This window comes from Mercenaria mercenaria, chromosome 3, assembly GCF_021730395.1.
Source record: "Mercenaria mercenaria strain notata chromosome 3, MADL_Memer_1, whole genome shotgun sequence".
NCBI lineage: Eukaryota > Metazoa > Mollusca > Bivalvia > Venerida > Veneridae > Mercenaria > Mercenaria mercenaria.
In genome coordinates this window covers 97,696,015-97,823,744 of record NC_069363.1, presented here as the reverse complement: position 1 = coordinate 97,823,744, position 127,730 = coordinate 97,696,015, and the positions used below count along the sequence as shown (strand labels likewise).

The window sequence follows — 127,730 nt, the reverse complement described above, 5'->3', positions numbered from 1 at the left end:
TCAGAATTGTATTCAAAGCAGGTTAATTGGTTAGGTTCTATGATCAGCAATTCCTCTTTGTCATTGAAACGAATCCTGTTTGGATTAAACAGAAAATGATACCTACACATGTCTTTGGCCATGAATTTTTCCAGCTTGAATAGACATTGTCCGTTTTCAGGGTCGCGAAACTGAATTTCAATGATATCATTTTCACTGTCCTTTTTTTCCAAATATTTTCGGTCAGACATCAAAATAGCAATTTTGTCGTCGTACATAGTAATACTTAAGTTGTACAATCTCGTCTTAAATCCACCCTTGTGGAAGACAGCCGAAGTTTCGACGTTAAATCTATCAATCTTTTTTGAATTTAAAAATGACAGTGCAACGATGTCGTCTTCTACCAAACAGATATCTGTTGGGTGGTCATCTAAATAATACGCACATCTGAATGAAAAATTGTCCTCGAAAACCTTGATTGCTCGATTTGCTGCATCTGTTAAAACAACAGTACCGTCATGCAATATGACCATGCCTAGAACTGAGCATTGATTACTTTCCTCAGAAAGTTTAATATTATGTAGAATTGTCGTTTTATCAAATAAACGATCCATTGAAGATGAGTGTACCGGTGCTGATGTGTGTTTCGGCTCAAATCTGGATTCATGAATTTCGTGCACCAGTGCTCTAGCGTGTTTCGGCTTGAACTTGTATTCATGAATTTCGTGCACCAGTGCTGCTGTTTGTTTTGGCTCAAAGTTAGATTCAAGAATTTCATCGCTAGACTGCGCTATGCCAGAAGCAACGCAGTTTTCTCCCAATGAATTGTGTTTAATCTCACCAATTGACTGCAACTCCAGTAAATGACCTGTGCCTTTGAATTGCATATTTTCAATTTTCTTAGTGGCTATACGTCTGACTTCTTCGCCGTCGCGTTGAAGTCTGTCAGACAAAATTTTCGCTACGACATGTGCATCACCGTCATTACCATAGCTTATCGATGTTTCTAGTAGCCGACGATTCATTACTGTAGCGTCTTCGACATCCTTGCATTTTTTCTGCTCTGATTCAATATCGGCAAGTCGTCCTTTTGAAATTTCTTCTGGCTTTATTAGCGTCGCATTACCAAGCTTTTTTACGTTCTCCTGTACAGCAACAACGAATGTTTCAATATCTGACTTAACTGTTTCCTGCTCTTGAAGTATAGTTTTTTTTGTCGCCTTGTTGTTTCGCAAGTTAGCTCTAAGGCATCTAATTTTTCAAATACAGCGCTTGTTGCACATATTTCCTCGTTGTTCTGTTTGAGGTCATGAAGATTACATTTTCTGTGTGTTTCTGCTATGCATAGCGAGCAAACATACCTATTGTGTTCTACACATTTCGATGTAACTCTGATATCTGGATGATGCTCACAGCTTATCATTCTTATCATAGTTTGAAATAATTCCGGTTCTTCTGGTAGATTTTCCTCTAAGATACAATGACCCCTCGTTGTTTTTACTTTTTTATGTTCTTTTATACATCTATCACAAAGATATTCAGCACAATTCTTACAGAAGCCCGCAGCTTTTTGTTCAGTTTTGTCAAACAAACATGGATCGCAAAACAACTTGTTTGATGACTGTAATTTTGTTTCATCAATAGTTTTAGCCGTTAGTTTATCTATCGGAGGTTTCTTTTCTTGCTCGTATTCATACTTTTTCCACCCTATGCACGATTCATCACTATTCGTAGAATTTTCCATTTCCATGTGTTTCGAGTTTTAACTGAACTGTTTTTGCAACGCTCATAATTTTGTCGACGTGTTTCAAATGCGATCAATTTTCTTTTATCTCCGGCTAAGCGAGAGAGGTTCCTTACGGGAAGTGGTTCAATTTTTATAGAAAAATTACAATGTAAAGGAGAGACGCGGGATATTAACTTTATGAATATTAAACGTTTCATCGGCCTGGTTTTATATTTTCTTTTAAAGTATATTCTGTTTACATCTGTAATAGAAATACTTATTTAAGATATTTTTTCGTCAAAGAATATCGAGTGATAAAGTCCGCGACCTTTATCATTTTGCCGCGGTGGACCCTAAATGATAAAAAATCCAAAGTTGCCGATTTTAATAAAATAAAAATGAAAGACAAGTAGTTCCCTGGCTATTTCATTCGACAAACGAAAGTAGACAGAGCCCGACTTTGCAATGAAAACGACAAATTCCGCGAAATAGGCAGAAAGAGCGAGATTCCCTGCAAATTCTCATTTAGATATAAAATTATGGGTTATTTGGTGGCTGTATATGTAAAATGATTCAAGCAGGATACATATCAGTTAAATCACCATGGGTAGTCAACACGGCAGCTACGTGTAGTCGCATAGTACCTCTGGTATAACAGAGTTCCGGTAAAGTCGGCACTAGGGTGTTAGAGGGGCTTTTTTGTGAACAGACTAAATCAAACAAAGTCTACTATTATTTTGCTTGATTGCACTCTGTTTCCAAAGCATCTTCTAACAGATTTTATTACATGTGCCATGCAGAACCATATACTGTTTACTTGGTAATTGTTACGTCATTTATATTTCACGACGGCAATGAACAACAAAATATTAGAAATTGCGCACTTGTTCTACTTTTGGAGATAATACCAATTATGTTTCGTGAGAAGTTTGAAAATAATCGATTATATACAACTCTGCGAGAAAAAGAATTATTGCACTTTGATATTTAACAGGATATATTTAGCACAGTTTCGGGTGTCTCAGAAACTGAAATGAACTTTCTATACTTTTGTTGATATGCAATTCACTTGAAAGTTACGATAATTAAAATCGGAAAAATCGATCCCCAAATGCGCCCATCTTATCATAATACATTTCATCTTTAAAATCAATATCAAGGTAAATGAAATTTAGGTCAGATAGTAAAGCAATGAGTATTACAGTACTACTCCCACACGATAATTTAAACGACATCGTTTGATTGTTATGGTTCTCATGCATCGTTGAACTCAAAAAGGTTATCAATGATAGACGTTAGTTCATGCTGTAATGTTATACATACATATTTTTGTATCGAACGGTTTTACAGAAGAAAACTTAAATACAATTATCAATCATGTTATCGTTTGAGTTATCGTGCGGGATTTATACCATATATCTAGCAGAAATGCAGATGTGTTCTTTTTTATTTATCAAATAATCAAGACCTTCGAGTGGTATGTCGCCTAATCTATCACTGTTCAGAGTTTAGGTGCGGAGGGCGTTAGCCCGAGTGGTCAAATACAGAAGCATCTGAAATATTGACCGTGGTGAATTAAACAAGAAACCACAAGATGGCCTTTTTACCAAAATTATTCCAATGAGCATGTAAGAATGAAAAAAAAAATCAAGGCCTTCTTGTGGTTTGTCGTCTAATTTACCACGGTTCATCGTTCAGATGCTTAGATATTTAACCATTCATGGTTTAGTTACTGAGCATCTGAACTCTGAACCATGATAAACTAGACGACAAACCACCCGCAGGTCTTGATTATTTGTTAATTCTAACATGGCTCGATTTGCTTGCTAGATGAACAAATAAGTATGAATGCCAAGCTCTGTATATTTTGCGATAAACAACGGTTGTCGCGCGGACCGCTAAGAGAGCATTATGATGTCAATTATGACGTCAAATTACCGCATTACGTCCGGTTTATTACTACACAGTTAAATGAAGCCCAGCATAATTTTTATTTCAATGTGCAGGTAAGAATGAAAACGATTCATCGTTCAGATACTAAGATATTCAATCCCTGCCCATCTGCACTCTAAATCGTGACGAATCAGGCGATAAACCATTCAAACATGCTCTCTGCTCGTCGTCTCGATGTGATGAATATTTGTGTTAAGTTTCTTTGAACTCCTTCAAAAGGTTCAAGAGTTACTCAGCAGACACGAAATTGCTAACGGACAGACGGATAGACAGACGGACGCACGGACGGACACCGACGTCAAAACATAATTCACCCCTTCGGGCGTATGATAAAGAAGAAGAAGTTCAAGCTCTGTATATTCTGCGATAAACACGTTCGGTTTATTATTATTCGGATTAATAAATCATAGCAAATTTCTAATCGAAATGTTTCAATGAAGACGCTAGAATGAAAACAAAAAAGGACATCTTGTTGTTTGTCGTCCAATTTACTATGGTTCATCGTTCAGATAATTTGACAACAAACCACTCGAAGGCTTTGATTCATTGTTAATTAAAAACGAAGGCAGAAACTGTGTTACTTTTCAATACATGCACAGATTGTAAGACAAAATGATTACGTCATAGCATCAAACGCCACAGCGGAGTGCTGGAAAAGAAAACCAAACAAACATATGTGACCGGACCGAATTTTGGACGGAATTTAGTCCGACCTCGACGTTTCTCGGACATTAAAAATTCGTATTGTTCTGGATTTATCGTTCGGACAGTTTTGTGTATTGTACGTTTATGATTGGTTGATATTGATTAGCTCACTATTTCGCGGGTTTTCATTGGTGAATAGGAATTTGTCCCATTTTAGAGGGAAGTCTGAAGTGAACAGATGTTCAGTTCTGTTTCTGAGATTATAACAGTTTTTTACCTAAGGCTGCAGTATTGGTATGTATTCGCTTGTTTCTTAGTTTCATTGTATTCTTTCGTTGTCATAAGAGAACTGTGTAGTTTATTTCTCTCGGAAATTATGCTAAAATTATATTTTTTAAGTATTCAGTTTTCACGTACATGAAGGAATTGAAATGGCGGCATTGAGGTTTTATTAATGACTTGGTGAATATGTTGGAATTGCAAATATAACCTTTCACATTTCTATATCTTTTGGCACTCTTGATTTACAGACCTACTTTTAGTCACAGTCTGAGTCAGTTGCAGTGTGTACGAGAGAACAATAAGTTCAATGTCAACAAATGTAATAATTGTTTGATTACATGTTTATCTTGCTTTAAGATGAGTTCAGCTATTGTATTGTCAAGTAAGGATGCAGGTTTTAGTGTTAAAGATCACTTGACACTTTTTAACCCATATAGTATGTCTAAGTTAATCTCGTGATTGTATTTAACTGTATGTTAAACTGTCCGAATAGGTACTCTCATATTTCTCATATTTTTGATTGTTAATATTGTATTTTTTCAGATTGTCGATTATTCAAGCTGGTGTATTATGCTAGTTTTATGTATAGAAGATGTAATACAAGATTTTGAGTAATCCATGACCGGCTTAGTAAATTCTTTACTCCAGTATAATATTCTAATCGTGGGGCTAAAAACGCCCAGTTAACACATATTTGGAGGATATTTTTAAAGTGTAGACAATACCATGTTAGGATCGAAATGATATGTTTCTAACAGTGACTTAATCTGTCGTTCAGATGCGTATCTTTGATTGTATGAATCGGGTTGTGTCCGCCCTCTTGCATCTTACCTCCATATAATGATTCTATTCATCGACAAATTACTATCTGGTATCTACTATTTGCTGAATAGAATTCTACACTGCTTTTTCAAACGAACAGAACATGCAACGGGGTGTGAAAAAAAATCAAAATGAATATTAACTGTCGGCTTCAAATTGGAAGAGTAAATATTATTTAATATGAAATATTTATAAAAATATTCAATCATATGTTTTGAGAACATGCAGATATGATTGAAACTGTGTACTTGTAAAACTTGAATTATTATAACTGCAAAGCAAATTACGTTCAGTTAAATGTAAAATATAAACGAAACTTGTGGTCAACACAAAGGAACCACAAAGTTAGCTGTATTCATTTTTCCTGTAAGGTCCTTTTGCAAATATGATATTTTTCGTTTAGTTTGTACATATACTCAAATGAATAACGAAAATATACACCACAGATACAGATTCATTCAAGAATTGTTTTATCATATGAAAAGTCCAGCAACTTTCTACTGCCTTTACATCAAAGTTACAATGTACATTGTATTCTGATGAGAGAGCTGCGTATTATTGTCCGCGTTTTATGAAATAACTCACCGTGTAATCCAAACCCTTATCGCGTGGTGTATTTTCTTTTGATATTTACTACATACTTAACATGGCAATATACATTATTTATCAAAACTGTTCTTGCTGTAACAGTACGGTTAGTAGTTATGTCTATCAAAAATGTTCCGTTTATAGCGCTTGGTAAGATGCCATCCATAAATATTTTGCATTTAATTTGTTTATTTTTTTCTGTTTTGTCAGAAATAACAATATTTTATCATATTGATATTGTTGAAGCTGTTTGATTATCAACTTCATTGCAATGGCACACAAAAAATAACTGCTGTCATTCTATTCGTCGTGTATGCAAACATCTAAACAGTACATGTACTAAGCACAATCTAGTTAAACCTTATAAAATTAGAAAGCTTGATAAATGAAACTAGCGGTATTTACATGTGTTCTATGTTCACTAATTGTCAGTAGCACTGGTTTCAAAGGAGACAACATGATCAGAAGGGTGGTCATTATGGGCTCATTGTCTTTAATCACAGGTTTATTTGAATTTAAAACATTTAATTTCGGAATAAAAGTAGTGGTCCATAAAGTCAGGTGGGGTATGTTCAAGGGTAGCCTCTAGAAAAATGCATGCTTACGATAGCAAAAATGCGGTCATTGTGTGAAAACGGTCATTCTAATAGGTTAAGATAAAGTGAAAAAATAATTGGGAGAACACGTTTGGGGTTTAAACCATGTGGCTTTCGCTTAAAGGCGTACGCTAGATTCTCTGTATATAAGATCGGCGAAAATTTTCCCAATAATATAATTTTTTAAGAATAATCATCAAAGAAACAAATACATGCAATAAAAGACATAGGTCAACAGTATGGACAAAGCATTATCTGCCATTGAAAACAACATTTTTTTTTTTGGGGGGGGGGGAGGGGGGGGGGAAGGTTGCGTTGGCTCGAGTTTGACGCTACAGATATTAATCTCGATGGAAATCCTCGACTAATATCTCCTTAGGGAACCCTTAATTTATACCCCGACCATGATGTATATATGATAAACTGAAGCAACCAGTCTGTTACATTTTTTCCGTCACAGCTTCTTTTTGTTGTGGGCCTACTTTGCAAACGTGTGGCGAAGAGGCTGTGTTTGTGGTGTTCTGTGCTTCCGAGAAACCTACCCTTTCCTATTATCTTTTTCCACTTGACATTGAAGTCATTGATCACTTTTATTAAACACAAGTTTCTTTAAGAATATTTACATAAACTATTTGCATGTATTTAGTTTACAAGTAATGAATTATCTTATTTATCAATAGATATAAGAATCAGATGATTCTTTTACAATCTGTTTACTTAGACACGATAAGGGAAAGTATAATTACAGATATAAATGTACGTATAAAAATCACAGTAAACAAACGCAAGTAATGCCAGTAAACATTTATAAATGAGTTTAATTCAGCTACCAAGCGTAAAGGTTATCCCTTATACCGAAAAGTTTTACTACATTATATACACTATTCCCTTTTCGAGGGAACCGTGTTACAACTGTTTGAAACAGAATTTTAATTTTATGGAATGTTTGTATGGTCAAAGGGGTATAACCCTCTGCCACTACATTATATAAACTTCAATAAAGGCATAAAATCGATTCTTTGAGACATATCAAAACGTTTGTTTAATCAGAAATCCTACACAAAGAAAGTAAGTTCCATATTTTTGACGTTATAATTAAGTTCCATATGCAATTAAAGTATGAATCCAGCTATAATGATACACACAGTGGACGTGTACGTACTCTTTTATCTCGAATCATCAAAATCGAATCGTTTCTAAAATATTCGTAAATTCTAACATATTTAGACTTTTTTTCTCGATATTCCGCAGCTGTGCTACATTTGTAAACTGTCTAGTTGGTGACCTACTGTTATGTCTGCGATGAATAACCTTGCACTATTTCATTTCGATGCATGAAAAGAAAAGCATCAGCGTTATTCAAGATACCCTTTAACAAAAGAAGAGTTAGAATGTCAATATTCGGATCCAGTTCGCATCCTTTCTCGTAATTCTTCACTGGGAATATATTGTGCTGCAGCAAGCCTAACATCCCCGAAACCTGAAAGAAATTGAATCTAATTTTGATAGTCTACATGTACATTTGATTGAAACTGAGTTATATGTTTTCTATAGGAAAACCAGTGTAGAAACAAGCTAAAGGATTAAAAAGGGATGAACGCAGCACCTTCTTCTAAATAAACCCTAACAGTAGAATCGTCGAAGAAGTGAGGAATTACACCCCTAAATTACGGCCTTGTCAATTGTTTTTATTCCCTGACATAAGTAGAGATTGTTTTCAGAAGTTTTACAGTTTGGAAACACATGAACATATTTCTAATTATGCTCGCAGAGAGAAGAGTCGAACAGATAAAAGTAAAGCAAACGAAAAAGTAACTGACATACAGATTCATTAAATTATCAAAATATACTCTAATAGTTATTTAAAATAATAGACTTCTTCAATGGGTATTGTATTAAAATTTAAAGACGGTTTGCAGATTGCGTGATTCATATATTCAATCAATTTAAGCCGCACCATGAGCAACCAACATAATGCATTTGCGACCAGCATGGATCCAGACCAGCCTGCGCATCCACGCAGTCTAGTCAGGATCCATGCTGTCCGCCAACGGTTTTTCTAACTGCAATAGGCTTTGAAACCGAACAGCATGGATCTTGACCAGACTGCGCGGATGCACAGGCTAGTCTGGATCCATGCTAGTCGCGAACGCACTATGTTAGTTTTTTCTCATGGTGCAGCTCATTCTTGCTTACTTTTCCAACAGTTCTGTCTATCAGCTTGCTCTTCAAAGCATTTGAAGCATCAATTTTTGTTTGTTTACACACCTTGTCAATACATGTCAATATGACCACCTGGGGAACATCTGTAAGGGTAATTTATTAAACAGCTTTATCGTAAATATGAAGAAACACTCGTATCTACTATCTAACATCACAATTAATTCAGTTGCATATCTGTGGATTCAAAATTTAAAAAAAAAGATATATTCTTATGGCTCGATTATGTGTGGGTTTAACAATATATTCTTTAATTTATTCAATGCTCACACTCCTTTCAAATTTAATTAGAGCGACAATTCCTTATTTACATGTCTTTTTATTCTTTTCCTGGACTGATTAAGTTGGTGTTGCATATATTCCTAACTAAAAGTCCGCTATTAGAAAATTAGAGTAGGCAATGTCTCTGGTTTCATCTATATGTATTTTCTAAAGTATCACACTCGATAACAGTTTTGTATGATGCTTACCCATACTATTCATCACAGTCTGCATCTCTTTAATATTCTTTATCATGCAACTACTATGCAAAGTGCCTGATATCACTTGCCTGATATTTTATTTTGATATCAAGTCATTGACTTGATATCAAAATTGAGCTCCTCCCATATTGACGGACTAGTTTTTACAGTAGTTTCCTTCAAGATTGAATTTTATTACAGAGTCCAGTTTCGATGATGCACAACTTTTTTTCTAAAAAATAGATTCTGTAATCTCAACAAATTTCCTTGAATAAGGTTGTCTCTACATTTATCGCACAGATAATAACACTGAATGACGTCATTGTGAAACGTTCATCATGACATCACAATGTTTACCTGGATCAATTCTTGGAAAGGTTTACAATACACTGGACAATGTATACTTATTCTTGATTGATGCCTAACTTAAGGCATGGACATTTTATTAATTATTAGCAAAAGTTTCCGTGTTAATTATCATTCTTGGATCAATTAATTATAATTCTTGATCAGTGTCAGTTTAGTGATTAAACTTGAAAGTATCTCTGATTGGAAGTGAAATTTTCAGTACATTGGGCATGTACAGTACTTAGCCACAGGGGTTCGGCTCATGCCTAGGTCCAGGCCCTACCCTATAAGAAAAACACAAGGGAAAGCATTCCACCTAGAGCAAAATTCTATGTCCCTTCGGTTTTTCGCTTGTTGTATTTTTTCTAAATAAATATTTTCTAACTGTATATGCCATTTGTTGTCTATTAAATTCTGCGCACGATGGTGCCAAATTTTCTTATATGCGTGCTAGCAAACGCGAGAAAACTGCATCCGAACTTTCAACAATGTTCCGAAATATTGTAGTCGTAGGAGACCGTGTCCAAACTCGAGCAACAATGGAACTCCACTAAAACAACTTTACAGCGATAGATACTGGCACAGGTAGGTCACAAGCTAATGCACATCAATGTTTGATAACTATTTATCCCTTTACCTCTTACACGAAAGCTCCGATGAAGATGCAATTCAATCTGCTTTGTTTTTTTTATCGCTGAATTTTCATTCAAACGCGTCCATATTGTTGAAATCAAAACGAGGCTGTCATATATACGGATCAGCCAATAATACAACTGGATGCTGGAGGTGTGTCAGTCTCGATCTGATTTCAACAATATGGATGCATGTGAATGAAAACACGGGCGATCAAAAACAATACAGAATTGCATCTTCCCCGGAGCTTTCATGTAAGAGATAGAGGGATAAATAGTGATCAAATATTGTTGCGAATTAGCTCGTGACCTACCTTTGTCCGCATATATCAATCTAAAGTTGTTTTAGTGGAGTTCATTCGTTGCTTCAGTTTGGACACGGTCTCCGTCGACTACAATATTTCGGAACATTATTGAAAGTTCGGATGCAGTTTTCTCGCGTTTGCTAGCACGCATTTAAGAAAATTTGGTACCATCGTGCGCAGAATTTAATAGACAACAAATGGCATACATTTATATAGTTTTAGAAAATATTTATTTAGAAAAAATACAGCAAGCGAAAAACCGAAGGGACATAGAATTTTGCTCTATGTGAAATGCTTTCCCTTGTGTTTTTCTTATAGGGTAGGGCCTGGACCTAGGCATGAGCCGAACCCTTGTGTACTTAGCTGTCTGAGTCAAATGTTTAATAATGGGAAAATAAATCATGTTCTGGTTTATTCAAGAGGATGATTTTTGATTTTTATGCAGGTAAGAGTTTATTTCGTTGTTATTTTTACAAGAATATCAGAAAGTCAAGCAACATTGTCGAAGTTGAATTTAATATGGCTGCCTTATTGTTATGTTTCAGGGGCGGATGAATTTTCAAATCCGTAAAATATAAATTTATTAAGTTTTTGATTCAGAATATTTTTACGAAATAAGAGACGAGGACATATGTTGTTCTAGGCAGTTTGAATGAGTTTCATGATAAATAGAATAACAGGCTACTGTCTTTTGATATTAATGTTATCAGGTCTCGGCTGATATGGGCGGAAGGGGTTCGGTTCCCTCACCCCTTCCAGCCCATATCAACCTCGACCTGATAACATTGATATCAAAAGACAGTAGCCTGTTATTCTCTATTTATCATACAACTACTATGCAAAGTGCCTGATATCCCTTGCCTGATATTTTATTTTGTTATCAGGTCATTTACCTGATATCAAAATTAAGCTCCTCCCATATTGACGGACTAGTTTTTACATCAGATTGGATTTTATTACAGAGTCCAGTTTCGATGTTGCACAACTTTTTTTCTAAAAAATAGATTCTGTAATCTCAACAAATTTCCTTGAATATGGTTGTCTCTAATTTTATCACACAGACAATAGCACTGAATGACGTCATTGTGAAACGTTCATCATGACATCACAATGTTTACATAGATCGATTCTCGGAAAGGGTTACAATACACTTGACAATGTATGATATACTTAAGGCATGCACATTTTATCAAGTATTAGAAAAAGTATTTGTGTTAATTATTATTCTTGAATCAGTTAATTATAATTCTTCGATCAGTGTACATTTAGTGATTTAAAAAAACTATAAAGTCTGGAACTGGAAGTGAAATTTTCAGCGCTTTGGACATGTAGTTGTCTGAGTCAAATATTTCATGATAGATCTATGGGAATAAAGCATGTTCTGGTTTATTCAAGAGGATGATTTTTGATTTTTTCGCAGGTAAGAGTTTATTTCATTGTTATTTTTTTACAAGAATATCAGAAAGTCAAAAACATTGTCGGAGTTGAATTCAATATGGCTGCCGTATTGTTTCGTTCAGAAGTTTCTGGGGCGGATGAATTTTCAAATCTGTAAAATATAAATTTATTTTTTTGCTTCAGAAGACATTTTTTTACGAAATAAGAGATGAAGACATATGTTTTTCTAGGCAGTTTGTATGAGTTTGATGATAAATAGAATAACAGGCTACTGTCTTTTGATATCAAATGTTATCAGGTCTCGGCTGATATGGGCGGAAGGGGTTCGGTTCCCTCACCCCTTCCAGCCCATATCAGCCTCGACCTGATAAGTAGCCTGTTATTCTCTATGTATCGTATCCTTAATTGCGTCTGCCGCATCTACTGTGCTAGCGTCTAATACTATGGCGACACAGTGTATCTGGTTTTCTAATACTGGTCTTTTCTTAAAACTGAACCACTAGGATCCAACTGAAAATGTTCCAGTTATAGGCTACTGCGGTGTCGTATTTACAAGAGCATATAAACAACTATGATAGTCAACTAGTCAGCTAAGCTGTCGAGGCTTAAACCGTTCTTATTCTATTGGTTCGGTACGTTAACATGCAGCAACTTAGAGAGTAATTCAATTTGGCGTATTATAAATTTTCATAATAAATCTGAACTCAGTTTCTAGCTACGATATAAACAAATCTTATCCCTACTCAAAGTCGAATATTTCTCATCCAATCCTCACCAAACTTGAACAAAATGTGTTTGCCAATAAGTGCTCGACCAAGTTCGATAACTAGCCAAAATCGTTCACAGCCTTTCGGAATTATAGTCATTGAATCACTGAATCAAAACTTACCCCTGAAGTGTGCTTTCAAAACTTTCTCCTGAAGTGTACATTTTTACTGAAATGTACTTTCAAAATTTACTCCTAAATGTACTTTCTTTTTTACTATTCAGATGATTAGGCAGTTGTGGCAGGCATGCGCTTTTGTCGTAAGCAGCTCTACTTTTGATTTATTATCCCCCGACGAAAGTCGGAGGGATATAGTTTTGGCGTTGTCCGTCCGTCCGTCCGTCCGGAGCCATATCTAGGAAGTGGTTATTATTTAATTTTTTTTTTAAACCTTCCATGAATATTTATCAACATGAAAAGTTTCACCGTTCCCCCACCTCGCTACGTCAAAGTCGGAGGGATATAGTTTTGGCGCTGTCCGCCCGTCCGTCTTTCCGCCCGTCCGTCCGTCTGTTCGGAGCCATATCATTAAGTGGTTAGGAATATTTAAGTAAAACTTCATATACATGTTCAACACTATAAAGATATGCGGACCGTCAAGTTTCAGTTAATCTGCCCAAGTAACACCAGAGTTATGGCCCTTAGAAAATAACTAAAAAAATCATGACGTTTGTTTTTATCTAGTCTGGCTACCAACTAGACATTTTTTTTTACAAAAAAAAAATGTTATACATATTCTGACTTCATCAGACTTGAGAAGAAAATGGACAAAATTATGCAAAATTTGAATAGCCTCAGAAGTTATCTCCTTTGAACAAAACATAGAGTCTGAACACAGATTAGTTTTTATCTTTCTTTTACAAATTTTAGAACATGACAGGCAATCATTGTGCGTAACCACAAGAAAAAGTACTTTCTCAGATAGATTAGCGTGCACGCGTGATTATTGTACTGATCTATGTACAGTGTCATGCTTCTTTATTGTAGTAATCTTTAAAACACTGTAAAATGATGCTAACCTGTTTCAGTGACGGTTTACAGAGCTCGAACTCTCTTCAGAAATTGCAATACTTAATACTTTAATTTGTTTGACATTCACAACAACCAGAAAATACATTTTGTTAAGTAGTTTTGTCCAACTTCTCTACTTACCATACATATAGGCAACTTTTCCCAGCACGTAATTTCAGAAATGTATCCTCTGAATCGGCGCTTATTTTCCAGATTTTACAGTATGTTTGCACCTTTAAAGAGAAAATTCGCATAAGTAGCCATTACCGGCATGTACAAACCATGGGAAATAACTCTAGACGATAGAGCCATCAACGCCGCTTGAGTATTTATGTCCCTTCGCTTGTAACATTATTGACAGGGGGTAGGGGGTGGGGACGGTTTGGTACTTTTAAATTAGATAAAGATACATGAAACATGACTGATTTGCTTCAGTCCCTCTGGTATACATAATATCAGAAGAAGACTTGTGAGCGAAGCAAGCTACGAATATCCAGCCTCCTGATCAATAAGTATGCTACGTGAGCAGAAAATGATTGTTCAGTGTTTGGATTATTTAATGCAATAATGATTCAAAAAGGATTTTCTTATGTATCTTAAGTCTTCAAAAGTAAAATCTTTAATGATTATAACTGATACGAAGCATGCAGAAAAAAAGTTTCGCACATTTAGCATTTAACTGCATGAAACCCACTAAATCAGCTAGGGGAAATAACTAAACCAACATCGTTCCTTTTTTTTCAAAATGCACATACGAACTGATTGTTTCCTAAATTTGATTAAGTATAGATCCACAGTTAAGCAATTTTATAATTAATACATTCCATACATCAATGAAGCAATTGCAACTACCTAAATAGCGACAGAAAACCAATAACTTCAAGACAACGCCCTACAGTGCCAGGCCAGATTCAGCCACAAATAGTCCAGTAGCTTTGTCTTCCCTTCTTTCATAAAACGATTTAACAATCGTCTCAAAGTTTGTGATAAGATCCTCGTTTGAGTAAAATCGGACCTAGAAGGAAAAACTATTTAATTTAAAAAGCGATAAGAATGAAAGCAATTTAGTTAACATTGAAAGCTATCAAATTTCCATGAATACACTTGCATGTGTTATCAAATTGATATTCAAAAAGTCCCTGATGCAAAATATACCACTTTACAAATTTTAGGTATGTTTACGATTGGTGTCACTAGATATTTGAACTACACTCGAGTGGGGTAATTCCGGGAGTGTATTCTAAATATGAGTAACATTTTTTTTTGCTATATATTATCTGGGAAATACTGTGAAAAGAGGTTTTTTTATACGCCCTTTTGAAAAACGGGACGTATTATGGGAACGCCCCTGGCGGGCGGATTGGCGGGCGGGCGTGGGGTGGGGGTGGGGGGCGGCGTCCACAGACTTTGTCCGGAGCATATCTTCTACATGCATGGAGGGATTTTGATGAAACTTGGCACAGTTGTTCACCATTATAAGACGGAGTGTCATGCGCAAGAACCAGGTCCCTAAGTCTAAGGTCAAGGTCACACTTAGAGGTTAAAGTTCAAATTCAAGAATGACTTTGTCCGGAGCATATCTTCTACATGCATGGAGGGATTTTGATAAAACTTGGCACAGTTGTTCACCATTATGAGACGGAGTGTCATGCGCAAGAACCAGGTCCCTAGGTCTAAGGTCAAGGTCACACTTAGAGGTCAAAGGATACAAGAATGAAAACTTTGTCTGGAGCATTTCTTCTTCATGCATAGAGGGATTTTGATATAACTTGGCACAAATGTTCACCACCATGAGACGAAGTGTCATGCGCAAGAACCAGTCCCTAGGTCTAAGGTCAAGGTCACACTTGGAGACTCAAAGGATACAAGAATGAAAACTTTGTCCGGAGCATTTTTTCTTCATGCATAGAGGGATTTTGATATAACTTGGCACAAATGTTCACCACCACGAGACAAAGTGTCATGCGCAAGAACCAGGTCCCTAGGTCTAAGGTCAAGGTCACACTTAGAGGCAAAAGCTCAGATACAAGAATGACTTTGTCCGAAGCATTTCTTCTTCATGCATGGAGGGATTTTGATATAACTTGGCACAATTATACACCATCCTGAGAGGAAGTGTCATGCACAGTTCCTTTCTTTAGAATTACTTCCCTTTGTTGTTACTATAAATAGCTTATATTGTAACTTCTTCATTATTAGTCGTAAGGAAAATTCTAGACCACTTTTCTGTAGTACAACATGCATGCTACATCCAATTTTGAGGTGTATTTTGACCAATCTCTACCTGGTAAAGATTTTTGTGTGGACTTACAATTTTTTTTTGATTTTTTTTTTAAGATTAACTTCCCTTAGTTGTTACTATAAATAACTTATATTGTAACTTTTTTATAATTGACCATAGGGAAAAACCAAGAACACTTTTCTGTGGTACTACATAGATGTTACTTTAAAATTTTAGGTGTATTTTAAGGTCTCTCTACCTGGTAAGGAATTTTTTTTTGTGGACTTAGGAAAACAAAAGACTTACAATGATTACTAAACAACCACAAAATTAAAATTAATTTGCAATACAGCAGCTAGAGTAAAGAAATTTGCTGTGACGGGCGTATATTGTGACATTCTGGCACTCTTGTTCATCTTCATGTCTAAGCTCTTTAATAGGGACTGGGTTGGGTGGGGAGTCAGAATTCCCTATATATATTACAGATCTAGTGTAAGATTTTTTCGTAAACATGTTTTTCTTTTTACATTCAAATCTCTGCTAACGACTATCTTTAAATAAAGACCACCGCTATAACACCTGTATATAAAGGCCACTTTTCAATAAATTGTGTACATTTACCTATGCTGAGAGACCACCTGTCAACAAGGAGCACTGTCTTCCTTTTCCTAAGTATGGTCTTTAAAGACAGGTTCGATTGTAATTAAATGAAAAGAAACGATTTAAAAACATGCACGCGGTGCAAAGACAAGATTTTATTAGTATTTGTATCCGATATATGTTTACTAAATATTTTTACTCGCTTAAACTGTTTATAAATATTTTTTATAAACAGTTTAAGCGAATGAATAGCATACTACCATTGTGCACTTGTATTCATTCGTCAGTTCACCAGCATACGTGTACACTTCAGTTATAGTCTCTTAGTATTACTCTCGTTAAGTGTATCAGATTTGAACACTGGTTGTGCGGTAGGTGTATTTTAAAGTTATCTCACCACCACACTCGCTTAAAGGTGCCAAATAAAGACAAATAAAAATTGATAAATCTAAAAAAAGACTACACGTTTTGAAATATACTACTAAACATTACGATAACCATACAATATTTCCTTGGATTCAAAAGATGTGCAGCGAAACGAATGACTTTTTGGTACTTCGTTAATATCGATAGGAACCCTAGAACTTGTTGCTTTGGGTGATGATTTTTATCATCTTTTTAAGTGTAATCATTTTACAGTTGAAAGAAAGAAATATTTAAAGGGGAACTATTATAAAAATCCAAATGCTGTCAAATTTTCACAGCTAATGAACAGTATCGACAAAGTAGTAATAGACATTTGCGAATTAAGTCTACGTGGACTGTGGACACCCAAGACGATAAATTTTTCAAGGTGACCGTCTCAACATAATTTGATTATATTATGCGCGGTAGGAAAAAGAGTTTATAACGGCAATAGGGTTGGGGTAATTATATCATCACTATGCAGTAGGTGATATATATTTGGATGTGTCTGTTCTTAGCTCGACTTTTCAAAGAAAAAGTAGAGCTACATGTACTGCACTCGCTCCGGCGTCGGCGTCGCCGTTGGTTAAAGTTTTTGATAAAGTCAAATATCTCTGTTACTATCAAAGCTATTGACTTGACGTTTAAAATAGTTATTTACTATCAAAGTCTGCACCAGGAGAAATAATCTCCATAACTTTTATTTGAATTTTGATAGAATTATGCCCCCTTTTAACTTAAAATTTTTGGTTAAAGTTTTTGATAAAAGTCAAATATCTCTGTTACTATCAAAGCTATTGACTTAAAAGTTGAAATAATTATTTACTATCGAAGTCTACACCAGGAAAAACAATCCCCATAATTGTGATTGGAATTTTTACAGAATTATGTCCCTTTTTAATTAAGAAATTTTGATATAGTCAAATATCTCTGTTACTATCAAAGCTGTTGACTTGAAATACTCATGTGACCGTTGACCCCCTAAGTGTGACCTTGAAGCGAGTCATGTGCTTTGCACGCCGTCTCAGTGTGGTAAACATCTGAGCCAAGTTTCTTTAAAATCTTTTAAGCAGTTCAAGAGTTACATGTCGCACTCGAAACACAGTTATATGACCTTTGAAGTGTGGCATTGACCTTGTAGCAAGCCATCCAAAACATGCACTCTGCACGTCGTATCGATGTGGTGGACATTTATGCAATGTTTCTTTAGAATCCTTCAAACAGGTCAAAAGTTACAGAGCGGACACGAAACAGTGATATGAGTTTGACCTTGACCTTAAAGAGAGCCACTTGATACAGGCGCTCTGCACGTCGTCTTTATGTGGAAAACATTTGTATCAAGTTTGTTTAAAATCCTTCAAGGGGTTCTTGAGTTACAGAGCGGAGTCGGTACGAACGGACAGACGGACACACAGACAGACAGACGGCCAGATGAACACCTGTGTCATCCCAAAATACGTCCCTTCGGGCGTATAATAATAACAGAGGAATGGAGACGCAAGATATTACCTTTACTACAGTTTTCACAATGTTTTACCTGCTGACCTACATTTTGATCCCATCTGACCCAGTTTAGATTTTTTCATGTCGGACGACGACGACCATGGAATACGGATACATTGCGATCAAACTAGCTCATCTTTTCAACTTTGTCGCAGATGCGCAACTTATAATATTGAAGAACATTTTAGGAATTTCAAAGTGTTATGACGCTAGATCAAATACTGTTTTTGCGATATGTATAACAAAACATTTCTCTGGCGAACAGACAGACGGAAAAACAAATCCAAATCTTATCCTGTGCGGTGGCATAATTAGCCAGACCTTACCGTCAATATGCTGTTTTCTCGTGGATTCGAGCCTTTAACAGTTATAGCGGCGCATGCGCAGTTCTACGGATTGTGTCTGTCATATAAATATCAATTTCTAGCAAATATTTCACACTATTAAACATTAGAACAACCAAAAAACATGAAAACGTAATGTTTATCGATTTATTTACTTTTTATTTTTGTGACCTTCAATCTATGTCAGCCTTAAGCTTTCTCATCGATTCGAGCCCTCTGATTGGCTGTTCTATAATCAGTCTAAATTTAGCATGGTTTTCTTGGAACTACAGTTGTTATTCAAAATTTGTCACTGCACGTGTTTTACTGTTTCTGATATGTGTGTGTGGATGTTGTGGACGGAATTTTTAGCAACAAGAAAACCGTTATGTAGGTACAGTATAGTGATGAAAACAAACAAATAAGCAAGTTATGCAAGGTGGAGTATTGAACAAGTATAGAACGGACAATCTTAAAGAGAATATTTAACAGCAAATCAAACACAAATTGAAATCTAAAAACAAATTCAATTTTAGCCATCTAACTGGTGTAGTTTTATGCTTCACAGCATGGACATAAAAACGAGGTATGTCGTCTCACAACCCTCATAGATGAGCAGAAAGCTAGATGAACAAGTGGGTACATCTGTCACAGTAAGCCCAGTTGATAATTTTGATTCCAGGATGACCAGCCAGATTTGGAGGTGACCATTTGCATATACAGCAAAGCTCTTCCTCTGGTATTTCTTCTTCAAACTCTGTATCTGACACTTCCTTGTCTATCTCTGTTACTGGCTTCGATATGTTGTTCCACTTGTAGATGGCTTGGGACTTCCAAAGGGGGGGGGGGGGGGGGGGGGGGGGGGGTCACAGTTAGGTATCTGCGCAAAATGTGTTTTGATTTTCTCTATATTTTATGACAATATACCTACATGTATTAAGTTTCATTCACAAGTGTTACTGTTATCAGTTTTGACTTACTTTTATAGAAATTCACATTTAAAGTGGGTGGGGTAATTTGACATGTAACCAGCCAGGAACACAATCTCCGCCGCGTTTTTAAAAATGGTTCAAACTTTTTACCTGGAACTTTCGTGATAAAATAACTATGCAATGGACATTTACACAACATGTTGCGTTTTAAATTGTCTTGAATACTTTTTTCAACACAGAGCCACAAAGTGGCCTAATCAAATTTACTGATTTTCAATGGACGAACTTCACCAAAAATCTAAAACATTTTTTATTAGTTGAGATATTCAGGTATTATTTTCAGCAGATATTATAAACTAAATAAACATTAAAATGACAATATATCAGTACACTCTGATTAATATTGGAAGAGTGGTACACTCTCAAACTAGGGAAAAGTGGGCGGGGTAAATAAACATGCGAAGCTAAACATTCGAAGCAACACAACTATAGGAATAATAATTTTGCAGTTCAAGAAATGGCCTCAGATTATCAACTTCTATCTTAATTATGCCCCTATGAGTGGTGGGGGCATATAGATTTGGTCTTGTCCGTGCATCCGTGTGTCTGAGCGTCCGTCCGTCGCCCGAAGTTCTTGACGCACCTAGCTCAAAAAGTATTTGATATAAATTGATGAAAAATTGCATGAGTCTTTATCGTGATATGTACTTGCTTGTACTATCCGGTGTTAAAATTGCATATATTTCGGACAAGAACAGTAGTCGCACGAGCGCAAATTTGGCAGCGATTATTACGTCACGAATCGATGAGAAGGCTCGAATCGATGAGAAAAGGGCATATAGGTGTCACGGGGCTACTTGTTTATTGCGGGTTCTTGTACATATGAGATGGGCGCTGTAAACTACTATAATAATATATTTGGACAATGTATATTTATTGTTCATACAACAACAATAATGGCGGATGACATAACAAAGGGTTCGTTACACATATGTCAACGGTGTTCAATAAATGTCATCAAAATTTATTGTACTTTATAACAATATATCAGTTACATTTAAAAGCCTTAGCTATTTAGAACACATATTTATGTAGCTAACAATATATATTAGGACATCAGAACATACCTGTAAATATATATAATAATATATTTGGACAATGTATATTTATTGTTCATACAACAACAATAATGGCTGATGACATAACAAAGGGTTCATGGGAAGGGCCAAGGGAGATGATAAGTATAACTCTGGATTAGTGCAAGTGATACGACCTACGATAGTAATGTTACGGCTTACGAATTGACTTATGACTACTACTGACTGCTAACTACGTGACAACAAATAGATTCTAATACAATACGTTCCTGAAAGTATAAAATAGGTACATAATGGCATTTGAGACATGTTTCATATAAATAATATTATTTGCGTCCTATGACATCGGAATGTTTTCCTACCAAACATAAATTAAAATTACCATGTTGAGACGGTCCCCTTGAAAAATCGATGGTCGTAGGTGTTCACAGTCCACTTAGACTTAATTCGCAAATGTCTATTAGTAAAACTCTCAATCTTTTGTAAACATTTCAGTTCTCTCATTCTCCGTTTATATTACACATATGAATACACACATATATAAAGGGGAAAGTTTGTTTGTTTCGGTGTGTGAGTGGGATATCTCTTGCGTACGAGCACCGGGTGCGGTATTTTCACTAGTGGCTTAACTACGAGTGGGGATGCGGGATGTTGTGGTTGTGGATGGGGATATTTGGGTCTCACATGTGGAGCAGGCAGACTTTCTTTCCTTTTATTGCATGTTTTGACTAATTATCTGTTTCAGTTAAAATTTCTTCGTCCTTTAGTATTTCGTTTTCATTGCTAAAACTTCAGGTTATACATCATTCTATTTTCCATACCTTATGCAATAACTAACACTATTTCTTGCTGTAAAACTCAATCATCATGTCATCATTGCTGTTCTTTTTCCCATCATCATTATTTTGTTACTGTTTATCATTTAATGTTGTTGATGTCAGATGCCCTTAAAGGGCTATGACATAATAAACTTGAAACTTGAAACTTTGCAGACAACGAAGATAAATAACTATATACGGGCGTTATCGTCTCGGGGATTTTCATCCCGGCGCTTCGCACCGTGGATAAATCCCCTACTAACCGAGTATGAGGTGTTTATGAATTGAAAATACCCGGGCTCGTGCGAATCGTGACACCGAGAGCGCGTAGCGCTCGTGACGTTACCGCACGATCGCGTGTATTTTCAGTTCATAAACACCAATCTAAGAGGTATTTCCTTCCCTCAGTCAGAAAAAAAATATGATGAATTACTTTAACTTCAGCAGGTAAATTAAAATACTTAAAAATGAATTTAAAAAGTGTATTACCGTACTGTTCTGTTTAAGATACGCCAATGTAAATGTATTTTTTGTTAGCTTATTATTTCTTAGGAGTTTTTTTCTTTGCTTGATTTATTTAAAGTCATCATTCATATACATTTGAAGTGATTTAACAAATAAGTACCCGAAAACGTTATCGCCTGTTTATTTGTTTAACTAAATGAAAAGTCCGCAAATTTGTTTCATCGTTGTTTTTTTTTCTTTTTTTTTCTTTGTTTTTGTTGTTGTTTTTATTCATCTTTTTAATGCATAACTTCACACTGGTTGCATGTTTATAAAACATTTTTTTCATAATAAAATTAGTTTTGGGCTCTGCATTTACGGTTTTGTCGTCCTCGTGGTCGGTACCATCATCATTATCATCATCATCATCGCCATCTAACAAATTCAGATCGCCATCTAGGAAATTCAAGTTAAAGAGCGAAAACCATTGACAGGCTCAAAGTAACCTTTGACCTAGTGACGCTCAAAATGGTACATTTCCAAGGAACAGAAAATCATTTGATGAAGTTTGACAACTTTAGCTCCAAACGTTCTAAAGTTATTAAGCAGAAACCATTTTCAGGTTTGAGGTCGCTGTGACCTTGACCTTTGACCAGGAACAAGACAGATAGATAGACAATGAGTAAATCAACATACCCCTCTTCCTCAGAAAGATGTAATACCATGCGCATGATAATATCTTGTTGGGTTATACCCCAGGTGTTCCTCTGGGTGATATTTCATCACAGGCGGGCTCTATGATAGAACCATCAGCATTCCGACAGCCAGCTTGAAGGCTTCCTCACATGCAGAATTCTGCACGAGGAGCAAGTGATTCGAAGTCTGTGAATTTAACCACTCTGTCAAAGAGGCCTCTGTGTTCACCAAAAAAAGCTAGGTCGCGCATACTAGGTTGTTTGTTGCGCGACATTTTAACATGTTAATCAATAAAAAAGAACAATAAGAATCACTCTTTTTAGCATTTGATAAATGTTGTTGATATTTGTTTTTGAGAAATATAACTCAACCAAGCAAAATAAAAGAAGTTTCTTCCAGAGAGTAATATGTACAATCCATATAAACTCTCTGTAAAACGCATATAAAGCCCTCTGCAGCGATGGCCTGTGGAAGGTAACTAGCTTTTTCCATGTACTGATAACCTTCACTGTTAACATTCTATCAGGCAACTGGCAAAACTCCTATGCAGTTTAGAGATAAAGTGACAAAACAAAACAATTGTAGGTCAAGCCATTTCCAATTTTTATTTAGAATTTCAGTTTATGGAAGTGGCTGCGGGCCTTAGACAAAAAATATCAAACATTAACACACATAAATGAAATTTTATCCGAATGAAAATTGCTCAACTGGGAAAAGATGGAGAAGTGACTTGGTGCATTTGGCAACAATCAATTAAATCAAGCAGTCCGTCTTTATGTAAGTCTATCTTAGAGTTGCACCTGGAAGGTGCAAATTTTGACCCTATAAAGAAATAATTTGAAGTGATCTTGAACAGGTCCACAATATGATATCACATACTTGTATTAAGAAACTGTTTTTGAAAAGTACGTATCTCAGCACTGTTTAGTCAACTGAATTTGGCATGTTTCATTTCAATCTTAAGCATAACAAGCTGTGACCTTGACCTTCATCCGATCAAAAGTCCCAGACAATATGCACATCGCTTGGTATGAAAGTTTCATTTAATTCAAGCCAATGCTTTCCGAGAAATTGGGCTGAAACTATTACAGCAATATTACAATTTATTCCCAGTGGTTTAGCAGACTTTCTTTGAATGAAAAACGGACGGACAATGGGCGGACATAAGGCGATCCTATGACAGGCTCATGAGAGCTATCAGACGAAAACAAAACAAGTAACAGTATCTGCCTGAATCATTTTAATAACTTTCATGAACAGATTAAACATCAAGATTTCAGAAATTTAAATCCATCATAACAGTTGTGAAAATTACTAAAATGAAGCTGTTTTTTCCACTTTGTGAATGCGTAACAACTATTAATCAAAAACCAATTAACTATTCAAGACAAATGATTCTATATATTACATTTTGAATGCATATAAAGGGAAATCCAATCTATAAAATAATGGTGTGCCGTCATATAATGAAAAGTTGGTTACATATAAAGACAGAATGGTTCCATATATTACAATTTGAATGCATATAGGGGCATCAAATCTCTACAATAATGGTCTGCTATCATATAATGAAAAGTTGGTTCCATATAAAGACAAAATGGTTCTATATATTACATGTTAAATTCACATAAATTAAAATCAAATCTATGAAATAATAATTTGCTATCATATAATGAAATGTTGGTTCCATATAAAGACAATAGTTGAGTATATTACATGTTGAATTCACATAAATTAAAACCAAATCTATGAAATAATGGTTTGCTATCATATAATGAAATGTTGGTTCCATGTAAAGACTGAATTCACATAAATTAAAATTAAATCTATGAAATAATAGTTTGCTATCATATAATGAAATGTTGGTTCCATATTAAGACTGAATTCACATAAATTAAAATCAAATCTATGAAATAATGGTTTGCTACCATATAATAAAATGTTTGTTCTATATAAAGACTGAATTCACATAAATTAAAATCAAATCTATGAAATAATGGTCTGCTATCATATTATGAAATGTTGGTTCCATATAAAGACAGAATGGTTGAGTGTATTACATGTTGAATTCACATAAATTAAAATCAAATCTATGAAATAATAGTTTGCTATCATATAATGAAATGTTGGTTCCATATAAAGACAGAATGGTTGAGTATATTACATGTTGAATTCACATGAATTAAAATCAAATCTATGAAATAATGGTTTGCTATCATATAATGAAATGTTGGTTCCATATAAAGACAGAATGGCTGAGTATATTACATGTTGAATTCACATAAATTAAAATCAAATCTATGAAATAATAGTTTGCTATCATATAATGAAATGCTGGTTCCATATAAAGACTGAATTCACATAAATTAAAATTAAATCTATGAAATAATAGTTTGCTATCATATAATGAAATGTTGGTTCCATATAAAGACTGAATTCACATAAATTAAAATCAAATCTATGAAATAATAGTTTGCTATCATATAATGAAATGTTGGTTCCATATAAAGACTGAATTTACATAAATTAAAATCAGATCTATGAAATAATGGTTTGCTATCATATAATGAAATGTTGGTTCCATATAAAGACTGAATTCACATAAATTAAAATCAAATCTATGAAATAATGGTTTGCGTTCATATAATGAAATGTTGGTTCCATATAAAGACAGAATGGTTGAGTATATTACATGTTGAATTCACATAAATTAAAACCAAATCTATGAAATAATAGTTTGCTATCATATAATGAAATGGTTGAGTATGTTACATGTTGAATTCACATGGATTAAAATCAAATCTATGAACTAATGGTTTGCTATCATATAATGAAATGTTGGTTCCATATAAAGACTGAATTCACATAAATTAAAATCAAATCTATGAAATAATAATTTGCTATCATATAATGAAATGTTGGTTCCATATAAAGACTGAATTCACATAAATTAAAATCAAATCTATGAAATAATGGTTTGCTATCATATAATGAAATGTTGGTTCCATATAAAGACTTAATTCACATAAATTAAAATCAAATCTATGAAATAATAGTTTGCTATCATACAATGAAAAGTTGGTTCCATATAAAGACTGAATGGTTGAGTATATTACATGTTGAATTCACATGAATTAAAATCAAATCTATGAAATAATGGTTTGCTATTATATAATGAAAAGTTGGTTCCATATAAGGACAGAATGGTTCTATAATTATATTACATGTTGCATTCATATAAATTAAAATCAAATCTATAAAATGTAGGGATAATACACGTTTTTTGTGTATAAACGTCTGCAGAAGCCCGCGGGATTGCTTGTGACCGAGACCGAAGGTCGAGGTCACAAACATATCCCATTGGCTTCTGCAGACGTTAATACACAAAACAAACGTGTATTTCCGTTATTCTTGCATAAAACAATATTTTACGACGATTTATGTATTGTTTTCATATGTGATGACTTGACGATTCCGGTACATTTTTTATTTACCATTCCTGTTGTTCTTCGAAACGGTAAACATGTTTTAAATATCCGTATCCAGGGCCCGGAAATAAACAACACTATCAAAAGCACATCCTGAAGGTTTTTAAGTGATTTTTTTTTATCTCTCATTATTACAAACATAAAATTACCAATAATTGTTCATATCATTTCACAATTTGGTGGACTCGATCACAATTTCAAGAATAATAACTTTGCATTCGAGTTATGTTATATTGAGTACGGACACGCAGTTGGAGTACGGATAAGTACGAACGTAGTGTCAAGTTTCCAAGCTGTTTATATAAATTCTTCGAGAAATTAGATAAAAACATACCGACTGATACTTACCAAAATCATAAATATAATACCTAAAAACGAACAATAGCACAAGTTACACGCGATACTTATTTATTCACAGTTATTTACAATGACTGAACAGACGCTTTGTAAAGGGAGTGAACTCTAAGAGAAGCTAGTGCGTACATTGATGGGGGCAGTACGTTTGGGGTTGGAAACAGATACAGCTAAACATACTATGGATTACATTGTATCTATAATGCTACAAGATGAGATTGTTAAGGAAGAAACAAGACGCAGATGCCAAATATCAGTGTGCCTAAAAATACATACATATAGCCCTGGCAAAGCATTTCAAAAATAAAAATCATGTATAAACAGCACGTGAATTGCCTTGTTTGCACACGATTTTTCTCCCGTTTATACATGGGCGGATCTAGTGAAAAAGTAGTTTTTATGCAAGAATAATAGTTTGCAATCATATAATGAAAAGTTGGTTCCATATAAAGACGAATCGGTTCCATATATTACATTATCCATTTTATATAATGAACGAATGAACCTATATATTCTTAAAACGAATGAAAAACATGAAAAAATATCAATGTTAGACAACAATGGCGTTCTGTCATATTTGTTTATACTGGTATACCCAATATTGGCGATTCATTTCGTAGTCAAAACATTGATATAATGGAATGTGTTCATAATTTCTATGAAAAATAAGTACTGTAAAGTTATAACCCCAGAAGCATGTCCTAAATAAGCAATGCTATTGTTTATTCAAAACGCTCTGATCCACCAAATTTGTATCAGGATTTTTGTTTTCTTGATACAAACAGATATATTGATTAGTATATACTTATACAATTCGCAAAATGGTAGGTTCAACACTATGAAATGATTTTAGGACAATTGTCGATCTGCAGAAAATGAATGCAATTGTAGCCCCCCTGCTGCAATATTGGCCTATTTACTTTTAATATAAAATGTTACAGTTTTATCACTATATCGTCAGTCTTGATATCCAACACATACTTAAAAACGTGCGACAGGCTCTAATCTTCCACCGGAAACTGACTATTTTTACTTTTTGATGCGGTGAACAATCGTCGGTGACGGGAGCCGAACCAACAACTCTCAGTAGCTCTCAGACTTTTCTTAAAGTTTCCTTTGTGTCTCCCGTCACCAATGATTTCAGGAAAGAATGCTTCTCGTGTATGGGTGAACTACATACATGTTAAAAAACTAGGTTAAGTATTTACAAAGAATTACTCTCTTGAAATGAAACTGTCTTCAATATGATAATGTTTATTTCAAGCAAATATTACAAAAATAAATAAATAAATGAAATCGCTATTAACTGCGAATTCTTTATTGAAAGATTTGTTTATTTCTTTGTTCGTTGATGACAGTCCAATTTCTGCGTAACACCGTTTTGTTAATATCAGTTTTAATTACTAGTTGTGAAACGTTATGAAAATGTAAGTTTCAAATACAAATAGTACATTGATTCTTCGGTAATACCGGAGCTACTTAATGTATATGTATCTTAACATTATAAATTTTGGTCATTTTGTCAGTTACTGCAACGTAAAACATTTTGTAGTAATAAACAACACTGAAAACAACATGAAAGGACACCTATTGTCAGTTGCCATGTATGCTTTGCAGTACTCCCCTTATGATGCTAATTTCGCAAATGTTGTTGAACATTTTCTCCCAATCATCACACAAGGTTAATCCTGGTAGCTACTGTTATTCAACAGAAATAACTATTCAATCAAAGCAGATACCTAACGTTTCGTATTCTTATATGTTTTCTTGTTTCCAATCAGTGTGTTCTGTTTCATCAGCTCATTTAGATACATAAGAAATCATGCAGGATTTTTTTCATGGCGAGTCCAAAGTTGGTTTTGTTACATTATTATAGTTTACAGAACATTCAGGTATAAAACAGAATGTTACAGTATATTTTATATGCAATTGTACAGACAAAATATTAAGGCTGTAATATGTCTACAGACACAAACAGAAATCACTTATCATGCTGGACACGAATGATTCTGCCTTTGCGACCAGTGTAGTCTGATCAAGATCTGCAATATTCGCCATTCATTCAGTATTTTTTGTAAGCATGCCTTTTAACAGTAAATGGTACTGTCCAAATTGAAAGATGGACAAATTCATGATAGAAATTTAGCAGGGTAAGGGTTAAGTACTATCAGGCTAATTAAAGGCTATAAAATCACTTCTGTCTCTATTCAAATAGGTCAGTTTATTTACATGACTGAATTTATTTAATTCTCAAACTGTCTAAACCTTGAAGTCCCCGGTCCATGTGACCGTAATGAACGTCTTTTTCTATACCGATACAGAAGGAAAGCTACAAATACAGCCAGCAATATCACAGCTATTGCAATCATAGCTGCGGTGCCTCCGGGTAATGACGAATCTTTTTTATTTTTAAGGTTAGCTTCATCTTTATCAAATGTGTCAATAGAGTCGTTTATCAGGCTGGTATCGTTAGAAACAGCTTTTACATTTGCATCAGTTGTATTCCTTGAAGTGTTTGAGTAATCATCCAAAATTGTTTTCCACACAGAACCATCACTGTTAAATATGATAGTCCCGTTTCCAATACCATTTTGCAAATCCAGGGGTTTTGGAATATATGGAGGTCTTTTAATTTTTGGCAAGGTTTTTGCTGACAGTGATCCAGCCTCAATACAGAAATCTATTTCACAGCCTTCATAAACGACAGCTAGATGCTGACTATAACCCTCTGGACATCTGCGCGGATATTCATAAGAATTAGTCAGATGTCTTGCTTTCATAAAAGGATTTCCCGATCCACAAGAAAATAGTCCTGCGAAAGGCACAGCAGTTACTGAGGCGAGTTCATAGTCAGAAGAGACGCATATAGAGAGATCTTCAAGTATTTTCAACGAATCGAAATGCGGTGGACAGCTATTCATTTGTGTTACCAGATTTACCAGGGTTGATGTAAACAACCCTCCAAACAGAAAACCTTTTACAGACCCTTCTGACTCCTTTGCAGCACACCAATAAGCTTGATACCAGATGTCTATGTATACAATTTTAGACTCTTCACAAGTGGAAAAATGAAGGAGTCCACAGCGATATGTGTCTGTATAGGGTATTCCGATTCTTTTAGAGCTATCTTTTATAAGAACCGCTTCGTAATTATCTGGACAACTGTATGTGCCAGTAAGAGGATTGGGCTGATAAAATTCGGCACACAAGTCATTGACAAAGTGTTGTGCTAACCTACACGTTTGGAAAACACCACCAAACCCATAATTTGCTTTTTGAGATTGGCAGGTTTTGTCCGCCAAGTTTGCTTGGAAACTGAAATTAGGCGCACCAGGTTTCATACAGCCCCTATAAGCATTGTGCATATAATAGCTGTTAACTGCTTGTCGCACTTCACGACGAACCTGATAAACTACATATTCTGGAATATCTGGAAAATATTCTTCCCGGACAAAAAAGAACAATGGTTCCCCAAATCTGTCAATAGCTACTAGATTGTTCTCCAAAGAATCAAGCCAAGTACCAAGAAGTTCTTCATTCGCCCTGCAATAAAGCATTATATAAAATGAAGAGCAATAATGGACAATGCATATTTTAACACAAAGCCTAACTTAATATTCATAACAAATAAAAAGGTACATTTTGTAGTCACATTCATTTAAACAACGGAATGAGTTACCATTTAAGACAACTCAACTCAGCACGGGAAAAAGTCAATGTGTACACATCGTAAAATTATCTTTAAAAACGTATTGTGTTAGAAACCCCATAAAGTCATTAAATAATCTTGTACATCCATGTTGTTGATGCATAGAAATTTTAAAAGAACAAACAGTGAAAATATGTCAACAATTATCAAAAAGTAAGTTTTTGATGGACAAACATTGCAGCAACTATGATTAGGTAAGAAACAAAAAATACTTGGTAATTTTCCCTCCAAGTGTTACGATTTCCGAAGACATTCTGTATCTCGTATACTCGTCGAAATCATCTTCAGATGTCACTGATTTGCTTGAATATTCAGCGCTGATGTTAAAACCAAAAAAGTTGAGAAATTTGAAGCCAGCAGATGCGATGATTGACTGTTTTCTTTTATAGTTTATACTGTTAAACTCCGTTTTAAGCTGGTCCGTCTGTAAAAAGATTGTTCACTTGCCTATATTGCTAATGTCTTAGAAAGACAACAACATCAACTAAACGTCTTTTTGTGTCCCTTTTCAGATATGTGAGGTATACAATATGGAATTTGTTTAACGAACTGTATGTCTCACAGTTACAGAAAGCTAACTAACCTTTTTATATTATCTGTCCATTTTGGTTTTAAATCAAGTACGTAAAGAACTATGCAGGAGAGTTAATTATGATCATATGGGCGATTTAAACGTCCATACGGCAAGTTAGAATGAAGAACAAATACTTGCGAGTAAAATGCAATTTTACCTGCACAAAGGCTCCCCCATTTTCAACAGCGGAGAGCACATGAGAGCCATAACGTCGTACAAGAAGTTGACTTTCATAGCTTGCAAGTCGTGTACGGTTTGACATGATATGCACAGCGATCCTCCGAATTCTGCTATCAAATAAAGCACTCAGCTTTGACCCTCTGTCGATATTACTTTTGTACCGTGAAAGGCGTAGCTGAAACATATTTTATGTGTTTTAATATTTACATGCACTAGCTTAGGTTGAAAAACCTAGTTAGAGGTATATAAAAATTTATTTCCTCGAAAGTTAATATTCAAGGGAAGTAACCTACGCACAGAACACCTAAAATGTTGATGTTAACTTACAATCCATGGCAAACAGTCCAGAATATGAGCTTCTGATTGTATTTGCTATATTTTACGTTGTTGTATTTTTTCAAAGTTTAAGTACCAATTATCTCAAAAATCTGTTGGTCATTTTCATCATCTCTCTTGATTTCCAAATTTCTAACGTGTGACAACATCTCAAAGACAATAGCGTACTGTATCGCTCTGTGTGGGCGGGCTAAGATAAAGTACATATACGATAATTACACTGGTAACATTTATTTGTGTCCTTGCTTAAAATTGCATTCAGATTCTGAAAGTAAACATATAAATTAATCAAAACACAATATTCTAAAAACATGTGTCTGTGCTTGAGTAAACAGGAGCATTTTGAAGTTTTCCAGAATAAAAAAATTATATTATACGTTTTCAAAAAAAAAAAAAAAAAAAAAGTCAATGATAAATGAAATACAATGCATATTATAAATTCAAAAATAATTTTCTGCAACTGCTTTCTTTAAGTTTATAACACTCTATACCTATCTAAACGCATGTTCAACAATGTAACCGATGACGTTTCTAACTCTAACCGAAGACACAGACAAGTGTCACAAACTCTTATGGGGGTATTGTGGCTAAACATTTTATTGACATTTGAGTGAAAGATACCAACACGTCTAAACATGATTGGAAAAAAACTTATGCTTAAAGTCCAGCTTCTGTTCAACGTTATTATATAGGTTTTTGATCCCATCATGTATTATCGTGGCACAGAGATGTCGAAGTCAGCAACAATATCCTCTTAGAAAATGCTGTTTTCTATACATAAATCCATTCTAATGATAATAGTTATTACCTATAATATAGAAAGGCTTCCTTTTGCAAAAAAACTGGAAAATAAAAAAATATGGCGGCCATATTGGCGGCCATCTTGAAGATTTGGTGATTCCGCCCTATTTGTCAACTAAGAAGTATATTTTCTGAAAATTCATATTAATAACTGGTAAATGAAATAAAAAGTTTGCTTGGGCTCAAAAAATTAAATAAAAGTGCCTTTCTTAGCCAAGAAGGGCTTACGTAAGAACTTATATGTGCGCACTGAATAGAATTAAACATACATTTCTGTTCAACCGTAAATTAAATTTAAAAAGCACATTTAATTTTTTAGTAAAGTTTACACAAATCCTGTCAAAAATGTTGCGGATCAAATAGTTAGTAGAAATTTGTTCACAAGAAGGTAGTAAAATTGCGAAACAATGTGGGATTTAAATAAATTCATAAGTTTTCTCATAACTGCGAGCGAACAATTCATTGTTAAAACATGGATCGTCTTAAAGGGCAAATTTATGACAATATGAAACAAGAGATAACAGAGTGATCTTGGCGCCCACCAATAAGCCATTTCTGAGTGTTCTAAATTTCAAAACTTATTGACTAGCTCAAGGTCAAATTTCATTTCCGTACACAACACTGTGCATGTGGTCCAAGCATGTGGTCCACATTTGAAAGCTGTAGCTGTAGTTTGAGAAATGTGAAACTAGGTCACTAGGTCAATCTTAAGGAAAAAGTTTATTTTGGTACACAAAACTATGCAAGTGGTCCAGATTTGAAGCCTGTAACCTTGAGAAACGTGAAAGTAGGTCATTAGAACAAAATCAAGGTCAAATTTCATTTCGGTACACAAAACTTTGCATGTGGTCCATATTTGAAGCCTGTACCTTCAAAAATGTGAAAGAAGGTCACTAGGTCAAGGTCAAGGTCAAAGTTTGTTTTGGTAAACAATCCTATGCATGTGGTACAAATTTGAAGCCTGTAGCTACAGAAATGTGAAAGTAAGTCACTGGGTCAATCTTAAGGTCAAAGTTCATTTTGGTACACAAAACAATGCATGTGGTCCAAATTTGAAGGCTGTAGCTTGAGAAATGTGAATGTAGGTCACTAGGTCAAAATTAAGGTCGACTTTTATTTCGGAACACAAAACTCTGTATGTGGTCCGAATTTGAAGCCTGTACCTTCCAAAATGTGAAAGTAGGTCACTAGGTCAATGTAAAGGTCAAAGTTTGTTTCGCTATACAATCCTATGCATGTGGTCTAAATTTGAAGCCTGTAGCTACAGAAATGTGAAAGTAGGTCAATAGGTCAAGATCAGGGGAACTCATGTAAATTTCATCTTGCCACTCAAAACTATACATGTGGAGATTTTAAGATTTCCCTATATAAGTCTATATGAACCATTTGACCCTAGGGAGATAACGTTTTAGAGAACCACAAGATGATGCAACTTTACAAATATCAAAGCCCAGGAATTCCCATACATGCATAATTCAAGAAATGGAAGAAAGATGAAAAAGATAAAGTTTACTGAGAAATCAGAGATTTGAGTTTTCATGAAGTGCAATTAGAAAAATAGAAAAGATAGAAATGTAAAAAACTGCAAATTTTTAGAGATTCAAGTAATGGTATGGGCTTTTTATGAATTTAAGTTTGAAAAAGATATGCGCCAGTAGAGTACGACAGATTGTGAATATAAATTATTCACACACTTGAAAATTCATGTAGTTTTGACATTCCACATGTTACAAATTAGGAGTATGAAAAGAGATACTATTCTATTACAATTTTTTTTGGGTACCTCGAATATGTAACATATATAGTATGCAACAGCCATTCTGCTAGCAACAATATGAGGTTAGGTGTCTAAAACAGTGGCAGTTTTTGATAAGAAGAATGCGATGCAAAGCTTCATTTTGCACGTTTTTAAATACCGAACCATACCTTCCTTTACTACATCCGACGCAGCACACTGATTTGACATTCTAAGCCTTACATTTTGTGACATAATAATGGTACTACCTTCAACGATTTTTAAAATAATATATATTGATAACAAAACTGTTGTTCCTCCAATTATAACAGCCTTTAATTTTTTTTTTTTTTTCAGATTCCCTAACCGCTTTATAACATAAAATGTAAACATTGAAATGCAATACATTTATATTCATGTATACACTTTTTTGTACAGCACCCTTATATTGCTGAGACTGTGTAACACTGTACGTGAGACACTGTTGCATTATTTTATTCAGTCCGTTCGACATTCCAAATTGCTATCCCACTTCAATATACCTTTCCACTTATGAAAAACGTAGAGTCATTACTTTATTACACATTGTTACGCCAAAGGGTAACAATTTCTTGTTACAGTAAATAAAAGTAACAGAAAACAAACCAACAACTATTAACAATAACAAAAGAGGAATACACAGACAATACGGAATATACATCAAAATTGTATTTTTATTCTTTCCATTTGAGCTGAATAAATCAGCTGCTGCTGTGGCATACATAATACTTTATTTTTTTTAAATCTACCTAGAAATCTTCATATTACCATAACATTATTTCAACAAGGTTACCTATTTTGTAAACTATCGAAAGCTTTGTATTTTGCATATAATCAAAATGCCGGGCTAATTGTAAATGCTCTCAGAAAATTATTAATTTTTACAGAACATATAGCAAATTTATTTTACTATTGCATACCTTTAACAACAACATAAATTGGCTATTTTGGTCAAGTTTTGATAGGAAATGGACATTATATTGCAATTCACTGCAAACATTGTAAAGGGAAATTTAAAAGTTACATTTTTATTGTATAGGATGTATTTTTCAAAGCCTATATTATCCATTCATATCTCTTGAAAATCGCCTCAGGCATCAGTTACACGCCTTATTGAAAATGATATAAAACCTTGTAAAATGGGCAGGGACGGTAGCATGCATTTCCTCTTCCGTCTATGAACAGGCTCAAGCAATTCGTCGTGTTGAGCGACCTGTAGAGTTTCCACTAATTCTATTTCATTCTCACAGCAGCTTTGTTTGTACCGTGTGGCGGCCGTAAAAAGCCTCCCGGTATAATCAATTAGGTCTGTTTTATTTCGATATGTCGTGTTTTGGTACTGTTTAGTTTCTCAGCTTAAACAATATCACACCCTATAAACGACTGTACTCACCCTCTTCCTCTTGCGAGTGATCAAAACAATAAACTTTCAGCTATAAGTTTAAAAACAGCATTTTAAAGTGACTGATTTGCTTTGAAGGTATGTATATTAATATTTTATTTGAAGATGAACATTTGTTTCTGTATATAGTGTGTTAGTCTGATTACAGGTAGAATTATAGCAAAAAACTAGATTGATCACTGATTTTGTCCATAAATTGTACATTGTCGGCTTAAAAGTACATATGTAGTTTGGTAAAATAAGATAAAATCATTGCTCAAATCTCCAAATTGTTTATAACCGTCAATAAAAAAAAGATTCGGTGTGATTACCTGACTGTATACATGCTTGCTCTAGTACCGTACAAGTGCTTTCGACTTTCGGAAAAAGACTGTATGCCTGTTTGCGACTGACTTATGTATAAAATATCGGCGTTTCCTATGTTCCTATAGTATTTCTTCATAATTATAACCCGCAAACAAACTTTGAAGAAATGTGGTATATAGGAGTCACCATGCGGTCTGTCTGTTTGGTCTGTTTGTATATGTGTCCTCATAAATGAGGTCGTGCAATTACTTTTAAACTATTACACCTTCCTCTCTCAAAGTTTACACACAAATATCGGCAATATGTACTTAATGTCCTTTTTATCCATTTCCTTTTCTTTTTAAAGTGACACTTAAAGGTGAAGTAGGGTGTGTTTTTTTGTGTCCGTGCCATAATTTCTTTATGCATTAAGGGATCCTGAAATAACTTGCACAAATGTTCACCATCATGAGACCACCATGGGGCGATGTGTCGTACACAGCACTATATTTTCTAGAATTTCAACCAATTGAATTAATTATTTTTGAAACTATGAACAGTAAATGGGCTGATTTGTAGTGAAACGGCGCAAGATAAATTATTCCAAACATAAGAAATAACGGTTAAATCTTGACAGGTAGTAAACACGACGGCTGCACTACTCTCGCAAGGTAGGCCTATTTATAATGATGGCATGTTTATGCTATTATTGAGATAAATGGGGAGTTGGGTAGTGAAACCATTATCCATGACAAAATAATTGTACTACTTTTTAATCTTGTTGATTGATTTACCATGAAGAACCCTGAATAACTAATAAAGACATTCGACTTTTCCGATAATGTTTTCGTTTTCTATTTATACGTCCATTCGCAGGATACTTGCGGGTGCAATAGTTTTTAAAAAATCAGAGGATCATTTTGTCGGCAGACGGACAGACAGACGGGGGTCAACCTTTAGTCCCGTCCTGTCTCATCTCATCGACATTTTGAAATCGTCAGGTAATATTTCTTTGCGAGATTTCCATAGGGAATCGACGGTTAATTTCTTGCATGATATAGTAGGGACCCTGCGTATACTTTCAGTTTATAATTCTGTATTTTATGATGGTATATGTGTGTAAAACCAACACGAAATACTTGCATATAAATGATGCTGAAGCATTCAATTCATCATATGATTAAGTAGGATAGCGAGTCACAGTCCCACCACCCCCACTCCCACCCACCCTGCACCCCAATGGATAAGTACAAGCAAAGCACGAGGGATTCGACATTAAATGACATATACATGACGACATATCAATAGAGACAATTTTGTATGCATTTTTATTTCATTTACATCTTTAAAGGACATAAATTGCCTACTGTAGTCGCAAAATGGAATACAGTGTCACTCGCAAATACGCGTTCAGATCAAATATCAAAATTGGCAAATCGGCATATAATTGAATATTTTTTCACCGACTAGATAAAATAAAAATTATTTTCATTAAAAATTGCAACAGATATGAAACATCTTATTTACGTATATTTATGGTGTATGCATACTTATTTCATAAAACATCATGGATTACAAATCAATCTGACAAGTTATTCGTGACTTGGTCGAGTGAATTTTCATGCAATGAATGTGATCAGTCAACGTTTTGGCAGCATTTTGTAAACATTACCTGTCAGTTTCATCTATTGTATCACCATAATTATACACATATTATGTTAGACCTATCGTTAAACTTAAAAACACATACAGTGTAAAGCAATTGTATATAGAACATATGACAAAAGTTGGGGGGGGGGGGGGGGGGGGTAGGAGGCCCCAGTCAGGTGTCTGCGCAAAATGTGTTTTAATTTTAATATCTATATTTTATGGCAATATACCTACATGTATTAAGTTTCATTAACAAGTATTACTGTTACAAGTTTTGACTTACTTTTATAGACATTCACATTTTAAGTGAGTGGGGTAATCTGACATGTGACCAGCCAGGAACACAATTTCTGTTATTTTTTTTAAAATGGTTCTAACTTTTTACCTGAAACTTTCATGATAAAATAACTATGCAATGGACATTCACACAACATGCTGCATTTTAAATTGTACTGAATACTTTTTTCATCACAGAGCCACAAAGTGGTCTAATCAAATTTACTGATTTTCAGTGGACAGAGTTTACCAAAAAGCTAAAACATTTTTTTATTAGTTCAGATATTAAGGTGTTATTTTCAGCAGATATCGTAAACTAAATAAACATTAAAATGACAATATATCAGTACACTCTGATTGGAAGATTGATACACTCTCAAACTGGGAAAAAGTGGGTGGGGTAAATAAATATTCGAAGCAACACTACAAAAATTGTGCAGGTGTTAAGAAATGGCCTCAGATTGTCTAATACTGTCTTAATTTTATTAAATACAGCATTGATTGATAAATTTTAACAAATCATTTCCCACTTTACACATGTGTGTCATGGAAAAAGCATGGACCTTGAACATGACATGTAGACAAACCAAATTAACCCTGAAAGCTCAAAGTGTTTAACAAAAGGTTTTGCCTGAGGCAGTATCACACCTTGAAAGAAATGTTGTATTCAAAGTTAAGCCTAGACCATGAAAAGTTTACATTAAGTATAATCAAATAAAAAGCATCATATTATTACAAACACTTTTATTAAATAAATATGGACAATAAACCTTTGTTACATAAATCTTAACATTGCTAAGTAATCTAAAAGATGCTTTTGTAGAAAAGCGCATGTATCCCCCAACGCACAGTAGTAAGAGGCAACAAGTCAATAGGGGACAGGAGCGAAAGGCAAAGAGAAACTTATGGTTGGCTGCCACAGGGATCATTTACTTAGCATGTACAATGATCCCACGAAGATTCAACATTCTTGGCCTAGTGGTTCGCAAGCTATGGATTGGAAACAGCTTTTCATGGTCTGCTCCCTGTGTCCTTGAACTTTGGTCGAATGATCCCAAAATCAATAGTGGTCATCTGCTCTGCATTTCCAATAATACTATGAAGTTTCAACATTCTAAGCAAAGTGGTTCTCAAATTATTGATGGGAAGGAGTGTTCTATGTTCAGGCCCCTGTGACCTTGACCTTTACTCAAGTGACCCCAAAAACATAAGATTCATCTACTCTGTATGTCCTATCGTCCTATGAAGTTTGAAGGTTCTGGGTCAAATGGTTCTCAACTTTTTATCAGAAACAGTTTTCCATATTTTGGTACCTGTGACCTAGCCCTTTAATCAAGTGATCCTAAAATCAATAGTAGTCATCTACTTTACATTTCCAATCATCCTATGAAGTTTCAACATTCTGGGTTTAGTGGTTCTGGGATTATTGATCAGGAACAGTTTTCCATGTTCAGGCCTCTGAGACCTTGAAATAGCAACCCAAAAATAATATGGGTCACTGACTCTGTAAGCCATATCACCCTATGAAGTTTAAAATTATGTTTCTCCAATTATTGATCGAAAATGAAATATTATTGACGGATAGTCCCTGTGACTTGACCTTTGACGGAGTGACCCCGAAAACGTAAAAGCTTGTTTACTCTGAAAGTCCTATCATTCTATGAAGTTTGAAGGTTCTAGGTTAAATGGTTCTCAAGTTTCTGATCGGAAAAGGATTTCAATGTTCTCGGCCTTGTGACCTTGACCTTTGGCGGAATGACCCCAAAATGTATAGGTTTCATCTACCCTGCATGTTCAATAATCCTCTGAAGCAGCACGTAGACTGCCCGTTTTCACGTTTTGATAATTCACATTTCACATTTGACCCTGACGCCGTGCGATGAATTAGTCCGGCTTTTGGGGCATCATATGTGGCTACGGGCTACGGCGTATGTGTTCACATTATATACGAGTAAGTTAAATCTCACTGAAAAAAGAGAATATTATAAGTAAGATTACGATAAATAATTCTAAATGTTTTGAATAGTGGTTTTGATACAAACTTGATACCAAGTGTATAAAACAATGTATAATACCAAGTGTTAACAATGTATAATACGAATAGCCATGGCGTTTTTCATAAATAATATGCAATATTTTAATAAAATATAATATTTTTATGGTCAATACAAACTTCTGTGTGAGATATATTCATTCGAGTTTCTATGTATTTGCTATGTTATTGATCTTAATATTAATATTATCTATTTTTTATGTAAAAGATCCAGCATATATAGATCTGCATTTGATCTTGCATTTAGACATTTGTTACAACTGAACGACATGTCTTCTAAAAATGTCTCATTGCATCCCCACCGCACATTCAGTAACTAAAATCAAATCATCTAATGCAGTACATAATATTTAGTTATTTACAGCCATTCAATGTCGGTGATGAAAGTAGAGGAAATGCGGGTGAACAGGGGCATGCGCATCTAAGATTGTTCGTAGTTGAGATATAAACATCTAGTTAAGAAATGTTGAATATTTGAATTCTTATGAACCATATGAATCAGCAAAATTTTCGTAACAAACTAGATATGGCAATATGTCTAAGGATATTATTAGTTACACTGCTTGTTGGTGACAGGATACGGGATATACGTTGTCGAGGAAATCCATAAGGATTTTCCCGTATCCTGTCAACAACAAGCAGTGTAACGATTTTATCTTGCCGACTACCTTTTACATCCTCGCTGTACTGATTGACACAATTTTTATATTAATAAAGCTGCTTACAGTGCAGACTGGAATCCTGAAATTTTCCTTGGTTTTCATGCTTTGATTATAGTTGATTAACACCAGCAATAAAATGAAAAATCAACTGTATTTTGACAGTATCACAAAACACAGATTGAAGCTCATTTATACAGGTTATGAACTGGTTTTGAAAAACTTTTACGTTCCATCCTTTCGAAAAAACATCAGATTAGACGATGTCAGAAATGTCTTAAAACTTCCGCTTTAGAAAGTTTAGTCCCGTTTCCTGTTAATTCCTTTATCTTGCAGGTAGATTAAATGATCCTACAACAAACTACTGTCTTACAAATGTGTTAATTCCTTTGCTTTTCGATGAGTTTAGGTAGCAGGGTACACTTCGAATTTTGGCCCCCGTCAATATTTGTTATAAATAGAACTTCGTGATTTTGGATGTCTGTAAATTAAGGTGAGAGATAATGATTATTAATTCTTTAGAAAATTTATACAGCTGATACATGTAAAATTCTGATGTCAGTTGGAAAACTAACTACTGGTAGCTTTGTATGATCAATGAGACACCTTTTCGCGGAAAATTCAAATCACGGAATGGTTCTGTGCTTGTTGATTGATACTCAGGAAACTTTTCGCTATTTTGTGAAAAAAAACGAGCTGGATGGGCCCCCATTCCGTTTATATCCTGACGTTCAGTAAGGACTTTTAAATTGAGAAATGCAATAAAATTGGGCATTGTTCTTGCAGCGGGATCATTGTGGGCTGTTCAAAAAGTGCAAAATTGATGATTTTGGCATGCTTTTTTCATGGATGGTGTAAACCTTTCGTTTTGATAACTTTCTTTATTCTTGTATGAGAATCCTGATCTTGCCTTTAATTAAAAGCACAAAACATGCACGCAATTTATAAAATGGCCACTCTGACTTTGCTCATAAGGGAAGTGCAATATTGCGACTCGCTACATGTAAGACCGTCCGTGCCCAAAATTTTCGCATCTAAGTGTACCCTGCTACCTTACTAAAACAACATTTCAACCTGTCAACGGTCTAGGTCAGTCGCGGCCGTGCCATACAGAGTTACTGTTTTTCTATATAATTTCCACTCACTTCACGAACCTAAATTATATAGGAAAAATAAGAGCGGCAAGAAAACACTAAATTTTTTTTTTATCTCGGAAATGATATCTATAGCTTGGGCTTATAATCTGACTTGTTTTAATTACCCTAGCGATGCGGCAGTCATTTTGTTTTTAATCAAAATTCATATCTGTAATGTAAAAGCAGGATATAGAATATATCCTGTCTCCACGTGACGTCTGCTGACCAATAGAAATGCAAGAATCTTGTGGAAGGCGAGATAATATCATATCTACATAATAAGTGTTCATTATATGGAAGTCGTGTTAAATTTTCATTTAGAAACCACCTTCTTTACATCGGCAACGGAGTGCAATTTGTATATCATTATGTTTTTTTTTAACCGAACACCGTACATTCAAATCTAAGGCGAGGTATATAAAAATATTTTGCATTAAGAGATATTAAAGAGAATTAGCCTTTTAACTTTGGTTAAAGTAGAGAAATTGTTGTTGTTTTTTTTTTTTTTTACTTACGGAGAAAAGGCTCAGTACTATAAAAGAACAAAGATTATTGCATTATACCACGGAAATTATAAAATCTGATATGGTTTTACATTTTACAACAAAGGAAGTTAAAAGTTACAATCTATGTTCAAGTGAAACTTAAGGAAGATGGATTTCATGTAGCGATGAAAGTGGCTTGCATCCGCAATCAATTAACCGATTAAGTGTTAAAGCAATTTAAATAAAACATAATTTAGACATATGATAATACTATATGACGTATCATTCTTTATATTCAGTTTAAACTAGTTTTAATAATGAACTTAAAACTACTTGTAGAATATATGCATGCACAGACATGACCTGGCGTATTTTGTTATAAATATATCTTGAAAAGGGATAGTTTAAGTGGTGACACAAAATACGATTTTCAGTCTTTATCTAGACATAGTACCTAAAATTTCAAATTATGAAAAACAATTAAAACATTAACGTTGATTGCTGATATATATAATTTAAGACCGAATATAATACTTAATTCATGATCTGATCATTTTCAAGCATGGTATGGATGATTTTCTGAAACTTCTTATTTAATTTCCATGTACTCGCTCTTGTAGATAGTCCTACCTGTCTAGCCATTGATAAATATTTAATCCCCAATTATAACTGGATTATTGCAGAAATAACTTATGTCAATGCAAAAGATTTGCCAATTACATGCATATTGTATGATATCACAAAATGTTTTAAGACTGATAAAATAAATTCAGATCCACTATTTAAGCTGAAATTTAAAAATAATGTTATTTATACCATATGACACATCATATATAAAAACAAGAAAAAAACTCTTCAGTATTTACTATGAAAATGTACATTTAAATGAAATGACTTATCACTAAGTTTTTAACCATACAGTTACTGCATTCTGCTTTTTAATTTTCGTCATACAGGTGTTAAGGTAAATTCAATGTAGGATTATTATTTGGGTAATTGATTGATCTCTAATACTATGTCTACTTTATCTCTATCTATTTATGTAAGATTAAATTGCTTTTTTGATTTCCTGGCATATACTTTAGTACATTCCAATCAAGGCAAAACAAATTCCTTAGCTTGTCTAGTAGACGTTGGTATGGAGCAAATTTGTTTGTTTAAGCGTATGATCTAGCTGTTTTTCAGCGAGTTAAAATCAGATGCAAAATTTACAATATGCTGTTCACGGATGAAAGAGACATTGTAATTGCAAAACAAATGTAAAATCTGGTGCTCAAAAGTGACAGAAAATTTTAATAAATTGTGTTTTATTAATTACAGTAGAAACTAACAAAATATGTCAGGAAAAATCAGATAGTTTTCTGTTTAGAGTATGTTATTTAAAATATTTAACCCCCCACCCCCTCACACCTGATTCGCAAACGTCACGTGCGGTGTGACATCGTTATGGAAAATGTTCAGTAGGTCAACAAGAAATATCTTTAAAAAAGATGGTCGGCGTGATGTAACTAAAGCACAAGTTATATATGGGCAGAAACCTGTATTTTAAATCTTTTGGCAATGTTGAAAGGGGCCTCTGTGAAGTTTTGTATAAATGAGGACAGTAGTTCTGAAGAAGACTGTGTTTAGAAATTGTGGAGGGACACACGATGGACACCAAACAATCACAAAAGCTCACTTTGAGCCTTTGGTGCTTAAAAGATGATAACAGTAAGCAAACAATATTGAAATACGTTCTATACTTTATTTCTGGGATTGTTGGAAGCAACATGAACCCTTACCCTACTTCAGCATATTATCAAATTTGTCTATCATTCAGAATATGTACAGTACTGTTTTCACCGGAAAGATTAATTTAAAATTAAGAGTCTAAAATTTAACAGTATCGGACATTTTGTTGCAGGTTAGTAATGATTTGCACTGGTTAGAAATTGTTGCTGTAATACAGGGTAAGAGTTAATGACTGTATAAAACAATAACCTTTTTGTAAAAACAAAACTTAAGGAAAGGAAACTTAACAAAACAGAAATAACTTAACAAGAAATATGTCCGGATGAGCAGATGAATATTTGGTTACGCACACCTGTTCAAGTGGTACGCATAAAACCTGATGGTGCTGTACGTATAGAGGTTATAGATGACGAACGCGTTGTCATTTCACTTAGTGTCACACATGACTCAGAGTGAAGCATTTTCAGCCTTTCCTCCAATCAGCGCCACTCTTACAAAATCTCTCATTATGGCTGAAAATACCGAGAATACCTTACCAAGCAATCCGATTGGTACATTATTCAGCGGAATAAGGTCATTCGAGGTCATGAAATCGTGCTTAATACGGCACGCCAAAAACAACTATATTTTAATGCGCATGAGAGTCCGAGCTCTGCAACTTTCACTTTAACCTAACTAACAAAACCATGCAACTAATTCATAACAAGTGTATTTAAAACAAAACAAAATAATATTTTCTGACCCGTTAAGATTGCTTTTTATCTTTATATTATATCAAGCGCTCCTGGGTAGCTATCAGACTTAGGGCTATTTTTATTATCAAGATGCAAGAAGAATGAAAGGACCAGAGCAGCAGTATACAGTGGGTTTACAGATACTTTCTGTCCCGGCAACTGCTTATCTGCTTGACCCTAATTCTAAGTACATATGAACAGAACAGAAACGTGTTTTACAAACCTCGAGTTTGTATGTAGTACCATCGACAACAGATACGTGTCAAAATCACCTATCGATCATTATATCCCTCTTACGAACTATTTTTGTTTTGGTAGGGGTTTATGTAACACCGACACAAGTATAGGTCATATGGCGACTTTCAAGGTTTGATGGTGGATGTTCACCTCCGTGCATTATTTTATCTCGAGCGGGCAACTGGGTAGGCCCACCGACCTTCCGTAAACCAACTTACTAGCCAAGGTGTCCGCTCGTGATCAAATAATGCAGGAGTAGTTCATGTGAAGTAGAAGAGGAATGGAAATGGTGGTAATTAGATATAAAAACTACAAAATATGACAGTTTACGTTTTATTTACATAATTCATTCAATTCGCATTATTCACACCAAGTGCTGAACAACGATATATAACAATTTTTCTACTTCATTGTATCTATAGTAAAGATTTTTGTATGTCTTTTTTACACAGTGCCATTGTTTTAATCACTATATGACTGTCGCAATGACAGTCTTATTTCTTTTGTTGTGGATTAAATTCTTCGATAATGGCTCTTGTCGATCATTAATAGATTCTGTCAGGCTCAGAACGTGCTGATTTCTGAAGATGTCTGCCCTCTAAAAATTCTGTTTTTGTGTTGGAGGATCCCGTTTCTCGAGGTAATCGATATGAAAGTTGGACGTACTCTTTTTTCAGCTTTTATTTCTGAGATAAGGCAGATCAGATTGAATGGCTTTGTCGGAAGGTTATCTTTGGTCTGTATAGTTTTTGACTCAAGCTATAAGCGGAACGCTGTACGATTGTCTGAGAAGTTCTTGATTTTTTTCCTCATATAACGCGATCGTACTTTTTCGCTTCCAGGCTGTCAAATGAAGGGAGTGAATATTTTGTTTATATGAAAGAAATGTCGGTTATTTGTTTTCTCATTAGACTTCCCTCATCGTCTCAGTCAAACCAAGCCTGCAACATATTCATTGTCGCTTTTCAAATTTTCTAGCAGTTGAAAGATTAGTATCATTCATCACCAATATCTGACATATTTCCTTTGCCGACAGTATTTCTTCTTGTTCCTTGTTTGACTGCAACATATTATCGTATGATTGATCTTTTGCTAATGTGTTCTATTTCAGGTCTATCACCAAATAACCATGTGGTCTTGACATCTTTTCGTCCCCTTAATGCAAAAAGGTACCATGAGCATATGAATAAAGAAGGCACTTGGTACCTTTTTGCATTAAGGGGACGTTTTGATCAACCCGTTTCAGAAAGATATAACTGTGTGATGGTTATATTCTTCTTTCCAACTTTGCTGAATATCTTCAGCCGACAGGTTTACTAAACAACACTAGATACTGCGTATTCTAAGCGATGTCTTGACAGGCTTTAACTTAAGAAAACAAAATATTGGTGATAAATAGTATAGAAACATTTTTGTTGCGACTGCCCATTGAAAAAAATCGTTGGTCATCCAATCGTCAACGACAGCAGGTTCCTTTAGCTGACGTCTATATATATTAAATCTTCAAATAGTACCTAAAAATGGTTTGACTTTACTCATATCCTATATAGAGCTCTAATAATAGAATCGTGTCATCTGCAAACACTTACAACAAATTGCGCAGCAATATGACCCAAAACCGCTTGTCATAATGAGTCATTGTAAACATTAAGTCATTTCTAATAATAAAGTATATTTCCGCAGTGCAGTCGCTGTATTTTGAATGGTTTTCCTTCACTGTAAGATGTTGTTAGAGAAATAGAAAAAAAATGCCATCTAAGAAAAGTACATTTTCAACTTTCCAAATGCTTTTCTTAAATTTGTAAATGTCTGAATGCTCGAACCCAACGATATAGCAGTTGTGAAATCACCATTGCACAATGTACACGAAATGCACTGATTTCATTTGCAATTTAAATGAACTGGGTATAGATGCATGTATGTCATCTATGATATGTACATGTTTATTAAATGAGATGCAAGCATTTTAAAAAGAGATTTAGTTTCTTAAGTGTAATATAAAATCAATTTACCTGGTTCCGATACAAAGCTGTCTTCTGATGGTATTGCACTTTCTTGGTAGTTTCATATTCAGATGAAAATTTGCCACCAATTTGACTTAAGTGGCCAAACAGTCCTATTTCTGAATTGATTGAGTGTGAGTCTATGCTTGTAAAATTACTCCAATTTTCATATTCATTCATGTTTGTCACAACCCGGCTAAACTTGGTTGGAAGAGCTGTCACCCCATCCGGTATGAGAAACATGCCATCTTCTGAAGTTTTGCACTGGGTATACTCATGCCGAAAGACCATGTCCATCTGCATGTTACGTAGATTATCCCATCCCATTCCTGGAAGTGTTTCTAGTCGTTGCACATCAGCATTTGTGTCCTTTAAAGTCTTTAGACATCTGTTTGGATGGCCGTTTGGTAGCACTGCCCGATTATCTGAATCAGGTGAATCGTCCAAACCTAAAGATTGTTTGAAAGCCAGACATTGAATTGTGAATAAAATGTGCAAAAATAAATCCATTTTGCCAATTTGGTGTTGCAGCTGCATAACATATATCTAAGTGGACATGTCCCAAAAATACCGTTATCTCAAGAAGGCAGGAAGAGAAGTCTTCCTCTTCCTGCGCTGAAGTGACGGTATGCTATTTATTGTTCAGTTTAAAAGTAAACAAGATATCATATTACCATTATTTACTTACGTAATATGGTTTACAGAATGTAACTTTAAACTCAATACGGTACTGTCACATGAAAAGTATTTTATGTTCGAGAGAACTGCAGGAGTTCTGTGGTGGAAATATTGCACAGATTAGGAGCGTAATAATATTCTGCGAAGAGACAAGTGCGTATATTTTTCGATCGGATGCATGTACTGTTTTATAACATACGCATCTGCACTTGCATAGAGGATAAAACAGTTGTTCTTTACCCTCAGTAAAATCGAATATATTGTCGGTACTGAACATTTTTACTTCCCGAAACATATCAAAATGACATTAAAAGTGCTGGCACGCACTTGATTCGAAACTTGAAGGTCTATATTAAAACATATTGACGTCCAAGATCATGTTGCAATTATTTTGAAATTGCAAATACACATCTAATAAAGTGCTGTATTGGACTTGTTGTTGACATGCCGAAATATCACTGAAACATGTTTGGTAAACCTCGGTTTTGGCAGTGGAATTATTGTGTATTTTTGTGAATACATGTATCTAAACAAATAGTAGCAATAACAATTTATTATGACCATATATTTAAGAAATAATTTAAAGCAAAAGTGTTTTTTTTAACACTACTGCACGATGGGCGGCTATACGTTGGGTGTAATAATTTCACGACGGCGCAGCACGAGTGAAATTAATTGTACGACGTATTACCGCCCAAAAGTATAAGTATTGTTAAAACAGGGTTTTGCTATAAATTATCTCGATTCTAATATGCCCTTCATCTAAAACAGTAGATGAAATATAGAAGCGCTCTTTCTTTCTCGCATCAAAAACTTTGACGTCACCGCACGTCAACGTGACGTCATTCTAGTGTAAGAGTGTTTTAACAGAGACAAGCATATTAGAATAAAAATTATTTTATGACGAAGGCTTTCTTAGAGTCTGAACTTTATTGAACAAATACTGTTTGTGTTATTCCCCAAATGTCAGCAAATGTAGAATTTCTCCATGTACCTCTATAGAAATTTTGTATATGTTAGCGTCAACAGTTTGTATCTTTTAACGAGCCTAAAAATGTTGCATCCTTTAGCGTTAGTTTTGTATCTTTTATTAGCGAGCCTTGATTTTGTATCATTTAGCGTTGGTTGTATCATTTAGCGTCAGTTTTATATCATTAACGTCAGTTGTATCATTTAGCGAAGTTGTATCATTTAGCGTGCCCACATCCTCAATACTCCCGACTTCCGTACTTTATCAGCAGAAATAAATGAAGGCTCTTAAAGTAATATCTTGCATTTTCTGGTTCCATACTGTTATTTTTTTTTAATATATGTTTTAACATTAATGAAGATTTAGAAAAAATGATATCTCTTTGTTCTAGAGAAATTTTTAAATATATCATTGTTGACAAATTTTCCTTGTCCATTTTCTTGCAAACGAAAATGGTTTATCAAAACTATTTTACTGTCTTATCAAGAAATCTCGCATGATGGTAAATATTATGGCAATGATGATTCACAGATTAAAATTACGAAAATGCCTTTGACAGTTCATGTTTTGGAATATATTATCATATTGTACGGCTTTAATGTTTTTAATATCGGGTAAAAAGAGATGATAATGAATAAATGTAGGTCAAAAAGTGTTAAAATCTATTAACAAAATTATGAAGATGAATAAATCATTTCAAAAATCTGACCTAGCATGATAAACAATACAAATAGTTTGACCTTTAAAATTATAGCTTGATAGCTTTCCAGGAAAAGCAGGTGCTTGAATATATGGGGGGGGGGGGTCTATTTGCATGAGAAATCCCCTAACGATGTTTGTTTAATTATTTAGAAAGTTATCTAAGGTGCATGGTAATGCGTTTGAAATATGTAATTATGTTCAAAATATCCCATTACTTTAATGTTCAAAATATCCCATTACTTTAATGTTCAAAATATCCCATTACTTTAAACTAAACTCTTAGTTATACATTGCATATGAATAATCCTTGTCCAACTACCAATTTTTCAAATGGCCGCTTAGAGTCTCACAAATATAAAACACATTTTAAGCGTTTTTTTTTATTTTCATGCCGTATTTTATTGCTTTCGCAAAATATTTCAATATTTAACCATATAATTTAAAGAAAATGGCCGTACATATTGGTAAAATTTAATTACCACTTTTTTGTTGTTATACATTGTGTCAACACCATTTTATCACGGGTGGATACCTGGGTAGATCCACAGACCTTCTGTGTGCCAGCTGGATGGCTTCTTCAATTGAAGAATTCTACATCTCAAGTGAGGCCCAATACCACATCAGTGAAGAACAAGTGTTAACAATTTGGCCAAGGAGACTATGTTGTCCAAAAGCTCTATGTCGAACATCTTTGACGTCTCCTCACACAAGATATAGTGTACCGTCTTATAAGTATATCAGTCAATTCAATCTTACGGTTTTTTAAGTCAATGGACCTTGTTCATCAGTGAATTTATTTTTAAAGTTTTCAAGCACGATATACACATTCCTCTATCGACAACTGCTTAATTACACAGAGATCTTTACATGCCTCTGTACCAATGGTATTTACTAAGTTAAGTAAACTCTGTTTCACTGTCATTTTCTGGTTTTATAACTGCTACTCTTGCTACCTAATCTTCTCTCTCCTGGTACTTTAGGTGGTTTCTTAGGTTTCCCCTTCTCTGGACGGGCTGGTTTGATATCTTTTACTTTTGTTTGGTTTAACTCACGCCGACACGATTATAGGTCATATGAGGACTTTCCAGCTTTCTAGGGAGGAGAAAATATGCCATTATTTCATCAAGGGTGGGCACCTGGGTAGAATCACCGACCTTCCGAGAGTCAACTGGATGACTTCCTCCCATGGAGAATTTTACGCTTGTTTGATATTTTGGTAACTATCGCTTGTCCTGTTTCGTTTCACTTTTTTATTTGTGTTTTAAAATATGTACCTGTAGTTATTGTATGCCTGCATTGGACCTTCTATAATTCTACAATATTATAATCCGAAATCCTGTATTTGCTTATGGGTCTGCTCTGTATGCGAAAAATACAGTTGATGTATATCTATGTGATTACGTTTTGTTTATCTTACTTTATCCACCAACAAAGGCCGTTACATTTTTGGTTGTCAGGTGTCGTAACCAACTGTTTTTAGGACAAAAACGTGCACACTTCCGCCATAAATTGCGATATAGAAGGAATAACTACTCTCGAGAATATGTCCAACAATAATTCCGCGACATTTTTATCTCATTCTTGGAAAAGAAAATAGTACTGGAAATCATTTAGTATAATCAACTACGGTAAATTTGTATGTAGCGGATTTTTATTCCTGACAGGCATAGTTGGCATCTCTGCAATAGGTACTTCCGGTATCAACGCCAATGGAAGCTACACTGTATACTATCTACAAACTTGTAAACTGACAGACTGATGTTCAATGGCAAGTACTTTAGAATCATGTGCTAAGAACAATAATTGTATCTAGTATCTCTGTTGAACTACTATTTGTTTGCTGATGGGGGAGGGGTGGGAGTCTGGGATTCGTTCGTTTTTTATACATGTTACTACTTTAAAACAAAAACATTAATTCTAAATCATTGAACTTTAAATATTGTGTAGACTGGCTACTAGTCTGATAATATTTTTTCATATACTCGTATATCCTAGTTAGAGATATTTTATGTATAGATTGCTCGCTGATGAATATCTTGCTGTATTATTCGGCAGCAGAAAAGGTAATCATGTTATAACTATGAAGGGAAGTAATTTAACATATATATATATATGAGAAGAGACTATGACTGGTTAATGTTAAGGACTGTGACCAGTCCAAATATCGTGCAATTCGTCTTTTGAATTAAAAATTGTAAAGTAATCCTTATTTGTTTTACTATGTACATGCATATTAACTAGTGAAAGTACTTATATTGTATTGGTATGTTGCAAATGCGTTTGCCGCGAATTTTCATTTTTTTTTTTCATTTTTAAGACCATAGACCTGGATATTTAATAATCACTGACAAGGCGTGTCCGCTGTACTTAAATTTTGTTGATACGATATATTACCTATCAAACAATAGATTTTAAGTGTTTTTAGTGTTCATAAAGAACCTTCCTTCAAAACATTTCTTTGAAAGTCGCTCATCTCTGTCAGAATAATTTGTATATTGAAAACGTAAGTGCTTGACTCCCTTTTCATGCTATCATTACTATAATTATTGTTGAATTGCTGTAAATGATATAAGCTGGATCCTTTCATCACACATTATGTTATATACGGTAGTAAAAGGGAACCAACTATTTGTTAAAGCAAGTACCCGTTGATAGGCTGATCACTACCAAATAGAATGTAAGCCTCCTCCGCTGGTCTAGTCACAAGTAGTCCAAATATAAATAGTACTAATCTTTTTTCCTTTCCTAGTGCATTTTTTCGACAGCAACGCGCTTACTTTTACCCTACCGCGTTTCAGTATGTATCACTTTGCATTCAATTGAAATCGGCCTGTTCCTATCGCATGCTAGGTAAAAATGGCGGCGTAAGAATTTAATGTCTCTCGGTGAAAGAAGCTAAAAGTAGTATTAGTAGTAAATTCAGCGGTATGTATTTAACGAACTGTAGTTTTCTTATATAAAAGTTAACACCCTCTTCTCTTTTTGTTTTTGTAAAGTAGCGATCTAGTTCTTTATGGGAATATAAGTCTCTGAAAATCTGATATGCTAGAAAATGTCGAAAAACCGTAATGAAGTAAGTGGGTTTTATATGAAATAAAGAACAGCTGGATTTAGTGGTGTTCAGCCTTGAAAAATACCATGTACTAATTTGGACCAATCAGAAACAAGTTCTATAAATAGCACCAATCAAAGCTCACTTCTGCTAAGGTATAAACGGGTGGATGGATGCCAGGGAGATCATTCTGTATACAACGATCGAAGAAGACACATCGAGGATTCAACCAGTAATTTATCCCTGTACCTTGATAAGGAAGGATAGGTCAAGGTCGTGTGCGGCGCGCATCTATCTTTGGACCAGATACGAAAAAAATGTTTTCTCGTGTTCTGCTTGGTTTCCCAACTAGATCTTTGGCAGGATTGTCCTTCCCATCAACTTCATCATCTCTAGAGCAGAAATCCCCCCGTTGATCCCATCTCACCTGTATTTTATAAACTTTCTAATGATCGCCTTTTCGAATGTTTAAGGTTAACGCACTTCCGGCAGAAATCATGTAACAATTTTAGGGTTTCGGATACCGCATTTTCGACGTTCTTCTAAGCTTACCCCAACACTCCACATCGGTTCGGGTATGTTTCTGTTAACCTACACCATCCTCGCCTTAGTAAGCTGTGGCCTACTTCCTCTGTCGACCACCAACTATGATGTTATGAGTAAACGTAAAACTTAACCAAGAAATCTGATCGTTTTTAAGTTCGTTCAAAAAGGGGCCATAATTCTTGCAGATGGTGAACAAGTGTTGCAAGTTTTAAAGCAAAGCGGCAAATATATGCTCGCCTTTAAGGGAGAATAAATATGCGCATAAAATGTTAAAATCATGACTAACTAGTTCTCATATATAAACGCAAGTAAATTTGTGTATATATCTATTTTCAAAATGATGCAACTAACAAACGTAAGGGTAATGGTTAAAGGGGAATAAGTCTCTGTCACTACGCATATATAGACATATAACCGATTCTGTGACTGATATCAAAATGTTTTAGATAAGAAATCCTTCACCAAGGATATATAAGTCACATGTTTTTGGACGTTCAAAATGTCTTAAATAAGAATACTCCACCAAATACGTAATTTCCATATTTTTGGACGTTATGTTCAAAATGTCGCAATTGAATTCCATATGCGTTTAAAGTATGAACCCAGTTATAATGATAAACACAGTAGATGGCAATGCACTGTTTTATTTCGAACCATTTAAAACGAATCGTTTCTAAATTATCCGTAAAATCTAAAATATTAAGACATTTTTTTCGATATTCCGCAGCTGTGCTTCATCTGTAAACTCTTTATTTTGGTGACCTATTGCCATGACTACGATGAATAACCCTGCACTATTTCATCTCGATGCATGAAAAGGAAGGCATCAGCGTTATTCAGTATACCCTTTAACGCAAGTAGAGTCAGAATGTCTATATTTGGATCTAGTTCACACTCTTTCTCGTAATTCTTCACTGGGAATATATTGTGCTGTGGCAAGCCTAACATCTCCGAAACCTGAAAGATATTGAATCTAATTTTGACAGTCTACTTGTATATTTGATTAAAAATAAGTCAAATGTTTTCTATAGGAAATCTGTGGAGAAACAAATATAAGGATTTAATAACGGTTAAACACCTTCTTCTAAATAAGCCCCAACACTAGAATCGTCGCAGAAGTGACGGATAATACCCCTAAAATAGGCCTTGTCACAATTTTTGTATTCCTTGACATAAGTAGTGATTGTTTTTAGAGGTTCTACAGTTTTGAAATACATGAACATATTTCTAATTATGCTCACAGAGAGAAGAGCAGAACAGATTAAAGTAAAGCAAACGAAAAAGTAACTCACCTATAGATTCATTAAATTATCAAAATATACTCTAATAGTTATTTAAAATAGCAGACTTCTTCAATGAATATTGTATTAAAATTTAAAGACGGTTTGCAGCCTCCGTGATTCATATATTCAATCAATTTAAGCCGCACCATGAGAAACCAACATAATGTATTTGCGACAAGCATGGCTCCAGACAAGCGCGGCTTTTCGCCAACGGTTTCTCTAACTACAATAGGCTTTGAAAGCGAACAGCATGGATCCTGACCAGACAGCGCGGATACGCAGAGCTGGTCTGGATCCATACTGGTCGCAAATGCACAATGTTGGTTTTTAATGGTGCGGTTCATTCATGTTTACCTTTCCAACAGTTCTGTCTATCAGCTTGCTTTTCAAAGCATTTGATGCATCAATTTTTGTCTGTTTACACACCTTGTCAATACAGGTCAATATGACTACCTGGGGAACATCTGTAAGGGTAATTTATTAAACTGCTTTATGGCTATATACCAATAAAAGAGATTGATCTTTGTTTCATATAAAATACAGCTACTTCAGATCAATTCTGATACATTTTCTAGACTTTCACTACGTGGTAAACCTATTTTCCATGAAATATGCATACATTTGCTTTCGAGGAAACTAAAAGTGGGTGTTGAATAGAAAGCAGTGATACGTAAGTAAACTGAACTCAAGGGTCCTCATATTGCCGCATTTCAGAAAGTGGATCGCAGAACAAACACCCTATTTTCGTTTCCAAGTATGAAATTCGAAAACATGCGAAAACATGCATTTAAAGAGTGTAATTCTATGTAAAATACGTTCCACGAGTGAAATAATATCCGTTTTGTCCCCGGTTTACGCGCAGTTGCGCTAAAAATAGAAAAAAATAGGATCTACTTAGTAGGGACATTTTCAACAACACCATAGAAGCACATGTTTTATCGAATTACTGCTATATAACCTTATCGAATATATGGGAAACCTCTGTATTTAGAACATAACAATTAATTCAGTTGCATCTTTTTTGATTCAAAATTATAAAAGTGATATCTTCTGGTGACTCGGCCATTTGTGGGTTTAACAAAACATTAACATCCTTTCAAATGCAACTGGCATGACACATTCTTATTTACATGTCCTTTTATTCTTTTCCTGAACTGATTAAGTTGGTATTTCTAATGCATTTCATAAATTCCTGACTAAGTAGTACGCCATTAGAAAATTAAAGTAGTCAATGACTCTGGTTTCTACTAGATGTATTTTCTAAAGTATCACACTCGATAACAGTTTTGTTTGATGCTTACCCATACTATTCATCACAGTCTGCATCTCTTTAATATTCTGTATCGTATCCTTAATTGCGTCTGCAGCATCTACTGTGCTAGCGTCTAATACTATGGCAACACAGTGTATCTGGTCTTCTAATATTGGTCTTTTCTTGAAACCAGGTATATCCGGAGAAATTGAACCACTAGGATCCAACTGAAAATGTTACAATTATACTGCGGTGTCGTATTTACAAGAGCGTAGAAACAACAATGATAGTCAACTAGTCAACAAAGCTGTCGGGGCTTAAACCGTTATTATTCTATTGGTTCAGTACGTTGACATGCGGCAGCTTAGGGGGTAATTCAAATGAGAGTATTATAATTTTTCATAATAGATTTGAAATCATTTGCTATGATATAAACACGGATGAAATATAAATTAATGAAGTGTAGAAACTCACGCCACGAAACATGTGCATTTTTTTAAGTAAAGCTTCCATCAATTTTCAGCATTTTTTTACTTTTCCCATACATGTACATGTCATGATAAAGGAGTAAATATATTTATGATACAGATTACAGCTGACAGAGTTATGACAGACCCTACACGAGGTTTCAGCCCGACGGCAAGCTCGATTTTATTGTACGCATGATTCAAAATATCGTATTCATATGAAATATTACCAGAAACTTATCCTGTATGTGGCCCTCCAGTAAGTACTTCATATTTTCTTTTGCCATGAGATGATTTGGTTCAAGCCCCATTGCATCGCACAAACAAAACATCATCTCCTTATTGCTGCTGCTAGAAATGACCGGATAGCGCCGGAACTAGAAAATTATACCTGACATTATTTAAACAAGTGACATTGTATGTTTTATATGATACAGTAAGATTTGCCATGACCCGAAATCACAAACTCTACGAAACGAATATATTATTCAACGAATGCTTATAGTATGCAATTATTTAAAGACTTGCCGGTCAACAGTCAATAGTCCGGTTGTGGGCCTACTATGCAAATGCGTGGCTCTGGGGCTGTGGTTTTACTGCTCTGTGCTTCCGAAAAATCTACCCTCACCTATTATCTTTTATCTGACGTCTGAAGAACCAAGGGTTAACAATTTTGACTACTGACCTGCAATTTTTTTCAATTACTGTTTTTATATGACATAAGAAACTAATCATTTTGATTTATTGTACTTAGCGCAGAGAGACCGGCCACAGATATAACAGCACACACTGCTGACCAGCAATTTATATAAGGAGTCACTTAACAATATTTATTGATGACACTAACCGTTACTTATCATTAATTGTATTAAAGCAATACACATATTACTAAAATGCTATTTATCAGGCAATACTTAGTATATAAAATGCACCTATTAATCTGCAGAGTCCTACCTTGGTAGTCAAACTGTGCTCCGAGCTTCCACTTCTGGCAATATTGAATATTTTACCTCGGAAGATGGAATTAATGGTGTTAAAAAAGCTCGACTTTCCTACGCCAATCGGACCCATCAGTAATACATTTGCACGAGGAAAGTGTACCTCACCATTAAGCAGATCTTGTAGAGGTTCATAATTCTCAATCTCCAGCTTGAGCGAATCTCTCGTCTATTTTATAAAGAATACAAATAATCATAACAATAGTGAAATACAAATTCTCCAAATAAGTCTATTCATAAAGAAAATAAGATAAACTAAAATGCATTCACAAGATGATATTATCAACCAAAGCTCATATATTCAAACTCTACCAGACTCGTTATTTAGGATTTTAATAAACTTGTCATTTACTGTAGGACTCTACAAAATTTTATTTTATGAATCAACATATCAAAACAAAGCTATCTGGTAATGTACACCGAAAAGTATAGTTATTAAGTTTGTGTTGAAGGGGGTTACTTCACCTTTTCCTCTCCAATATTCTGGATGAGCTGAAAGTTGAAAAAGATAAACATTATTGTTTTTGTTTGTTTGTTTTGTTTTGTTTTGGGTTAAACGCCGTTTTTCAACAGTATTTCAGTTATGTAATGGCAGGTAGTTAACCTGACCAGCGTTCCTGTACCAGTACAAACCTGTTCTCCGCAAGTAACTGAAAACTTCACCACATGAATCAGAGGTAGAGGACGAATGATTTCATACAGAATGTCTTTATCAAATCGTCAGGGAGAACATGCGGCTAGCCCGAAGAACGAACTCAAGACCCCGCAATCCGTAGACCGACGCTCTCCGGGCGGGGTAGACAATACATTCTTGTTAGGAATACATCTCTAAATGAAAATAATATAAGTAATCGTTTACATGTGGAAACTGAACAGTTGACTAGTCTACGAATTATGTCAAAGAAGTTTCCCAAAATCTTGGATATGACATTGTTGTCTTATGGTTTACAATAACCAATGGCAAAACCTTGTCTTGTATTGTCATAAACTGCATGGACATTTCCAGATCTCACTAAATTATCTGTACAACCAACTGTCTCCTTATATCAAATATTTCATATTGAGCCACACCATGAGAAAACCAACATAGTGCGTTTGCGACCAGCATGGATCCAGACCAGCCTGCGCATCCGCGCAGTTTAGTCAGAATCAAGGCTGTTCGGTTTCAAAGCCTATTGCAATCAGAGAAACCGTTAGCGAACAACATTGATCCTGACCTGACTGCGCGGATGCGCAGGCTAGTCTGGATCCATGCTGGTCGCAAACGCACTTTGTTGGTTTTCTCATGGTGTGACTCAATTAATTATTGTGCTGTGACAAATAATGTATTATAACAGCTTCAGTTCCTACGTTTCCAGAGTGAAATATTATAACAATAGTGATAAATAATAACTCTATATTGAGAAGGTGATATATTGAGAATACAAAGCATACAAACAAATCATTTTTATTCTTTAAAAGTCAGTGTTTATTAAATGCTATGCAATGCCATTACCTGTTTCAGTATCGGTGAGTCAAACACTGGTTGCAAAGCCCGGACTCTCTTCAAAAGACGCAATATGGTCGCTCCTCTAAAGAGAATAAAGTACTCATGGTAACTTCAGAAGCAACTACAATACTTTCAACCGATTTACACATACAAAATCATTATAAACATGATTGTAATAGCAAAGTAATAATATCCAAAGGTAGCATTCTTGTGCACAGACTCGTTTAAATTAATAATTGAAATTAATCCAAGAAGTGTTTCTATAAGCCAGGTTGGGCTTTCATGTTTGAGTGTGATGAGACAGGTAATCGAAATTTGTTTAAACACAAGCCAGCTAATTAATAATGTAAGTCACACAATGTCTGATGGCCTTGCACCTAAAGGTAACCTTCCAATAGAATGGTGTATTCAATATTGAAATAGATTAACGTGTATCACGCACAGTGTTACAGACCGACAAATTTTAACCTGAACTGGTTCATCAAAAGCACGCACTTTTCCCCTTATTGTACAATAGTCAAATAAGATAATTATATGAAAACTTGATATTCTCACAAAAAATGTACAACAGATGTTTCATAATAAATAAATTTCATTATTGGATTCATTACCTAAATAGCGACAGAAAACCAATTATTTCAAGAAGACTGCCAAGACGGGTCAGTCCTAATGAAGACCATAAAAGTCCCGCCACAAATAGTCCAATAGCTTTGCCTTCCCTTTTTCCAAAGAACAATTTAATAATCTGCTCAAAATTTGTGATGAAATCTTCATTCGGTTTGAAGCGGACCTAAATGGAAAACAAATAGCGAATTGTAATATATACAAAATACACAGTGTTTATGCATAATGGGTCCCTCTCAGTTCGCGCATAGACCTTCTATGTGGTAAACAATGTACTCCACAATATCGCCGCTTTGTCCGCGAGCTTCGGAAAAACAAGTTCAGAACGAAAATTTCAATTTTCTGCAGCCCTCTGACAAAGCGGCGACGTTGGAGTTCATTGTTTACCACACAGAAGGTATTGTGCGCGGACAGAGAGGGGTCTATTTTATCATTACCATAGAGTAAATTTAAGCTTGAATTAAGGTAGTTCTGCACGTTTGGATCGAAATTTTTTCTACAATGTAGGATTTGATTAAACTCTAATTTTTCATAACTTCAGAATATACCCAGAAAATTCACCAAATGAAAAGGATAGGGTCGCTTGATTTTTTGCTAGACTGATTTGAAAAATTTCGACCTCTAGCAATATTTCATAATGGGAGTCTATGGGAAAATCATTACTTTCATAACATTTTCCCGAATAGAAAATTTTCTACAATGTAGATTTTGATGAAACTTCTCACAGTTGTAAATAAACATATGGCCTTTAATTTGGTGAAATAAAATGTATAGGTCCGTGTGCTTATTTTTTAGAGATATTTGACCATGATTAAAGTGAACCGGACATTTCACGCCAATTTTAAGACATTATTTTGATCATTTTAACGTGTCGTATGTTTAAATATCATATTTTGACTTTAGAAATATAGCAACAGTACCATTGTAATAAATTTCCTCACAGATTTCAATTAATTGATAAAATGATTCTCATTTCCGCACGCCGAATCCAGGCTTTATTCTACGTTTTCCGGATAAATGACGTTACGCCATCACTTCCGGTTTATCAAACATGCAGAACTACCTTAAATGAACTAGTTTGTTAGCGAGTCTTTAGGAAAAGGTTTGTACGAGGTGTTTACTAACTTTTTCGTATAAAATGCAGAATAAAACAATCTTGTAATTGCGACAAATTACAAATGGTTGTTACGAACGGATCACTTGCACGTGATTCACGTAAACTATATGTATATACTCACGTTTGTTTTCCTTGGATACCATTTGACTGATTTATCCCTCCAGGGTGTATCATACAAAGCGTCACTACCGGTAGTTGTTGAAACTGCAATGTCCAAAAGTATTTCATTGCAAGCCCAAATAAATATCAGCGAAAATACAGCGGGTATAGTATGGCAGCTTATTTCTGCCATCATGCACGCTGTCTCGTGTTGGCACCCTTCATTTTATGTGACTCCATTTTGCGATTCCGTAACACATTGTAAATACAACCGGAAATATATGCAGATATTGAAAGAGATATTTTAAGGTATTACTTCAGGCCGTGAATTCTCTTAACCATTAATAATGCGCCTATCAATGTTTTCCCCCAGTGGGGGAGGGGAGCGGCGGGCATACACGGGACTTTAGACAGAAGGCAATTCCTAATAGGCGGGAATTTGACAGACAGAATGGGGCCGAGTCCCGGGAAATAGACTTTGGCCGAATTTTAGATCCCTGGGAGATGGAAATTTGACACCGCTGAAATGATAGGGGTTACAACTAACTGCGATCGCTGAGAGACTATATAACTTCTATTGATGAATGTCTGCGGATGATTTTAAGCTACGTATATGCTTTAAAAGTTGAGTCGAAACTGTTTTTAAAATAAAAGTGGAAGTAGGTATTTCCTGATGTCTCCCTACGCAATATTAACGTTTTCATCACGTGTCTCTCAGTCTCTCTTCACTACATTATGATCAACCCCATATTTTTTGGTATTAGAAAGATCGAGACTGTCAAGACAAGGATAGTCTCGCAGGAAGTGAAAGGTTAGAAATGCTGATTTGTTATAAATTGTTTACATAGAAAATAGTAGCGGAGGCATTGGATATCTTCAAACCTAGATTATGTTCTGTGCCATTTTCCACTGTCAAAACACGAAGATAAGCCAAGAATTGGGCAAAATATTCAAAGGTATACACGGATGGTCTTTTATATTTTTAGTCCCGATACCAAGTTATGGTTTTATATTTTGTCATGTATTTTCACTATGTTTTGAGGGAAAAGTTACGAGTTCAGGCCCTATTTCATACATATTTACCTAGTGAACATGTCAAATGATGTTGTTTTTTTTTCTTCGGATTAGAGTTCTTTCAAGGATTAGGCAGGACTAAATAGATTATTAAATTTTCATCCCCATAAAAATTCCCCACTCTCTAAATTTGATTTCAAGAAGGAAGTTGGTAGCCTAGAGGTCCGGTAATCGATCCTCTAGACCTGGAGTCTAGAGGTCCCAGGGCCTGGCCAAAGGGGCTTGTGTTCCCCTGCCCTCTCCCTTAGCTGGCTAAAAAGTGATCTATACTCATCAAAGATACACCCTACTACTTTGGCAAAGGAATAATATTTTCTCAAAATTAGACCAAGAAACGCACCAGAGCCAACCATAACGTACCTGTATTTCAAAAATTTCCAGGGGAGAGACCCTCCTGAACCCCTCCTTTTATAGGGGCAGAGACCCCTCAAATACCTACCCGCTATCAGCGTTCTAGACTGTTGCCCCCTCTCCCATCCCGACAAAAATTTCTGGGTCCGGTAATCAATAAACATGTAATATTATAAGGGCAGTTCCAGAAATAACTGTATGGTGGGGTCGCAGGGCACTTCTTGAAAAAAAAACACCACCCATATTTTTTTTATTTTCCTCCAATCCCACCACCCATGATTTTTAATTTTCCTCCAACCCACTATCCATAATTATGAATTTTCCACTAACCCCCGCAACCTATAATTATGAAATGTACAAAAATCGAAACATGGAGAGAACTATTGTTATAAACAACGGCGGTAGTATTTACGGTTTTCCCATTTTATATCTCAAAAACGTCGAAGAGTCACTAAATCGCTCCATTCCGCTTCGAGAATTTGCCGTTAGAATAGAAAAATGTCTATACCCCACCCACTTCATTGATTATAAGCTCATCCGTAAAACTTGTTACTTTACCGCTTCCGACCCAGCACTTCAGGGACAGAGTCGCCAGAACAAGTGAAACAATTGTCATTACATGCCTGTTAGTGTTTAAAAGTTAACATATTTTCTTTTTGAAAGTTGAACACATAAATATAATATTCAGAACTCAATGAAAAAAAATATTATAAGAGCCTGTGATGGACGAACAGACACGATATAAATTCAAGCTCTTAAGCATGCATTTTCATTTGGTTGTTGAGCATTTTGTATAACGCCAATACAATTTTCCAAAAGCACGCGGTCATGGAAGGCACGTGCTGTTTTCCCGCCAAAATACAAAGAAGAAACGTCTGCTTCCGTATCTATCTAGAAGGCCCGATATTTATGCATATTTAAGTCAGATTTTCATTCGTTTTATTATTCACGTTTCCATCTTTCACATCAGTAGTAGGTGTCTGTTCAACCAATTGGGAACAGTGTACGAAAATGTATATATCGATTAAGCACAGTTTCTACAAAATATGGTTTCGGAACAATCATGTTGAGTCATTAAAGGATACGACACCGATAAGACTTAAAAAATAGAAATCAGAAAATTATTGCTATATTTCTTAAGGTTTTAAAACTTACTGACAGATCATTTTATAGAAACACCTAAGAATTACTAGTAGTTGATTTTACGATTTTTTTCCATTCAAAATATCGGGATAGTGTTAGTAAACTGCTTTAATCATAAAGCTTTTTATTATATTTTTTAACGGCCGTTTCGCGCAAATTCCTCCGTTGTGTATTGGTCCGAGACTGCAGATTTTTTTTTATTGCAATTCCGGTTTGGTTCCCGACTTGAGCATGTTTTTTTCTCTCTCTCTCTTTTGATATGGTATTTAAAGACAGATTAAAAACTCATGTTCTAATGTTCAAAACATATAAAAAATTCAAAGGAAACTCTGGAGGCCTTTAAATGGCTAAATGCGAAAGTAACAAATTATGATCTTTTTGTCCACATTCTTTTCAACGTACGTAATGGAAATAATTAAGATGTAGAATATTTAGGAAAAGATATGAAATATTTCGCAAGTCACATTATTTACTTCAACGTAAAAAAGTTTTGTTAAAGTGCAAATATGCAGCTAGACTTTTCGATGAAAATATAGAGCTATTGCACCCGCCCCGGCGTCGGCGTCGCAGTTGGTTCAAGTTTTTGATAAAGTCAAATATCTCTGATACTATCAAAGTTATTGACTTGAAACTTAAAATAGTTATTTACCATCAAAGTCTACATCGGGAGAAACAATCCCCTATAACTTTAATTTGATTTTTGACAGAGTTATGCCCCTTTTAAACTTAGATTTTTTTGTTAAAGTTTTTTTATAAAGTCAAATATCTCTGTAATTGTCAAAGCTTTTGAATGGAAACTTAAAACAGTTATTTACCATCATAGAAGTCTATACCAGGAGAAACAAGCCAATTACACTGATCTGAATTTTGACAGAGTTATGCCCATTTTTAACATAGAATTATTTGGTTTAAGTTTCATAAAGCTTTTACTGGCAAAGCTTTAATTCAAAGTCAAGCACTGAGAAAAAATGAGCGCGCTGCCTCACGGACAGCTCTTGTTTACAGTTTAAAGCCCTGCTCCCGTCCTACCCTCTAACCTTAAATTGTCACTGAAAAAGCCTGGAAATCCTGACTATGAACAGAGACGCCTGTCAGAATAGAGTCTATTTTATATAAAATTTTATATGAAATACCTGTGGTTTTGCGTGCTAAAGTGTGGCACGTGGCCGTTAACTGTTACCTATTATAATCATGGGTTGCATACACACGGCCTGTAAACACTGGCTCGTCCTCTTTGAGGAGATGAGTTGAAAAAAAAGCCAATGATACTTCCGAGGAGGCGCTAATGACCGGAACTTTATGCAGAATGTAAACAAAGAAGGGTGAGTTGATTGTTCCCTTTCTCAGATAAATGTAAGGTCCTATTTCAAAAAATAGCCAATGTAGTTCCACTCAGAAATAATAATACCTTTTATATATGCAGGCCATTTTGCAAGGTAAATGCATTCCTTGACGTGAGAACTTTTGAAAGTTGGAAAATAGAGCAAGTCCAAACCAAAAGTAAACATTTTCCCATATATTTCACCCTAATTTACACAAATTTAAGATTTTATTGTCACTGCATCAATCATGCCGAAAAGCATATCTTACTACTGCATGACTTATGTGGTTTACTAGCGTGTTTATCCCGTACATGTGCATTTATCACCATGTGGAGGAGCCACCGCCGCAGAGGAGGCGCTAAGAACCGGAGTGGGAGCCAAAGCACTTGAAATTGAGATTTTTTAATGTATCATCAATTCTCACATACCAGAGCTTTATCATGATTCCGTTGGATTGTGACAAACATCTGATGGATGATATTGTAACAACATCCTATTCATTTCCTTAGAATGTATTTGCACTTCTCTTTTCTTTTGCACTTGTCTAATGATGGACTATCATGGCGTTATAAGTTGTATAATTATGATATTTTCTGTGAAAGGGACATTTCCTAATGCACAACGGTTTTCATGTCCAACACATTTTCGATTTTTTAATTGTCAGCGTTAACTTTGTGGTAGTCTTGAAATGCAGTTGCAATATGTGCTTCACTAGGTATTTACAAATGCTAAATAAATATAATTGTTTTACTTGTAAATTGCTTAATTCGAATGCATATATATGAAAATGCTAACACTCAAAATTCTTCTCCCAGATGTTCTAACGATAACAATGAAACTGAAAAAGTTAGATATTTATTCCCCCGGCCGAACCGCATATATCATATAGCTTTTGTCTTATCCTTGTCCGTTTGTCAGTCGTTCATTGCCTTACTCGATATTATTTATGCATTCAAATAAACTCTTAAAAATTGTTTAGTTTAAACATATTTATTGCATGAATTTCACAAATAACAATAGTACAGTAACCATTTTGCATGCAAAGAATATTGACGAAAGCACATTGTACTTATAAGGTCAATCTTCTATTATAAGATATACACCAAAACCATGGCTTAAATTTACAAAACAGAATAATATTTCTTGTGCAATACATCCAATTTTAGAAGAAAATATAAAAAGAGATGTTTCTTAAAATCGTAGACACTTAACATATAAGGCTGTATTCCTATAAATCCTAAGAACAAAACAAAATATTGACAGCCTGTTCGTACATATTTTAGAAGTCACAAATAAGTTAAGTGCTAGTAAGAAATTCGTAGTCACTTAACATCATACAAGGCTCTTTTATTCCTATAGTTACCAAGAAAAAGACAAAATATTATCAGCCTTTTCAGTCATATTTCAGAAGTCACAAATAAGTTATGTGCTAGTAAGAGAAGTAAAGAATTTCAAATCGTGATAGTTATAAGAAAAAATATGTAGAAAAAGAAAGAAATAAATCAATAAATGAAAATAAGTGAAAAATAATGAAAATAGAAATAATCCACCTGCAGATGAACAAGTTAAAACGTAGAAGGATGTCAGGTGTTATCAAGATATTACAGCACATGTCACAATGAAAGTCAATGTTAATTATTAGTGAACCTTCCACTGTCAAGAATATACTTCTGGACAGCTGCAAATAGTTCTATGTTATCTTCATCAGATAAAGAGTCGTCACCAAAGAGCAGGGTAGTTTCACAAATATTTCTAGTGATAGGGACAAGACTCGCCAGAAGTGAGGTGCGACAGTTGTCATAAGCTCTACATACAAATAAGAAGTGGTGACTGTTTTCTACTTCACCGCACTGACAGAGAGGGGATTCAACAATATTACGTAGAAAAAAGTGATAATTCAAGCTACTGCACTTCATCCGAAGTCTCGCGTGAAGGACCTGGGCTCTTCTATTGCCAGTGTAATAGAATTTTGGAGTTTTGTTAACGTTATTTTTCAAAAGATTCTTGAAGCTAGTCAAAGTTGGCGCATTTCGGATTTCAGTGGACAAATTGTTCCAATCACGTATAGTAGCAGGTAAGAATGAGTTGAAGTATTGTGAAGTGCGCGAGTATACCGGTCTTATAAAATCAGGATTGCGAAGATTGTAATGGGTTGAAGCTCCTGCTGACGGAGGAATTAACTGTTGTAGATACTCCGGGGTCAGTCCTTTTTTCATTTTATAAAATAAAATCAATCTGTGGTCTCTTCTTCTGTTTTCAAGTGATTTCCAATGGGTTTCGCGTTGGAGATTTTCTAGGGATACTAGTCTAGTTGCTCCTGTCACAATTCGCGCACATTCATTCTGAATCTTGTCTAACTGATCCTTTTCAAAAGCTGTACAGTTATTCCAGATAACGTCGGCATACTCTAAAATAGGGCGAACAAAAGAAGTATATATCGTTTCAAGGGATTTCCTGTCGAGAGTCATTTTCAATTTACGCATAATGTGTACTCGTGTCCAGGCTTTTTCAGTATGTAGTTGACATGTTCATGCCAAGAACAGTCATTAGTAAGTATGAGTCCAAGATGTTTATGATGTGACACTTCCGGAATCACTTGGCCATACATAGTCAGAGCAGGATGAAGCAACTGTGTTGTTTTTCTGGATATAAGAAATGATTCTGACTTTGAAGGATTGAAATCTACAAGCCATTGATCAGCCCATGACATGATTTTAAGAATGTCCGATTGCAGAAGCTCCGCAGCTGGGACCGGAAAGTCAACAATGATGTAAAGACTAGTGTCATCTGCAAAAAGGCGGATATGACTACCAAGATCAAGGACGATATCATTTATAAATATTAAGAACAAAAGGGGACCCAATATTGATCCCTACGGGAACACCGGCAGCAATATATGCCCAGGATGAAGAAATACCAGGAAGTACAACACGTTGACACCGTCCAGACAGATAGTTGGTGAACCATTTTAAAAGATTCCCTGAGACACCGGCATTTTGGAGTTTTATAAAGAGGCCCTGATGCCACACCCTGTCAAAGGCTTTGCTGATATCGAAAAAGACCGCCCTAACTTCAAGTCCGTCGTCAAGGGCTTTGCAGAAAGTATCATAGAGAAAGGCAAGCTGGTTAACTGTTGAGTCCCCTGGCCTGAAACCAGACTGGAGAAATAAAGTGCGTATCGAGTAGATGGTTGTAAGTGTGTCTAAACACAATTCTTTCAAAAACCTTTTCAATACAACAAAGAAGCGAGATAGGGCGGTAATTATTAACAAGCGCTGGATCACCTTTCTTGAAGACAGCACATACATGAGCTTCCTTCCAAGAATCTGGAACTACACATTGCTGAAGAGAATGGTTAAAGAGAGAACAAAGTGGAAATGAAAGTTCGTGAGACCCTTCACGGAGAATACGATAGCCTACACCGTCAGGACCGGTCGCTTTTGCAATCGGAAGATTTCTAAGAACGTCTACAACTTCTTTAGGTTGGATAGCAATAGATGATAGTTGAACATCTTCAGACAGAACATTAGGCGCTGGAACAGTTTTGCCATGATCATTCAGATGAGTCTGTCCCACAAAGAAATTGTTCAGAAGCTCAGCTTTCTCAAGGGAGCCAAATGTTAAAGTGTTGGAATCAGAATTTATAAGAGGAGGCAGTGACTTCCGGGAGTCTTTTGAAATGAAAGCTTTCAGTGTAGTCCACCAGTCTTTTGGAGATAGCAATCTTGAATTAAGTTTTTCTGACATGTGTTCATAGTAATCTCTTTTCGCTCTTCTGATAAGTGTCACTGTATCATTGCGAATTCTTCGAAAGGTCAGCCAATGAGCCTCGGTGTTGTGGCTTTTGGCGTTTCTGTATGCCCGCTTGCGCCTCCGAATACTTCTACGAACTGTATTTGTCATCCATGGAACATCGTCTGGACGTATCATTACGGTTTTGTTTGGGATAGACGTTTTACTTATCTGGAGAATTTTCTCAGTGACATTGGATACATGGGTGTTTATGTCTTCTTGATAGCATGAGTCCCAGTCCACAGTTCGAAACTTTTGTCTGAGGGCATTAAAATCGGCTTGTTCGTACATCCAAATTTGTCTTGTATAGGAAGGCATCTTTGGTTTTTTGAACTTAAGAATACAGTAGACAGGACTGTGATATCTAATATTCTGTTCGAGAAAATGGTCACCAACTCCAGAATGGAGTACTGCTTGTTGGTTAGAAGCAAAGATCAAGTCAATTGTAGAATTAGAAAGCTCCGTATAATGAGTAGGTTCTTGGATTAACTGTACGAGGCCATTTTGTTGGCAAAGAGATGAAACTTTAAGACAAGTATTTGGATTTTGGATATTGAAGTTAAAGTCACCTGTAATAAAGATATCAGCTATCCCTGTGTCAGTAGCCATAGAAAAGGAATCTTCAATAAGGTTATTGTAGATGGTATCGGAGCCGGGTGGTCGATAAAAATTTCCAAACAGGACATGCTTGTTATTACGAAGAATCACCTCAATCCAGAGACATTCTAGTCGATTGGGTTCAAGATCAGGTCTGTGCTTGAAATGAAGATTGTTTTTCACATAAATTATAACTCCTCCATGATTGTCAAACTGTCTATCCTTTCGAATTGGCGGATGGAATGTTGGAATAGTAAGATCAGTGCTCGTAACTGATTCACTAAGCCAAGTTTCAGTAAAGGCCAAAATGTCAAAATCGGTAAGTTCAGCAGACAAGATATCAATTTTATTCTGAATACTTTGAACATTATAGTGGATAAAAGAAAGATGATTGTGAACATGAAGTGGGGCTTCTAAAAAGCCTGTAGAAGACTCAGCTGAGGAGGCGACAGAATCTGGTCCAGGGTTTTTATGAATACCACCAGCGTTTGTGAGTAAAACATGAAGCCACGTTACCAACACACACTCGAAAAAAAATTGTTTCTAAATGAATTAGAAAAGACATAGATAAACTGAAAAGATAAAAAAAAAAAACATTAGCAAAAATATCGAGGTAGTTTTATAAATAAAGTGTACATTCTAACATGACTAGCAATGCTTAAATCGTCAAAACGATATTATGTTTACGTCACATGGACGTTGTCTTTATAGCGCCATGTATGCACCCAGAAATAGCGTTTCAAAGTTTAATCAAACATTTTACTTAGTAGCAAGTATAAAACCAAATGTCAAATAGCACAACTGTTTTGCTTAATTTACACACATACTAAGTTGATTAATGGCCTTGCAGAATAAATCGCCACCATTTCCGCAAGAAGCATTACCATTTCCGGTCCTGATGTGTATTGAACAAGAGAACAATCGGTGATAAAACATTTTTTTGTGCAAATGAGATCTGAATGTGCTCACTTTATTGCTGGTGACAGCCGTTCTCTTGCTCTTCTTTTTATTTGGGGTGCTTGTGGTTACAAAAACTGTTCGTCTAAATTTGATGAATTTTGACGTGTTTTATTTTCTTTTCTTTTACATTTGTATGTTACGTCGTTCTTTTTCGTTGTCAATGATAACCCATTCCTACATTTGCCTTTAAACAGACCCATCTGGAACGAACAAAAGTAATAATATCATACAGAATTGAACATCCTTTCTTTGGCGATTCCTTTCAAACATTTAAAATAAAATTGACCATTTAATATTAAACTTTGTAGATGTTGCGTTGATACGTACACATATAGTTTTAGCTCGATCTTTCGAAGAAAAAGTAGAGCTATTGCACTCGCGTCGGGGTCAGCGTCGCCGTTGTTTTTTTTGTAAAGTCAAATATCTCTGTTACTATCAAAGCTATTGACTTGAAACTTAAAATAGTTATTAACTATCAAAGTCTACACAAAACGAATCAATCCCTATAACTCTGATTTGAATTTTGATGCAGTTAAGTCCCTTTTTAACTTAGATTTTTTGGTTAACCCTTTTGGTTAACCCTTTTAATAGCATCAAATATCTTTGTTACTATCAAAGCTATTGACTTGAAACTTAAAACAGTTATTTACTATTAAAGTCTACACTAGGAAAAACAATCCCTATAACTCTGATTTGAATTTTGACAGAGTCATGCCCCTTTTTAACTTAGATTTTTAAGTTTTATAACGTTTTTACTGGCAAAGCTCTAATTCAGATTCAAGCACTGAGAAAAGTCGAGTGCTATGTCTTATAGACAGCTCTTGTTATTTTAGGTAGATTATGTGCATTTGGGTAGTATAATACAATTTCAAGCATCAAATTACAAACATTAAAACGAAACAGATATTACATTGCGAGAACGAAAACGCTTTATACGAGTGTTTATCACCCAGGAAAAGAACTGGTCAGTGGTTCCGACTCTGGACTTTTGCGCCTCCTCCAAGGCTTTGGCTCCTCCTCTTAGCCAAAATTGAGCATAGAGGGGTAAAACCTGTCGTTAAAACACATAAATAATTCAGATTTAACATACCATTATGGGAACTATTGGTACAATGTATGTTTACTCTTATTTGTGTAAATTAGGACGAAATATATGGGTAAATCTCCGCTTTTGGTTCGAACTTGCCCAAATTTTCCAACTTTCAAAAGTTCTCACGTCAAGGATTGCATTTACCTTGCAAAATGGCCTGCAGGTATAAAAGTATAATCATTTCTGAGTGGAACTACATTGGCTATTGTTTAAAAATGGGTCTTACATTTATACGAGAAAGCACATATTGCAACTGCATTTCAAGACTACCACAAAGTTAACACTTACTATTAAAAAATCCAAACTGTGTTGGACATGAAAACCGTTGTGCATAGGAAATGCCCCTTTCACAGAACATATCATAATTATACAGCTTATAACGCCATGATAGCCCATCATTAGACAAGTGCAAAAGAAAACAGAAGTGCAAATATCTCAGAATACATTCTAAGGAAATGAATAGGATGTTGTTACAATATCATCCATCAGATGTTCGTCACAATCCAAGGGAATCATGATAAAGCTCTGGTATGTGAGAATTGATGATACATTAAAAAATCTCAATTTTAAAGTGCTTTGGCTCCCACTCCGGTTCTTAGCGCCTCCTCTGCGGCGGTGGCTCCTCCACATGGTGATAAACGCACATGTACGGATAAACACGCTAGTAAACCACATAAATCATGCAGTAGTAAGGTATGCTTTTCGGCAAGATTGAAGCAGTGACAATAAAATCTTAAATTTGTGTAAATTAGGGTGAAATATATGGGAAAATGTTTACTTTTGGTTTGGACTTGCTCTATTTTCCAACTTTCAAAAGTTCTCACGTCAAGGAATGCATTTACCTTGCAAAATGGCCTGTATATATAAAAAGTATAATTATTTTTGAGTGGAACTACATTGGCTATTTTTTTAAATAAGGCCTTACATTTATCTGAGAAAGGAAACAACCAACCCACCCTTCTTCTTTGTTTACATTCTGCATAAAGTTCCGGTCATTAGCGCCTCCTCGGAAGTATCATTGGCTCTTTTTCAACTCATCTCCTCAAAGAGGACGAGCCAGTGTTTACAGGCCGTGAAAAAGGTTTCTGAATTGGCTAGTGCTTCACAAAATATTGAAATATCTGAGGAGATAAGTCCTTAATATGGATGATGACACTATGTTATTTACGTCGGCATCGGATAATGAAATCGGTACCATTGATTTATTAACATACGATTACATCATTTTGTGTGATATTGCACGGGGATTCTGTACGCCTCTTTAAAGTATTTGTGCAGCATGGAAAAACTCGACTAATATTAGTGAAGAGAGATCTGCATCCAAAGAAACTTTACTCAATTCACACATGTTTTCGTTTCGGCCCATCTCGATTTCAAACATTTATTTATACGCGTCACGTGCCAGTCAGAATACACGAGCGCGAATGAAAGACGGAAAATTGAAGCATCAATAGGTCTTCACGGACTTTTTTGACTCCTACACAAGTGCGAGATATAGTACATAATCGGTGACACGATTCTTTACGTTACGTAAAGAAATGTCAATTGACATACTTTCGGCGATTAAGGGCGCTGACTGCAAACTCAACGGGAACGAGAAAGAAAAATGAAATATTTAATGAACAGGAAAGAAAGTCTTACGAGGGGTGTTCCAAAAGTAATGTCATTTGCATCGGTTCTCCTATACTGCAAATGTTCTGATCATTTTAACTTGCTCTGCCCTTCAAAATACTCTCCGTCAGCCTGAATACACCTTTTGAGCCGGTCAATCCTCTTTTGGAAGCATTGTTCATGCTCTTCTATGGGAACACCCATCAGATACTGATAAACAGCAGATCCAGGGGCATTTCTCGATTTGTATCTCTTTCCAGACAGATGATATTTAAGTTTGGGAAACAGAAAATAGTCGCAGGGGGCCAGGTCTGGCGAAAACGGAGGGTGTGGAAGGACGGTAACCTTCTCTGACTCCAAAGACTCGGTCACAATGCGTGCCTTGTGAGCGGGTGCATTATCATGCAAAAGTCGGAGGTACTTAAGTCCTGTTTTTGGCGGCGACGTTTGTAGTAGTTCTTCAATTTTCTTAGAACAACTTTTTTATAGAATTTTCCTGTGACCGTACTGCCTTTTGGTACCGGAATTTGAATGATTGGACCCTTATGAGTGAAAAAAATACATACAAAACCTTCTTCACCGTTCGTATTCGTTTGGCAATACTTGGGCGTCTCGCAATTTTGGTGACCCAAGTTCGGTTGGAATACTTCCGCTTTGGTTCAAAATAATAAACCCAGGTTTCATCACCAGTAACTATATTATCAAAAACATTTTTGCTGAAATTTGGGTACATGTTCTTAAGTTTTTTTTTGCAATTGTTACACGGGTCCTCTTTTGTTCATCTGTTAACCAATGGGGTATCCATCTTGCATTTATTTTTCTAAGTTTTAGGTGTTTCTTCATAATTCCATGAACTCGTGCTAACGACAAGTTTGTCATTTGGGCAAATTGTCTTACGGTGAATCGGGCATCCTTTTTTAGCAAATTGAGGATTTTCTCTATGTTACCTTTCGACGTAGTTGTTGCAGGAAGATCTGTGCGAGCAGCATCTTTGAGTTGCTGCTGTCCGGTCCTATGTTTAACTGCCCACCTACAAATAGTCCTATGAGACATTTGACCCTCCCCATAAATGTTGCACACCTCAAGGTGAATATCTACAAGCTTCATGCCGAGTTGCGACCTACCTTTTATGTAGGCCCTAATTTCAAGCACATTTTCAGCTCTTTTCCCAGTCATTTTGTGTAAAGTGTAATGAATATGCTATAAAGCAATGTATATTGTACCAAGGTCAGTGAACGCGTGAGCGAGATATTTACCTATGTTACGATTCAGTGATCATTCTATCGACACGAGGTAGTTTTGTGTACACATGACACGATTTCCGCGAAATAAAACACAAATGACATTATTTTTGGAACACCCCTTCGTATTTCTTAGATCGGTGGTGTCAAAATTGCGATCGCGGTCAGTAAATTAACGACTTGTAGTTAAAAGAAAGGAAAATGACTGTAACTAATTAAGAGTGGTGATCAAACACCCACCCATATTTTTAAAATCAGCCCAACATCCATAAAGACGATTATTGTGAGGAGACAACCACCCATAATAATGATTTTCTGATTGACCCCACCACCCATAATAATGCTTTTCCAATGGACGTTAATTCTTGAATCACCCTAATGTACTGTGTTACCAGTGTATCAGATTATAGTTAGTAAAAGTTATGATTAATTGTCATAGAGTAGCCGTTTTGAAGTTTTTTTTTTTTTTTTTTTTTTTTTTTTTTGTGGGTGGGGGGTCTGTATTTTAAGCTCACCTGAGCATAAAGTGCTCAAAGGTGAGCTTAAGTGATCACCCTGTGTCCGGCGTCCGGCGTCGTCCATCCGTCCGTCGTCAACAATTTGACTGTTAACACTCTACAGGTCACATTTTTTGCCCGATCTTAATGAAACTTAGTCAGAATGTTACCCTTAATAAAATCTTGGATGAGTTTGATATTGGGTCATCTGGGATCAAAAACTAGGTCACCAGGTCAAATCAAAGAAAACGCTTGTTAACACTCTAGAGGTCACAATTTTGGCCCAATCTTAATGAAACTTAGTCAGAATGTTACCCTCAATAAAATCTTAGATGACTTTGATATTGGGTCATCTGAGGTCAAAAACTAGGTCACCAGGTCAAATCAAAGGAAAAGCTTGTTAACACTCTAGAGGTAACATATTTAGTCCTATCCTAATGAAGCTAAGTCAGAATGTTACCCTTAATAAAATCTTGGACGAGTTCGATATTGGATCACCTGGGGTCAAAAACTAGGTCACCAGGTCAAATCAAAGGAAAAGCTTGTTAACACTCTAGAGGTCACAATTTTGGCCCAATCTTAATGAAACTTGGTCAGAGTATTATCCTTAATAAAGTCTTGGATAAGTTTGATATTGGGTCATCTGGGGTCAAAAACTAGGTCACCAGGCCAAATGATAGGAAAAGCTCGTAACACTCTAGAGGCCGCATTTATGACTATATCTTCATGAAACTTGGTCAGAATTTTAATATTGATGATCTTAAGGTCAAGTTCGAATCTGGGTCATGTAGAATTAAAAACAAGGTCACCCGGTCAAATCAAAGGAAAAGCTAGTTAACACTGTAGAGGCCACATTTATGACCATATCTTAATGAAACTTGGTCAGAATGTTAATCTTGGTGATCTTTAGGTCAAGTTTAAATCTGGGTTAGCTTGGGTCAAAAAATAGGTAACTAGATCAAATCAAAGGGAAAGTTTGTTAACACTCTAGAGGTAACATTTTAGCCCTATCCTTATGAAACTAAGTCAGAATGTTACCCTTAATAAAATCTTGGATGAGTTCGATATTGGATCACCTGGGGTCAAAAACTAGGTCACCAGGTCAAATCAAAGGAAAAGCTTGTTAACATTCTAGAGGTCACATTGTTGGCCCAATCTTAATGAAACTAAGTCAGAGTGTTATCCTTAATAAAGTCTTGGACGAGTTTGATATTGAGTTATCTGGGGTCAAAAACTAGGTCACCAGGTCAAATGATAGGAAAAGCTTGTTAACACTCTAGAAGCCGCATTTATGACTATATCTTCATGAAACTTGGTCAGAATGTAAATATTGATGATCTTAAGGTCAAGTTCTAATCTGGGTCATGTATGATCAGAAACTAGGTCACCCGGTCAAATCAAAGGAAAAGCTAGTTAACACTGTAGAGGCCACATTTTTTGACCATATCTTAACGAAACTTGTTCAGAATGTTAATCTTGGTAATCTTTAGGTCAAGTTTAAATCTGGGTGAGCTGTGGTCAAAAATTAGGTCACTAGGTCAAATCAAAGGGAAAGCTTGTTAACATTCTAGAGTTAACATTTTAGCCCTTTTCTAATGAAACTAAGTCAGAATGTTACCCTTAATAAAATCTTGGACGAGTTCGATATTGGATCACCTGGGGTCAAAAACTAGGTCACCAGGTCAAATCAAAGGAAAAGCTTGTTAACACTCTAGAGGTCACAGTTTTGGCCCAATCTTAATGAAACTTGGTCAGTGTTATCCTTAATAAAGTCTTGGACGGGTTTGATATTGGGTCATCTGGAGTCAAAACCTAGGTCACCTGGTCAAATGATAGGAAAAGCTTGTTAACATTCTAGAGGCCGCATTTATGACTATATCTTCATGAAACTTGGTCAGAATGTTAATATTGATGATCTTTAGGTCAAGTTTGAATCTGGGTCATGTTGGGTCAAAAATTAGGTCACAGGGTTAAATCAAAGGTAAAGCTAGTTTACACTTTAGAGGCCACATTTATGACAATATCTTAATGAAACTTGGTCAGAATGTAAATCTTGATGATCTTTAGGCCAATAGGTCAGGTGAGCGATACAGGGCCTTCATGCCCCTCTTGTTTTTTGTAAGTATTTACTTAGATTCTATAATAACCTCTCACTCAGGTTTAAGGCATATTAAATATAAAATTTAAAATTTGAATGATATTTGGACACAATAACCCTTGGGCAAAGACCTTCACATTGGTCTACTTAAAGTTGACACCAAACACTGTCGAGTGTTAGCATCTACCCCCATTAGGCAATGCTCTTATTTAAATGTATATTTTCGGGCGATTCCAGAATTAACTATATGGTGGTTGGTGTATCAAGGTTTGGATGGTAGAGAAGGCAGAGGCAATTTCTAATATACAGAGTGAAATATTTAATACACAAATGTAATGAAATTGAATTGAAGCTGGCTGGATGGATATTAATTATAGTTAATCCCCCCACCCCGGGTCACTTGATATGTTAAACATCTCCAACTGTGGGTGACAAATTGCCATTGCTCCAGGGTGGGGATTTAGACTCCGAAAGGGAAATATGTCAAATTCCCCAAGGTCAGCCCTCCGCCCCCTCCCTTGGGCAAAATATTGATAGGTGCATAAATCGCTTTTACAAAAAGACACCCCTCACAGTATGTATACTATCCATCACTAAAACAAATTTTCTGATATTTCAAGTTAAATATGCATTTTAACGAACCTGTCAGAATGTTATTAAGAAAAAAATAATCTAAATATCGTACCTGAACTTTCCATATCGAGTCTTTATTCGATTTCGTTTTAAAATTCTACTTTCGTTTTCTCAATAAGGAAGTAATGTAGGCCGGAAATTTTTGTTCGTCCTTAAGTAAATCGAAAGTAGTTACAGAGTAAAACATATGATAAAATTTCAAAAAAGTTTTGTATCATATGAACATCAGTGTTATTTTTTCTATCGAAATTTATTCCAAGTTCTAAAAAGTTAAATATAAAGCAAATGAAACAAATTAAAAAAATATAATTCAGCTTCTGGCTAGCTATGTGATATAACAGAAATCATTATCCACAGGAGTCTGAAATTCTGTCAATAAGACCCACGAAGTCTATCTTTACAAAAAATACCTATATATGTTTATTTTATATATATAGGGGTATTATGTTTGTAAAGATATATGTCTAGGGTCTTATTGATAGAATTTCAGACTCATGTGCATTATCACACATAAGGTAACATAGAAAAATACTTTCATAACTTAAAGCTGCATATAGCGTTTAAAGACAAACAATGAAATTAATTAGAATTCTGAATCTGTCGTCACGGTTAATAAATTATAACATTTCTTTCGTTTCACAGGGCATTCCCAAAACACTGATCATAAAACACTTGACTGCTTTTTCTACTTTCGGTTTGTAGGTTTTGATAAACTGGAATACCATATCATATTATAAAATATTGATTCGTACAGATTTGTTGAATCTTTGGTCACAGCATGGCTTCAGCAGGTATGATGATAGAATTATTACTTTTCACATTATAATTAAACGTAGTTTAACTACAATTTTGTCTTCTGTAAACAGATTTAAGCTAATGTGTACTTTTCATTTTGATTTATCAAGTTAAATGAGTCGGTAAGGATTGATTAAGCAAAAACTTATCTGTAACTAAACATGCATGCATCAGTCTGTCATTTTCGTTAATCCAAATGTATTTTGTCGGAGACAGAATGTGCGACGGGAAAGAAAACAATACATTTTATAATGACCGGGGGGTCATTATTCTATGGGGGTCAGTTTACAACGTTACACCGGCAAGCCATTCATTAAGTGCACACAATTGTTTCATGTTGGACTCCGTAGAAAGGGACATCACGCATTGCTGAATACGGTGGTAGATAGATCAGATTTCCGTTTTGTACCGATCGCAACAGTAGCACGAATCCTTTAAGACTGGTTAGAGGTATTGGTAATGTCAGTTACTTCCCCTCCATCTATATTTAGCATAAATTGATATGTACTTGTTGGATGTTTGAAGCAACCCGTCTGAAATATTTTTCCATCACAGTTTCTTTTTGTTGTGGGCCAACTATGCACATGCGTGGCTCTGGGGCTGTGCTTTTTGGTGCCCTGTGCTTCCGAGAAATCTACCCTTACCTATTATCTTTTGTAATGTCATATAAGGCAACTCATTCAATGCTATGTAATGATTAGTGAAGATATTTTTGCACATTTAACCTATTTGTCAATTTGTTTCTTCTTTTAGTTATAGAAAATTTACAAAACTTCTTAAACAGGTTATTAGGCATTACTTGGCATACTTGAATTCCTAATGAATCAAGAAAAATAATGTATTTATGCCAAGATGAATGAAGTTATTAGTCAATAAAATACATTTACCTTAGTACATATTCTTGCAGAAAAACTACTTTTTTCACTGGATCCGCCCATGTACTAACGGGAGAAAAATTGTGTGCAAACAAGGCAATTCACGTGCTGTTAATACCCGATTTTTATTTTTGAAAAGCTTTCCCAGGGACGTATATGTATTTCTGCGCAGATTGACATCTGGTATATGCGTTTTGTTTCTTTCATAAAAACCTCTTTTTGTAACATAAAAGATGCAATCTGAACCACAGAATGTTTTGCTGTATCACTTACTAACGCCAAATGCGCTGCCCCCAACAATGTTCGTACTCGCTTCTTCCCTTGTTTACGCCCCTTTTAGAACTCTGCGTCGTTTCAGTTTTTGTAGATAACCGTGAATAATTAAGAATCGCGTGTAACTTTTACGACTGCTTGTTTTTAGGAATCATATTAATGATTTTGGTAAGTATCAGTCGATATGTTTTTATCTAATTTCTGGAAGAATTTATATAAACAGCTCGAAAGTTTGACATTATGTTCGTAAAGTTATCATTCTTGAAATTGGGCTCCTGTTTACCAAATATTGAAGTTATCTGAATGATTATTGGTAATTTCATTTTTGTAATAACGTGAGATAAAACAAATCGTGTAAAAATCTTCAGTATGTGCGTTCAGTAATGTTGTTGATTTTTGGGCCCTGGTTATGGATATTTAAAGCTGGTTTACCGTTTCCAAGAATAACAGAATGGTAATTAAAATGTACCGGAATCGTAAAGGCATCACATATGAAAACAATACATTTAGCCGTCGGGTAATGTTTTTTATGCAAGAATAGCGACAATACACGTTTGTTTTGTCTATTAACGTCTGCAGAAGCCCTTGGGATATGTTTGTGACATCGACCTTCGGTCTCGGTCACAAACGACCCCGCGGTCTTTTGCAGACGTTAATACACACACAAAAAACGTGTATTATCCCTACAATAAACCTTACCTCCTTGTCCGACAGCCACATGAACGCTCAACAGAATTATCAGTCCAGACAGGAATGTCATTTTTCCCTTATAATCCGTCCTTTGCTAACTACAAAATGTACAAGAAATTGAGTTATCTTTAAGACTGGAATATCGGCAACCTACTCATACTATTAACTATACTAATCAAAATGATTCGGAAATATTAAGATGTTTTAATTAAAACATATATCAACACCTGTCACTTTAAGAGGTTATATGACAAAAAGCTGTATTACCGAACCGGACAGTAATAATATTACAGACCCTCACAATTGTAAAATATCCAAAATTCTGTGCACTACACTTCTTGAATTTCATATTTATACGGACTATGAGAGGGGGTGATCAAATTGTCCAAATATTAAAAACAAGTAAGGTAATGATATTATCTATGAACAATATTATAGGAAATTAATGTACGGCGCGGGGCTAAGTAAGAAATGAAATATTTTATGTAGACAAACTAAGTTATATTGATAAGTTATATGATCGTTGCTTATATCAAATTTCAAGAATAATCAACAGTCATATTTTTTCACGTGACAACGAAATTATCCCAGACTTACCAGCAGTGATGAGAGTAAGAAGTAGGGGGAGCTAGATTGAAGTGAGAATTGTGAAGTTTAATGTCCCTAAAAGGTTTCCATATATTAGTGTTTCAAACGATCTAGAGTAACGTGCGATAACACATGTAACAATCCCTCTTTCCTAACTACCGGTCATTCATTTTAATCTGGCATTTTCCATAAAGACGTCTTTATTAATTGTATGACATAAACATAACGTAATATGTAAAAATAATAGATAAATAACATGCACATATTCTTACATATGTAATAAATTACAAAATAAAATGTTTCATTTTCAACACAACTGTGCACGCATTTTGAGTTGTTTTTTTTTTTTCTTCTTTTTTCTTTTTCACAAGTTTAGGCAACATGACGTGAAATCAGTTTGCCAAATGAGTTGTTACCGAAATTTGATCGAAATCATTTATTTCATACTGGTATGGGGAAATATATTAAGATATATGTCACTGTCCTGTTTTTTGTTGTTTTTTTTCTGATAAAATTATACGAAACTGGGGGAGATAAGGAATTCATCTTATGCAAGTTTTCTTCTGACCAGTTGCATTTTGGTTTGCTTGGGCCAAAGCCATCGTTACAAATGTGCCTAAAATATAAAATGTGTTTACTCATAACTTCTTTAGAAAATTGAGGTACTTTTATTAAAAGTATATAACCTATTCCAACTAAATAATTTGAGCAAAAAATGGGATATGGGGACGAACGTAACATTTGTTTTAAAAATAGAAGTGTTTTTGTACACAGGGAATGCTTTTCAATGGTCAAACCTTTATCCCATTCGCCAAATTTTCGTTTGCCGGCATGTAACTATGTACTGTGTTGATGCGCTGTAAAATCCAAATTAACCAGTCAACAAATCATTAGGTGGAACCGCTTTAAATAGCCGCGTTCGCTGTCAAAAGACTGCTCCAGTTATAAATTGCAACAGTGACTTTTAACAGTAAATATATGAAGTAGATTAATGATTCCACAGTTCTAAATTTAAAAAAAAAACTTTACAAATATTCTACGTCAGATTTACTTTAGATAAAAAAGTAGTTGAGTCAGTCACTCGCCATTGTTAAGGTGTTCTGATACCTGGCAGACTCTTTCAATCCCGCCTATACCATAGAACAGCTCGACACCTGGCCTACAGATGATATTTCTGTGGAACATTGGTCCAAGTCAAAACGTCTTTAGCCCTTGTCATGCTGGACACGATTTATTTTGCCTTTGCGACCAGTGTAGATCGTTATCAGACTGCACAGTTTTTTATGCAGTCTCATCATGATCTTCACTGGTCGCCATTCAGTCAGTATCTATTTGGTAAGCTCCTCTTTTAACAGCTTATTAAAGATACCGACCAAATTGAAAGATGGACAAGGTCATTACAGAATTTAGCAGGCTAAGGGTTAAGATTTAGACTTCCGTAGACATGGAGATATATCATGACTGTTTTGGGATTGAGTCTCCAACGTGTATCCTCTGAAAGCCAAAGGTGTGCTCTATTCGGATCACATTTAGAGTTTTGGCTGTTATGTAATTAAATTCCTCGAAACTGCATAAATGTTCACCAAACTTGGTAACAATGTTTATGGGCTAAATTCCTGGCCTAATTGGATAGAAAGCTGAAAATTCTTGGTCGCTCTTGAGTTACAGCTCATGATTTCAACTCCCGAAATAAGTCAGTTCTGATCCGATATCCACTAAACTGAGCCAGAAATTTATGGATTTGTCCTTCTGGATCGTCTTAGTGGCGATTGATTTATGTTCCTTGAATTACAAAGAACTGCGAAAATTGACAGTATCCACTCTCTTACTTGAGCAGTTCATGCCAATTTTAACCTGACATGATCTGAATGTTTATGGGTATAATATCTAGATCAAGTTTGATTACCAGGCATTCTTAAACACACATGAGTTACGGCCATTGAATTACTTAAAATTGTTAAAATTAACATTGTCTGCTAAGTAATTTAAGCATTTTTGTCCGATGTTCACTGTCTTGGACATGATTGATAATCGACTGGATATTCCTAACTGCTCTCGAGTAATTGTCCTTGAATTAATAAAACTTCGAAAATTAACATTGTCAACTCAATGACTAGAGTACGTTTTCTTCAAGTTTAATACAATAAATATTTATACACAATTTCTATGTAACATTTGGTCCACATTCGACAACAACAAAGATATAGAGTTACTGTACTCGAATTCATCAAAATGACAAGAATAGCCAATACTGTTTCCTTGATCTACATACCACCGTGCACGTCGCATTTATGGCATAAATACATGGTATATTGTACATTCCATTACCGGCATTTCCTGTTGATTTTGTCAATCCTGCATGGTGAAATACGAAAACCTGCTCATTTTCATTAAAGTCCGAAGAGTTTAAAGAAACGATATAAACAGTGCGAGCTGCAGATCATTCCAATGGTAATAGGGTTTTGGCCAGTAATTCTCTAGTTTCTTCAATTCGAACTAGGACGCTCACTTTAAAGCTCACATTCTGACTCTCATGTTTATGTTAAATGATACACACTTGCGATGGCATCACTTGCAGCGACCTAAAACTGATGTTATTTGTTTCACCAACTTTTGACGTATTCAAAGGGCATCACGTTAAAATTATTTATAGCACGTTTTCGCTGTATGTCATGTTCTTTTTGTATAATGTTAAAACTTCGTGTACTTATATAATTTAGAATGACATCTAACGCAGTAAAAAGGCAAGAGTATTTGTTTAATTATGAACAGCTTACTTTCGTCTACTACAAGATCTTATTTGAAGGACTTTCAAATTTTGTTATTACAGTACTGTGATTTAATAATTAGGACCATGTGTAATAGAAAAGTTCATTTGGCGTTTTACAAAGTGGTTTAGATTATGACAAGGGAAAGTAAGTGACCATGAACATCATAAGTTTAAAGTTCCTCGTACGCAGCAGCTCTCCACAACGGCGGACCTAATCTGGATGCGGAGTCCTTTTCCGCGTCATAACATTGCAATATCCCGGGGAAATGGATTGTGTCCGAGCCTGTTAGGATTATACTTTTTTTAATCAAACCAACCGAATGTGTTTTGTTATTAAAGACCTCTGTTCAAATATTTTTGCTGGGCTTAATACTTGTGCAATAATAACTTTTAGGTTTAATTGACGTTCGGAAACTGTGTCACTTGACCTGAAAAATAGTCAAAGCCATTAGAGCGTGTCCTCATGTTTGACTTTTTATTGTATGTTTTGTTGATGAAGTGTTACTGGCAGTATATACACTAATTTTCCATCAACGTACGATAACTACTACATAAACTGCATGACGCTAATGAAACTGCTACATGTTTAATCGTCATGGCCTTTTAGCTCGTCTGAAAATTATTATCGTTGAATAATTAAAACAAAATACACTGTATAAAAAAAAAAAAAAACATCAAAATGTTTGCATAAAATCATTGTCTTTTACACTTAAATGAATAACATTTTAAGACAGAAGTATACATTACTTGTTGCTTAAATAGTTACACTGTTCATAAAGGTAAATGCATCTCAACGTTTTCATTACCAAGGCGTCCGGATCCCTCCAAACTTTGCCCGCTAAAACACATAGTCAGTGGTAGTAAAAAATAACTAGCATAACTTACATTGGACGCACTATAACCTTGGATAAAGATAAACTAAAACTTCATTTCCACTTTCGTTTTAGATATTGTTTACGTTTTGGTTTATTAAAATATATGTCAGTTGTTATCATGTACGCAAAGATTAGTAGTTAAATTTTACGTCGTCATTAACTCAGTAACTGCAATGTGTATATCAAACCTGTATATCCAATGACTACTGGAAGTCATCCATTATAAACTAGAATGCGTCTGTAGGACACAGGGTGTGCTCCCACTGGTACATTTGTCACAAATAAGGGGCAATAATTCAAATGTTTGCAGTCTTAATGGGGTATAGCCTCAACAAACATTTTATGAAAAGGATTCATTATTATAGGCCATATACGTTTTGAGCTATGAGCATCACAAACAAAAAAATCCACTATTTTGGCTATTTCAAGGGCCATAACTCAGTAATAAGCGCTGAGATTCTCAAGAAGAATGCCAGGTGTGCAAGGGCACATCATGATAAAGACTAAAGTAAGGTTTCATGAGTTTATATCAAATACTTTTTGAGCTAGGCTCATAATTAGGTAAAAATTTGCATTTTTAGCCATTTCAAGGGTCATAACTTTCAAAATAGGGGCTGGAGTCAGACAAAAAATAAGAGGTGTGCAGTGCAAGTTTATATCATAATAAAGACTTATGCAAGTTTTCAACCATATATATTAAATTCTATTAGAGCTAGGTGCGTCACAAGGTGAAAATGAGCATTTTTGACTATTTCAGGGGCCAAAACTCTACAAATAGGGGCGGACCCAAATGAAAAATAGGAGGTTCGCAAGTTCATATCATGATTAAGACTCCTGCAAGGTTTCAGAAATCTTTATCAAACACTTTTTGAGCTAGGCGTGTCACAAGGTGAAAATGTGCATTTTTGACTATTCCAGGGGTCATAACTCAAAAAATAGGGGGCAGAGCAAGTTCATATCATGATAAAGACTCATGCAATGTTTCATCAATTTATCTCAAATACTTTTCGAGCTAAGCGCGTCACGAATTTCGGACGGACAGACGGACGGACGCACGGATAACACCAAATCTATATGCCCCCACCACTCATGGGGACACAAAATATCTCTGTGGTTTACCATTTTTGTTGCTAACATCAACTTAAAGGCACTCGCTACAGTTTTTCCGGACGGGTCGATATTTACCCCAAAACCGTGCCAGTTTGTAATCGATGTAGCTCACTGTAGAGCTGGAGCGGTCTTCTGCGCATGCCCGGAAGTGATTATCTAATGTCGCGTACGGCAAATCATCACAAATTATTGTATGTTCGCATGCATTTAATGTACAAAATGTATAATATACTGACTAAAGGTTAAGGTAAGTATCACCATGGTTACCAAATATATACATTTAAAGTACTTTTAGTTCAAATTGCTTCAATCCGACATATACTGGAGTCTGTTATTTATACCAGCGCTCCAACTTTGCATTTAGTCACAGCTGTTTCTAATCCCGTACCGTACCGTACATTCGTAAACTATAGGTTTTGTTAAAAAAAACAAGAGATCACAGAATGATCTTGGCGCCCACCAATGTGCCATTTTTGAGTGTTCCAAATTTCAAGACTTAATGACTAGCTCAAGGTCAAATTTCATTTCCGTACACAACACTGTGCATGTGGTCCATATTCGAAAGCTGAGAAATGTGAAAGTAGGTCACTAGATCAATTTCAAGGAAAAAGTTCTTTGTACACAAAACTATGCATGTGCATCAAGTTTGAAGGCTGTAGTTTGAGAAATTTGAAAGTAGGTCACTAGGTCAATCTTAAGGTCAAAAGTTTATTTCGGTACACAAAACTACGCAAGTGGTCCAAATTTGAAGGCTGTAGCTTGAGAAATGTGAAAGTAGGTCACTAGGCCAAAATCAAGGTCAAATTACACTTCAGAACACAAATCTATGCATGTGGTCCAAATTTAAAGCCTGTACCTTTAAAAATGTGGAAGTAGGTCACTAGGTCAATGTCAAGGTCAAAGTTTGTTTCGGTACACAATCCTATGCATGTGGTCTAAATATGAAGCCTGTAGCTACAGAAATGTGAAAGTAGGTCACTAGGTCAATCTTAAGGTCAAAGTTCATCTTGGTACACAAAACTATGCAAGTTGTCCAAATTTGAAGGCTGTAGCTCGAGAAATGTGAAAGTAGGTCACTAGGTCAAAATCAAGGTCAAATTTTATTTCGGAACACAGAACTATGCATGTGGTCCAAATTTGAAGCCTGTACCATCAAAAATGTGAAAGTAGGCCACTAGGTCAATATCAAGGTCAAAGTTTGTTTCGGTACACAAAACTATGCATGTGGTCCAAATTTGAAGGCTGTAGCTTGAGAAATGTGAAAGTAGGTCACTAGGTCAAAATCAAGGTCAAATTTCATTTCAGAACACGAAACTATGCATGTGGTCCAAATTTGAAGCCTGTACCTTCAAAAATGTGAAAGTAGGTCACAAAGTCAATGTCAAGGTCAAAGTTTCTTTCAGTGCACAAAACTATGCATGTGGTCCAAATTTGATGGCTGTAGCTACAGAAATGTGAAAGTAGGTCACTAGGTCAAAATCAAGGTCAAACTCATGTCAAGGTTCATCTTGCCACTCAAAACCATACATGTGGTCCAAATCTGAATGTTGTAGGTTATTGACAAGAAGATTTTAAAAGCTTTTCCCTATATAAGTCTATATGAACCATGTGACCCCCAGGGCGGGGCCATATTTGACCCTAGGGGGATAAGTTGAACAAACTGGGTAGAGAACCACTAGATGATGCTACATTACAAATGCCAAAGTCCTAGGCTTTGTGGTTTGGACCAGAAGATTTTCAAAGTTTTTCCCTATATAAGTCTATGTAAACCATGTGACCCCCGGGGCGGGGCCATATTTGACCCTAGGGGGAAAATTTGAACAATCTTAGTAGAAGACCACTAGATGATGTCACATACAAAATATCAAAGCCCTACGCCCTGTGGTTTTGAACAAGAGGTTTTTCAAATTTTTTCCCTATATAACTCTAAATAAACCATGTGACCCCCGGGGCGGGGCCATATTAGACCCCAGGGAAATAATTTTAATCATCTTGGTGAGGACCACTAGATGATGCTTCATACCAAATATCAAAGCCCTAGGCTCTGTGGTTTTGGACAAGAAGATTTTCAAAGTTTTTCCCTATATAAATCTATGTAAATTATAGAAATAAACAAAGGGCCATAACTCATTCAAAAATTGTTGAACTAGTCTGATTTTCAGGGGGACACAACTAGGGTACCAATACATAATTCTGACAAAGTTTGGTCAAAATCCTACCGGTAGTTTCTGAGGAGATGCGATAATGAGAAATTGTTAACGGAAGGACGGACGGACGGACGGACGGACGGAAGGACGACGGACCACGGACGCAGAGTGATTTGAATATCCCACCATCTGATGATGGTGGGCTAAAAAGGCGGAAACTTTCATCGTTCTATGCCATCAAAATGCTTCAGAAACACCTTAAAATCCGCTTTTTAAGAAATCTGCCGTTTGATAATTTTATATATATATTTCTAAGTCATTTGCTCAAACACTGAAAGAGTATTTCGTACCAACCTGCGTTGTATAAATGCCCACCACACCCCACCTCGTTGTAATTGATTTAAGCGGAATCTTATATGGTGACCTATCAATTTTCTTTTTGTTTTAGATTAGGTAGACATAACCAAAGGTATGTGCAGAGTTTGATTAAATTCTATTATGTGAAACTCGATAAAATAGCAGAAGTACCAACTTTAAACTGACAAAAATATGCAAAAAAAGCCCTTGGGTCTGTTTTCCTTTCTTACCAAAATTATGTTCTTTTGATTTCTCTGAGCATGTTTCAAATAGATATATAATTGTTTTCCGTTATAAAAATGCTTAGATAATCAAATTTATGCTGATAATTGTACTTGACTGAAATATATTTTAGGATTACAGAAATTTTGAAAAATGTTTAAAATAGCACCGTATCTAGGGGCAAATCAAATTGAAACAAAGCTGGTGACCTAGTATTTTTATTTCATTTTTCAATACATCATAACTTGATCTTTTAATACAAAACATTTCATCAAAATCTATTATTGAGAAAAAAAATACGAAACTGTAGCGAGCGTCCTTAATGAATTTCATCTAGACCAGTTAATTCTGTTAAGTTCCAAACATTCTCTTGTCTTTTAAGGTTAGTGATATTTACGTTTGAACTAATGACCTAATAAACTCTTACACAAGATGACTGTTCAATCAAAAGCGTGTTTTGGTTATTGACTAGGCAAAACAACTGAAACTCGGTATCTCGATTTTGAAGGGATCGGCATTTTACTTTAAAATACACGAAATTCGACTTAAAATGCTATTTAATTCGCGTGTTATTGTGACGAGATAGCCGGACTTGTGAGATATATGTGAGATATATGTGAGTTTGAGATATCGAATTTCAACTGTACTTGAAGCTTCGTTGGACCGACCAAACGAGCTAAGATCTTGATACCCCGGTTTCCCATTGCTGTTTGTCTTCAGTTATGAAATAAATCATTTATTATGTACTCAGTTATCTCTTTGATAAAAACACCATATTCAGTTGCTCAATATGTGTTAAAATTAAACAGAACTAACAAATGTGCGTCTGTATTAAGAGGAAAACAACATTTTGTACGTTTCAGATTTAATCATTTGTTTTCGGATTTTCGATATATAAATCAAACATCATACAATATATTACAGTGATATATATAACATAAGAGAAAAAGTGCTGTGCTACAAAACATTCAGATATTAGATTGAGCACTTCTAGACTGAGCGAATATTGTGACATATGACCTGTTTTGACATAGTTTCATAGAAACTGAAAGTTGGATGTCTTCTTCCGTTTTAGCAGTTGGGGCTATTTTGTAATGAAGTCAGATTTCCAAATTATTTACTCATAGGTGAACACGTCACAAAAAGTTTTGCTGAATTAATTTCTATTGACTTTAAAACAAATACAAAGACTCTTTCACCTGCATAACACAAAAGCACGAAGATTAAAAAAATATTTCTGTTTTAATCATTAATATATATTAGCATTTATAAAGGCCGTAAAACTGTAAAATGTCACTTTGAGGTAATTTGCATCCCTTCTCTCTATTTTCATAAACAAATTAAATCTGAAAGGGGAATAATATCAGTTTAAAGAAGCAGTTATAAGGTAAAAGCAGTTATAGAAATGTAAGATTCAATGCATTTTACTACAAGTTAAGCCTGTGATGATTTGTCTCAAACCAGGCAAATGCCAGCAAACTCGAGTTTGTCGAAGATAAAAACATTTTTGTATTTAACACGATTTCATATTTTTCTGAGTATTTAATTCATTGTTATTAAAATACTACGCATTATCACATAACGTATGGCACATTATAGTTTACTGTAAGAAACAACTTCATGCTCTTGCTGTCTGTGCATCGTTCATGGCTTTCGTCTCTCTTTCACTGCGTAATGTTCAACGATCTCATCATAGTGGTTGAAAAGGTGAGCGTCACAGTTGTTCAATATGCCTTTAAGAGTAAGAAGAGCCATGATGTCGATGCTAGGGTCAAGCTGGCATTCGTCTTCGTAGTTCTTCATTGGAAATACCATATTTCTCGGGAGCCCAAGAACCTCTGACACCTGGTAAAGAGGCCAATAACTCATTTTAATATAAACTGCATTTACATTTTTTTTCAGTGTAAATGCGCTCAACTGTTCAAGGTAACTTTAAATACAACACAGATGACGTTGTAGCAATAGATAAACATAATATATTAAAGACAATTAGGATTTTTGTTGACTTAAGACATTATATATGCATACGTAGCATCCAAAAACAACAATTAACCTGTTATGTATCAACGTTTAGCTGATACCTGAGCTACACAGTTCTCCACTTTGCGACTTCTGAAGGCATTTGCTGCATCCTCTCTCGTCGCCTCACAGAGCCAGTCAATATGGGTCAATATAACTACTTGTGGTATATCTAAAATATAATGACAGACCGCTATGTTGCATTTAGAATATAGAGAACTTAAAGGTAACTTAACTCTATAATCATCAAAATCAAATGCCGGTGTCGCGTGAATATGATCCAGACCAGCCTGCGCATCCGCGCAGTCTGGTCAGGATCCATGTTGTTCGCTAACAGTTTCTCCAATTCCAAAAGGCTTTAAAAGCGAACAGCATGAATCCTGACCAGACTGCGCAGATGCGCAGGCTGGTCTGGATCCATGCTGGTCGCAAAGCCACTATGTTGGTTTTCTCATGGCGCGGCTCAATATTATGTCATTTGGCAACATTCCAGCTTTAGATGATGGAGGAAGACCCTATGTGCCCCTCCATGCGTTATGTCATCACAAACGGACACCTGGGTAGTACCACTGATCTTCCATAAGCCAGCTGGATGGCTTCCTCACATGAAGATTTCAACTCCTACAGCCAAGCTTGAACCCTCAATGGAGAGGGGCAAGTGATTTGAAGTCAGCGACCTTGACCATCTAGCCACAGAGGCCCCTGAAAAAACAACTAAACATATTCAACATATAATGTTAACTACTGTTGCCTTTATATAATAGACCCGTAACAAATTTTAACAATCTACCTCTTTTCCATAGTCTATTTCAGCACTTTCCAGTTTTTATGGAAAGCAAAGTGTGTGTTGAGCTTCATTTAAGACCGAAACGGAAGAATGCCAAATTTGTTAATATTAATATGTTTAATGAATGGAAATGACTGGGTGTCATTATGGGTCCATTACCTTAAGATATACTATGTAAAATATTGAGTTATATCAGTCTGGGGTGTAACTGTTTCAAGTTATCCCAGTTTATAACCCATCTGAGTTATTGTTTAAACTTTCATAACTTGTTTCAGTTATCATAAAATATTACAAAGCCCTCCTGTGCCAACTCCTCATTATGAATGAGACTAATGCAATTATTTCCTGAATCCTTGACCTTTTATCTTTCCAGCTATGCAGTAAAATTTTTTACGCAAGGCTTATAAAGTTTTACGCAAACGTTTTAAAGCTATAAAACTCTTAATATCCCAATAATATGCTTATCAGGTCATGCTCAGACTAAAAGAGAATTTAATTATCCACAGTTTGCTACTAATTTCACTTTAATGGTCACTTTGTGAGAACTGCAAAAGGCCTTTTTTTGAATAACTTACCTGAGTTAACTATATTTTATAGGCAGTGGCTAGGGTTACGGTACCGTAATCCTAGCCTCCGATTCTAGGATTACGGAAGTTCCGTATTTCTAGACAACCCTATGGAGTTAGGCTAGGATTACGGAAGTATTTAAGAGGCATCAAATATATGTTAGAACATACATAAATGATATTTTAAACTTACTTATTTCACTTAAAATAGCGACTTTTCATGCCTGTCGTATTATTTCCTAGCTGTTATCGATCCGCCGTTTTGGGTTAGTAAAAATGAAAGAGAAAAGAAAAAAATAGAGAAGAACGATTAAAAATGAAAGAAAAAATGCAAAATCACAACTATGAAATAATAACGTTATAATATTTTTATGGAAATTGAAAAGAAATGGGCCATGAACTGAGCGCCTCCTCGTGATGTAGTTGGACAATTATGTAAATTAACATTGAAACATTGAAACATTACTATTTTCATTAAGAAGATTTTAACTTTTATCATTCATAATCATTCCTCAACAGCACATAAATAATTGTTCATCTATATTTTACTAACCCAAAATGGCGGATCGATAACACCAAATAATATGGCAGAAATGAATAATCGCTATTTTAAGTGAAACAAGTAAGTTAACAACATCATTTATGCATGTCCTAACATATATATTTGATTCCTCTTAAAAACTTCCATAATCCTAGCCTATTCTCATAGAGTTGTCTAGGAATACGGAACTTCCGTAATCCTAGAATCGGAGGCTAGGATTACGGTACCGTAACCCTAGCCACTGCCTATTTTATAACTAATACAGGTTATAAAATGCTTGAAAAAGTAACTGAAATAGGTTACCTAACTTAAAACAGTTACACCCCTGACTGTATATACTAGTTTGAATTTTCTGGTAATTTAAACCTATGTATGTATTGTGCACGATTAACATTTACCATGTCTACATGCCAAATATGCGCAAGCGATAAAACCAATTAATATAACTTTACATGACGATTTATCCTCCATTATTTTGGTCCTTCAAAGTTTTGACGTTTAGATTGCCCATCACAAATATAAAACAATCTGAACGTCGAATTATTTTGACTACATAGCCCGGCTGTAGATGCGCTCTGAGATCGCCAACAGCATAGCAGAAGTCCCTGAGAGCACACACAAATTAAGCTACAACCGGACTGGTGACAACCGTTCTTTCAAATTTAGGGCATCAACCAACATCAGTGTCAGATGTCCCACTTTCCACACACTATAAGCAACTGGAATTGACTACCAGCCAGGGTTATCAACTGCGATACCATCGAGGGGTTCAGTGCAGCACTCCTGTCCTGCCAAGTTTCTAGTCACTTTTCTCTTTTTTCTATACCAGTTTATAAGCGTCTAACCAACATAGATCCATCAAACGATGATAGATAAACTTAGACTTAACATTTTAGTTATCGAAGAAAACGCAAAAGAAAAGAAGTTCGTAAATGATTGTTATTCGCTGTAAAGTTATCAACTAAATGTATAAATATCTATGACACTCACCGAGAGGTCGAAAACTAAGTTACCTTCGTGATGTTTTGGACACCTCTGCAAGCTTCTGTACAAATGTTTAAACTCAATCCGTAAAAGCCATACCATACCGTAACACAGAGGGACATTACTGACTAATCCGTGCTAAAGATTACTGAAATTTAAGAATGTCTTTTATTGTTTATTGTATCCCTATTTCTCATTGTATGTTTTAATATGATTGTCTTTCCATATAATTGTTTCTTTATAACTCCATCATGTCCATGCAAGCAATAAATAACGAGGACAAAAGAGCACAGCCCTGTCCAAACCCAACGTTCAATTTGAACAGTTTCTGTCAAAAACATTAATAATAATTTGACTATTAACATCACTGTAAAAGAGTTCTACCCGTTTTATGAACGACTGAATTCGTGGCTAAAACTATCGCCTATTAGACGGGTGACGTCTTTTTAAATCTGAAAAAAAAAACAAGTATATTTTGTTTATCGATCGAGGTAAGATATTGCTTTTTGGATTTTATTTTCCACATCAAATAAACAACATAAGCCTCATTGACAAATATAACTATATAAGCATCTGCGTTAACTTACAGTTATACTCCAGTAATTTTTCTAAGTAAATTGCACACTATTAATATAGCTATTTTCTAAGAGCAATGACTTCACAATCAGAAAAAGTAAATGCTAAAATGTTAGATAAGTGTATTTTTACGTAATACGATACGATACGATACGATACGATACGATACGATACAATACAATAAGTTTTATTTTGAGTCAGTGCAAGAAGGCAACATTACAAAACATAAGCTCTGAAGAGCTTTTGAACCGACTATATATACAACAATTAAAACAAATTTAACAGAGTAATTAAAGTGCTACAAGAGAAAATACGTTAAGCACACAATATTAAATATAGGACTGGTTGAGCATATGCAATACTACAAGTGTTAAAATCTGTGTTGAAGCTGCTGATCTAGACACTGCTACCTAAAAACTGCCATAAGAAAGGAAAAATAAGATCTGCAAAACAAAAAACAAAACAAAACAAAAAAAAAAAAAAAAAAAAAAGAAAAAAAACACGCAAAAGTGTATACTTAAGAAATGGTGGTAAAAACTGTATCCAAGCAGAGAGCACAAACTAAGCAATCAGCCCACACGATAAGCAGAGGAGATAGCATATTAATAAACTACAATAAACATGGCAAACTCAAGGCATGATACTAAGCAAAAACAAAAGGAAAAGCAATACAAAACATCAAACAGGCAAATAAAAGCAACACAGAAAGCGGGACCCACCAACAGAAAGCTCCAGAAACAATAGTTGAAAAAGAATATTTTAATTTCATATGGTTTATGTTTTCTACATAAAATGATTTCTTATATCAGCTTCAGTGTAAAGTTGGTTTTGAAGTTTTGAATACGTTTTGACTACGTTTTGGTACGGATTAATACGAATGACTACTCTGAGGTACGGCTCAGATACGGATCGATACGGATTACTACGTTTCTGTCCGTAGCTAGACGTAGCTATCCGTGTGACTGGGGTAATAAAAAAAAACATCACGTTTCGTCCAGTTCTCATTCTCGTTTGTCTCTTCAACCTCTTAAAACCTTTTAAAACATCCATAGCAATTGCAAATTGCATCCAAAAAAAGTGGGGCCAAACAGACCGGGTGTTAAAGCAGTAAAAGACCAAACGTCTCAAAGCCCATGCAGATCAAAAGCCAATACAGAGCCTTCTGAGCCAGCTCCTGAACGTGAAAGTCGAGAGGATTAGCGTCATAATTCATCCCCTGCACCTTCTGACGACTCTGTCTTAAAGTCCGAGGATGGAGGCGGACAGAGTCTTCTCTCTTGTGTTATCATCACACTGTATTCTAACTCAGCTTCCACCAAAAACTGCATTAAACCAACATTTAATATGTTCAGAGCTACAATATTATCCATGGTTCCGGCTAAACCTTGTGCCCAAAAGTTGAACCTGTTCGGCAACGGCTACCTTGGGTAATTACACTGCAGACGGGATCGACATTGTAAGAACTGCGAACAAACGTAATAAACGTACTAAAAACGAGCGGAGCGTACCAATAACCTACTGCAAATTCTTAGAACTGATTAGAAACTTATTGCAAACATTGCATTTTCTTTTGACCGTTTTCAGACGGAATAACGACGCATGCGGTCGAGTTAAATCTGTCTGGGAACGGGTTGAACGAGCTACAAACGGATTCGGACGGTGTGCAAATGTACTGAAATTGACGCCCGATCGCATTTCGTTATACCACGTCTCTAGTACGATCGAAGTACGACAGTTCAGTTCTTAGTACGTCCATCTTGTTTTAAGTACGTTGTTAGTCCGTCTAACTGCAGGACGGGACGATCGGCAGAAAATTTTGAGCAGGCTCAAAGTTCTGAAGCATATTCCCGTTCAAACTCGTCCGAGCCAGTCCATAAAGTTCTCAGACAGACAGTAGAACGTCGTTAGTACGCTGTTTCGTTGGCACACAGTTTGAGCCCGTCCGGCTACATTTTTTAGAACGTATTGAAAACGAGCTTGGTGTGATGGGGGTATAAAGCGTGACTTTAATTTCGAGGTTGGAAATAATATCCCCATGTCTCATTTCATCTGTATTTTTATAGAGTTTAGAAGGTTTTCGCAACATTACACCCTTTGGTAAATTAAAATGGGTACCCACATTGCACACACCCTCGGTAATTTCAAGCGTTTAGTTAGACTTTTATGAACACTTCCCGATCACATGCCCACTGATGCAGCTGTCGCTGTCTGTGAAACTACATATGTAGAGTCTTCTGCATCAATGTTATGAGAGGATGCTGACGTTTTAGGGCGCCTAAACACGAGCTAGATCTTGGACTTGTTAAATACTCTTACCCGCCTAAAAACATTGACTGGATGGGAAAGAATCACCGTAATTTAAATTATTACAGAATTTGCTTGACTGAACAATGCATCTTTATGTAGGTCCTAATTTCTTTCCTACTTGGAATCTCTGTGCTTACGGTAAAATAATATCAGTGTACACGAGTGTGGTGTGATAAAACGCTTGTAACTCAGCTACTACAAAACCAAATGTGTTGAAATTTTAAAAGTACATGGCTACTGATCCCCACTAGAAATCCATAAAAAATGTACGTGCTTGTGCCTATAATAATTGAAAGGGAAGCACGTTAGTCTAAAAATATTCGGAACTCTCATTCAACCCACAAGTAAGGAAAAAACAATATTCTAGGGATTTGCGGTTTTCATCGGTTTTATCAACGAAAATCATGTGCAATACATGATAAATTCGGATATACCCTGGGTATCTGGTAAAATTAGGAAACATATTATTTCTAACGTTATTTTAAGCAGAACTTGAATAAACATCATATGATGTTGGAAAATAACAATTAATTAGTTTCAGTAATTTCTGTAAATTATAATTTCTGCAAAAACCGAGCAGACGACGCTAAAAGCTGAACACTATATTCCTGTTAAAGTATGATAAAATTCTGTTGACTACGTGGTGGTACGAAAGTACATAAGCCTTGATACCCAAGCCTGTCTTATTCCCGCTCTGTGAAATTGGTTGGGTACCTCGTTCCGATAGACGGAACCCAAACATCGTACATTACCGGACTATCTATTAAATTTAATCCTATGATGTGCCCTATCTTCTAAGAAACAGGAATGATTATATAACCGTAGCAACTTTTTGCTAACTCGTTTATTACATCAGCTTCTTCTTTGTGGAACGATTTAGAATCCGATATAAGAAATTCATCCACAATTGATATTCTTAAATCAAAACTAAAATACAAACCTCCTTTTGTACCCACATATTTTTGTATTGGCGAAAGTTTTCCATGCTCAAATGAATAATAAATGCAGTAATTTAAGTACCGATTTACATTTGTATATAGCAATCGTTTGAGAGACAATGCTGCATGTGATTGCGGTCATGCTATTATGCTTAACATTTTCTCTTTAAATGCAGATATTATGCTTTACAGCTTTTTAACGCCACACGTATTTTTCATCCACTGAATACGCGTCCTCTTATGTTTGGTGATGAAAATTATACTGAAGTAGAAAATTCACTAATATTTCTAGAAGTACAAAAATATATCAAACATACAAATCGTTTTCGTTAAGATATCTGATTGCTGCCAAATTATTATCTTAACTCAGTTGTACCTCCCCCAGTTATGACCCAGGACTTCGGACTCTCCCTCTTCCTATCTTTCCATCAGTATCTCGCTTTCTCTTATTTTCTACAGTTAGATCATTTCTACTTCTTTTCCAACATTGTTGTTATTCATTTCGCTTGGCTTCGTTGTCTTCCAATTACACATTGTCGAGAATACAATGCAATCAATAATATAAATTTTCCCTTAATATGCCTTCGGGGACGGACCGAAGTATTGATGTTAGATGAACTTGTGGTCCAACCCTTTTACCTTTCCTAAGATGTTTTGTACATGTTCTGTATATGTACATTGTATATCTTGTCATAAAAAAGGAAGGAATAAAATATGTTTAAATCAAGTCTTATTCCCGCTCTACGCATATATACTATTTAGTATTGTATTAAGATGTTTTTATTCAACCCATGACTTGCACTCCCAAATAATCATGCATAACAATGAAATCAAGCAAATGTCCCTGCGTCGGACGGAGATAATGAATGCGGAAGTAATATCAAGTTTACTGCGACGCAAATCTGGATTTCACTAGACAAGGAGCATATGAGTAAAACAACTGGATATGAGAAAAGAAATCTAAAGAGAATATTTCGAAACGTTGATATATCCGACAACTTTATAATTCTGAAGGTAAGTTTCGTACATTTTAGAGTTTAGAAAAAGTCAATTAACGAACCTTTTTAAAAGCCTGTTGAATGATATAAAACATATCAGTTACGTATACCTATTGATGCGTAAAGCAGTTCGAGGGATGAGAGTGAAACTGTTCCAAGTGCAACTTTATTAACGTGCACTTACAATATTTTCGGTCTAAGCCATCGGTTTATTGAAAATAACTTTCAGAAGGCTAAGTTCAATTCTTTTGATTACTTTCCTGGTCCAATTATTCACCTTTGATTTTCTCGAAAACACCTGGATGTTTGTAATATGTGACAGAGCGAACATTTGCTCACTAAACGATGCTTTAAAACGAGCTATAGTTTTAAATGAAACGCTATCCCTAATATTCGCGACTCGCCCTATGTTGTGTTAAAAGAAATCATTCTAATAACAACACTAAAATTGTCTGCACAACAATAGCACATTCTCTAATCAGCCCCTGTGTCTATTTTTAGAATGACCTGATAAAACCCAGGTTTATGGTTTAAGATTTCGGACAAACATTCTGGGAGATGTGTGTTATTTATATAGACTCAATGAATGATGTGATGGTTGTATGATGTTATACACATTATTTTTTTCTGTTTAAGAACTGTAAATGGAGTTTGGACATGTCCTAGAACTCTGTTGACTGAATTACAGAAAACATTTACTTTACCTGATGTTATTAACAGTTTCCACACCAAATTAAATCATCTTGTTCATGTTGAATTAATTTAGATTGACTACAATGAGAGCTATGATATTAGTTATAGAAAATAATAATTCTGGAAAACTTTAATAAAATCAAATCACATATTATTCTGTATTATCATTGATGAAAGTATACAAAAGATGTCACCGATGGGAAAATAAAACGCCGTAGATTGAAATCTATAACAAGCAAAAAGAAAATACATATACTGAAAGTTACATAATGTGATTTGTCAGTATAAAACAATTTTCCTATTTTTGAGAACCAGAGTGGGGGCGTATGTTCTCCGTGACTATTTGATAAACGACATTGTGTCTGAAATCATTAGTCCTCCACCTCTGATTCATGTGAGGAAGTTGGCAGTTACTTGCGGAGAACAGGTTTGCACTGGTACAGAATCCAGGAACACTGGTTAGGTTAACTGCCCGCCGTTACATGACTGAAATACTGTTGAAAAAAAAAACGGCGTTAAACCAAAACAAACAAAACCAGAGTGGGGAGATCATGAACAAATGTCTTACTTTGTAAGAAAATTTATTGTTTTGTTTAAACTAAAAATGATCAGTATTTAAGACAACTCAGTTGGACCATTCCAGATGTTGCGAGTTCGATCTCAGTGACAATTTGACTAGAGAGAGTAAATCTGAAATAATTTGTTCACGATCCATATTTTGTGGGGAAGGTGTATGAAAGTTTACATTACTTCAGAGACTCATGATACATAGCCTAAATAGGACTAAAATGATAATAATGCCGCGTCAAACAATAAAGAAAAAAAACAAGTAGAATGTTACAAATTAAATACGTAACAAAAATTAAAAACAATATTTTTTCTGCATTTCTTTACTATCATTCAAGATTATATAAATAATAATTATTATGTGTAAAAGTTACTACATTCGTAAATTCAAATTTAATTTTCCGGCTTAAACAAAAGCAGTGATTGTTACAAAATACAATCTATTTATTCTCATTAACAAATATCATCTAATAAAATCGTGGAAAATAATAGTTTAAAAGTTTGTCCAGCACCTTCACTCGGTACATTAATTAAGTAGCTTAAAATGGGCTATAAAATTACAACCCATTAATTTTTTAAGTTATACTATCTATACTTTATATATAAATCATGCAAATGTTCTATTTTAACTGCCCTTTTCGCCAATTGTTAAGACATTTTACAAGCATTTTCTTTTCTTACTAAGAATATTGGCAAAAATTATTACATGTATATTTCGTTCATGATTATTTTAAAAAGATACGAACAAAATGCACGAAATATTCAACCATCTCAGTTAATATGCATTTTAGTGCATTAAATATAAACAAATTTTGCAACACTGGCCAGGTACATCATTTACTGTGAGATAAGAATGTGCAAATGCAACCCTTACAGTAATTAACTCTATGTGCTATAGAATTCTACTGTCCGAAAATCTCTGAGCCATGAGTGTTTGTTACTAATAATAGGGATGACCGCATTGTGTGTGACGTAGTGATACCTGTAATCTGAAAATGTGCTATATATGAAGTAGCATAATGTAACACAAACAAATTAAAATTTCAAATTTTTTATTTAGACATTTGACGTTCAACATCAATATCATCGAGTATATCTGATAAAAAGGATGACGAGAAAGTTGGTTACTTATTCCTTATTCCTTATTCCTTTTTCGAATAAGGAATAAGTAACTAGGTACTTTTTGCTACTTATTCCTTATTCAAATGCGAATAAGTAACAGACACATTAACACCAGACAAAGTCTAATCTCCTACAAAAAAACGTGTTCTGAACACATCTCATATCTATTTCGCCAAGCAATGATAAAAGTCGAATAAGGAATAAGTAACTGGATTCATTTTGTTACTTATTCCTTATTCAAACGCGAATAAGTAACAGACAAATTTACAACAAAATAAAGTGTCATCGCGTTAACGTTTTCTATAGCATGATTTAATTTTTCATTTTAAGACCTACTAAACGTGTTCTGAATACATGTCATATTGTTTTCTCCGAGAAATGAAAAAACTCGAATAAGGAATAAGTAACTGGCGTTATTTTGTTACTTATTCCTTATTCAAACGCGAATAAGTAACAGGCAAATTTACAACAAAATAAAGTGTCATCGCTTTCACTATTTCTCCAGCATGATTTAATTTTTCACTTTAAGACCTACTAAACGTGTTCTGAATACATGTCATATTGTTTTCTCCGAGAAATGAAAAAACTCGAATAAGGAATAAGTAACTGGCGTTATTTTGTTACTTATTCCTTATTCAAACGCGAATAAGTAACAGGCAAATTTACAACAAAATAAAGTGTCATCGCTTTCACTATTTCTCCAGCATGATTTAATTTTTAAGACCTACTAAACGTGTTCTGAATACATGTCATATTGTTTTCTCCCAGAAATGAACAAACTCGAATAAGGAATAAGTAACTGGCGTTATTTTGTTACTTATTCCTTATTCAAACGCGAATAAGTAACAGGCAAATTAATACCATATAAAGTCTCATCTCGTTCACCATTTCTTCGATATGATTTAATTACTCACTATTAGACCTACAAAACGTGTTGTGAACACATGTCATATTGTTTTCGCCGAGAAATGATAAAACTCGAATAAGGAATAAGTAACTGGATTCATTTTGTTACTTATTCCTTATTCAAACGCGAATAAGTAACAGACAAATTAACAACAAAAAAGTCTCATCGCGTTCACTATTTTTTCAACATGACTTAATTACTCACTATAAGACCTACAAAATGTGTTCTGAACACATGTCATGTCTTTTTCCGCCCAGAAATATTATTAAGTCGAATAAGGAATAAGTAACTAGTTTCATTTTGTTACTTATTCCTTATTCCTTATTCAAACGCGAATAAGTAACAGAGAAATAAACACCAGATTAAGTCTCATCTCGTTCACCATTTTTTCAATATGTTTTAGTAACACACTTTTCAACCTTCAAAACGTGTTCCGAACACATGACATTTTTCTTTCATCAGAAAATTGCAGAAGTCGAATAATTAGAACTGGAAAAAGTAAAAGATGAATAAACTTAAGATAACACCTCATCTCGTTCATCATTTCTTCAACTTAATTTTATTACTCACTTTAACACCTACAAAACGTGTTCTGAACACATGTCATATCGTTTTCGCCGAGAGCTGGTATACTTCGAATAAGAAATAAGTAACTGGATTCATTTTGTTACTGATTCCTTATTCAAACGCGAATAAGTAACAGACAAATTTACAGCAAAATAAAGTGTCATCGCTTTCACTATTTCTTCAGCATGATTTAATTATTCAGTTTAAGACCTACTAAACGTGTTCTGAACTCATGTCATATTGTTTTCTCCGAGAAATGAGAAAACTCGAATAAGGAATAAGTAACTAGTTTCATTTTGTTACTTATTCCTTATTCAAACGCGAATAAGTAACAGAGAAATAAACACCAGATTAAGTCGCATCACGTTCACCATTTTTTTTCAATATGATTTAATAACACATTTTTCAACCTACAAAACGTGTTCCGAACACTTGACATTTTTCTTTCATCAGAAAATTGCAGAAGTCGAATAATTAGAACTGGAAAAAGTAAAAGATGAATGAACTTAAGATAACACCTCATCTCGTTCATCATTTCTTCAACTTGATTTTATTACTCACTATAACACCTACGAAACGTGTTCTGAACACATGTCATATCGTTTTCACCGAGAACTGATATACGTCGAATAAGGAATAAGTAACTGGAATCATTTTGCTTACTTATTCCTTATTCAAACGCGAATAAGTAACAGACAAATTTACATCAAAATAAAGTGTCATCGCTTTCACTATTTCTTCAGCACTTATTCCTTATTCAAACGCGAATAAGTAACAGACTAATGAATACCATATAAAGTCTCACCTCGTTCACCATTTCTTCAACATGATTTAAATACTCACTGTTAATCCTACAAAACGTGTTCTGAACACATGTCATATCTTTTTCGCCGAGGAATAAGTAACTGAATTCATTTTGTTACTTATTCCTTATTCAAACGCGAATAAGTAACAGAGAAATAAATACCAGATTAAGTCTCATCTCGTTCACCATTTTTTCAATATGTTTTAGTAACACACTTTTCAACCTACAAAACGTGTTCCGAACACATGACATTTTTCTTTCATCAGAAAATTGCAGAAGTCGAATAATTAGAACTGGAAAAAGTAAAAGATGAATAAACTTAAGATAACACCTCATATCGTTCATCATTTCTTCAACTTAATTTTATTACTCACTTTAACACCTACAAAACGTGTTCTGAACACATGTCATATCGTTTCCGCCGAGAACTGATATACTTCGAATAAGGAATAAGTAACTGGATTCATTTTGTTACTTATTCCTTATTCAAACGCGAATAAGTAACAGACAAATTTACATCAAAATAAAGTGTCATCGCTTTCACTATTTCTTCAGCATGATTTAATTATTCACTTTAAGACCTACTAAACGTGTTCTGAAGTCATGTCATATTGTTTTCTCCGAGAAATGAGAAAACTCGAATAAGGAATAAGTAACTGGTTTCATTTTGTTACTTATTCCTTATTCAAAAGCGAATAGGTAACAAAGAAATTAACAATAACTAATATCACTCCTACTTAAATGTCTGAATATTTCAATTTCTCTCACAATTTCTGTTCAGAGGGTTAATGATTGGCGTTAAATTATAAATAACATGGAATGCCAGAGAGTTACAGATAGCGACTTTACATTGGCTTTTAATAACCCTATCAAATTACTAGCACCCTTCTTCACGGTGAGCTTTTGACATTGAAATGAACATAAGGTCAGTTTATATATGTTTATGGGTTTCATTGCATGAGAAATAACAGATTGCTTCAAGTAAAAGATACAATTGATGTAGTACTAAAATCTTATTTTGAATTGAATGCTTAGGAAATTGAATGCACTTGGAATTTAAGTATAGCAAATGAACCTGTGAAAGTTACTTAATCTTAATCACTTTGAAAAGAAACAATTAGCATTTCATATACTGTAGTTATCATAAGAGATAGTTTAAAGGCCCAGTAATACTTCGAATGAAATAATTACAAGTAGCATTTATTTAACCAAAAAAGTTATCTTTCGGACAAAATTAGCGTTTATTTGCTCAGAAAATAATCACAGTGTTACTTTTTAACTTGAAATTATACAACAGAAATATAGGACAGTATCTTTTCAATGATATTACAAAAAAAAGAAGAGTGAAATGTCTTACTTGTTACTTATTCGTTCGCGAATAAGTAACAGAAGAATTATCAAAAGATGAATTCAAAAATCGATCACAATTATGTAGAGTATGATTATGTAAGCTATAACAAGTCATATAAATTTGGTTCTAAACATGTCTGAATTATATTAAACCCGTACGTTACTTAAAACTTATTTGTGCACGAATAAGTAAAACATGCATTTGCACTAGATGCAGTGCCAAATCTTATGTTCAACATGATTGACTAACCCTCAACAAGTCCTATAAAACCGATTTTGAACATGTCTGAATTATATTGAACCCGCACGTTACTTGTTACTTATTCGGCCGCGAATAAGTAACAGAAGAATTACCACAAGATGAAGTCGCAAATCGAACATACTTATGTCGAGTGTGATTGAGTAAGCTATAACAAGTCATATAAATTTGGTTCTGAACATGTCTGAATTATATTAAACCCATACGTTACTTATTACTTATTTGTGCACAAATAAGTAAAACATGCACTAGCACTAGATGCAGTGCCAAATCTTATGTTCAGCATGATTGACTAGCTCTCAACAAGTCCTATAAAACCGATTTTGAACATGTCTGAATTATATTGAACCCGCACATTTCTTGTTACTTATTCGGCCCCGAATAAGTAACAGAAGAATTACCACAAGATGAAGTCGCAAATCGAACATACTTATGTCGAGTATGATTCAGTCAGCTAAAAGAAGTCATATAAATTTGGTTCTGAACATGTCTGAATTATATTAAACCCATACGTTACTTATTACTTATTTGTGCACAAATAAGTAAAACATGCACTAGCACTAGATGCAGTGCCAAATCTTATGTTCAGCATGATTGACTAGCTCTCAACAAGTCCTATAAAACCGATTTTGAACATGTCTGAATTATATTGAACCCGCACGTTACTTGTTACTTATTCGGCCGCGAATAAGTAACAGAAGAATTACCACAAGATGAAGTCGCAAATCGAACATACTTATGTCGAGTGTGATTGAGTAAGCTATAACAAGTCATATAAATTTGGTTCTGAACATGTCTGAATTATATTAAACCCATACGTTACTTATTACTTATTTGTGCACAAATAAGTAAAACATGCACTAGCACTAGATGCAGTGCCAAATCTTATGTTCAGCATGATTGACTAGCTCTCAACAAGTCCTATAAAACCGATTTTGAACATGTCTGAATTATATTGAACCCGCACGTTACTTGTTACTTATTCGGCCGCGAATAAGTAACAGAAGAATTACCACAAGATGAAGTCGCAAATCGAACATACTTATGTCGAGTGTGATTGAGTAAGCTATAACAAGTCATATAAATTTGGTTCTGAACATGTCTGAATTATATTAAACCCATACGTTACTTATTACTTATTTGTGCACAAATAAGTAAAACATGCACTAGCACTAGATGCAGTGCCAAATCTTATGTTCAGCATGATTGAATAGCTATCAACAAGTCCTATAAAACCGATTTTGAACATGTCTGTATTATATTGAACCCGCACGTTACTTGTTACTTATTCGGCCGCGAATAAGTAACAGAAGAATTACCACAAGATGAAGTCGCAAATCGAACATACTTATGTCGAGTGTGATTGAGTAAGCTATAACAAGTCATATAAATTTGGTTCTGAACATGTCTGAATTATATTAAACCCATACGTTACTTATTACTTATTTGTGCACAAATAAGTAAAACATGCACTAGCGCTAAATGCAGTGCCAAATCTGATGTTCAGCATGATTGACTAGCTCTCAACAAGTCCTATAAAACCGATTTTGAACATGTCTGAATTATATTGAACCCGCACGTTACTTGTTACTTATTCGGCCGCGAATAAGTAACAGAAGAATTACCACAAGATGAATTCGCAAATCGAACATACTTATGTCGAGTGTGATTGAGTAAGCTATAACAAGTCATATAAATTTGGTTCTGAACATGTCTGAATTATGTTACACCCATACGTTACTTATTACTTATTTGTGCACAAATAAGTAAAACATGCACTAGCACTAGATACAGTGCCAAATCTTATGTTCAGCATGATTGACTAGCTCTCAACAAGTCCTATAAAACCGATTTTGAACATGTCTGAATTATATTGAACCCGCACGTTACTTGTTACTTATTCGGCCGCGAATAAGTAACAGAAGAATTACCACAAAATGAAGTCGCAAATCGAACATAGTTATGTCGAGTGTGATTGAGTAAGCTATAGCAAGTCATATAAATTTGGTTCTGAACAGTCTGAATTATATTAAACCCATACGTTACTTATAAATTATTTGTGCACAAATAAGTAAAACATGCACTACCACTAGATGAATTGCCAAATCTTATGTTCAGCATGATTGACCAGCTCTCACCAAGTCCTATAAAACCGATTTTGAACATGTCTGAATTATATTGAACCCGCACGTTTCTTGTTACTTATTCGGCCGCGAATAAGTAACAGAAGAATTACCACAAGATGAAGTCGCAAATCGAACATACTTATGTCGAGTGTGATTGGGTAAGCTATAACAAGTCATATAAATTTGGTTCTCAACATGTCTGAATTATATTAAACCCATACGTTACTTGTTACTTATTTGTGCACAAATAAGTAAAACATGCACTAGCACTAGATGCAGTGCCAAATCTTATGTTCAGCATGATTGACTAGCTCTCAACAAGTCCTATAAAACCGATTTTGAACATGTCTGAATTATATTGAACCCGCACGTATCTTGTTACTTATTCGGCCGCGAATAAGTAACAGATGAATTACCACAAGATGAAGTCGCAAATCGAACATACTTATGTAAAGTATGATTTAGTAAGCTATAACAAACCATATAAATTTGGTTCTGAACATGCCTGAATTATATCAAACCCGTACGTTACTTATTACTTATTTGTGCACGAATAAGTTAAACATATACTAGCACCAGATGCAGTGCCAAATCTTATGTTCAGCGTGATTCAGTAGCCTTTCACAAGTCCTATAAAACCAATTTTGAACATGCCTGAATTATATTGAACCCGTACGTTACTTGTTATTTTTTCAAGTATCAGAATCTATACTGCCAGAAGATGTCGCAATTCGTATGTGCAGTGGGTGCGAATAACTGAAAGATTAAGCTTCCCCTGATGAAGCCGCAAATCGAGCACAAGTATGTGAAAAAAAATCATCTATAATAAGAGTTAAAAAATCTGTTTCTTAACATGTAATAATATCGTACTATTACTACTCAGGATGCGAAAGAAACAGCCCGGTATGCGCTAATACAGGAAGTTACGAAACGGAAGTTGCTGTATCCCAATTTTTTAAAGCGCCTTCGTAGAAACCGGGATACAGACAGCGTTCCTGAGCCTTCCGCTGAAAATGTAAACAATGAAATGTCAAAAGTGTTTTAAACGATTATAACATGATATGACTACTTTTTTCTTTATAAACAGACCTTTAAGAAAATTTATGTATTACTGTAAACTGTTATATATGTGCAGTGCCAGCTCAGCTGTCCAGAAGGCAGCACAATATCCATCTTTATAATTCAATTCACGTTTCGATCATCTGTTTTGACGCTCATTAGTTTTAATAGAATTAAGATAAAGATTAAGATATATATTTTTAGCTTGACTATTCGAAGAATAAGTAGAGCTATCCTACTCTCGTCGGCGTCACACCTTGTTTTAAGTTTTTCGTACCAGTTCACTTTTTTACAAAGTGTTATGAGATAAGCATTGAAACTTTCAACTCTTGCAGGTCTAGGAAAGTGGAGTATTTACAGATTATTTGTAAATTTACAGATCAAATGTTTGAAAACTGCTAAAATTATATTTAGACACAAAATCGCAGCTTGAAATTAATTGATTTACTTATGGTATGTATAAATAAAGGTCATTTGTGTGTTTCAGTCATTTCTGTTGACTTTGATTTTTCTTAAAATGCCAAAAACTGAAAGTCAACAAAAATGGCTGAAACCCACAAATGACCTTAATTTATAATAAATTAATTCCAAGCTGCGGTTTTGAGGATAAATGTAATTTCATCAGTTTTCATACACACAATCCGTAAATTTACAGATTGAAAAATCTGTAAATTTATAGATTATCTGTAAATTTACAGATAATCTGTAAATACTCCACTTTCCTAGACCTGTCTTGTTTACCATCACCATGTCCAGTTGTAGGCAAGAGTACATAATTCTATCAAGGATTCTGGCTGAATTATGGCCCCTTTTAACTTAGAAATCTCGGTTATGTTTTTCGTACCAGTTCACATTTTGTGTTTACAAAGTGTTTGATATATGGCATTGAAACTTTTATCACATGTTTATTATTACAGTCTATAGCTGTAGGCAAGAGTAAATAACTCTGTCAACTATTTTGGCTGAATTATGGGCCTGCTTGGACTTGGAAATAGTACGATTTTTGTACAAATCCATGTTTTGTCAAAACTATTTGACAAACGGGTTTGAAACTTTGAACAAATGTTTATCATCATGATTTCCATCTGTAAGCAATAGTACTGTTAAGTATTTCGGTTGAAGTATGCCCTTTTTGGACTTGGAAATTGAAATAGTTTTACCCCATACTTCCATCAATGCTTCAAAGGAGCATGTTGTTAACATACAGCTCTTGTTGTGTACTGGTACCTAGTTTTATCTGTTCTGCAGCAGAGTTAGTTAGTTCCATTTTGATAATCTCCTGCTTTAAATGTCTGTCATTGTTTTCCATGAACAGGTTGAAGACTGACTAGAAAAACAGAATGCACCAAAAGTTTGTAACACCTGCACCAGAGCATATGCATGACACCTACAGCTTACATTTGACAGTGGCAGTTAGGACAGTAGGTACATGTAAATCTTCCCTGATTTTTGAAATGTCCCAAGCATATTTCCTCATTAGTTATTGGAACATTAGACTGCACCTAAAAATGATGTATTTTTTTTCAGGTTTTATTAGCTTACCTGAGCACGAAGTGCTCAAGGTGAGCTTTTGTGATTGCCCTGTGTCCGTCGTCGTCCGTTCGTCCGTCCGTCGTCAACAATTTGACACTCTAGAGGTCACAATTTTTACCTAATCTTAATGAAACTTGGTCAGAATGTTACCCTCAATAACATCTTGGACAAGTTCGATATTGGGTCATCTGGGGTCAAAAACTAGGTCACCAGGTCAGATGAAAGGAAAAGCTTGTTAACACTCTAGAGGTCACAATTTTGGCTCAATCTTAATGAAACTTGGTCAGAATGTTACCCTTAATAAAATCTTGGACGAGTTTGATTTTGGGTCATCTGGGGTCAAAAACTAGGTCACCAAGTCAAATCAAAGGAAAAGCTTGTTAACACTGTAAAGGTCACATTTATGACTATATCTTCATGAAACTTGGTCAGAATATTAATCTTAATGATCTCAGGGTCTAGTTTGAATCTGGGTCATGTGGGGTTAAAAACTAGGTCAAATCAAAGGAAAAGCAAGTTAACACTCTAGAGGCCACATTTATGATCATATCTTAATGAAACTTGGTCAGAATGTTAATCTTGATGATCCATAGATCAGGTTAAAATCTGGGTCAGGTGGGGTCAAAAACTAGGTCACCAGGTCAAATCAAAGGAAAAGCTTGTTAACACTCTAGAGATCACAATTTTGGCCCAATCTTAATGAAACTTGGTCAGAATGTTACCCTCAATAAAATCTTGGACGAGTTCGTTATTGGGTCATCTGTGTTCAAAAACTAGGTCACCGGGTCAAATCAAAGGAAAAGCTTGTTAACACTGTAGTGCCCACATTTATGACATATCTTAATGAAACTTGGTCAGAATGTTAATCTTGATGATCTATAAGTCAAATTTAAATCTGGGTCAGGTGGGGTCAAAAACTAGGTCACCAGGTCAAATCAAAGGAAAAGCTTGTTAACACTCTAGAGGCCACATTTAAGACTGTATCTTCATGAAACTTAATCAGAATGTTAGTCTTGATGATCTTTAGGTCAAGTTTGAATCTGGGTCATGTGGGATCAACAACTAGGTCACCAGGTCAACTCAAAAGAAAAGCTAGTTAACACTTTAGAGGCTACATTTATGACCATATCTTAATGAGAGTTGGTCAGAATGTTGATCTTGATGATCTTTAGGTCAATAGGTCAGGTGAGCATTACAGGGCCTTCATGGCCTTCTTGTTTAAGAACATTCTGGCACTGAAATGTGGTAATGTTGTCGACACTCTACCTTGCAATATCTAGATATTTTTATGGTATTACCAGGATGGTGCCAAACTCATACATGTGCTTTAAATGAAATCATGTTTATCTATTTTTATTGATTCTACAAATAAGTGATAAGAACAAGAATGAGTAATATTCAGTTGTTACGTTATTTTCGTTATAGCACATGTTAGTTTATTACATGTATTACCTTCTTTGTACCTTTCTTTATTTTCAGTTAGATTTTTATTGAATTCTGACATGATGTTGTGAAGATGATGGAGGCTACAGTATTACGTCCTTTGGACTGTAAGATTTTTCTGTTGAATGTTTAGTATGCTGTATTGTTGCATATCTTTTAATAATAGAAGCAAATGCTCCAAACAGCCATATCAGCATCAGAATTTCTGGATGTCTGTTAATAATAAATGCATAAGTACTCTTTACATTTGGTATGATGTGTACCATTTTCTGATTACTTAATCTTTTGTATGATCTAAGTTATCCTTTTAGATGATAAATTTTTGTATCCTTGTTATGTACAGACTGCATAATTTGTCCACTGAATTTTGGATTGTTTTTTTGTTGTATACTAATTTTTTTTCATTAATCAAACAATTTCAGTAAATAGCCCAGCAAACAGAAAAAGGAAAAGGATATGTACTTCTCCATTCGTTTCACCTGTACCAAAAAAGAATGTGAGTAATGCAAACTTATTAAAGACTGTTACTTATTGCTCTGATTTGACGTAAGGTCAAAGTTATATAAAAGTAGTTTCATTCAGATAGCTTTGATTTTAAAAATTTAAAATCTAACTTGAGAGAACTAATCAGTATTTAATGTAAAAGTATTATTATGTTTATATAATTCATTAACTTTTTGTTTGTGGCCAAAGACTCATGAACCTGAAGATGTTGTACAATTTTATGAGAAGGGGACACAAACAGATGGCATTTTCCCAATGTGTGTATGTCAGGGAAGTCAACTTCAAAGGTAATGTAATATCTATATGTGTAAGTCATTGTTTTTTATGTAATCAGACATGTGGCCGATTACTTTGAAAAGTAATCGATTATTAAGACATTTTTTAATAATCGATTATTAATTGATTAACAGACCAATTTCTATTAATCGTATAAGATTCTTTCACTGGTTATAGGTGCAGATGGGAATTTCCGGCCTCAAGGGTAACTGTTTAGGCGGTAACGAGGTTCCTACCGAGTTACCGCCTAAACAGTTACCTGAGAGCCGGATATTCCCATCTGCACCTATAACCAGTGACAGAATTTTTTTCTTGCATACCGATATCAAGATATAATAATAAAAATAAAATCAATTGAACGGCTTTCTTTTTATAACTATTTCTTATAGCAGCGTATTTAAACAAAGCGCGGGAAACCAACGTCCGTAAACAGGAATGATGTCATGTCATTTCAAAGACAAATAACGTGTTTAGTTCCGGTTTTGTTTTAACAGCTGCAGCATAACGTTATGAGTTTTGAATAAAATAATGTGTTTTGAATCGAGTAATATACTATTAGGAACAAAGAGGAACTGTCAAGGTATTGGATTTTTATTCCGTTTTTCGAAAAAAAATATAAATAACTACATAAATCTTCTACATATATGCTGTTCATAATATGTCATTTAAAGCACGAGAGTCATCTTACACCCCGGGGTGTAAGATGGATTTTTCCAGCACCGGTAAAAGTACAGGAAATCCCCGTCTGGTATGCAAGAAATTAAATTATTAATCAGTAACCCAAAGTGATCATGATTACTAACAAGTCTGAACTACTCTGGGTGCAAATTATTTTATAAATGGCACAAATATATTTTCAGGCAAAAGGACTAAACAATGTTGACATCTAAGGAAGATTAGTATACAAGAATATACCTTGAATAGTGTTAACTAAACTTACCAAATCATGGTCACAAGCTAAGAGCAATTATGAAATTCAGATTTTTTTTATTTCTTGAATAAATAGGGTGTCTTTTTCCCCATATTAACTTTACCAACTTTTATATCTACATACATATTTTTGTATGGCGATTTAAAACTGTGCCCTGAGGCAACGTCCAGGCAGATGTATGAAATTGGGTACACCTAAATTAGGTGATAATTGTCAATATCCTGAAAGTGTAATCTTCTAACCATACTTGTTAATTGCCACACATTTATGACATGTATGACCACAATGCTGTACATTATAAGGTAATGATCAGCCTCATATATAAACAAGTAATCATATATTAATCGTAAAATAATCATGATTACAGCCTAATTTTCTTCATAAATCAATTAAATGATTAATCATAAATCAGGGAAAAGTATGATTAATGATTAATGAAGAATAATGAAAAATATTAATTGATTATTAATCATTATGATTACTTTAATCGATTACCCCATGTCTGTATGTAATATAATCAAGTTGAGGAATGTATATTACAAAAAGTAGAAAAGTAATTTTAACCTCTGGAAATTTTAGTTTTGTTCATGTTTTGTTGATATGGTTATAGTTTGACATATATGTTTTAATGATAAAATAGAAGTCTTCCTTTTGTATATGTGTAACTCATTGTTTTGTATGTGATGTAATGATCTTAAGGAATGTATATTATCATTTGTCTTCTAAAGGTAAGTCTTCTTCTTCTTCAAATAAATAGATCAATTGCAAAGACAAACAGACAGAGCGATACCAAAGAAAATGCTGATATAAATTGTGTATTACGAAGTCTCCTGGTAAGTTGAAATTTGATGCGATTAACCATTACTAAGTTAGGACTAAAAAATGTATGTTTCCGGGAACATGCTCAAAAAATTTAGGGTAAGTAGGTTGGAATTATGTCCCCCCCCCCCCCCCCCCCCCCCCCCCTCACTGGGGGAGACATATTGTTTTTGCCCTGTCCGTCCGTCCGTCTGTACGTCACACTTCATTTCCGAGCAATAACTGGAGAACCATTTGACCTAGAACCTTCAAACTTCATAGGTTGGTAGGGCTTATGGAGGTGATGACCCGTATTGTTTTTGGGGTCAAAGGTCAAGGTCACAGGGGCCTGAACATGGAAAACCATTTCCGGAAAATAACTTGAGAACCACTTGACCTAGAATGTTGAAACTTAATAGGATGATTGGACATGCAGAGTAGATGACCCCTAATTATTTTGGGGTCACTTGATCAAAGGTCAAGGTCACAGAAGCCAGAACAGTGACTTGAGAACCACTAGGCCGAGAGTGTTGAAACTTAGCGGGATGACTGGACATGCCAAGTAGATGATCCCTATTGCAGCCAACCATCAGTTGACTTTCGCTCCTGACCCCTATTGACTTCTTGCCTATAGGACTTTGCATTGGGGGAGACATGCACTTTTTTATAAAAGAAATTCCTAGGATTTTTTTTATTTTATTTTTGTTAAAGAATTGTCAGAAATAATTTTTGTGTCAAAAAATGAATACAAATAGGGTGGTTATGCTTTTAGAGCATCTGTAAGTTGATTTCAAACATCACTGGCCATGTTAAAAGCATAAAAAGTGCAGTTTTGAAAAGAAATTGTATAAAATATTCTCCAAGGCCATAAAAACATTTAGGGTCAGGGCAAAAATTTAGGGTAAGTTGTGATACCGGACACATTTTTTTTCACCTTATGTTATTCAGAAGTCGTGTGAATTTAAAATTCATTCAAAAACAAAATTTAAAATTATCAATAATTATTGTTGACAGATTAGAACTTAGGCTTTAGATTGCCTGTATGAGTAGTATTAAATAAGGATCTGAATTTCTTTTCATAAAATTTTATTGGAATATAAATTTTAAGAAACTTTTGTATTCACAGCAAGACAATAATGATGATCAGAGAAGTTCATTAACAGCACAGAGAGGTTCATTAACTGCACAGAGAGGTTCATTAACAGCACAGACAGCACAGAGAGGTTCATTAACCGCACAGACAGTACAGAGAGGTTCATTAACAGCACAGACAGCACAGAGAGGTTCATTAACCGCACAGACAGCACAGAGAGGTTCATTAACAGCACAGAGAGGTTCATTAACCGCACAGACAGTACAGAGAGGTTCATTAACAGCACAGACAGCACAGAGTGGTTCATTAACAGCACAGACAGCACAGAGAGGTTCATTAACCACACAGACAGCACAGAGAGGTTCATTAACCACACATACAGCACAGAGAGGTTCATTAACAGCACAGACAGCACAGAGAGGTTCATTAACCACACAGACAGCACAGAGAGGTTCATTAACCACACATACAGCACAGAGAGGTTCATTAACAGCACAGACAGCACAGAGAGGTTCATTAACAGCACACAATCAGGTAAATTAATTATATCCCAACACCTGGGTTTGAGACTTGTATTGATTTAGTGCTGTCACTTTGTCTTGACGTCCGTTTGCCACAAAGTTTGTCAGTTGAAATTGATAATTTAATTAATGATAATTCGGAAGCATGATTTTATATAAAGTTGGCATGGTCTTCTTAAATAATTCAGCATAGTTATGCCAAATTATATTTTGTCTGTGTTATTTCTAGTTTACCACTGGTTTGACTTCTACCATTTTACTGGAGTGATCAGTGCTGATCCAGGGCTTTCCATAATTATATAACAGAGGCCTATATAAAGCCCCTCCCAAATCCAAAAATATAGTACTTTTAGCGCGAGTATTCAAAGAAAAGTCTAAATATTCTACTCAAGTTGGTGTAGGCATCACACTTTGGTTTAAATTTTGCATGCAAGTATATATGGCAATCATTTAAAGGCATATAGCTTTTATTTTTAGCTCACCTGAGCCAAAGGCTCATGGTGAGCTTTTGTGACCGCTCAATGTCAGTTGTCCGTCAACAATTTCTAAAAAACATCTTCTTCTTGAAAACCACTGGGCAGAATTACACGAAACTTGGCAGGAATGATCCTTGGATGGCCCCCTTCCAAAATTATTACAAGAATTGAATTCCATGCATAACTCTGGTTGCAATGGCAATGAAAAGGAAAATCTTAAAAAATCTTCTTGTCCAAAACCGCAGAGCCTAGGGCTTTGATATCTGGTGTGTAGCATTATCTAGTGGTCCTCTACCAAAATTATTCAAATTATCCCCCTAGGATTAAATATGGCACTGCCCCGGGGGTCCCAAGTTTTACATTGACTTATATAGGAAAAAAAAGTTTAAAAATCTTCTTTTCCGAAACCACAACACTTAGACCTTTGATATTTGGTTTGTAGCATTGTCTTATGGTCTTCAACCAAAATTGTTCAAATTGTACTACTGGGGTGAAAAGAGGCCCTGCCCTGTGGGTCCCAAGTTTTGTATAGACTTATATAGAAAGAAACTTTAAAAATCTTTTTGTCTTTATTTTTTATGTAAATGAATACACCTTAGCAGCTTCTAATTAGATTTGTTTGTTCACGTTATTTGTGTCTTCCATGGTAAGAAATAGTCATATTAGATAACTTTTGATTGAACATTTATCGATATGAATACTTTACTAATATATATTCAGCGGAATAAGTTAACAAGCTATCAGATGCTGAACTAACATTTTTTTGTTCTTCTTGAAAAAACATACTAAAAAGTCCTTCCGCTTTTGCATAGACAGAAGCACATCACCTAAGATTCAACTGGTACATTGTGTAAAACAGACACCAGAATTGTTTGTTGTGCATGATACCTTTATAATTATGCACTTAAGAGGTCAAACAATAAACAACGTTTTGTGTTGCAACTTATTTAAAGTTTTCCATGCAACAGAAATCGATCTAAAGAAAGGGTTCAATGAACTTTCACTGAAACACGAGTCTGTGCTGTTTCTCAAACAAAAAATATTTCTCATTTCAAATATAATGCTGTTCGAAGTCAGTGCGAATGTTATTTCGTGCGATTTTTTTAAAGAAAGCCCATTTCTCCCAATGTAGAAAATGAATTCCTGTGTAATGGTGAAATCTGGTAAGCATAAAACATCAGAAATGATTTAAAACAGATGTAGAATAAATGAAAGAAACTGAAAGATCTTTATTTCTTAGAGCAATGTGTATAGATATAATCAAAGTTTCTATTTCAGAACAGATATTTAATCATTCTCCGTAGTGTTTAACTATAAACAAAAATAAAAGAAGAGAATCCCGCGCTCTAGTGACGAAAATAAGATCTACATAGTAGGTATTTTCATAATCAGACGAGCTAAATAAAAATAATATCTGTTCAACAAGTTGGTGTCTCTTTTTAAAAGAAGAAAAACGGAAATAGAAATGTCAAAATACCGAGCGCAACAATAAGATAAGATTTATTTTGAGTCGGCAAGACTATAAGAAATAAAGAACTAGACTTTAACAGGCAGCACTGTTTTCCTCAGTGTGTTAAGAGGACGTTCACACTGTTGCCATATATCCTTTCGACTACCGCTATCGTACACCGACGCACTACCCGAGACGCCATATGCAGACTATATTTTTGGGATTCTCCATTACCGCTATTGTTTTGCAGGCGGGCTACCGCAGACGACTAATACGTACCAGAAAAATGGGGGTGCTCATTTCCATAGCGCATAATGCAGTATTTGGGTAAAAATTGTATTTTTTCGCAATTGAAAATAGAAGGAATTAACAAAAATATACTACATTTTTATGCTGCGGTAATTTTTATGTAAAACGGTTGCTACACTATGGTAGTTATGTCCATTGTGTGGTTATTGGTATAACTACACTGTGGCACAACTTATAGTTTCTTGTTTCCTGCAGTAGTCTACTATGGTATTTATATGCAGATAAAACAAACAGGTAATGTTATTTATTAAAAGTCACATATTTAAACGGCCACTGCATCACTGTGGCAGTACATGCTATTTTGTGTGAATATGTATTAATACGCTGCGGCACTCTCTTTGGTTTCGCATGCCCTGCATTGAACTACTGTGGTAATCGGGGGAATAAATAATGCCTACAGGATAAGTTTTGATTACTAGTATAATCCTTTCGCAGGGTAACTTTCTCAGCACTGTGGAAGTGCACTTAATTTCATTTAATATGTATAACTACACTATGGCACTGCCTTAAAACTCAAGTTTCTCACAAAAGTCTACTATAGTTCTTAGTAACAGGACGAGTAAAACTACACTGCGGTACTATATTGAAATTCGTTCTTCCTGCAAACGTCTACTGTGGTAATTATTTGCAGAGTGGTTTGTTGCTGTACCACTTCCTCCCTATGTCAGCCCCTCCCCCTCCCCAATCCCGTCTAACAAGACATATGCATCCCCACTCCTATACCTAGATCCTCACTCCCTGTAATTACTATAAGTACTCCTTTTTCCAGGCACCATAGTGCTTTGGAATTCCCTTCCAGTACAACTTGTGCAAGCCCCAACCCTGAACCAGTTTAGGCAGGGTGTAACCAAACTTGCACACAATACTTAACATGATAGACCTGTTTCTTTAAACTGCTTTTATCTGTAAACCCTTCTTGTTTTTAACACTATCAACTGTATTCATGCTTGCAATACACATCGTGTATTACTTTTATTCTCCTGTCCATTCTACTTTTAAAATTCTTGTACAGGCGCGCAGCTGCACGTAATACTCGTAAAGAGGAGTGATGCAGTATAAAAAGATAAATAGATAAACATTTAGTTAATAGTATGTATTAAAGAGAGGCTTTAAAATATTCGTTTTAGTAGATGCAGTTTCTGCATATCTTTGGAAGTTTAAAGTTTATATTAGAGGAAAACAAATAAGTAGAACTAACGAGGAAGGTTGTTGAACATCTGGTTGAACCGTATAGTGTTTCTAGACACATCCCTCTGGCACAGGCGTTCCTTGCCAGCTCAACCCATCTTTGTGGGTCTTTTAATAAGGGCGAAAATTCTTGCCATATGATTTGAAACCACAGATATTAGTCCGACAGAAGGATGTTTCGGCAGGAATAATGTAATACATGTAATACATTATAATTCCTGGTTTCGGTTAGTACAATGAACAAAGGACAGCATATGACACGTCAAATTAAAGATGGAAACATGGTAGCTAGAGTATGGAAGGTTTCGTTCAGGAATTAGGAAACCCAAACAAACGCAGGTAGTTGATACCATTGACCGAGAGTTTGCAGACTCACATGAAATTATCTCAATGTCAGGGCGAACAAATGCTTGTCAGTTTTGCAGTATGAAGAAACTAAAGACCGCCGGTGGTCTCCGAACACGAACGTCATCATTTGGTTGTAAGCAGTGTAAAGACAATTTACACAGGTATAACAATACTCTTCTTATTAAAAAGTTATATTGATCTAATGAGTAGTTTTAAAGTTTTCATGGTATTATTGAGTCATTGCTATGTTACGTGAACTTACTTTCTTTTACTCCATGTATATAAATTGGTTCTGAGTCAACAAGTCGCTCAAATCCAAAAATGTACTCAAATTATCGCTCTGGGTCAAATTTCTCGAAATATTTAAGCATGTCAGAAGAGGAAAAGTCTGTTATTGCATTATATATTCGACTGCTCTTAACAGGTTAATCTTCTTAGTACAGGATAAAATGTTTCGAGAAATCCAGCCCTTAAGTACAAAAGCCAGTTCCAGAGAAGTTGTGCAATAATTGTAGTTGAAAATCAAAATGTCTTGCTTACATAAAAATATTTTTTATATATATATATATTCAGGGTTAATCCCCGTGATCTTTTAAATAATACTTTCAGGGAATGCTTTCTTTCGTATCATGCGTCCAGAACTGGGATTGGCTAACTAAAGGACAAGTCCATACAGACCTCCAATCCGAAAACGTCCGTAAAACTTATGGCAAGAAGAGCAAAATTGGACACTCCAGAAAATCGATTTTAGTATATATAACCATTGCAAATCACTAAATGTTATAATTTGTTACGTTTTAGTATTGCTCATTATTTCTACATTTTGATAAGAAATCCCTTCCTTCAATTTAGCTACATAACGGTTGCAAAAACTCACCCAGGAAGGTACGGTACATATTAAAATAGAAACACCTCGTAAAATGCCAACAAAATTATCTTGGAAATCGACGAAGAAGAAATGACTGTCTGACTAGCGGACATTAAGCGCAAACTGGAGAAAAAAACAGACAGTGTCTAAGATTAGTGACAACATTACATGGTGTACACATTTTACTATGTGTCGTGTGTATATGTACGTTATGTTTTTAGTACGAATGAGAAAGTTTGATTGATTCATCTTTTGATAATTAATTTTCACATGTAATATACTTTTCTAATATGAGCTGTCTCAAGGGAAAAGGTGATTAGAGTTTTGAAATTCAAGAAAAACCTGTTTCATAAAGTTTGGCTTCTTGTGAGTTTTGATACATTGTAATATGGTATAGAAATAATAATCATACAACCGGGCATATTAAATATAGACACATAACTAACTTATTAAACAGTTCTACCGATGACATGTTTATCACAGTGAATTTTGGACATTTTATCTTTCTATGCGTCATTAACAATGCTAATTACCTTACCCCCACCCCCTTGCCTTTAGACGGCTATTCAAAAAATACATGTATATATAGATTAACGGTTATTGTCGTAAGTTGTTGACAAAATTGTTTCATTCTTACTCAGTTTAAACGGACTACAGTACAAATTCAACAAAAAACAGGAAATATTTCATGACTTTTAGTGAACTTTGTGTAACATTACATATGCTCTATGTTACCCTTTGCGATGATTTGTAAGTAATGAATGATCCTCATCTGTTATAGCTTTTACAACTTGCTTTAGTTTAAATATTTATTTTTTTTCTGTCAAATGTTTTTGTTTGCTTTTGATGTTTTACTTTTAGTCTCCTACCCGTTTATCCGGATCGGACTATAGGTAGACTGCCTATCATGAACTTTAGTCCAAAATACGTTGTTCAGGTTGTGTAGCATTTGATATATGATTCTTCTTACTCATACCCGTTCATAGGAGATTGCCTGTACTGTAGTGTTTTCATTCAGTTGTTAATTTTATTGTTTTATGTTATTATTTTCTGTTATAAAAATGTTTTTGTTGTATTTTACTTTTAGTCACCTACCAGTTATGTCAGCGGATCGGACCATGTAAACGCGTCAACTATACGTTATTTAGGTTCATTTAAATTTATTCATATTCATAATCTGTTTTTGTGGTGTATACGATGCAAGTGCCAAAACAAAACTCAAAAATGTCGAATGACACTTCGTGGTAAAACTTATAATAGTAGCTAAAAGTGTCTTTTTCTTAGTTTGTTATGCTATATTGACTTTCAAACAGATTTTAAAATAACTGAATTTATTAATAGCATTATATCTAAATTAGAGCGTATCCCAGTTGCGAGCTGTATTCCGTTGATACTTTTCTTTAAAGTCACAATTAGGGTATCAATTGTTTAATCATATAATGAAAAATTATAAGATCTCATTTCACCGAAAGCACATTCATGTACGGTTTTGAAAACAGATCATTTTAGAGTCTGTTTTTGTTTGAATTTACGGCCATTTTCAACATTATTCCAGTTATATCAGTCAGCCAGTTCAACTAACCATCGTTCCTGGGAAAGACAAGTACTAGACGACAAAGTCCGTAAGCAACTGCCTACTTTTTCACATAAAAAATCCTAGTCGGTAGCACAGCTCGAACCTGCGACCCTCCGTGAGTGAAAGGATTCAGAGATTACAAGTGCACGAATGTATCTCCTACATTACGCACCCGGACTATAAATTAATATAATGAGTATACAAAGGCACATGTGAAATACTGAATACTGTACCATTTATATAGCATTCCAGAGTATCCATGCATTATAATGCATAATGCATGGAGCTCAAAGTCAAAATTACCATTGTGTACTTTGGGATAATTTAAATGCATTCTTACCTAAAGTTTGAGTTTTAAATTTGAAAAGTACAATACTTCCATAGTGGATAAATTTACACACGTCTAGTATGCAAATGGAAGAAGCGATGCGTGCATGTGTATTACCGTTGCAGCGTAAAAACGATGAAGCGTTCTGTAGAGAATTACCACAGTGTATATATGTATGTTCCATGTGCAATAACAATTTAAAATATTACTGCCGTAGTGTATAAATGTACACTATTTCTGATTACCACAGTGAAATTTGTATTTCATGGAAAAAAGTTCAGAACTACCGTAGAGTGAAAGTAACTGGTGAAAAGTCTGCAAAACGCATCAGTGGCAGACCCGTGGTTTTCAGACTTCTAGAATGCCGGAGCCGCATAATGCAGACGTAGTAAAATAGCTTTAAATACCGTAGCGTAGAAATGAGTAATTAATTAAGTTTTAAAAACTGAGTTTGGTAATTACCGCGACGAGCAACCATCAAAACTAATGGGTATTTTTGGAGAGTAATGATCCCTTAATTGTCTAAAAAGGATTTTCTTATCAACAAATTGCGATAACAATGATTTTAGAACATTATTGCGCACGAGACGTTTGGTTTTGTTTTTAAATTTTATGGAGACCTGTAATTTGTTGCGCAATATTATTTAGTATGTCATATGAATGATTTAACTTATTAGTTTAACTGATTTTATACCGTTTTGTTAATAACATAAATGAAAGTTTACACTTCAGATCAAATTCTGCAATAAATAAAAAGCATTCAAATTCCCCCAAGATACAAAGAAAAATTAAAAAATTCCGGTAGTCCTACGCTGTACGATGTCGGTAATCTGGACCCTCGTTTTGATGGTACGTTTTAGGCGTCTGCGGTAGTCAGTCGGTGTATGATAGCGGTAATAGCGACCCCCGTTTTTATGGTACGTATTTGTCTGCTATGGTAGCCGAAAGGATATAACAATATTTGAACGTCCCTACATAATTGCGAAGAAAAACGGAAATAGAACAGGTCAAAATACCGAGCGCAACAATAAGAAAAGATTTATATTGAGTCGGCAAGACTACAAACAATAAAGAACTAGACTTTAACAGGCAGCACTGTTTTCCTCAGTGTGTTAAGAAGACATTCACACTGTTGCCATATATGACAATGTTTGAAGGTCCCTACATAATTGCGAAGAAAAACGGAAATAGAACAGGCCGAAATACTGAGCGCAACAATAAGATAAGATTTATTTTGAGTCGGCAAGACTACAAAAAATAAAGAACTAAACTGTGGTTTACAAACTTCGTAAAATCTTGGGTTATGTTAATTTTCCAAACGTATTTGGTAAAATTATAAAACGTTTTATTAAAAGAGGTTACGACCCTACTGTTTTGAGACATACCGCATGTTTCGTGTTCAACCCGTTTACAGTTGGACACTACGCTTCCCTCTTTGATTGTGTCTGACGGAAGAGGGGGAGGACTCTATGATAAGCAGTTTTTAAATTCTACCAGGACTGAACTGTTTTGATATCTGTCTTCTGGCCTGTTTCGTCGGGCCCTAAAGGGTGTTTCTCTTGTTGCTGTGTCTTCTGAAAAGGTTTTGAGTACATACGTTTTTGATTCTAAAGGTTTGCTTTTTATATATTTATACACGAGCATTTTTGTGTTTACATGTCATGCCTTTTTGTTTCCACTACGTGTGTTAGAGATTCACCTGAAGGGGATTATTTTTATTTACACTGTCCCGTGTCTTTGGAACATGGTGGGGGTAAGAGTGAGGTTGGGTGCGCACTATAAACCGGTTTAAGCTCCCCAGTGGTGTTTTGCCACTGACCGTTCCAAGGCGGTGCGCCACTGTGTTCCTTTGTTTGTTTGTTTTGTTCTTATGTGTTGGCTTTGTGTGCGCGCGTGTGTGTGCGTGCGTGCGTGTGTGTGTGTGTGTGTGTGTGTGTGGTGTGCACGTCTGCGCGCTGTCGGTTTCGTTTTTGGGAGGCTGCGTTTTTGGTACGTGGCATTTCCTGTTTGATGTTTGTCTTTGTTTTTTAACGCTGTTTTCTTCAGTGTGTTAATGATAATATTTGAAGGTCCCTTTATAATTGCGAAAAAGTTGAACTGCGTAGTTCCCACATAAGTACATTAAGTCAGACAGTCTTTAATTATAAGGTTAAAGCATACGCGACATGGAAGCACTCATAAACTGCTTAAAAGTATGGAATAGTTACATATACATGTAAGAAGCGTTCGACAGAGGGTACATCATACGATCGGGTTCTTTTGTTTTAGAAAGTGAAAGTAGATTGATTCGATGACTGCCTAAACATTGACAATGATTTTATTTAAGAGCAAACTACTGTTTATATATATATTATTTCGATTCTAACACGTTATCAAGTATTTTAACACGACCCGGTTAGTTTTCTATGAAACAAAGAAGGATGTAAACTGTGTGTTATTGTCCATGAATTCATTTTTCTGACGTAACAATTTACGTCATAGCGTTAGACGACATAACAGCGTGCTGGAAAAGAAATCAACAGAAATCAGTCAAACATTTTATTGATATCGTCAAGGACATACATATTAATATCGTTGATAACGTGTTAGAATTGAAATGATATATCTCAAACTGATTAGCTCATGAATAAAATCATTGTTTGTCGTTAAGATGCGTATTATTATATCACTGTATTGAAACGGTACCTAGATCTAACTATATTAACAAAAATTAAAATGAAGAAGTTTTGTCAACTTTAATGAAAAAAAATGTAGATTCTGTTTATCAATGAGACTCTGAAAACAATGTATAGTTAGCTGACTTTTGGACATTGCTGTATTGGATATGTGCATAAGGGGTTATGTTCAATTTTCTGCCAAGACATTAATGCTAATAGATCTAGTCTGATGATGAATAAATATGATGGAGCATTTTCATTCTTTGATTTAAAATTTTTTTCAATAATGAACAAATATAACAATACTTATTCTGCATTTAATTGATGTTTTACTACGTACACGAATTTCGTGCGACAACTTTTTAACTTCGCAAGTACTTTCTTAAATTCATAACTTCGTTAATTTGCGAACTTTTGTGAAACAGCTTTTTCATCGTACGAAATGCGTACGAAGTTCGTACGAATAAAAAGCTTCATACCACGTTTTGTGAAACAGGCCCCAGATCTAGAATACAAAAAAGATAGATTTAATTTCATGGCAAATAATGTCAGAGTTTTAACAAAAGGGGAAAACAGCCAATCTTAACGAATGCTTCAAGTCATACGCTATCTACTATAATAAAAAAACATACATGCATTTTTATATTTATTGTTTATTATTATTTTCCTTTATTTTATTATTTTTTTTTGTTTGGCTTGCCTTTTCAGAGAATAGATACTGGACTAACCCGTGCGTCGGCGTCGGCGTCCACGTCGGAGTCATTTTTGCGATTTTGGTTAGATTTTTGTATGTAAGCTGCCATCTCAATACTTACTAATGTGAATGTATTGATACTTCAAACACTTGTCCACTGTCATGAGCTGATAAGCACTGTATAGGTTCCGTAAATATGTTTTGCTTTTTTACAAAATTATGCCACTTTTCCGACTTTAATCTTCATTCAATTGATAAGGCTGTTGAATAATCGAGCTTTGCTGTCCTCTGGCAGCTCTTGCTCCTGTTATTATTATTATAATTATTTTTTGGTTGATTAAAGAATACGGAATGCCATGAAACGAATGTATCAGTGGTTGTAGGTTTGTAGGTAAACTCTGCAGAGCCTCGTTGCCATCTTAGCATACCCGCGAGCTGGATATCGTCCGTCTTCAACTACGAGCAGTGAAATAGTCTTTCAATTTAACGTTAGGAATAAAAACATACTAAGTATAAATGACAACATTTATAACTATGGGTTTTTGTTGCTATCTAATTTTTATGAACATGTTGGCAGATGAATGTGTTCCAAATAATGCCACACACATGCTGAGTGAAAGGAAAACTTGATTTTAGGAAAAAACCTACGAGTCATTGTTTATGAGGAGTAAAATAAATAAATATGTAACTAAAAGGATGTTCATATGAAATTTTATTCGCAATAAGGGTAAATGTAGTTTAAACCTAAGTCATAGACGATTTTAATGAGGAGTAAGGCTTGAAAAGAAAGAAAAAAACAGAACTGTATTCACTTGAATACTGCGTGAGTAGCGATCCACTCGAAACTGCGTTGCGTTATGGTTTTCGCGATTTTTCAGTAACAAATCCAAACAACTCTATGAAAATATGCTCGGATAATCTTAAGAAGAAGCCCTATACTTATGAAGTGCTTCAATCATTTGATCGCCATCCCCGCTTCCCCACTGTAAAAATGAGTTTGAACAAACGACACAAATCTCAGATAAATCAATACATGTGCGAAGAAACGGCCACATTTGCGCCCATGTGCACCCATCCTCTTCATTTAAATCGGGTTTTAACGGGTAGAATTTCCTTTAAATCATACGTACAAGACCGGAAATTCGTAATTTCGTCCATATTTCTCCATTTGTGCAACGTACAATTCATCACCCAAACAACGTTGGTACCACTTGATCTGTTACAGCTATCTAACTTTGTACATGCCTATATTATTGTCACTGATTTGACGATAAACCCGTGTAACTGATATAAAAGTCCAACTTTGAAAATATTACGTACACGACATTGCAACATTAGGTAAAATGCTTATTTTGTGTTTGTTATTTTCACTCGTTTTACGTAATTACATAAAATCGTAACAATTAGTAAAATACTTACTTTCTGTTTGTTATTTTCCGTGGCGATTTGTTATTATAAGTAGACAAGATATTGACCGCGATGGATGACTTTAGGCTGATTGTTCATATCGATTATTTCATTGTAGAAATAAGGGTTGTTTAAGGCAGCCGTCAGTTTTAAATTTATGAATGCAAATGGATGAAGCGTTTTAAGTACACTCCTTTTCAATAATAGGTTGTATCTAATTATGTATTTTAATACAAAGGTCAACCATCAGGGTCAAGTTGCGTCCAATATTACAATACAACATAAAATCTGCATCAGCTTTTAACCCACTAAAACGTACAATATCCATGAGTACAATAATATTATTGTTTTGAAATAGGACAAGTGTTTTTGTGGCTTTGAGTGGCGTGACGTTGAGTGAGTGTGAGAGAGAGAGAGTGTGTATGTCTGGGGGGGGGGGGGGGGGGGGGGGGGGGGGGGGGGATGATGACCCCGGGTGACACAACTGCATGAAATTATTTCAAAACCGGATGTTGTTATTTCTAAATTATATCTAAATAAAACAAAAATAAAATAGGTAAAATTGCATCAAGCGTTTCGTTAGAAGTTCCATGAAGCAAATTGTTGACAACGGATGAATGGACTACGAACGTCAGGCGATCCTAAAACATATCATGAGCAATTTTTGTCTGCACTTAGGTGGGCTGTAATTACTTTTGATTTTATTCATTACAAAAACAAACTGTAAGTACTTGAGCCTGTTTACTCTATAGTTTAATGACTTTTCTACTGATATATTTATATTTATTTAGCAAATGAAAATGTTTTAATTCATTATAAATATAAAAATAATCATAAAACTGTTCATTGCTATTCATTGAACATTGCAGTTAAATTTAAGTTATATTTAGTGAATAATAGCAAAAAAGTTTTAAAATCTAATCAGCAGACGTTTTGATAGATTTAAATAAGTTTTTTTCAATGAAAAAAGCGGTTGGGGTAATCATGTTAACATGTAAAACAAGAGCTGTCACTAATGGTGATAAATGCCCCCGCATCACAATGACCTTTGACCTGGTGACCTTGACCTTTGACCTGCTGACTCCAATGTCAGACGTATTCGTGTACTTAATAAGTACTATCAGCATGTGAAGTTTGAAGGTCCTGGGTGCAGTGGTTCGCGAGTAAAGTGCCTTCATGCAAAAAGTTAACATTGGCCCCTGTGACCTTGACCTTTGACCTGGTACCCTAAAGTCAGTAGGGGTCGTGTACTCAAAAAGTACTATCAGCATGTGAAATTTGAAGGTCCTGGGTGCAGTGGTTCGCGAGTAAGATGCCTTCATGCAAAAAGGTAACATTAGCCCCTGTGACCTTGACCTTTGACCTGGTGACACTAAAATCAGATTAAATTGCATTCATATAAAAAGTTAACATTGGACCCTGTAAACTTGACCTTTGACCTGGTGACCCCAAAGTCAGTAGGGTTCGTGTACTCAATAAGTACTATCAGCATGTGAAGCTTGACGGTCCTGGGTGCAGTGTTTCGCGAATAAAGTGCCTTCATGCAAAAAGATAACATTGACCCCTGTGACCTTGACCTTTGACCTGGTGACTCCAATGTCAGATGTATTCGTGTACTCAATATGTGCTATCAGCATTTGAAGTTCGAAGGTACTGGGTGCAGTGGTTCGCGAGTAAATTGCCTTCATGCAAAAAGTTAACATTGTCCCCTGTGACCTTGACCCTTGACCTGGTGACCCTGAAGTCAGAAGAATTCATGTACACAATAAGTACTATCAGCATGTGAAGTTTGAAGGTCCTGGGTGCAGTGGTTTGCGAGTAAGATGCCTTCATGTAAAAAGTTAACATTGGCTCCTGTGATTTTGACCTTTGACCTGATGACCCCAATGTCAGTTGGATTCGTGTACTCAATAATTACTATCAGCACGTGAAGTTTGAAGGTCCTGGGTGCAGTGGTTCGCGAGTAAAGTGCCTTCATGCAAAAAATTATAATTGGCACTTGTGACCTTTACCTTTTACCTGGTGACCCAACTGTCAACAGGGTTCGTGTACTCAATAAATACTCCCAGCATGTGAAGCTTGATGGTCCTTGGTGTAGTGGTTCTCGAGTAAAGTGCCTTCATGCAAATAGTTAACATCAGCCCCTGTGACCTTGACCTTCGACCTGGTTACTCCAAAGTCAGAAGAGTTTGTGATCTCAATAAGTGCTATCAGCAAGTGAAGTTTGAAGGTCCTGGGTGCAGTTGTTCGCGGGACAAGTGCCTTCATGCAAAAAGGTAACATTGGCCCCGGTGACCATGACCTTTGACCTGGTGACCCTAAATTCAGTAGCTTTCGTGTAATTAATAAATACTATCAGCATGTTTAGCTTGAAGGTCCTTGGTGTAGTGGTTCGCAAGTAAAGTGCCTTCGTGCAAAATGTTATCATTAGCCCTTGTGACCCTGACCTTTGGTCGGGTGACCCCAAAGTCAGGTGGATTCGTGTACTCAATAAGTACTATCAGCATTTGAAGTTTGAAGGTCCTGGGTGCAGTGGTTCTCGAGTAAAATGCCTTCATGCAAAAAGATATCATTGGACCCTGTAAACTTGACCTTTGACCTGGTGACCCTAAAATCAGAAGGATTCGCGTACTCAATAATTGTTATCAGCATTTGAAGTTTTGAAGGTCCTGGGTGCAGTGGTTCGCGAGTAAAGTGCCTTCATACAAAAAGTTAACATTGGCCCCTCTGACCTTGACCTTTGACATGGTGACCCTAAAGTCAGTAGAGTTCGTGTACACAATAAGTACTATCAGCATTTGAATTTTGAAGGTCCTGGGTGCAGTGGTTTGCGAGTAAACTGCCTTCATGCAAAAAGTTAACATTGGCCCCTGTGACCTTGACATTTGACCTGGTGACCCCAATGTCAGTGGAGTTCGTATACTTAATAAGTACTATCAGCATGTGAAGTTAGAAGGTCCTGGGTGCAGTTGTTCGCGAGTAAAGTGCCTTCATGCAAAATAATAACATTGGCCCCTCTGACCTTGACCTTTGATCTGATGACCCCAAAGTCAATAGGGGTCGTGTACTCTATAAGTACTATCAGCATATGAAGTTTGAAGGTCCTGGATGCAGTGGTTCGCGAGTAAAGTGC

The 127,730-nt window shown here is 35.1% G+C and overlaps 3 protein-coding genes across 3 annotated transcripts; 1 reads left to right on the top strand and 2 right to left on the bottom strand.

The window, feature by feature from the left end:
• Positions 1-23,996: 23,996 nt before the first annotated feature.
• LOC128555807 (macrophage-expressed gene 1 protein-like) lies at positions 23,997-47,278 on the bottom strand. The gene is made up of 4 exons (XM_053539404.1): positions 46,648-47,278; positions 31,054-31,251; positions 30,535-30,746; positions 23,997-30,156 (listed from the first exon to the last, which is right to left on the bottom strand). The coding sequence occupies exons 1-4, from the start codon at positions 47,173-47,175 to the stop codon at positions 28,857-28,859; spliced, it is 2,238 nt and encodes a 745-aa protein (XP_053395379.1). The 5' UTR covers positions 47,176-47,278; the 3' UTR covers positions 23,997-28,856.
• Positions 47,279-53,212: 5,934 nt separating this feature from the next.
• On the bottom strand, positions 53,213-76,974 carry LOC123523920 (interferon-induced protein 44-like). The gene is made up of 11 exons (XM_053539403.1): positions 76,857-76,974; positions 76,377-76,475; positions 59,938-60,020; positions 58,687-58,865; positions 58,082-58,157; positions 57,052-57,078; positions 56,543-56,755; positions 55,819-55,965; positions 55,171-55,348; positions 54,224-54,333; positions 53,213-53,543 (listed from the first exon to the last, which is right to left on the bottom strand). The coding sequence occupies exons 2-11, from the start codon at positions 76,387-76,389 to the stop codon at positions 53,361-53,363; spliced, it is 1,209 nt and encodes a 402-aa protein (XP_053395378.1). The 5' UTR covers positions 76,390-76,475; positions 76,857-76,974; the 3' UTR covers positions 53,213-53,360.
• A 30,428-nt stretch (positions 76,975-107,402) lies between these two features.
• LOC123559771 (EF-hand calcium-binding domain-containing protein 5-like) lies at positions 107,403-114,335 on the top strand. Its single transcript, XM_053537702.1, has 6 exons — positions 107,403-107,622; positions 109,210-109,280; positions 109,596-109,669; positions 109,867-109,964; positions 111,642-111,717; positions 112,809-114,335. The coding sequence occupies exons 2-6, from the start codon at positions 109,247-109,249 to the stop codon at positions 113,316-113,318; spliced, it is 792 nt and encodes a 263-aa protein (XP_053393677.1). The 5' UTR covers positions 107,403-107,622; positions 109,210-109,246; the 3' UTR covers positions 113,319-114,335.
• Positions 114,336-127,730: the final 13,395 nt, after the last annotated feature.

What these genes read in the sequence shown, in the direction of transcription:
- LOC128555807 (XM_053539404.1), bottom strand. Translation starts at nt 47,175, where the DNA reads ATGCAGCTGCAACACCAAATTGGCAAAATGGATTTATTTTTGCACATT. An exon ending in CAGCTTTGTATCGGAACCAG is followed by an intron (nt 31,252 to 46,647) that starts GTAAATTGATTT and finishes AATATGTTTCAG; the next exon opens with CTACGCCTTTCACGGTACAA. An exon ending in CTTGGAGGGAAAATTACCAA is followed by an intron (nt 30,157 to 30,534) that starts GTATTTTTTGTT and finishes GCTTTATTGCAG; the next exon opens with GGCGAATGAAGAACTTCTTG.
- LOC123559771 (XM_053537702.1), top strand. Translation starts at nt 109,247, where the DNA reads ATGATGGAGGCTACAGTATTACGTCCTTTGGACT. An exon ending in AGTATTACGTCCTTTGGACT is followed by an intron (nt 109,281 to 109,595) that starts GTAAGATTTTTC and finishes AAACAATTTCAG; the next exon opens with TAAATAGCCCAGCAAACAGA. An exon ending in CACCTGTACCAAAAAAGAAT is followed by an intron (nt 109,670 to 109,866) that starts GTGAGTAATGCA and finishes TTGTGGCCAAAG; the next exon opens with ACTCATGAACCTGAAGATGT.
- LOC123523920 (XM_053539403.1), bottom strand. An exon ending in AGCACAGTTTGACTACCAAG is followed by an intron (nt 55,966 to 56,542) that starts GTAGGACTCTGC and finishes ATAATTTTCTAG; the next exon opens with TTCCGGCGCTATCCGGTCAT. An exon ending in TAGACAGAACTGTTGGAAAG is followed by an intron (nt 53,544 to 54,223) that starts GTAAACATGAAT and finishes AATATCTTTCAG; the next exon opens with GTTTCGGAGATGTTAGGCTT.